Here is a 131,472-nt window from a genome sequence, read left to right on the forward strand (position 1 = left end):
CACTGAGGAACCACCAGCTGGAGGTAACTCCAAAAAGTGACCACAAGATGGTCCTAAAAGCACTTAAGGAGGAACAGACACGGAAACTGGCAATCCTGGCAGAACAGTATGAGCAAAGTATCAATGAGATGATGGCCTCGCAGGCGGTATGTGTTCCATTTTTGATATTGGTTCAGTAGAATTACATCACATTAAATATAATTTATTACAAGTGCTTTAACAGTCAATATCTGATCTTTGTCCTTAATCCAGTGGCTTTTTAGTGAAGTTGCTCCAGCAATTATATAAAGGTTCAAAGCTTAATTTTATTATTAAATTATGTACTCGGAATACAACTCTGAGATTTGTCTTCTCCAGATAGCCATAAAATACAAAAAAACCATGGAAGTTGTTGAGGGCCCCCTCCCACACAAAAAAGAAAAAGAGACAAAACTTGCAAACCCCAAACTCCACCCCCCTCAAATCTCTCCCTCCCCCACACAAAAACTAGCAGATAGCCTCCCCAGACAAGGCAGCTAAAACATCAAACCCCTAACCCCGAAGTTCCTCCCACGCAAAAAAACAGCAACAATAACTTCAAACACCCAACTCCTCCCTCACCCAAAGAAACTAACATATACCCCACCTGCCAGTTAGCAACAAGAAAGAAGATACAGAAGAACTGAAGGAGACAAATATAAAGTACAGTCCACACTGAAATTACATCTCGGAATTTTGAAAATATCCTCTGTCAGCATCAAGGAGAGCAATGGCTCAAACTCAGTCCTTCCGTGGAAACTTCATCCGCCAAGAAGCGGCCTCCTGACATCTGGCCTGACTCGGCCTTTTGACCCCCGGCCCGATCTGTTAAGAGTGACCACCGACCTGGCCTTCGCATTCACCTCAATGTTTCAATTTTCTTCAACGCCTCAATCAGCAAGAAATGTGATCAGTCATGGCCCTGCACTCCCGTGTCTTGTCTCCTTTCCGGGACAGCTCATGCTTGTGGTCTTCACCTGGGACTTACTCAGGACAGCAGAGCACTAGATCACTTGATTGAACTCCAAACTGTAGATCACAGGCTCCAACAGTTTCTGAAACACAAGTAAAAGACATAGAAAAGTCATTGAAATAATTGACTACCTGGAAGATGTTGCCTGAGAAATCATTGTTCACTGGCACCATCCTGATCAAGAATAAAGAGCTTTAAAAGACATGATGATGAACACTTAAAATGTTGTTATGCAGTGTTGGCCTTTACAAGGTGATAACAGAAAATTACTGACTACATACTAATTTGTGCAATTAATTTACCCATTTTGATGCCTTGGCCGCCATTTTTTAATAAACATAGAAAAATATAAATCTAATGTGTCTTTAAATTATTTTAGTGATGAATGGATGAAGTCTACTTAAAACAGAAATTTTAAGTTAATTTCACTCAACTCGCCCCTAGGATAAATTTCATGATTAAGTTGTAATTTAAAGTGGTTAAATCACCTGGCCTAGGTGGAATGCATTCTCGCTTAATGATGGAAGTTAGAGTGAAAATAGTAGACCTATTTGAGCATAATCTTTCAAACATCTGTAGATAAGAAGCAATGCTTGTGGATGAAGAAGTGCATATGTTGCTCCCTTGCCCAAGGAGGTTGTATTGACAAACCCAGCAAATGTGGGCTGTATTCCGATGATGTTGCATTTGTCAGTTTACAAAAGGCTTTTGATAATGAACCATTGAATAAAGGGGACAGAGCCGCATAGATAGAAAATTGATAGGTAACAGGAAACATGACAGAAGGAAAGGGGGCTGCTTTGCATTTCAGAAGGCAGTATGCAGTAGTATCCTTTGGCGGGGGGGGGGATTGGTACTTTGTTGGGATTTGATATAACAAAGCGCGGTAGTGCAATAAACGTTATAGTAGTAGATTTCAAGTAAATACACGAGCTGGGGAATGGGTGGTCAAAGGAGAGATGAAATTTGCAACAGTGAAGTGCAATATGTTACAATTTGATAGGAAGAACAAGAAAAGGTAAGAGGCTACATGAGGTAGTTCTCAAAAAGGCAGTTGAAAGGTGTTTCTGCAGTTGCAAGAAAAAGTTTGCGAACCCTTTGTAATTAACTAGCTTTCTGCATTAATTACTCAAAATGCGTTCTGACCTTCATCTAAGTCGCAATAATACACAAAAACAATCTATCTAAACTAATAACACACAAACAATTGTACTTTCATGTCTTTATTGAACACATTGTTTAATCATTCACAGTCCAGGCTGGAAAAAGTATGTGACCCCTTGTATTTAATAACTGGTAGAACCTCCTGGGGCAGCAGTAACTCCACCAATCGTTTTCTGTAGCTGCAGATCAGACTTGCACAATGGTGAGGAGGAATCTTAGACCATTCCTCCATATAAAACTGTTTCAGTTCATCAATATTTCTGGGGTACCTTGTATGAACAGCCCTCTTCAGGTCATGCCACAGCATCTCAATTGGGTTAAGGTCTGTACTCTGAGTTGGCCGTTCCAAAACATACATTTTCTTCTTTTTAAACTATTCTGTTGTGGATTTACTCTTGTGTTTTGGATCATTGTCTTGTTACATCATCAAACTTCTATTAAGCTTTAGATGACAAACCACTATCCTGACATTCTCCTGTAAAGTGTATTGATTCAATTTTGAATTCATTGTTCCCTCAACAATTGCAAGTTGGCCAGGCCCTGAGGCAGCAAAGCAGCCCCAAGCCATGATGCTCCTTCCACCATGCTTCACAGTTGGGATGAGGTTTTGGTGTTGGTGTGCAGTGCCTTTATTTCTCCAAGCATGGTGGTACGCATTTCTTCCAAAAAAAGGTCAACTTTTGTCTCACCTGTCCACAGAACATTGTCTCAGAAGCACTGCTGAACATCCAGGTGGTCTTTTGTAAACTTGAGATGTGCAGCAATTTTTTTTTTTGTAGAGCAGTTGTTTCCTCTAGTGTCCTTGCATGAATACATTTCTTTGTTCATTGTTTTTCTTATAGTGGAGACATGAACAGAGACTTTAGCAAGTCCTAGAGATTTTTGCAGGTCTTTTGCTGTTACCCTTAGATTCTTTCTCACCTCCTTCAGCATTGCACATTGTGCTCTTGGTGTGATCTTAGCAGTGCACCCACTCCTAGGGAGAGTAGCAACGGTTCTGAATTTCCTCCATTTGCAGACAATTTCTTTGACTGTGCACTGATGAACACACAGGTCTTGTATGCTTTTGTAGCCTTTTCTAGCTTCATGCATTTCTTCTTCTAAGGTCCTCAAAATTCTTTTGATTGGAGCATGGTGCACATAGATCTTTCTTGAGAAAAGCAGGCTCTGTCAGCAACCTGACTTTGTGTGCCTTTTCTATAGGGCAGGGCACCTGTACAACCCACACCTTCAATCTCATCTCATTGATTAGAACACCAGACTCCAAATGGCTTTTGTAGAAGGCATTACCCAGAGGTTCACCAACTTTTTTGAACCTAATCTGATTTAAATGGTGTACTCAGTATTGATGAGAAGTCCAATTGTTGGTGTTATTAATTTAAGCAGATTGTGTTTGTCCATTATTGTGACTTAGATGAAGATCAGACCACATTTTATGAGTGAATCATGTGGAAAACCAGGTAATTGCAAATGGTTCACAAACTGTTTTTGCAACTGTATGTGCTTAAATTGTTGGCTGGGCATATGTGGTGCTGAGCGTCATAAATGGAGCCATAAAAATGTCAGAGCAAGTGGAAATCAATGTGAAACTGATGTGGAGTATTTTGTTTGATTTTAGGCATCACACCTTAGGAAAGATGAATGCTCCAGAGAAGGTAGAGGAAAGATTTGTTGAATATTTGCAGTAATAAGGGACTTTTGCAACATGAACAAACTACATAGATGGAAATGATTGAAATTAGATCTGGTAGAGGAATTTAAACTCATGAAGTGATACAGAGTAACAATTTCCTTTAAAGGAACTCAAAAGTAAAATGAAGGTGATTAGAAAAAAGGGGGCTTGGGAAAACAAACTACACAGCAGGTGGTTGGAATTTAGAATGTACTGTCAGGAGAAAGAGATGAGATAGATTTAGATGTGCAAGTGAAAGAGAATTGCCTCTGTACTTGAATGGAAAAGAAAAGTTGAAAAGGAATGCGAGGAGAGGACAGATCTAGGAGGAGCTAGATGACTCCTGTGTGCCGTCATAGACTATTAAGTTAAATATCTGTACTCTTGTGTTATAATTTTTGTGATCCTCTGAAATCAGAGAGTCTGCCCCAATACTGTATTATTATTTATGTGCCTCAGCAATAATTCAGTGCAGATTAATGAGCTTCTTAGTTTGTTACTTCAATAGTCAAAAGTCTGCCTTTGATAATGGCTTCTGGATTTGCCCCAATCTCCCTAGAGATCTAATCTACTAATGAGGTTGAAACCAAATTTATCTTGTTCTAGAAATTTATGGAGGAGTGCAGTGATATTGACTTATTTTTGTTTTAAATAGTTACGACTAGATGAGGCTCAGGAAGCAGAGTGCCAAGCCCTGAAACATCAGCTTCAGCAGGAAATGGAGCTTCTCAATGCCTACCAGAGTAAAATTAAAATGCAAACTGAAGCACAGCATGAGCGAGAGCTTCAGAAACTGGAGCAATTGGTGTCATTGCGCAGAGCACGTCTTGAACAAAAGGTCAGTTTAAATCAAAATTATAGTAGCAATTTAACAAATGCTTTATTAATCAATGTAGATGAATTCATCTTTATGAAATGTTATAATTTTAAAATATTTTTTGTGCATTAAATGGCACTGCAAGATTGATTAGATTCTCGATAAGCAGAAGCTTGCCATAGCTTCAGAGAGCTAAGCTCTATGATTCTGTGTGAAACTATGTCATTATTCCCTAGACTATTATGTGAATAATGACAATTTGGGTTATGTACTTAATAGCTTCATGGAGCTTAACAAAAAAAAAAGATTAAATTTGGATTCTGAAAAATTCACCACTGAGCATCTATGTTAAGGAAAATGTAAAGCATCAGTGTTTAAACACTGAAGGGAAAGGGGAGAAAGAGCTACACTGTGGTGTTAGGGGAACGAACAGGAGGTTCTGTGGGTGAGAACAAGATTCCCGGTTGTATGTTGCCTCCTGGGTGCAGGATATCTTCAATCGAGTCCTCAGCATTCTTAATGGGAGGGTGAACAGCCAGAAGTCGTGGTCCAGTGATATGTGTTAGTGACAAGGTTCTGCATAAGGACTTGGGTGCTAAGTTAAAGGGCAGGACCTCTGGGGCTGTGATCTCAGGATTGCTACCCGTGCCGCATGCTAGTGAGGCTAGAACTAGGAAGATTATACAGTTTAATATGTGGCCAAGGAGTTGGTGTAGGAGGGAGGGCATAAGAATTTTGGATCACTGGGTTCTCTTCCAGGGAAGGAGGGACGTGTACAGAAGTTGTATACAGACCCTAAAACAGTAGTAAGGATGTGGCCTACAAATTACTCCGGGAGAAAGAAAATACGTGCCAAAAGGGCAATGTTACAATAGTTATGGGTGACTTCAATATACAGGTAGATTGGGAAAATCAGGTTAGTGCTGGATTACAGGAGGGGGGATTTCTGGAGTGTCTATGAGATGGCTTTTTAGAGCAGCTCGTGGTTGAGCCCACTGGAGGATCAGCTATTCTGCATTGGGTGTTGTGCAATGAACCAGAATTAATTAGAGATCTTAACATACATAGAAAAGAGAATAGTACAGCACAGTACAGGCCCTTTGGCCCACAATGTTGTGCCGACCCTCAAACCCTGCCTCCCATATAAGCCCCCACCTTAAGTTCCTCCATATACTTGTCTAGTAGTCTCTTAAACTTTACTAGTGTATCTGCCTCCACCACTAACACAGGCAGTGCATTCCATGCACCAACCACTCTCTGAGTAAAAAAACCTTCCTCTAATATCCCCCTTGAACTTCCTACCCCTTACCTTAAAGCCATGTCCTCTTGTACTGAGCAGTGGTGCCCTGGGGAAGAGGCGCTGGCTATCCACTCTTTCTATTCCTGTTATTATCTTGTCTCCTCTCATCCTCCTTCTCTCCAAAGAGTAAAGCCCTAGCTCCCTTAATCTCTGATCATAATGCATACTCTCTAAACCAGGCAGCATTCTGGTAAATCTCCTCTGTCCCCTTTCCAATGCATCCACATCCTTCCTATAGTGAGTCGACCAGAGGTAAGGTAAAAGAAACCCTTAGGGGAAAGTGATCATAATATGGTCAAATTCACCCTGAAATATGAGAAGGAGAAACGAAAGTCAGATGTGTCAGTATTAAAGTGGAGTTAAGAGAATAACAGAGCCATGAGAGGGGAGTTGGCCGGAAGTGATTGAAAAAGAACACTGACAGGGATGATGGCAGAGCAGCAATGGCTGGAATTTCTGGAAACAATTTTGAAGGCACAGGATATATACATCCCAAAGAGGAAGAAGTGTTCTAAAGGCAAGATGACGCAACCATGGCTGACAAGAGGTTAAAGCCAACATAAAAGCCAAATACAATAGGGCAAAAGTTTGTGGGAAGTTAGAGGATTGGGAAGTTTTTAAAAACCAACAGAAAGCAACTTGAAAAGTTATTATGAAGGTAAAGATGGAATACGAAAGTAAGCTAGCCAGTAATATTAAACAGCATACCAGAAGTTCTTTCCGATACATAAAGTCTAAAAGAGAGGTGAGAGTGGATATCGCACCACTGGAAAACGATGCTGGCGAAGTAGTAATGGGGGACAAGGAAATGACAGGTGAACTGAATAAGTACTTGGCGTCCGTCTTCACTGTGGAAGACGCTGGCTGTATGGTGGAAGTTCCAGGAGTCAGGGGTCACAAAGTGTCTGAAGGTACCATAACTGGACAGAAGCTTCTTGGGAAACTGAAAGGTATGAAGGTAGACCAGTCACCTGGACCAGATGGTGTACATCCCAGGGTTCTGAAAGAGGTGGCAGAAGAGATTGTGGAGGCATTAGTAATGATCTTCCAAGAATCACTAGATTCTGGAATGGTTCCAGAGGAATGGAAAATTGCAAATGTCACTCCACTCGTGAAGAAGGGAGAGAGGCAGAAGAAAAGAATCTTTAGGCCAGTTAGTCTGACCTCCGTATTGGAGTCGCTTATTAAGGATGAGGTCTCGGTATTTGGAGGCATTTGATAAAAAAAGGTCGTAGCCAGCATTGTTTCCTCAAGGGAAAATCTTGCCTGACAAATCTGTTGGAATTCTTTGAAGAAATAACAAACAGGATAGACAAAGGAGATTTGGTTGACATTGTGTACTTGGATTTTCAGAAGGCCTTTGACATGGTGCCACACATGAGGCTGCTTAACAAGCTACGAGCCCGTGGAATTACAGGAAAGATTCTAGCTTGGATAAAGCAGTGGCTGATTGGCAAGAGGCAGAGGGTAGGAATGAAGGGAACCTTTTCAGGCTGGCTGCTGGTGAATTGTGTATTCCATGGGGGTCTGTGTTGAGACCAATTCTTTTTACATTATATGTCAATAATTTGGATGATGGAATTGATGACTTTGTTGCAAAGTTTGCAGATGATACGAAGGTAGGTGGAGGGGCAGGTAGTTCTGAGGAAGTAGAGAGGCTACAGGAGGAATTAGACATAATAGGAGAAAGGACAAAGAAGTGGCAGATGGAATACAGAGTCGGCAAGTGTATGGTCATGCACTTTGGTGAAATGAAAGGGTTGACTATTTTCTAAATGGAGAGAAACTACAAAAAAAAAACTGAGGTGCAAAGCGACTTGGGAGTCCTTGTGCAGGATTTCCTAAAGGGTACTTTTCAGGTTGAGTCTGTGGTGAGGAAGGCAAATGCAATGTTAGCATTCATTTCAAGTGGACTAGAATATAAAAGCAAGGTTATAATGTTGAAACTTTATAAAGCTCTGGTGAAGCCTCACTTGGAGTATTGTGAGCAGGTTTGGGCCCCTTATCTTAGAAAGGATGTGCAGAAACTGGAGAGGGTTCAAAGAAGGTTCACGAAAATGATTCCAGGATTGAATGGCTTGTCATATGAAGAGCATTTGATGGCTCTGGGCCTGTATTCACTGAAAATCAGAAAAGTGAGGGGTGGCCTAATTGAAACCTATTGAATAGTGAAAGGTCTTAATAGAGTGGATGTGGAGAGGATATTTCCTATGGTGAGAGAGTCTATGACCAGAGGACATGGCCTTAGAATAGAGGGCGTCCTTTTAGGATGGAGAAGAGGAGGAATTTCTTTTCAGAGGGTAGTGAATCTGTGGAATTCTTTGCCTCAGGCAGCTGTTGAGGTCACGTCTTTATGTATACTTAAAGCAGAGGTTGATAGATTCTTAATTGGTTAGGGTGGGCATTAAGGGATACAGGGAGAAGGCAGGAGATTTGGTCTGAGAGGAAGATTGGATCAGCCATGATGAAATGGTGGAGCAAAGGCGATGAGCCAAATGGCCTAATTCTGCTCTTATATCTTATGGTCTTATAATAATTATATACTTGGTTATTTCAAGATTGAAGAGGAACTTGCTGCACTTCAGAAAGAACGGACTGAGAGGATACGAAACTTAATGGAAAAGCGAGAGCGTGAACTTGAAAACTTTGATATGGAAACCCTCAGACTTGGGTTTGGAAATCTTGTTACGCCGGACTTTCCGAAGGAAGACTATAGATGAAAAACTATGCCATAATCTTGCCCGGGTATCTTAATCATGGGCTCACTTAGTGAGGGCAGACATCACCTCTGGACTAGTGCCTGTACAGTCCTTAAATTTCCTTGTAATCAGGGCCCCATTGTTAATGTTGAAAAGAACACTGACCATTTGTTGGTCACCTTTTAAAATGACACAGTATTGATATATGTGCAATCATACTTTTTGTGAAATTGGAAAGCAGGATGTACATTGCTTATCATGCATTACAAATAATTTGTAAATCTGTGCAGAAAGACAAATGTTATTATCTGCAGCCTTATCTTACTCGCTGCTAGCTTTCTTTTGGTATTTATTCATCAGGAAATTTTATTAAGATTGAATAATTTGATACAAAAATTTGATGTACATGTTGATCATACAAAGTGCTTCTGGGAAATATATAAGAGTTTTAAAACATGCTGGCAAGGGTATCCTGACCCAGTGTTATATATATAAATATATAAATAAATCATTTTCTGCTGTGGCAGAGGATGTGCATACTGTATGTGAATCCTGGGACCCAAGTAGCACAATAGGGCCAAGGCACTATCACACATATTGTATAGATGGAAATCAAGAGAGCTTTTACTTATTTTCATAAAGTATTTTAATGTTCCTCAAATTAATTTTTAAATATTTTTTTGTTTAGAGTATGGAGGCAAATCTGGTTTTCAGTGGGATCTTTTAATGGAATTTTCCATCTAAATCATAAATACCAAATCATAAATGTTGCTTAGTCATACTACAAGCTGTGTATTTTCTTACGGACAAACGAGTAAGATGCTTTACTATTGCATGCACCCCATTTTTTTCAGGTAAAATAGCATGACTGTCAAGGCAAAAGCTTTTAATCATATTTGTAAATAAAAGTGCTCATCACAATTTGTTGTGTTTTTTTAGCCAGTTGTACTAAAGTCTGCAATCCTTTTCTTTTCAGCTTCAAGTGTTGTGGAAGTGTTGAATGGGAACCCTTTATGAGCTAATTCTATTATCAAAATACTTGAAATGTTTGAATTTTAATTAAGCACATCATTGTTACTCAGATTTGGCATAGTTTTGCAGTGCTGTGTCTTGAAGATTGTGTGGCCCTTCATCTGACTTAGCCCAATGGGATTAAGGGGAGAGAAACTTTCATTTTTGTATTATTGAAGCAACACGCACCCATGTTGATGTCACTGATGTTGTCTGGTCCCACAGGGGGAAAATGATTGTCTTCTGGATCCACAGCTGGTTAAGAGCTTGGTACATACGATTAATTCTGGGTCCCCTGTCCTACTTTGTGCATCGTGGCAAAATTTAAGTGGTTTAAATTGGAAAAACATTTTAAATGGCCTTTCCTGAAATAAACGTGCAATTTCTGCAGCTTTAATTGGTCTAATCAGTCTCAATCTGGTTTCTATTGGAGCTGAGAATTTTTCAAAACTTGCAAGTTGTTCTTGAGCCTGTGTGTGTGTGTGTGTGTGTGACATTAATTAAATTCTGAAGTATTTTGGACTGTGAACTTGTGCAAACCAAGTTTGGGGTCATTTCATCTATTGAGAGTGAAAATATCACTTTCCAACTATTCCCACCTTCACTTCCAGCCAACTGAACTATATTGTTTCTTCTACCACCTTCCAAGATTTAACAATTGTAACAATCAAAATAATCGCATTTAACTGGAGCTTATCTATAATTCATTTCTGATTAAATGCCAATAATCATCGTAGTGTATCACTGAAATGTTGGCAATCATCAGTCAGTTTATTGGATCAGAAAACCATAAATTATGGACTGTTGTCTTTGAAAAGAGGATTGAAGAATTCTCCCAGATTTCAGATTTTTACTTGGTTCTTTCCAAGAGAACTAATCACAAACATTTACCAATCACAAAATATTGAGGTAAATGTTAGTATTGAAACAAGCCATTCACGTAAATTACTCCATGTTAACTTCTACAGGCTATCGGATGCTCTTTAATTCTTTTCCTTTAAATCGACCAGCAGTGACCTTTCTCTCTCAATTTTATCTCCAGCCTCCCAATAAAGCCTTCAATATCATCCTCTTCAGCCATCCCCTCTGATTCCACATTCCTAACACACTGGAGAAAGAAACTTCTATTGAATTGTGTATTGGAACTGTGGCCTCCAATTGTGCTTTACCCCACAAATAGAGATGCTGTCTTAACATCTTTCATCATTATAATGACCCCTATTTAACCTTAAGAGTTCATTCCTTCCTCGTGTACACCTCCCTGTTTCTGTTTTCATGGTTATAAATAATTTCTGCACCCTCTCCGTTATCCATATACATTACTTTTGATATGGTGACCAGAACTTCTTTGGCATCATTAGCAAAGTCAGCATTTATTGCTCATCCTCTATTGCCCTCAAAATGGAAGTGTCCTAATGCACTGTTGACAGCAAGTAGGGAAACAAACCCAGTGAAAAAGAAGGAGCAGTGATTATTATAATTTCAAGGCAGGACCATGTGTGACTTGAGTCACCATTTGGCCAGCTTTGTCCATGCCAGCCATAAACATTAAATGCTTCCTACAAATTATGAGAATACTTGACTCCAGCCCCAACCCGGAAAAATGTTAAAGATTCTCGCCATCCTCTGATTAAAACAATAATTCTGTTCTCCATTTCCACCTTAAATCTAAGTCTATTGATTGTAATGCCTCTGCTAAGGGAAAAGTTTCTCCTGATTTGCCTATTGATATCCATCCTAATGTAGTAAACTTGGAAAGGAATCTGAAGGCTTGGAGTTTCCATGAATCATCTGCCATTATCCACCTTGGTAGTAAAAATCAGCAAGTTTTATTACTGTATTTTATTTTAAAATACAGTACAATAGCAGCCCAGTGAGTCTCTGCTGCTCAATTACACCCAATTAGCACTGACATGTGTCATAAAATTTGTTTGTGGCAGCAGCAAGATGTGAAATAATTACTGTAAGTTACAATATATGAGAAAATAAATTTTTGGTAACAAATTGCAGCAAGCTCCAGTCCTTGTTTGAGCAATTTTAGCCATGACCAACCTCTCAAAGCAGGTTTAGTCCATGTTTATGCCACAGTCTTGGCAACTGTAGTGCATTTTGTGAATTGTGTGCCCAGTATCCATGTTCCTCTTATTCTTCGCTGTCCATCGAAATCTGATGATGACGTCCACTCCTTTAACGGTGAGATCTTTGATGACTATACAGTCCTATCCTGGACCCACAAGCTCTATTGCAGGTGGGACATGTATATGTAGTAGTGGTGGCAACCATGGCTGCATTTCTCCTGGTTCTCTTCTGCTGTCTTCTGGTTGTTCTTTCCATCTCCAGAATACGAACCCCGTCCCTACACAGCTGTCGCCAAGTGGTACGGCCAGCAGCAACCTCCTCCAGGTCGTCGGGTCTGATCTTGCACTTCCTTAAAGCATTCTTCATCTGATCCTTATAGCGCTTCTTTGGCCCCCCAGCTGAACTTTGATCATGATGTAGCTGGCCGTATAACACTCTGTGGGGTAGCCGACATGGGGGCATTCTTATCACGTGCCCCAGTCACTGCAGCTGACGCTGGGTGATCCTGGCCTCAATACTTCTGCAGTTGGTCTTTACAAGTATTTCAGTGTGAGGCACCCGTTCACGTCAGGTAATTCCCAGGATGCGCTGGAGGCAGCTTGTGTGGAAGTGCTCCAAGGACGTTATGACAGAGATGAAGGGAGTGTCAGGTAAGTGAAAATTATTTTATTGCAGATAGTGAATAATCTTTGACGTGTCAAGCAGTGAGTGACTTACCCTGGAGTAGACAGTTTCTAACCTACTCATGGAGCCACCATATTCTTGTTGCGCTTTGGTCAATAGCAACCCTTCAGATTGTTGAAGGTGCGGATTTGACAATGCTAATACCACCAAATATTGAGGATGGTTGATTCGACTTTCTTCATTGGCTGATGCTATTGTGACACAAATGTTGCCACTTACCAGCCCATTCTTGCATGTTTTTAAGCCTTGCTGAATGGAGATGTGGACTTCTTCAGTTGCTGAGGAGTTGCAGAAGGAATTGAACTTTGGTCACCTTATTGGTAAAGATTTTGAAACTGGTTGGGTCCAGAATCTATCCTGGAGAGCTCTTAAACATGCTGGGTATGGCATGATTCGTCTCCAACGTACAGAACCAGCTCTTTTGACATAAACATAGAAAATAGGTGCAGGAGTAGGCCATTCGGCCCTTCAAGCCTGCACCGCCATTCAGTATGATCATGGCTGATCATCCAACTCAGAACCCTGTACCAGCCTTTCCCCCCCCATACCCCCTGATCCCTTTAGACAGGAGGGCCATATCTAACTCCCTCTTAAATACAGCCAATGAACTGGCCTCAACTGTTTCCTGTGGCAGAGAATTCCACAGATTCGCCACTCTCTCTGTGAAGAAGTTTTTCCTAATCTTGGTCCTAAAAGGCTTCCCCTTTATCCTCAAACTGTGACCCCTCGTTCTGGACTTCCCCAACATCGGGAACAATCTTCCTGCATCTAGCCTGTCCAATCCCTTTAGGATTTTATATGTTTCAATAAGATACCCCCTCAATCTTCTAAATTCCAACAATTATAAGCCTAGTCAATCCAGTCTTTCATCATATGAAAGTTCTGCCATCACAGGAATCAATCTGGTGAACCTTCTTAGTACTCCCTCTATGGCAAGGATGTCTTTCCTCAGATTAGGGGATCAAAACTGCACACAATACTCCAGGTGTGGTCTCACCAAGGCCTTGTACAACAGCAGTAGTACATCCCTGCTCCTGTACTCAAATCCTCTTGCTATGAATGCCAGCATACCATTCGCCTTTTTCACCGCCTGCTGTACCTGCATGCCCACTTTCAATGACTGGTGTATAATGACACCCAGGTCTCGTTGCACCTCCCCTTTTCCTAATCACTGTTGTGGTAGATGCCTGTTGACTTCAGATTTAACAGCACCACTTTTTTGTAAATGCTGTAAGAAATAGAGGGACAACCCTTTCTGCTATAAGAGAAAGGGACAACCTTTTTTCCTAGGGTGGAAATGGCTAAGGCGAGAAGGCATCATTTTAAGGTGATTGGAGGAAAGTATAGAGGTAGGTTTTTTCACTCAAGAGTGCAATGCATAGAATGCACTGCCAGGGGTGGTGGTGGAGGTAGATACATTAGGGACATTTAAGAGACTCTTAGATAAACACAGATGAAAGAAAAATGGAAGGCTATGCAGGAGGGAAGGTTTAGATTGATCTTGGAGTAGGTTAAAAGGCTAGCACAACATTGTGGGTCAAAGGGTCTGTTTATTTGCTGATTAGACCAGCAACAATGAAGGTCTGCTGATATATTTCTGAGTTAGGATAGCAGTGTGATTTCAAAGGTTCATTTATTATCAAAGTATGTTTGCAGTATACGACTGAGAATTTTCTTCTCTTAGATGGACATGGAACCAAGAAAAACCATGGAAGTCAGTTCAGAGAGAGACAGGAACCTCACCCCCTCCCCATACCCCTCTCCTCGCACAAAATGCCACAAGATTTGGAAGAAAGCCCGCAAATTGGTGATGTTGCTATATGCCTTGTTTTCCTCCATGTTAGAAGATTGAGGAGGGGCTGTCGGCAGTACCTTAAGAAAGCATTTTGTAGATGCTACCTACCACAGCCACTGTGCATTGTGGTGAAATGAATGTTTAGGCTGGCTGATGATGTACCAGTCATGCAGGCTCTTGAGAGTTGTTGGGAATTGAATGATTCTGGGAAGGTGGAAAGTACTCCATCTTACTCCTGACTTGTGTCTCGTAGTTGATGGAAAGGTCGGGTTTCAGGGGTAAGATGCTCAACTTCTGACCTGTTTCCCTGCAGTGAAAGTACTTGTGGTTGATCCAGTTGAGTTTCTAGTCACCAGTAACCCATAAGATACTGAGTATGAGAGACTCAATTATTGTGATGTTATTTAAAAATAGAGGGTAGTTAGTTCAGACTCCTGTTGATGAACTTCATGGTGTGAATATTACTTGCTAATTTTCAGCCCATACCTGAATGTTAGTGTAGATCTTGCTGCATTTGCTGAGAAATGATGTAATCTTCAGTGAAGCCCTTGCATCCACTGACACATCATCCACTATGCTGCTGATTTAAGTAGACTAGGTAATTGTTTTAATATAAGTAACTGCAGATACTGGAAATATGAAAGTATACAAAAAATGCTGCTGGTAACTCAGCTGTTCAGGCAGCATCTAAGGAAAGTGAAATTTAATTCCCAAGGGTTGAAGACCTTTTGTCAGAATTGGGAAAGGATGAACAGGACAGGGCAAGCATCTCTGATGGTGTTAATACTACAGTTGCCATGGGGATAAGTAATGGAGGTCAAGTTGTTTCATTACTGTAGGCATTTGGAGAGAAAATGAGCTGAAGGCAGTTATAGTGAGAATGCAAACAAAATGGTGCACCACAGTAGTGTGGTGGTTAGTGTGACACTATTACAGTTTGGGTGTCAGAGTTCAATTCCGCTGCCATCTGTAAGGAGTTTGTACGTTCCCCCTGTGACCATGTGGGTTTCCTCCCACAGTCCAAAGCAGTACTGCTTAGTAGGTTAATTAGTCATTGTAAAATTCCTGTGATTAGGCTAGTGTTAAAAAGGGGGATTACCCGGGGGGGGGGGGGGGCACAGTTCATTGGATTGGAAGGGCCTGTTTTGCATTCTTATTTATTGAGAGATAGAGTACATAGCTGGCAGAAGTACCAAGCAGGTGAGGTGTGCAGCCAGAGAGGGGGAAAGCTGAGCCAATATTGCAGATAGATATCTTGCAATAGATAGTTGGTTGTGTGAGGGGAAAGTGTGTTATCTGAAGTTGAAGAATTCAGTATTGAGTTGAAAAGGCTACAATGTTCCAAGATTAAGTAGTTCTTCCACCTTGGACTTTGGCTTCGTGCACAAGCATAAAGGCTAGAGTGGGATGGGGATTAAGCACAAGTGAGCTCCTTCTCTCTGCCAAATATGAGAGCTCTGCAAAGCGGTATCCTAATCAGATGGGCTTGACCAGATGGTATAAGATTTCATGGTTGCTCTTGCAGAACTAGTCTGGCAGACAAGACTTGGACATCTTGGGCAGTGAAGCCCACCCAATGCAGACATGCACTCGATATCAGTTTTTTTAGTATCACTCCCTTCTGCTGAATGCTGTCTCTACTGGGCCAGGACAGACCAATGATTTGTGATGAAGAAGGATGGCATTGTGTCTGTTAAGGAATGACTCTGCAAGTATGAATCAGGCTGTTAAGAGTCCATGAAGAAAGTATGCCCAGTTTAGAGACTTATGTGGATATGCCTTCTGAAGTTGACTGGCTAAGGGCAACTTAACCATGGCCAAGTTTGGTGTCTTTCTCTGCTTTAGTGTAGTGGGTATTTAAAGCCATGTACTTTCCTAGCCCTTTTCAGACAGTAGGTCCAGAATCTCTCAGCCTGAATCAGAAAAAATGGCAGACTTCTTCCCTGTAGGAGGACATCAGTAAAGGAGATGAGTACTTAATGATAGGTAGCTTTGACTTCATTACCCTAACAAATCTTGATCCCATCTCGTACAAGTCACGTTACAGATATGAGCACTCAATAATTTAATGCTGTTGAACCTGCAATGCTGACTTTCTCCACTAGTTATAAGCCAAAGTACCAAGAAAGGAATAAAAAAAAATTACACGAGGAAGTTTCGGGAAATATGTAACCTTAGCTATACTTGCAGTACATTTTCAGATTACAACAGCAGTACTTTTGCATTTGTGAAGGAGACCAAAACCTGCCTGGGCTTCACACGATGGTAACACACAAATTGCTGGAGGAATCGGCAGGCCAGGCAGTATCGGTGGAAAAGAGTAAACAGTCAACTTTTCAGGCCAAGACCCATCAGTCTCAGCCTGAAATGTCAACTGTACTCTTTTCCATAGATGCTGTGTTCCCCCAGTATTTTGTGCATTTTGCTTGGATTTCCAGCATCTGCAGATTTTCTTGTGTCTATACAAGATGGTTGCCAATCAGTCTGAGAGAAATAGCTTTTCTGTTTCTAATATGGAGGTCTTCCACAAGCGACACTTAAGGACTTGCTTATTATCAGAAACTTGAAGTTTCGATTGTATAATATGGTAATGTGCCAAGTTCAGAGAAAGTTCAGTGCCATCACCTTGCATTAGGTTTCTTTGGAGCTACAGTAAGAGGTCAGAATGAACGTGGCACGCAAACAGGTATTCAGGGTCACATTTCAAACCATGAAAAGGAAGTTCAATTCATTGCTGTACATTAAACAAGGAGGTATTGTGAACTTATTCACCATTACAAAAGGTCTGGAAAAAAATATTAGTGTCTTTAACCTGTGAATGAACTAGTAAGTACAGAGACAAGACCATTTTCATCCACTGATGTTTTATTTCAAAGCCAAAAAGAAGTTGAGTGCTACTTCAGAAGATGTACACACAAATTACATTGGTCACAAGCAAATGTATATGTAAATTTGCAAATTTTTACTTTAGACCCAACTGTTCATAGAATTTAGGTACATTGTTATCATATTCAGTCTGGTAACAGGACCCAGCTGTAGGTGAACCCAAATTATACTTTAAGGAAAGCAGTAGTTTTGAATTTTCCACGTTTATCATCTGACCGGTTGGTCAATCGTGGCTCATCACACTGCAGAGGTTTGGACTGTTCATAAAACAGCCAAATGTAGCGATGAAGGCCTGAAATAAATTTGAAAAAGTTAATTAAAATTGAAGCCCTACCAAAATATTAGCACAGTAGATAGGAAGTGTATTTTTTTTTTTACTGACATTAGTTAATCAGTTCACTTCAAAAATCATAGCCGCACCTAGAACACAGAATTAAGTTAGTAGGGTAATGGAAAACTGAAGGAAAATTTTCTCCATTGAAGGACAGCAATACATTTAAAGAGTCTGGCTGAACAGCTGCCTGGACTATTCCATCAGGCTTTAGGCTGAGCTGAATTACTTTATTAAAAATTATTGTGGATGCAATGGGCTATGAGGCCACATTATGGAAGATTCAAGTTCTTAATGTACAATATATTTGTTGTTGTGACAGTACCCAGTGAAACCATAACCCACTAGACTTTTTCCTCCCTGCATTCGAACATCTCAGAATTGGAACCAACTAATGATTCTCACTTTACTAATACATGAATCATAGTCCCATCTTAACATTAAAGATTGCCTGGTGGACTTGATCATTTCAAATGGCCGTTGTTTACATTCCATCTTGTGCTGGGATTTAGGCACCAAATTTGTCATTCGATCCAACTCAAACATTTTTAATTGCCATCAAAAGAAAACAAATGTCTACTAACCAACTTTCTACATAGGACCATTTACCTCTCATCTTTTGCCCATCACTTTGAATTTGTATCCCATCACTAATAAACCTCCTACACTATGTATTCTCCAGTACAAGAACCTTTCTTTTCTGCACTTCTTAGAACTTTTATATCATTCTTGAAGTGTGCGTCCAATTCCTGGCACCACGACAACATCTAGGCTAAAAGCCTAAACAGCATTTTTATAGAAGACTCAAAATATCTCCGTTGGCCACTTCATTAGATACACCAGCTTGTTAATGCAAACATCCATTTGGCCAATCATGTGACAGCAACTCCATGCATAAAAGCAAACAGACATGATCAAGGTTCAGTTGTTGTTCAAACCAAACGTCAGAATGGGGAAGATATGTAAACCACGTGATTTTGATCTCAATGATTATTGGTTCCAGAGGGGGTGGTTTGACTATTGCAAGCTGCTGATCTCCTGGGATTTATATGCACAACATTATCTAGAGTTTACAAAAAAGGTGCAAGAACAAGAAACATCCAGTGAGTGGCAGTTCTGAGGGGAAAAACACCTTGTTAATGAAAGAGGTCAGAGGAAAATGGCCAGACTGGGTCAAGCTGACAGGAAGATGACAGTAATTCAAGTAACCATGTGACACAACTGTGGTGTTCAAAAGAGCATCTCTGAATGCACAACACGTTGAACCCTGCAGAGCACGAACATAATAAAATGGTCACTTATTACCTGTGTGGTCTTGTGCCTCTGAGAACATGCAATACTGTCAGTTATTCAACATGTCCTGCCACAGTTGTCAGCAAATAATGCAACAACATTCACTTCTGTAGGCAAAGTAGCTCAGCTCTTTTGGGGAGCTGTTGACTAAGGATTAGATTTTGTACATGGAGAACGTAAGCTAGGAATCAACACCGCTTACTTGTATTTGGCAGAGTGTAGGAGAAGGAAAGAAGAAAAAAATGAAAAATGTTAAAAGAGCAGAGAAGGCATGATCCAAAACATGTATTGGAGTTAAAGTTAGCTAAGATTCCGCTAAAAATTTAGAAAGTATGTCCAGGGTATGCATAGGAACAGATCAAGATAAACAGTAACAATACATGTAGTAAAAAAAATCACTGAACACTTCAAGCTTATTTTGCCATAAAATAACTCAGACTAATGCTATTTCACATTGTAAGTGTTATGCAATTAATCAAATTGCTGTTGCCTCATTCATCCTTTATGACAACAACAGTGTTGGAGATGAATTACCAGCAACTTTCAGATCTGTCTCTGTGAGACTCCCAACATTGCCACTGATTTTGTGGGGAAACACCCACAAAAAACAAGTTATGTCATCACTCCACAAAATCCAAACTGAATTTTTTCTTTCGTTCTCAAATTTTGATGGTAAAATATATCAGAATTTTCCAGTTGAAGCAGTGATAGCTCATTTTTGGTTCAGATTCCAAAAAATGAAATTTGTGGCACAAATATTGTATCAGTCTGGTGAATTATACAAGTGTATTATATTTCAGGATTGTGTCATATGTGGCACTGCACTGTATATATTAGAAGTGCACAATTGAGAGAATTTGCATTTACATTTTCTGCAAAACAAACCTGAAAAGACTGAATACCTGTAACCAAAATTACTAAATTTGAGTAATGGCTCAGGTTGTACTAATCAATCTGACTTACCAGTTCCTTGAGGAGGGCAGAGCCAATATAGTCAGAAAGAATCTCTCCACTGTTAATATCATTTCCTTTCATGTTAATTACACGAAAATGATGCCCTGCATCAGCCTGTTTGGGAAATTAACAAAGAAATAGTGTAAATGGAAAATTCTGGACATAGTTTTCAACTATATAATCCAATGAAATTTAGAAAAGGGAGGAGCAAGATCACAAATCTGACATTCTTTTTAGGAAATCAGACAGTTAAAGATGACCAAATGATCTCATTCTTGAGAAGCTGACTTTTGAAGATGGAAAGTATCCTATTTCAGTGACCTACTTCATAGAGACACAGAGCATTACAATTGGATAATCAAAGGTATGGCCTATATATTCTGTGCAGAATTCACAAATAGAAACATGGAAGCAATTCTTACTATTCCAGTATTAGGCTGTACTGGGCAAATTTTGGAAGGTTTATGGAAGTGCAGAGCCCAATGAGCAGAACATATAGTTATTATCCTACACAATAAACCCATCAGTAACGAAAAGCAAACATACCTACTCCCAAAAAAAATCTGTTACTTCTCCAATCCATAAACTTCATCAATATCCTTACAGTAACATTTTTTCTTTGTGTATTTTTCAGCTGCATGTTACAAACTTGGATGTCAGCAAAGATGTTTATAACTATTTTAAAAAAAAACAGGGCCAACTTGTAAAAATACTTGAAATTTCATGAATTTATGTCATGCCAAGTTTATTTACAGAAATAGAGAGTGATATTCTTTAAGTTTTACTTAATTACACCTCATCTATTAGCTACGGCCAATGGTGCAATACAAAGGAGCTGCAGCATTTTCAGATTTACACTTTGTCTTCAAGACATTTAGCAGGGTAAAGAGCAATTTAAAACAATGGATTGTTCACTGAAGAATGTTCAAAATATATAAATTGGATTCCAGTGAATTGGGCCATCAGTTAATCAAGGTAGCCACTTATTTAGGACAACCCTTAAAGAACAAAAACTGATCGAGAAAATAGCCAGGATTCCCTTCTAGCCACTTAACTGGGACAGGAGACTGTAGCCGAATAGTTTATAACTAGTGTCAGTTGTGCGCACTTATGTGGCCATTAGAAAACACCATGCTTAGGGTGACAGTGTTTAAATAGCGATAGTTGCACATGTGTTCAAAAAGCAGTGATTTTTGTCATTGATAGTTGGTGAAAAATATGCAGCAAGGTGGTTCAGAAATGTTCTGCTCACTGCAGTTTCACGTATTCAGGCTTGGAGATGCCAGAAGTAGCCAGGAGTGAAAATGAAACAATTTTGCTACTTCAAGTTAGGGACTACAAAGAATTAAGGTATCAACAATCATCGTGAATGTTACAATAAAACTGAAGATTTGGAGGATACAATTGTCAAAAGCATTCTATGAAGGCAGTCCTTTATGAGCACCAAATATTTGCACTGATTTTGTTCATTTACAGTCAATCAACAAAACATGGCAGCATACACTGGCTGAATTTCTCCATTGATAATTATAGGAACTAATACAGATTTATAGTGCAGTAGTAGTAGTATTAGATGTGTTCTAAATTGATTTGCAATTCATTAAGATACATAAATTGTTACTCAGTTTAATAGTAGTTTGTCATTTTTATACCTTAGCCATTTCCAAGAAACTTCAGCTAATTGGAGCAGCCACTATATTGGTCCCGATATGCCACATTTAAACGGAATCCACTGTATATAACTCCATCTTCCCTTTCCTACAAGAAATACCAAAGACATGTCCTTTCATAATTTAAATTAGATTTTAATGTGCAACATCAAGTTAAGTAAGTACAATGACTTGGCTATCGGAACAAATGACAGACTAGATAACTGCTTACAAAAAAAGCAGGTTACAATTTATTGAGTAAAACTTGGAACAGGGAAAGCAAAGATGTGGGTTTAAATTATCAATAGTTAAGATTGCTTGTTTTGTTCATGTGATTTTTCTAACTACAGTAAAGGTTTTTTCTGCCTTAAGGCCACCTAATTATGCACATTTGCATACCTCTTCCTCCAGATAAGCCCATTAATTGACAATAAAAAAATACTAGAATTTCCAGCTGGACCTCAACAGCAAAAACAACAATATTAAATTGTTGAAAACAGGGAAGTGGTCCTCAAGGCTGGATAAAATGTTGGCAGATAAAGTTAGGAATCAGAGATTGCAGGATATTTTCAATTCTCTCTTTTATATTCATTCAAGCCTGTTCGGTCACTCAATGAGATCACAGCTAATATGCAACCAATTTGTTTTCATTTCTTCATTTGTTCAGTTTGTTCATTTGAATTAACCCGGTTTGTCAGTGATCATTTACCGAATTATGTTCCAAACTTCCAATGATTATAAAGTGATTCCTCCTGGGGGGGAGAGACTGGCACTAAATTTTAGACTGCAACTCTGTTTCAGACTGCCTCAGGGGTAATCTTAGGAAAAACCAAATGTATTGTTTTTGAATGTCAGATTCCTTAACTTATTGAAAATTGTCCATTTATCTGAAATTATTTCACTCTCAGCCTGTTTCTTTAAAAACAAAATCAGAAATTGTCATTTCAACACCAACCTAAATTTTGGCGTACTCCTGCTTGGAGCATCTGGGTCAGTTAGAATCAGCGTGTAGAGCTTGTCTGGACTGCCACCAGGCCAGTTAATGCTGACAGGACACTTCTGCACCTGCACACACAAGAGAAATGGCAGCATTGACATAATGCCAGTAGCCAACCATCTGGAGAGTAGGGCAATACCAGTTCAAGCTCGAGTCAATTGGTGGTGGCAGTGGTGATGGCGGGAGCAGGCAAAAACCAGTGAGATTAATGGAAGGGGAACTAGGGACATGCTTGGGCACTGCCAATTCGTGTTGCTGGAGGGAAAAAAAGAAAGCACAAAAAGAGGGATTAAAAACCCAGAATGGAGACAGTGGGCAAGGCCTCCTCCGAAGCATGTATGGAAGAGTATGCACACACCCAGGGGATGATATATTAGTACTTACGGACTGTTTAATTACCATGAAGCAGAATCTGATCTTCACTTTGCTTCCCCTTACTCGCTGGCTCAAGACCCTGCTCCTTGAAGCCTATGCCAACTGGTGTGCAATGGTGACATCACATTTGTGGAAACCACACGCAAGCAACTTCCATTCCACATTATTAAGTTCAGGACCTGGATCGTCAGGACCCTCGCGGTCAATCCCAAATAAGACAAACCCAAACTCTGCTATGATGTCGTAGCCCAGGGCATCAACTTCATTGTACTGAATGAGACATGTCACACAGAAGGGGTGGTGTAAAGAACAAGGCAGCAGCTTGTGGAAGATCAAACCAACTGAACACTATCGTCACAAAACAAATTCACCAAGAGCATCTGGCCCTGCAGAATCAGAAAACATTTCATGATCCTGCAGTTTACTGTAACATGGAACAACATGTTACAGGCATCAATTCATGCCCCCCTTCCCCCAACTTCTGTGGCTTTGCACAAAGCCCAAAAAGACTTCTATTCCAACCTTGTAAGAAATCCTAGTCCGCATCTCAAAAGGGAGATAAGTTCATCCTCTCGGGCAAGTTCAAGGGCAGGGCTGGAAGTGACGTCACATTTAGCACTAACGAAGAGGCACAATAAAGAACTAACAGGATTACTTTGATGGGAATAATCAGGAGTTTTAGGAACTAACTAACCAGTATATAAAGTACTCCTGAATTAGAAGCTCCACCTTTCCACTAGGATAAAGTAACCACTTTAAAGACACCTGAAGTCAGAGGTCCAGCTGAAAACCTATAACCAGAGGAAAGACGGTGGCTGGCGAGTGTCAGTTGCCCAGCTGTGACTTGTTTGGGTCTTCAGGCAGCAAAAGAGCCCTCGATGCATACAACACCCAAGGTCCTACTCCATGAAGTGCCAGGAACAGGGATGAACCCATTAGGGGCAGAGACAGCCTATGCCCTCTAGAAGGAATATTTTACAGATTTCTCAACCACAGTTCTGTCCTTCACAAAACACAGTTAACAACAGTCTATGCAAACCCCTTGGAAGGTCTGAAAGAGTTAACTTTTCTTTACGCAGATGCCAAGCACTCTGCTGACTGCCTCTAACACTTGCAGTTTGTTTTAAATCTTAACAAGGAATAAAGTTATCTAACAAAGTAATTAATAATGCATCCTACTTTTTACCATCACTCTAGAACGACAGTGATCGTTAAGCACATGTAGAGATTAATTTTCCCCCAAAGCAGCAGCCAATTGAAGCAAAAAGACAGCTGCAGTGAAAGAAACGCCGTTGTAATGACAGCCACCATGAAGAGCATGTCGCCACCCTCCCTTTTTGCCCTCCAACTGTTAATAAACCAGTGAGCAGTAACAAACTCCAAGCGAAACGTTGTGAGCAGGCAGCGTTCATTTTCAGCAAACCGCACCTGCAGCCACCTCACCTCACCCCACCCCACCCCCTTGTCCGGGGATTCGCGGTACCTGGGTCGGGGTCAGCACTTTGCACAGCATATCAATGTCCATGTTGTCATATTTGATGGCAAGGGGCTGCTCCGGCTTCTAGTTCGTTCAGGGCCAGCGTCCCGTTCCATTTCTGCAAATCCACCGGCATGTTCCTTGTGCCACCGCTGTCACTCTTCCACACTCGACCTCTGATAGACTGGACACTAGTCTCCTCAATCCTTAAAAGGCTGCGGGAGGGGTTCGTTGCCCTCAAACCACCAGCCAGCCAATCACTTTGAAGTGTAAATCTTAAACACGCATAAATTCACTGACTTTCTCTCAGATTGGTCTTCTTATTCAGAGTTCTATGAAAGTTTAATTCGCTTAATAAAATTACTCACTGTTGACCGATCGTTGCATTTTTACATTCCACCATAGCTATAGTTAGGGATTCAGCAGTTATGGAATTATGTGAATATAGAAAACGTTAATTCAAACAAGAAGCAGCCTTGAATTCTTAAAGTTGCAAGCAGTAATCAGGTTGAAGTTAAAATAACAGTTTTGTAAACAAGTAATATTGTTTAGAGTGTATGGGGGTACTGGCCTCCAGCAGGGGGCTGGCTGCTCAAGAGTTATGGTTCCTGAAGTGTTGTGACCATGAGAGTTTCTTGCATGCATCCAGCAAACCTAAGGCAATGGAGGTATGTTAATAGGCCAGCATCAAACCAGGCTACTATGGCTAAGTTGATCTGCATGATTTGTGAGTGAACGCAAGAAAGCATTTATGGCCAGACTGATATAATCACCAAGCACATCAAACTTTTAAAAGCTTCACAATCATCCAACTTCCCACTCACTTATGGTACCTTATACACCCTTTTAGTGGCTTTTATGCAGTCCTTAACTTCCCTTGCCAGCCGCAGTTGCCTGCAGCTTCCATTTGAGAACTTCTGTGGGATATCTCTATCCTGCACCTTGCGAACTATTCCCAGGAACTTGTTGTTTCTGCTCTGCTGTCATCCCTGCCAGTACCTTCCTCCAGCCCACCTGGGCAAGCTCCTCTCTCATGCCTCTGTAATTCCCTTTATTCCATTGCAATACTGATAAATTTAACTTACATCTCTCCCTCTCAGAGTGCAGTATGAATTCAATCATATTATGATCACTGCCTCCTCAGGGTTCCTTTACAGTAATATCTAGGTTATTACACAACAGCCTACCTAAGGTAGCCTCTCCCCACCCCCCCGCTCAAACACAAGCTGCTCTGAAAAGCCATCTTGTAGGCATTCAGCAAATTCCCTCTCTTGCGATCCAACACAAACCTGACTTTCCCAATCTCCTTGAATATTGAAACCCCCATTACAATTATGTCAATACCCTTACTACATGCCTTTTCTAGTTCCCTTTGCAATCTCAACCCCACATCTTGGCTACTACTTGGAGGCCTATGATTCCCATTATCATGTTTTTTTTTTTAAACACTTGTAGTTTCTTAACTCCAACCACAAAGATTTGACATTCTCTGACACGTCACATTCTATTCTGACCCTATTATCGGAAACCTGACATTTTCATTCTGTAAAATTTGAATGTGTTGAACTCAGAGATAGGGTTCAGTGCCATCACCTTGCATTCTTTCACTGGAGCTACAGTAAGAGGTCAGAATGAATGCGGCATGCAAACAGGTATTCAGGATCACGTTTCAAACCATGAAAAGGAAGTTCAATTCATTGCTGTGGATTAAACAAGAGGTATTGTGAACTTATTCACATCATTACAAAAGGTCTGAAAAAAAATTACCATCTTTAACCCATAAATGAACTAGAAAATGCAGAGACAAGACTATTTTCATCCACTGATGTTTTATTTCAAAACAAAAAGCAAGGTGGGTGCTACTTCCGAAGATGTGCATACAAACAACGTTAATGACACTGGCCGCAATAAAATACACATTTGTTAATACTGGGAAGGAAATGGTTTAAATTACAAGTTTGTAACTTGTTATTTTCCAGCCAACTGTTCATAGAGTTTAGGTACATAGTCATCCCATTCAGCCTGGTAACAACTCCCAGCTATAGGTGAACCCAAATTATACTTTTTACGGAAATCAGCAGTTTTGAATTTTCCACGTTTATCACCTGACCGGTTGGTCAATCGCGGCTCATCACACTGCAGAGGTTTGGACTGTTCATAAACCAGCCAGACGTAGCGGTGAAGGCCTGAAATAAAGTTGGAAAAGTTAATTAAAATCTAAGCCCTACCAAAATATTAGCACAGTAAATAAGTTTTTTTTTTAAAAAAACTGACATTAATTAATCAGTTCACTTCAAAAATCACAGCAGCACCTAGAACACATAATTATGTTAGTAGGGTAACGGGAAACTGAAGGAAAATTTTCTCCATTTAATTCAGCAATTAAAGAGTCTAGCTGGACAGCTGGCTGGACTATTCCATCAGGCTTTAGACTGAGCTGAATTACTTTATTAAAAATTATTGTGGATGCAGTGGGCTGAGGCCACATTATGGAAGCTTCAAGTTCTTAATGTACAATATATTTATTGTAGTAACAGTACCCAGCGAAACCATAAGCCACTGGACTTTTTCCTCCCTGCCTTCGAGCATTTTGAAATTAGAACCAACTAATGGTCCTGCCTTTACTGATACATCAATCATAGTCCCAACTCAACATTAAAGATTGCCTAATGGACATGATCATTTCAAATGGCCATTCCATTCATTCATTCCATCTTGATGCTTAAATCCCAGCACAAGTTAGTCATTTAGTCCGCCTCAAACATTTTTAATTGCCATTAAAAAAAGGAAACAAATGTCTACTAACCCTATAGGCAATTTCCACCAAGTTTGCAGGATCACCACTTTCTACATAAGACCATTTACCTCTCATCTTTTGCTCATCACTTTGAACTTGTATCCCATCACTAACAAGCCTCCTAAACTACGGATTCCTCAGTACAAGGTCAGAGCTAAAATCCTTCAATGAAGAACCCTTTCATTTCTGCACGTCCTGGAATGTTTATATCATCTTGAAGTGTGATGCCAGGAATTAAACCCAAGATTACATTAACAGCCTAAACAGCATTTTTATAAAAGATTCAAAATATCTCCACTGGCCACTTTATTAGATACACCAGCTTGTTAATGCAAACATCCATTTGGCCAATCATGTGGCAGCAACTCCATGTAAAAAAAAAGCAAGCAGACATGATTGAGATTCAGCTGTTCAAACCAAACATCAGAATGGGAAAGAAATGCGATCCAAGAGTCTTTGATTGTTGGTGCCAGAAGGGGTGGTTTGACTATCTCAAACAGCTGATCTCCTGGGACCTACATGCACAACAGTCTCTAGAGTTTATAAAGAATGGTGGAAAAAACAAGAAACATCCAGTGAGCGGCTGTTCAGTGGACAAAAACACCTTGTTAATGAGAGGTCAGAGGAGAATGACCAGATTGGTCTAGCTGACAGTAAGGTGACAGTAATTCAAATAACCATGTTTTCAACTGTGGTGTGTAAACGTACATCATTGCAAAAGCTCTGGAAATTTAAATTACCATGGGGAACGCAAGTTGCTAGTCTACATATTAGCATTGCTTTCTTATATTTGGCAAATTGTAGGAGAGAGAAAGAGGAAAAAATGAAAAATGTTAAAGGGCAGAGAAGACATGATCCAAAACATGTATCTGGGAGTTAAAGTGGGCTACGATTCCACTAAAAAATTTAGAAAGTCTGTCCAGGGTATGTAGAGGAACAAATCAAGATGAACAGTGATCAAATTTTTAATTCTCAAATTTTGATGGTAAATTGTATCAGAATTTTCCAGGCAAAGCATGGATAGCTTATTTTTGGTCCAGATTAAAAAAAAACATGAAAATCAGTGTTGTATCACAGTCTGAAGTGAAATGCATCATATTTCAGGACTGCGTCATGCGTGGCACTGCAATGGATGTATTAGAATGGATGCACAATTGAGAGAATTTAGATTTACATTTCTCACAAAACAAACCTGAAAAGATTGAACACCTGTAACCAAAATTACTAAACTTTTGAGTAATGACTCAGTTTGTACTAATAATCTGACTTACCAGTTCCTTGAGGAGGGCCAGAGCCAACATAGTCAGAAAGAATCTCTCCACTTTTAATATCGTTTCCTTTCATGTTAATTACAACAAAATGATGCCATTCCCTAATAAACAAAGAATAAACATTAATTCTGGGCAGTGCCCTGCATCATCACGTTTAGAAATTAACTAAGAAAACAGTGTAAATGGAAAATTCTGGACATGGTTTTGAACAATGATCCAATGAACAATGAAGTTTAGAAAAGGGAAGAGCAAGGTCACAAATCTGACATTCTTTTTACGAAATCGGACAGATAAAGATGATCTCATTCTTGAGAAGTTGGCTTTGTGAAGATGGAAAGTATCCTATTTCAGTGACCTACTTCATGGAAACACAGAGCATTACAATTAGCTAATCAAAAGTATGGCCTATATATTCTGTGCAGAATTCACAAATAGAAACATGGAAGCAATTCCTACTATTCCAGTATTAGGCTGTACTGGACAAATTTTGGAAGGTTTATGGAAGCACAGAGCCCAATGAGCAGAACATACAGTTACTATCCTACACAATAAACCCATCAGTAATGCAAACCAAACATACTCCCTCCCCAAAAAACCTGTTACTTTTCCAATCGATAAATTTCAACATATTATTTGTAACATTCTTCCAGTAACTATTTATTTTTGCTTTCTGTATTTCACAGTGAATGTTACAAACTTCGATATCAGCTAAGACGTTTATAACTACTTAAAAATAAACAGGACTAACTTGCGAAAACTACTTAAATTCATGAATTTATGTCATTCCAAATTTATTTACAGAAATAGAGATAGCAATATTCTTTAGGCTTTACTTAATTACACCTCATCTATTAGCTATGGCCAATGGTGCAATACAAAGGAGTTGCAGCATTTTCAGATTCATAAATTCTTCAAGACATTCAGCAGGACAAAGTAATTTAGAACACTGGATTATTCACTGAAGCATGTTCAAAATATATACAGTGGATTCCAGTGAATTGGGCCATCGGTTAGTCAGGGTAGCCATCTATTTAAGACATCTCTTAGAGAACAAAAACTAATTGAAAAAATAGCCAGGATTCCCTTCATTTATTTGGGACACTAGGTCACTTAATTGGGATAGGAGACGGTTGCGGAATAGTTTCTAACTAGCATCATTCGCGTGCACTTCCGCAGCCATAAGACAGCACCATGTTTGGAGTGACAGTTTTAAAGTAGCATCAGTTGAGCATGTTTATGTTCAAAAAGCAGTCACGGTTGTCACTGATAGCTGGTGAAAAATAAGCAGCAAGGCAACTCAGAAACGGTCTGCTCACTGCAGTTTCAAGTATTCAGGCTTTGGGATGCCTGAAATGGCCAGGAGTGAAAACGAAACAATTTCACTGCTTCAACAAGTTGGGACCTATGAAAAATTAAGGTATCAACAATTATCTTGAATGTTACAATTAAAAAGATTTGGAAGATGCAATTGTCAAAAGCATTAAAGGCAGTCCTTTACATGCACTAGACATTTGGACTGATTTTGTTTATTTACAGTCAATCAACAGAACATGGCAGCATACGCTGGATGAATTCCTCAGCTGATAATTATTAAGAACTAATGCAGTTTTATAGTGCTGTAGCAGCATTGGGAATGTTCCAATTTGTTCTGTAATTCATTTAGATATACAACCTATTACTCAGTTTAATAGTAGTTTGTCATTGTTATACTCTGGCTAGTTCCAAGAAACTTTAGCTAACTGGGCAGCCGCTAAATTGGACCAAAATACATTGGTCCCGATGTATCACATTTAAACAGAACCCACTGTATACAACTCCATCCCTTTCCTACAAGAAATACCAAAGGCATGTCCTTTCAGAATTTAAATTAGATTTTAATGTGCAAAATCAAGTTAAATAGGTACAGTAACTTGGCTATTGAAAATGAGAGACTAGATACCCACTTAAAAAAGGTTACAATTCATTGAATAAAAAAGGAACAGTGAAAGCAAAGAAGTGGGTTGAAGTTATTTATGTGGGTTAAGATTGTTTTTTTGTGCATATAACTTTACAACTGAAGGTCTTTTCTGCCTATTAAAGCCACCTAATTATGCACATTTGCATACGTCTTCCTTCAGAGAAGCCCATTAATTGACAATAAATAAATACAAGAATTTCCAGCTGGGCCTAAGCAGCAAAAATGACACTATTACATTTCTGTAAACAGGAAAATGGTCTTCAAGGCTGGATAAAATGTTGGCAGATAAGGTTAAGAATCAGGGAATGCAGGATATTCTCAATTCTCTTTTATATCCATTTAAGCCTGTTCTGTCACTCAATGAGATCACAACTAATATGCAAACAATTTGTTTTATTAGTTATTTAAATTAACCCAGTTTGTCAGTGACCATTTACGGAATCATGTTCCAAACTTGCCATGATTATAAAGTGATTCCTCCTGGAAAAAGAACGGGCACTACATTTTAGACTGCAACTCTGTCTCAGCCTCCCTGAGAGCTAACCTTTAGGAAAGGATAAATATATTATTTTTAAGTGTCATATTTTGTTAATTTACTTCAAATTTTCTCTTACCTGAAATTATTTCACCCTCAGCCTGTTCCTTTTAATCATTAAAAAAAAATCAGGAATGATCTCTTCAATACCAACCTAAATTTTGGTGTATTCCTGCTTGGAGCATCTGGGTCAGTTAGAATCAGCGTGTAGAGCTTGTCTGGACTGCAACCAGGCCAGTTAATGCTGACAGGACACTTCTGCACCTGCACACGCAAGATAAATGGCAGCATTGACATAACGCCAGGAGCCAACGTTCTGGAGAACAGGACAATACGAGTCTAAGCTCAAGTCAATTGGTGGTGGCAGTGGTGATGGTGGGAGGAGGCAAAAATCAGAGGAATTAACAGAAGAGGAACTAGGGACGTGCCTGGATTTGGGCACTGCCAATTCGTGTGTTGCTGGGGGCAAACAAAAAATTAAAAACCCAGAATGGAGACAGTGGGCAGGGCCTCCTCTGAGGCATGTATGGAAGAGTATGCACACACCCAGGGCATGATACATTAGTTATGGACTGTTTAATTACCATGCAGCAGAATCTGATCTTTACTTTGCTTCCCCTTATTTTGACTACACTGATTTGGTATTAATGGTATGCGCCTTATAATACGATGAAGTGGTTCCAGGGCAGTGGACGCACCTCGAAAAAGAAAACGTCCCAAGAGGTGAAAACGTCAAACGAACGCCAAGGAAGGTCTGCGACTTGCAGAGTTTATTTTCCTTCGCGCAGATTCCAAGTGCTAGTTTGTTTTAAATTTTAACAGGGAATAAGGTTACTTTTAATATAAATTAATATTGCATCCTACAATTTACCGTCACTCTAGCAGAGTGATCGTTAAACACATTTAGAGACCGACCCCTCCCTTCCCCACCCCCACCCGCAGCGGCCTGCAGCCAACACAAGCGCTGCAGCAAAAGAGACGCCGCTGTAATTACAGCCGCAGCGGACAGCCTGTTTGCCCTCCAACTGTTATTAACCAGTGAGCAGTTAGCAAGTCCAAGCCAGGGGCTGTGACCCAGCAGCGTGCATCTGCAGCCGCCCCACCCCACCCCCGGGCCGGGGGACTCGCCGTACCTGGGTCGGGGTCAGCACTTTGCCCAGCGTATCGATGTCCACGCTGTCATATTTGACGGCGAGGGGCTGCGCCGGCTTCTCATCCACTTCGTTCAGGGCCAGGGGCCCGCTCCATTGCTGCAGATCCATCGGCATGTTTCCCTGCGCCTCCGCTATCACTCGCCCGCTGACAATTCAGCACATGCGGCAATCCCGCACTCAGCGCGCTTTCAAATGGCGGTCGGCACTCCGACTTAAAGGTGCATTACCGCCACCTACTGGACCGGAGTGTGGAGTCGAGAGTCGGGAAATAAAACCCCGACTAGCTCTTCACCAACTAAATTACCCCCAAAGCCCGATAGATTTTAAATAATGAAAGACTTTATTGTGAATTAAATTTACAGTCACTTCCCTAACTTAAAGTTTTTAAAATGAAAACTGTCAACCCCCCAAAGCTAGTAGCTCAGCCTGCATTTGTTTTCTTTCAACCTTGTTATGCTTCACATTGTAAAAGAATGTGTTCAACCGTTTCATAATGATGCCAACACCCGCAACACCCCAGACTGATGTTTTCCAACAAGATATAAGGAATAATTAAGCATAGTATGCCCCATTCTAAGTCTACTACTACTACTACTACTACTACAACAGACATCCCACCCTGCAAAAACTCATTTCAGGGAGGTAGCACCCCCGGCCCCCGCAACCCCCTATCCCACCCCCCCCGACGGTCGACCTCCAAGGGTGTATGTAATACTTTGTTTAGTGATTTTGTCTAATCTGTAAACCAAGTTGGGTATATGCAGCAAATGTAACATTAAAATATGTACTTATATTATATTATCATGTTTATTCTATTACAACTTTAAGCAAGTCTACAGGGAGTTTGGCCTCATCAAGTAGGACATCAATAGCGTAGCTCCTTAGCAAGCCAGCCAGCTAGTTTAAATAACGTTAGCTATGCTAATGAACGAATGACACCTGTTAAACTCACCTCAACATGTCTTTTGCATTTTAACCCACCATGGGCAATAGAAAAGTCACTGTTGCAAACAGTGCAGCGAGCAACACCGTCATTATGTTTGAGGTCGACTGTAAAGCCCGCCCACAGAGAAAACTGATAGGTCCACTCAGCAGGGATCTGCAATCGTTTTTGCACCGCCGACCGGTTTAATATTGACAATATTCTTGCGGACCGGTCGACCGGGGGGCGGGGGTGTTAATCACAACCGGAATATAGGTGATAAGTCAATCGCATCATAACATTTTAAGTATCTTTTGGATATTAAACACACAGCGCATATTTTCCCCGTATGAACATATAAAATCATTGCAACACACCAATATCGCTGAATCAGTGGGAGCCCTGGGCTTGTTTCCCTGCAACAACACGGTCCTATCGAGGGGTGATGGGAGACAGCGATACTCGAAGGGGGTTCCTTATATCCACTCTATTCCGCAATTTACTTTTCGTTGCATTCATTGCAGAAAATTCCGCTTCACAGAGATATGTTGGAAATGGAAGCAACGTTTTCAGTGCTTCCGTGGCTATTTCAGGATATTCAGCCTTGACTTTGATCCAGAATGCTGGCAGAGATGTTATGTCAAACATACTTTTCAGCTCGCCGTCATTTGCAAGCTCGAGGAGTTGATCCTTTTCCCGCGCTGACATGGATGATTCACCGGGGACATTCACAAATGGGTCACGGACCCATTCCTTTGCACGTCTCGGGTCACTGATGACCTCACGTGCGTTAAAATTCACCAGGGCGTGACAGGGAATAAGGAAAGGTGCAGCTGACTTCTATCGTTTCATATCGTCAAATCATATCGTTTCCTTGCTGCCCGGTGGTTGGGAACCACTCTTAGCACGAAGAGAGACTAATCAGGATGCTCGCTCTCGCTCTCCCTCTCCCGCTCAAAAAAATCTATTTCTGGGATATTGTATATAATTTCCGGGCGTCAGGGAGCCACTATCGATATGCGGGAGACACCCGGAACTTCCGGGAGAGGTGGGATGTCTGCTACTACTACGTCGACTCAGGCCTAAGGGGCTGGCGTTGGGCACAGTGACGGTCTCTCCACTTCTCCCTCTCCCTCATCAGTGTGTTCAGTTCATCTATATTAGCCGCGCTGCTGTCTTCTAGGAGCGTGTTGACCATAGTCTTGGGAGGGTGCCCAGGGTTCATCCTCCCATGCTTGGGCTCCCATATGATGACTAGGCTAGCAGGTAGCTCGGGATGGCGTAGACAGTACCCCGCTAGTTGCAGTCTTCTCGCCTTGATTTTAGTGGAGAGCACCGGTAGGTTGTTATAGAGCTCAACATTCGTCATGTGCTGTTGCCAACTCACATCAAGAGCCATCTGGAGCATTCGTGTATAGCAACCATCTAGAGACTTTCGCATTGTCTAAGTGAGTGTCCACGTCTCGCATCCATACGTGAGAATGGGCTGTATGACTGCTATGAAAATCCTCTTTTTAAGCCCTCTGGTCAGGTTCGACTTCCAGGTTTCCTTCATGTCGTTCATAGCCCTCTACGCCAGCACCTTCTGTATCTTTATGTCCTTCTCCGAACTCATCATTCTTGACCCGAGGTACTTGTAGAATAAAGTCGAGTCAAGTCTAAGTCGAGTCAATATAATTCCTGGCAATACACATAAAAGTTGCTGGTGAACGCAGTGGCCAGGCAGCATCTCGAGGAAGAGGTACAGTCGATGTTTCGGGCCGAGACTCTTTGTCAGGACTAACTGAAAAATGAGCTAGTAAGAGATTTGAAAGTGGGAGGGGAGGGGGAGATCCAAAATGATTGGAGAAGACAGGAGGGGGAGGGATGAAGCCAAGAGCTGGACAGGTGATTGGCAAAAGGGATATGAGAGGATCATGGGACAGGAGGCCTAGGGAGAAAGAAAAGGGGAAGGGTGAAGCCCAGAGGATGGGCAAGGGGTATAGTGAGAGGGCAAGGGGTATAGTGAGAGGGACAGAGGGAGAAAAAGGAGACAGAGAAAAAGAATATATATATTAAATAAATAAATAACGGATGGGCTACAAGGGGGAGGAGGGGCATTAATGGAAGTTAGAGAAGTCAATGTTCATGCCATCAGGTTGGAGGCTACCCAGAAGGAATATAAAGTGTTGTTCCTCCAACCTGAGTGTAGCTTCATCTTGACAGTAGAAGAGGCCGTGGATAGACATATCAGAATGGGAATGGGATGTGGAATTAAAATGTGTGGCCAATTCCTTCCCTTTTTGTCTTACCCTCTTTTCCCATCAATCCAACAGTTTTATGTATTCTAAAGGATAATGTAGCCCATTATCCCACAGATCTTGCCATAATCTCCTAATTCTTAGCCCCACTAACTCCTTAGCTTCTGCTTTGCTAAGTGGAAGGTCTATATCCACAGGTAAACTGTTAATAGGTTTTTTGGCCAAACAATCAACCTGCTCATTCTGCTCAACATCTCTATATGCAGGACCCCATAAGAAGACATGTAGACCAATACTTTGAATTTGAAATAAAGTTTGAAGAGCTTCCAGCAGTAAATCAGACTTACTGCTAGAACAACCTGTTTTAAGACTAATCAAACCAGAAAAGAATCTGAACAAATTATAACTTTGCAAAGACAGATGTGCTCCACCCACACCGGTGGCAACCATTTCTGCAGTATACACTGATAAATAGTTTTAGTAAGACATTTCTTTATTGTTACCTGTAGTTCAAGCACAAAAACAGCCACACTGACATTCCCAGTTAAATTATCTTTTGATCCATCAGTAAAAATGGTTAACATATCACAATAATTTTCCTTAACTTACCGATGAACCAAAAGAATCTCGGGCATATCTGGATCTTGGATTTCATTAAATCATGCAAACTAAATCAACTAAAGCCACTGGAAAAATCCATGATGGGATTACTGAAAAAGCCACTGTGGGACAAATTAAATAATCCCGCAAACCTATATTCCTAGCATGATGAGAACCCAAACACAAGGAAATCTGCAGACGCTGGAATTTCAAGCAACACACATAAAAGTTGCTGGTGAACACAGCAGGCCAGGCAGCATCTCTAGAAAGAGGTACAGTCGACGTTTCGGGCCGAGACCCTTCATCAGGACTAACTGAAAGAACAGCTAGTAAGAGATTTGAAAGTTGATGAGAACCCAGCCACCCAAAAGTAAAAACACTCTTCTTGTGATGTTCCCAACGGTCACCCAACACACTTTTTACAGGGTGATCGTTCCTCTGTCCGCTCAGGTTAACCCAGTATGTTAACGATCACTTCATCCTCTGCAACTGTAAGGGTAATTGTCCCATTTCAACCAGTGAAGCTGAAACAGGGGACAACCTTACTGCAGTACAACCGCCTTAATGCCTGAGCTTGTATCACGTTCAAACATATTAAATTTGAAGATGAAGCTGATCCATAAGCCACACAGCCATAATCTAAATAAACAATTATATATAGGCAACAGGGATTTTTGTGCAGCACCCCAAGAATACCCACAATAGACACCTTAGGATACTTACTGCCCCTTTACATTTGTCAATTATCTTACTGATATGGTGCTCCCACGACAGCTTGCTATCCAACCACATGCCAAGAAATCTTACCACTGACACTTTCTCAAGAGTTCGACTACACAATTTCAAATTAAGTGCAGGTCTATTGATCCTCTTCGTAAAACATATAACTTGTGTTTTTGCTACTGACAGCTTAAAACCCCATCTATTTGCCCACTGTTTGATCTTATTAATTGCTAACTGCATCCTATGTACAGTTAAATTGAAAAATTTCCCCTGATCCATAAAGTTCCATCATCTGCAACAAGTGATTTACCCACCCCAGTGCCTACCTTGGAGAAAATATCATTAATTATAACATTAAACAATAAAGGACTGCAAATACAGCCTTGTGGAGTCCCATTCTCTATCTCATATAAGCCTGAAAATACCTTTCCTACCCTTACCTGGATAGACCGTCCAAATAAGAAACTCAGAAAAAAATTATATAGCCTTCCTCCCACTCCTAATTTGCGTAATTTAATCATAAGACCGTCCCTCCATAACATATCATATGCTTTTTGTATATAAAAAATACTGCTATTACAACTTCTTTATTTACCTGAGCTTTCCGAATATCGTCTTCCAAATATAAAACTGAATCCAGTGTCATTCTACCCTTCCGAAATCCACTCTGATAATACACTATATCACCTCTTTTTCCCAAAATACAATTCAACCCATCTATTACCATACGTTCCATAAGTTTACACAAATGGGACATTAGTGATATTGGTCTATAACTAGAAGGATCCGACAGGTTTTAGAACAGGCACTACTACAGCTATCTTCCATGGGGGGGGGGGGGGGGGGGGAAGATGGCCTGAATTCCAAATATGATTCAAAAATGTCATTATCTTAAGAGAGTTGTCAGCCATATGTTTAAACATACAATAACATATATCATCCTTGCCTGGAGCTGTCTGACCTGTACTATTAATAGCTTTCATAAGTTCACACAAAGAAAACTCTATGTCACTGATACTATCATTGCTACAGCTAGCTTCCAACACATCAGGGCACTCACTTAGAATCTTATCCCTACATTGTTTAGCCTCTTTACTTAAATTATCTTGATTATGAATTGCAGCAGATGAGCGAGCCAGTAACTGAACCTTCTCTATTTCGTTAACTATTGTATTACCTTCTTTGATCAATCCTGGAATGTTATTAGCCCTATGAATTCCAACCTCCCCCCCCCCATTTTTTAATAATTCCACAAACATCTCTGAGTTTAATACCCCTTCCAATACTATCACAACATGACCTCCAGTAAACCATTTTCACAACCATCACTACCATCCTCACCATGGCCTGTACTCTTTTATACTTAATAAGGTCACTCCGAGAGTGATACTTTTTAACTTTCCGAAACACATCTGCACACTCCTCGGTCCACCATGGTACAGCCTTTCTCATATTAATGCCCCTCTTTAAAAGGAATCACTTCCACCGCATTTGATGAATAATGTGACATAAGCTTTCATTTCAGAAATCCACATCACCTTCAACATTCAGCCCCGATAGACGTTCATCACATGAAGCCTTAAACCGCTCCCAATTTGCTTTACCAAAATTCCACCTCCTAAAAGTGGCCTCCTGTTCCCTATATAAATCCGCACCCGAGCTTAAAAACATAGAAAAATGATCACTTCCCAAAGTTTCAACTCCCATGAAATCCCACTCACTCATTCCAGCCAGAATGTTTAAAACTAAAGTTAAACCTAAAGCAGTTTCAGAACTATTATGAACATTAAATCTCACCCCCCTCCCATCGTTAAGATACACAAAATGTGAAATATCTAAAAATTCCTCTACAATCAAACCATTACCATCATTCTGCAAACAACCCCACAGTGAACTATATACATTAAAATCCCCACACCATACGACCCTTAGTGAACTAGAGCTACATATGCTTTCCAAAAAAATCAATCAAAAGCTTTCCACAGGGGGCGATAAAAATTTACAACTTTAGGTTGCTCTCTCGTCACCCTCAATCCTTATAGGCTGTGAGGCTTGTTGCTCTCAATCTTTATAGGCTGTGGGGCTCATTGCTCTCAAACCTTATAGGTCGAGGGGCTTGTTGCTTTCAATCCTTATAGGCTTGTCCCTGCACACTCTCCCAGCAGCTAGCCAATCACTTTGAAGATAAGTGTAAATCTTAAAGAAACATAAATACACATAAAAGTTGCTGGTGAACGCAGCAGGCCAGGCAGCATCTCTAGGAAGAAGTACAGTCGACGTTTCGGGCCGAGACCCTTCGTCAGGACTAACTGAAAGAAGAGCTAATAAGAGATTTGAAAGTGGGAGGAGGAGGGGGTGATCTGAAATGATAGGAGAAGACAGGAGGGGGAGGGATGGAGCTAAGAGCTGGACAGTTGATTGGCAAAAGGGATATGAGAGGATCATGGGACATGAGGCCTAGGGAGAAAGAGAGGGGGAAGGGGGAAGCCCAGAGGATGGGCAAGGGGTATAGTGAGAGGGACAGAGGGAGAAAAAGGAGAGAGAGAAAAAGAATGTGTGTATATAAATAAATAAATAATGGATGGGCTACAAGAAGGAGGTGGGGCATTAGGGGAAACTTGAGAAGTCAATCTTCATGCCATCAGGTTGGAGGCTACCCAGATGGAACAACACCTTATATTCCGTCTGGGGGAAGAACACCTTATATTCCAACTGGGTAGCCTCCAACCTGATGGCACGAACATTGACTTCTCAAACGTCCGCTAATGCCCCACCTCCCCCTCGTACCCCATCCACTATTTATTTATTTATATACACACGTTCTTTTTCTCTCTCTCCTTTTTCTCCCTCTGACTATACCCCTTGCCCATCCTCTGGGTTTTCCCCCCCTTCCCCCTTTTCTTTCTCCCTAGGCCTCCTGTCTCATGATCCTCTCATATCCCTTTTGCCAATCAACTGTCCAGCTCTTAGCTCCATCCCTCCCCCTCCTGTCTTCTCCTGTCATTTCTGATCTCCCCCTCCCCCTCCCACTTTAAAATCTCTTACTAGCTCTTCCTTCAGTTAGTCCTGACAAAGGGTCTCAGCCCAAAACGTCGACTGTACCTCTTCCTAGAGATGCTGCCTGGCCTGCTGTGTTCACCAGCAACTTTGATGTGTGTTGCTTGAAATTCCAGCATCTGCAGATTTCCTCGTGTTCACACATAAATTCATTGCCTTTCTACCATAGATTAGTCTTCTTTCTCTGAGTCCTATGAAAGTTTAAGTCACTTAATGAAATTACTCATCATTGCATTTTTACATTCCACCACAGCTACTGTTAGGGATTCAGTAGTTATGGAATTATGTGAATATAGAAAACATTAATTCAAACAAGAACCAGCTTTCAGTTCGTAATGAAAACAAGAAGCATGGGGAGAGGAGGTAGAAGTACAAGATTGAAGGTGATAAGTGAGACTGGGAGAGGGGGAGGGGGATAGGAGAGGATCGAAGACCATGGAAGAAAGGTAAGGGGGAGAGGCACCAGAGGGAGGTGATGGGCAGGTAAGGAGATAAGGTGAGAGAGGGACACAGAAACAGAGAACGGCGAAGGAGAGGAGCGGGGGCAATTAGAGGAAGTTCAAGAAATCAATGTTTATGTCATCAGATTGAAGGCTACCCAGACGGAGTATAAGGTGTTGCTCCTCCAACCTGATTGCGGCAGTAGGGGAGGCCATGGATTGACATGTCGGAATGGGAATGGGAGGTGGATTCGAAATGGATAACTTCTGGTAATTGCCCCCCACCTTCTCATTCCTATTTCCCTCTCTCACCTTATCTCCTTCCCTGCCCATCATCTCACTCTGGTGCTCCCTTTCTTCTGTCCTCTCCAATTAGATTCTCCCTCCTCTAGGCCTTCATGTCTCTCACCGATCAACTTCCCAGCTCTTTACTTCCCCCCTCCCCCCTCCAGGTTTCACCTATCACCTGCCACCTTGTACTTCTTCTTCCCCTCCTCCCACCTTCTTAATCTGACTTCTCCCCATTTTTTCCAGACCCAAAGAGGGGTCTCGGCCTGAGACATCGTCTGTTCACTCTTTTCCGTAGATGCCGCCAGGTCTGCTGAGTTCCTCCAGCATTTTCTGTGTGTTGTTTTGGATCTCCAGCATCTGCAAAATCTGTCATGTTCAACATACTGTACCAATAGTCACTTTATGTATATAATCTAATCTTATGTAGTTGTATTTATGGTGTTTTTATTATGTTCTATATACTTTTTGTACTTTCGGATCCGGAGTAACAATCATTTTGTTCTCCCTTACACTCGTGTATTGACAAATGACAACAAACACTGTTGAATCTTGAAGCAAACAATATCATTGTAGTTATTGAAATTTGCCTTAAGAGTATAAAAATGTGACATACTTTAAGTTTAGGAGACTCTACCGAGAATGCCTGCTTGTTGTGATGAAAAAATACCACTTACATCAACCAGTTTCACTCTGTTCACAATCAAAACAGCTATCACTAAGAGACCACACTTAACTCTGAGCATACCTTTCCCCCCTGAAATTTTACATAAAGAAGCTCTGTCACTGATTAACCACTCATTATCCTCTCAAAGATCAATGATGTGATTTCATTCTTAATCAATGCCACTCCTGCCCTCTACCATTTTCCCTTTTGTTCCTGCAGAACATTATATGCCACAAAAAGTGTTATTGCCTACAATAAGGGATGAATATTGGAAATTACTTCTTTTTAATCACATTAGTAGGTTAAATGATATTTGTTCAAACATTCCTGAGAAGATTAAATATATGAACTAGGGTTTACAGTCTTTACTGTGGAAAGACACCAGCTGTATGCCAGAGGTCCGTGAGTGTCAGGGAGCAGGAGTGAGTGCCACTGCTATTACAAAGAAAAAAGAGCTAAGCAAACTGAAAGATTATAAGATGGATAAGTCACCTGGACCAGATGGACTACATCCCAGGGTCCTAAAAGAGGTTGCCAAAGAGATAACGGGTGATCGGTCATGATCTTTCAAGAATCACTTGATTCTGGCATGGTGTCGGAGGACAGGAAAATGCAAGTATCACTCCACTCTTTAAGAGGGGAGAAAGACAAAAGAGAAGAAATTATCAGCCAGTTAGCCTAACCTCAATGGTTGGGAAAGGTTTGGAGTCCATTATTAAGGGCAGGGTTTTGGGTTACTTTGAAACTAATGACCAAATGAGTGAATTGAATTGAATTGAATTGACTTTATTATTTCCATCCTTCATATACATAAGGAGTAAAAATCTTTACGTTAGGTGTCCGTCTAAATACGCAATGTGCAATTATAGTAATTTATAATAAATATCATGTACAACAGGATAAATATAACATAGAAATACAGTTGTGTCAGCATGAATTAAGCAGTCTGATGGCCTGGTGGAAGAAGCTGTCCCGGAGCCTGTTGGTCCTGGCTTTTATGTTGCAGTATCGTTTCCCAGTAGGTGGCAGCTGGAACAGTTTGTGGTTGGGGTGACTCAGGTCTCTAATAATCCTTCGGGCCCTTTTTAAACACCTGTATTTGTAAACGTCCTGAAAAGTGGGAAGTTCACATCTACAGATGTGCTGGGCTGTTCACACCACTCTCTGCAGAGTCCTGCGATTGAGGTAAGTACAGTTCCCATACCAGGCAGTGATGCAGCCAGTCAGGATGCTCTCAATCCTGCCCCTATAGAATGTCAGCATGGTTTCTGTAAAGGGAAATCTTGCCTGACAAATCTGTTAGAATCCTTGGAGAAAGTAACAAGCAGGGCGGAGAAAGGAGAGGCAGTGAATATCATGTACTTAAGTTTTCAGAAGGCATTTGATAAGGTGCCTCACATGAGGTTGATTAACACGATAAAATCCTATGGTGTTACAGGAAAGATACTGGCTTGGATAGAGGAATGGCTGACAGGCAGGAGGCAACAAGTGGGAATAAAGGGGACCTTTTCTGGTTGGCTGCCCTGACTAGTGGTGTTCCTCGGGGGTCAGTATTCATACCACTACTTTTCACATTGTTTGTCAATGATTTAGGTAGTGGAGTTGGTGGCTTTGTGGCAAAGTTTGCAGATGATACGAAGATAAGTGGAGGGGTAGGTAGTTCTGAGCAATAGACAAATTGCAAGAATGGACAAAAAGTGGCAGATGAAATACAGTGTTGGGAAATGTATGATAATGCATTTTGGTAAAAGGAACAATAGTGTGGACTAGTATCTAAATGAGGAGAAAATTCAAACATCAGAGGGGAAAAAGGACTTAGGACTCCTCGTGCAAGACACCCAGAAGGTTAATTCACGGGTTGAGTCTGTGGTAAGGAAGGCAAATATAAAAACAAGGAGATAATACTGAATCTTTGTAAAACACTAGTCAGGCTGCACTTGGAGAATTTTCAACAGTTTTGGGCCCCTTATGTATTGTCATTGTCAAAGTAAGGATGTATTGTCATTGGAGAGAGAGAGAGTCCAGAGGAGGTTCACAAGGATGATTCTGGGAAAGAAGGGGTTAACATCTGAGGAGTATTTGGCAGCTTTAGGCTTGTACTCGCTGGAATTCAGAAGAATGCGTGGGTATCTCATTGTACCTTACCAAATGCTGAAAGGACTGGATAAGGTCAATGTGAAGAGGATGTTTCCTCTGTTGGGGGGTATCCAGAACTAGAGGGCACAGTCTCAAAATTGAGATGTGACCTTTTCGAACAGAAGTAAGGAGGAATTTTTTTTTTAGCCAAAGAGTGGTGAATCTGTGGAATGCTCTGCCATGGACTGCGGTGGAGGCCAAGTCCGTGATTCAAAGCACAAGTTGATAGATTCCCGATTGGTTGGAGCATCAAGGGATATGGTGAGAGGGCAGATATATGGGGTTGAATGGGATCTAGGATCAGCCATGATGAAATGGCGGAGTGGAATTGATGGGCTGAATGGCCTAATTCTGCTGCTTTGTCTTTTGGTCACAATAAATTTGAAATTGTCAGTAGAATAAATTATGTTAACAGATCATTTCTGTTATAAGTACACATTTCTTTTAATATTATAACATTTTATGCAAAATTCATTAACGTCATAAAATACTTTCTTTTCCTAATACTAGTTAAAGGAAGAATCAAACACCAGTTGGGTATAATTAAGTTTTGCATGAGCACTGTTTATTGATTATATAAAGTGTATCTTAGAACGTGTCATGAAATTATTCCCAACATTTGGGGGTTAATTGAGCAAGCAAAAACCTTAATTTGTTAATGGCATAATGTCAATAAAGCCTTGCAAATAGTCTAGAAATCAGTTTTTAATTCCTTATCGAGCTGTGATTAACCAAATGTAAACTTGTTATGTATAAAATGCAAGACTGCTTATGCAGAGTGCAGCTTTTGTGATCAAAGATAGCAAAAGATTCCGAGCTACTCAAAAATATTTAAAATTAGAATGGAATGAACAACTTGGTTTCACAATGAGGACACAAACATTTCAGGAGATTACAGAAAAGCTGAAGCACTAATGCCATGAAGCCCATAACAACAACAGGTGATGCAGCTCAGTTATATGTCATTCATGATAACTCAGATCAGTAAGGTGTACACTTTAACATGCGACATGTATTCACTGGGGTTTGAACCTCCCTGTACTCCCTATCTGGAGATGCATCATTTGGTGTGAATTAGGGAGTGCAGTAGTTGTTTTCCCCAGGTAAATGGTACCCTTTGGAAGTACAGCACTGTTGGACTATTACATTGTAAACAGGCAGTGAGAGATGGCAGCGAGTTTAACCTTCACAGTTTAAAAAGTTAAGGGAGAACATCAGAGCATCTTACATTCAATAATACAGAGTACATTGGGAAAGCAAGACCAATATGTAAAAACTACATTTAAAGTGGACATCAGGAGAACCTGTTTATTCAAATGTGCAAACTTGGAATCGTCCACCAAGGATATTAGCGCCAAAAGCAATGAAATACAGATGAGCAACACACATCAAATTTGCTGGTGAATGCAGCAGGCCAGGCAGCATCTCTAGGAAGTGTCCTGACGAAGGGTCTCGGCCTGAAGCGTCGACTGTACCTCTTCTTAGAGATGCTGCCTGGCCTGCTGCGTTCACCAGCAACTTTGATGTGTGTTGCTTGAATTTCCAGCATCTGCAGAATTCCTTGTGTTTGCAGAATACAGATGAGCTAACAGAATAGCCTTCTCAGTAATAACCTTTCTCCATTTCTTTGATACAAGTTTGTGCTTTTGTCACAAAGTCTCACTGGAATATCTTTACAATGTATATACTGACCACAATATATATGTTTGTAGTTTGAAAAGGTATCCTTAACTATCATATCACAAATGATATATCAGTGTCTCAAATGAAATGAAGACACTCCCAGACTTCAGGTACAACACCAAAGTTATGCAGTACACACTTGGGTGCTACATTTAAACAGCAGGACTCTGGGTGAATTTCATTAACTATTTCATCATCAGTAATTCCCATTCACATTACGTATAATAGGCCCAAGTAATGCTATGCTCCTGGAACATATTTCTCCACATAGTTTGGTATCTATGAGATCCAGGAAAACAGGGACCATTTTCCATATTATGGAAGCCCCTTCACAGGGAAGGCAGACATCGATGATGAAATTCACAACAAACTTCAATGTGCCGGCTAAGGCTTTGGTCTACTGAGGAAATGGGCATTTGGAAATCAAGTCCTTAGATCTCGCACAAAGCTCATAGTCTACAGGGCAACAGTGTTCTGGGCCCTCCTATTTGTGGTCAGGAAGACCTTCAGCAGGCTTCACAAGGCACTGGAAAAATCCTCCAAGTTCACTGGAAGGATGAGCAAATCAACATCGGTATCCTCTCCCAAGACAACACCCCCAGTACTGCAGCCCTAGTTCAGCTCAGCTAGGTTGGGCAAGACATACGACCCACACATCCTTGGCCTTCTCCACGGCCACAGTAAGACAATTGCAAATTCAAAGAACAACACTTCATAGTTCACTCTGATAGCCTACAATCCTTTGAGCTTTCCAACTTCATCCAACCCACCTCCACTGTGTTCCTCTCCCTCTCCCACCAGTCCGCCCAGAGTGTCTATCTATTCCTCCTCTCCCCTCCATTTCTCCCCCATTAGTTCCCCATCCCCAGCATCTACATCCCATTTACCCAGGTCTTCTTATTTGGTTCACACCCCACCCAATCCCCTCCCCACCTGGATCCATTACCCCTCCCTTATTTGTTTCTCTTATCATCTACCAGCCCTGATATCAGCCCTCCCTCCTGCCACCTCCCTCCACTTGCATCCAACTGCACCCCCCCAACCCCCCCCCCACCCGAGTCTGGTCCCACCGATCACATACCAGTCTCTCACCTCTATATACTGACTGTCTTCCTTCTACAATCTCAGTTGTGATGCAATGTCTTGACTCAAAACATCAACACAGCTCTTTGCCTCCTCAGATGCTGCTTGACATGCTGGTTTTTTTTCTGTGCGGCAGATTTTTTTTTGTAACTGCTCCAAGCTCCGTCATGGGCAGAAATTACCAGGGACACAGATTTCAAAGATGTGCTCAAAGCTTCCATTAGGAAATGCACCATCCTCACTAACCCCTCGGAATCTCTGGGACACTTATCAGTCAAGGTAGAGAAGGTCCATTTGGGATACTATCGAGGACCTCAAAGAAATGCATCATGAGCACACAGAAATTCCTTGGAAGAATGAGACCACTTCATAGACTGCCCACCTACCCTCCATATCAGCCACAATCTGCCTGATCTGTGGAGAAGTCTGCAGGTCCCACATTGACATTGTTACCCAATGCAGAATCTACAAAACTAAAGTGGAGGTAAGTTATTTGATGCCAAAAGACGACCTAGGGAGAAGTAGATGCAATATAATTAGATGTTAGGAGACTTTTGTTAATTGACTAATAATAAATAGGCTGTTGACTTCGTTGAGAAACTCTGCACAGAAATTCCCTGATTGAAGATATATATCACCTTTATTCATGAGGAGCACTTTATTTTTTTTATATTTATTGAGATTCATCACAGAATAGCCCCTTCTGGCCCCCTGAGCTGTGCTGCCCAGCTACTCTAGCCTAATCACAGGACAATTCACAATGACCAATTAACAGGCCAACTGGTATGCCTTTGGACTGTGGGAGGAAACCGGAGCACTCGGAGGAAATTCCACATCTTCATGGGGGAACAAACTCCTTACGGACAGCGGTGGGAATTGAACCCAGGTCGCTGGTACCGCAAAGTGTTGTCCTAACCAGTACACCACCATGTTGTGTGCAATCCTAAATATAAAAGTCGCAGCTTATTCAAATAAAGCAATTCAAAACTTTCCTAGTCATCAACAATTTCCATAAAAGTCATTTCAATTTTCTTCAAATTAACTGTCTTCTTCAAGTAAGTTAATTTAATAAGTGCTATCTATTTTTACCTAATTGCAAATCCACCAGAACACTCTTCGAATAAATTTAAAATAATGAGGGCTGAAAGGACAGGAGACTTGACTTGTGCTATTCGACAATCAAACCATACTGAGAAGCAAGTTAAGTTCTGTGGAGGCAAAAGGTGTACATCAATGCGTCGGGTCTGGAGCAGGGTCTCAGCCCAGAATGTTGGCAATGCACCTTTTTCTCCACAGATACTGCTTAACCAGGTGATAGCGAGCATACGTTCTGACTGCTAGTGAAATTCTTCAAAGGTACAGGGTGAGAAGGGGACAAAAGTACTGCATAATGATAGGAAGTAATAAAAGAGTGGTGTACCTGATGTTGGAAATACCTCACTGTAAAACAGCTTAAGTTATAAACATTTGATCCTGTTTCTGATTACGTCATTAAGAGCTCACACATGTTGATGACTTCATTACATGACAAAATATGATAGAGAAATTAAATGATTATTAGGGTGAACCGTCACAGGAATTGGCCTGGAGGAATGCTACCCCAAAAAAGTAGGATCCAACATCAAGGGGCCCCATCATCCAGGCCATGCTCTCTTCTCAGGCAGGAGGTAGAAAAGCCTTCAACCCCACACCACCAGGTTCAGGAACAAATACTACCCTTCAGCCATCAGGCTCCTGAAACAGAGTGGATAACTTCACTCACCACAACACTGAACTGATTTCACAACCTACAGACTTTCTTCCAAGGACTCTATACTCACGTTTTCAGTATTATTTATTTAATTATTATTTGGGGGGTTTTTTTGCATTTGCACAGTCTGCCTTCTTTTGCACATTGGGTGTTTGTTAATCATTATTTATGTGGTAGTTTTTCATTGATTCTATTGTTTTTCTTTGTTCGACTATGAATGCTTGAAAGAAAATGAATCGCAGGGTAGTATATAGTAACATATGTGTACTTTGATAATCAATTTACTTTGAACTTTGGTTAACTTCCCAATAGGACTTCACTAGAAAACATCTTATGTGAGGATGGTGTTGCCACTTACAGAGGAGAGCAGCATGAGACAGATGTCAAGAAACCAAGCAGCGAATTCTTAAAAACCTCTTGACTGAAAAAATGGTGAGAATATGGTACTCTCCAACAGCTAGTGCCTGAGGAGCTAAATTTAAAGGCAAATAAACAGACATGGGAGGAGGCAGTAGAGAAATACTGTTGGCTGTGCAAAATGACTAAGTCTTGAGTGAACTACTGATTAATTGCATGGAGAAATGCACTATTATGCTGCACCACCTAGGGTTTCCATACTGCCACAGGCTTAAAGAGATCAGATTTTTTTTTCTTGTTTCATAATCAGAGAATAATAACATTTGATATCTTCGAAGTATGCAAACACCAGGACCACACTTCCACAAACAGGAAATCTGTATTTTTGTTAAGCCTCTTGCTACCTTTTAGGAGAGAGACGTACCAGGTTATACCCTGTATATGCTACTTGAATTTCAAAAAAAAAGGAAGTATTTCCTGTGGACCTTTAAAATATACATTTACTGAATAAACTTCATGGTGTTTTACAATGAACCCCATGCATGCTGGCTGTTGTTTTTTATTGCATGCAACAACTTTCTTGTCATAGCACAGACTGTTTGCTTGCTGGAGGCATTGCAAATAATCTAAAAGCAGCATATTAGCAAAAATTTGACCCAACAATAATCACCCCATGTAGCAAATTACAGAGCAATCTTCCTTTGTGTAAAAATATTGCAAGCTATGTTTCATAGAAGAAAAGAATTAAGCTTTTTTAAATCACTCTGGTGTGGCAGCCTCCTGTGGACTTTGATACGCAATGAAGTGTTCAGAATTGAACAAAACCTCTTTCAAAGGCCGTGGAGCATGTTGTCATGGGAATCTTCCCATCAAACACAGAACACCCTATGGAAGACAAAGAAAAATGTTGAATCAGTAGGACTATATAGAAGAAAATCTTTACAGATTTTATGTAACTGTAAGAAATTAAAACAGATGAGTTGTACTGGCTGTGGAGATTATACAATCAGCAGAATGTAGTGCAGACCTACATGGACTAAGGGTATATTTAGAGTGGAGGTTGATAGGTTCTTGGTGAGAAAGAGTGTCAGGGAGAAGGCAGGAGAATGGGGTTAAGAGGGATGATTGAGTACACGGTCGTGTAGCGGCTAGCGCAGTGACATCACGGTGCCAGTGACCCAGTTTTAATTTCTGCCGCTGTATGGAAGGAGTCTGCATGTTTTCTCCGTGACTGCATGGGTTTCCGCCTGCAGCTCCGGTTTCTTCCCACATTCCAAAAAAATGGACGTAATTGGGTGGTGCAGGCTCATACCGTGCTGTATCTCTAAATAATCCACAGTAAAGTAAAAATGAGCCATGATGGAATGGCGGAACAGACATGATGGGCCAAAAGTCCCAATTTTGCTCCTTTGCCTTATGGTCTGAACTGAAATAGGTTCCTTGACCATTAAACTAGGAAGAGCACAAAGAAGATTTAACAAGGATGCTGCCATGACTGGTGGACCTGAGTATTAGAGAGATGTTGGTCAGGTTAGTACTTCACCCCTTGGAGAGTAACTCACTTGTAGAAATATATTTAAACTTGAGGGGCTAAGACAGGGTCACTGTCTTTTTCCCAACTTAACATCAGAGGGCATATAAAAACTAGAGGTATAAGGTAGAGGCAAAGAAGTCAAAACAGAGATGAGGGGCATCTTCTTCATGCAGAGTGTGGTGTATATATGGAATGAGCTGCCAGAAAAATGAAATTAAGACAGATACAATAACAACTTTCAAAAGACATTTGTATAAGTAATTAAATAGGAGGGATATGTAGCCAAACAGGTCTAGTTTGGTGGGCTCCATGGTCATCATGAACATGTTGGGCTGTAGGACCTGCTTCAATGCTGTGTTACTCCAGGACTTGTTGAAGTCAGGCTTCAGATGAATCACTATTGGCCCATTAAAAGTTTCTCACATTTAACCTCATCAATTCTGACATATGTATTCAGCCTTCTCTCAAACTATCACTTCAACTGCTTCCTATGATGGAGGGCTAAACTCTCACCACTCTCTAGGTGAAGACATTACTTAGCTCTAACCCATATGCAGAAGAACTAATGCAGGCCATATCTATCACATGATCTAATGATTGCATTTCGATGGGGAGTGTCCTTCACACAGGCGTAGCCATTAGACAGATTATTTCTTGAAGTTCAACAGCTTGGGATGGATTTTAAATCTGACAAGCATGGACAAAACTGGTTCTGTGGATTAGTTATTGCGTTGGAACAATAGAGAACATCCATCTGATTAAGAAATAATTTCAAGACAATATATCTGCTAATTAAATTGGTGTGAAACTGGGAAAGGACTTTCTGGCATTGCATTTATTGGTTTAGCAATTACATTTACCAGTCCCACGCAAAATGCTGGTGGAACGCATTTTGTCCTGATGAAGGGTCTCAGCCCGAAACGTCGACTGTACATCTTCCTATAGATGCTGCCTGGCCTGCTGTGTTCCACCAGCATTTTGTGTGCGTTGCTTGAATTTCCAGCATCTGCAGATTTCCTTGTGTTTACATTTACCAGTCCATCCATTACCAACTTTGAACTCATTATTTTCTCAGATTCAACTGCCACGTTGATCTTTGCTTTTGATTTAAACCAAAACTAATTTTGCTTTTGGTCTAAATCCGATCTAAACTCATCTTGTTTTTGGCCTAAGCTGGTATGAGAAGATAATTCTTTCACCACAGGGTGGTAATTATTTGAAGTTCTTTACACGGAAGAGCCGTGGAGACATAATTGTGGGGAATACTCAAGATAGAAATCAAGAGCAACACCCACAAATTGCTGGAGGAACTCAGCAGGTCAGGCAGCATCTATGGAAAGGAATAAACTGTCAAGTTTCAGACCAAGACCCTTCATCAGAATTCAACAGATTTTGTGAATTTTAAGTGAATGAAAGGATAGTATAGGAAAGTGAGCAAAGGCAAGATACCAGCCATGATCTTTTGAATGGCAGACAGATTTAGTTTAAGAAGTCAACAGGGTCACTCCTACTAGAATTTCTTATGTTCATTTCCGCCTTGGGAATCAATGAAGCTCCTTAATCATATTTTCTATAATTTTATTTTACTGGTTTAATTCAAAAATGGACTAGTTTCTTCATTAATAATGCTCAATTCTGTATTTTAATATTATGAATAAGATGACTCATCTCTTTAATTTGAAACCAGGCCTAGGATGCTTCAAACAATTCTTCTCAGATGTAATAAACAATTCTTTAAAATTTCAACTTATTAATGTTGTAATTTCAGTTGTTAGTCTCCGCATACTTACTCATCTGAGTCTTTCTTGCTTTCCTCAATAAATGCGATGGATTCTGATCGAAGGCGGTTGGTAACTTCATAAGTACGAAGAGTGACACCAAATATGTCTTCATGGTAACGGTTTTCATCCTGGGGTATGAAAACAAGGCATAAGTAAACCATACTGCCAGTTAAGGATGCTGATCTGCTCCAGGCGAAGAACATCATGCAAGAGGCATGGTATCTTTTGTGATCACAGTGAAGTTGCCTTAGTGATACTGAAATCTCTAAGCAAAAACAATAATCAGGTCTGTCAATAAAATTACTAACAGATCAGTGACTATTTTAGGCACGGCAGATGCAGCACCAGGTGTACTAGGGCCACATGAGTGCTAAATGGCAAATACGCCCAACAGATCGGATCAAAGCTCTGCAGTCCTGTTACATTTGGTCACAATTTTTATGGACAATTGTGTACATCCTAATATACACAGTAAGAGTGGGAGCAGGACATTTGTCGTTCTCACCCTAGTAATGGACTCTGCATGGAAATTCTGCTTCCAGTTCTCCAGATAAGGAACATGATCACTAAACCCACTCATTGCAATGTCAGTAGATGTGGAGCTTTGACGGGGAAAGGTCAGAATAAAGTTAGTCCCATCTTTAGCTACTTTCAAAATTTAGTTTGAAGAGTGCCTAAATATTGTTTTTTATTTGAAAGCTTTTATTAGAGAAGAGGCTAGGCAGCATTCACGCCAGGACAACCGGACTCAAAAACAGTTACTTCCCCCAAGCCGTCAGGTTGACCAACACCTCCGCCCACGATCCCACCCCGCTACCACTACACCCACATCAGCCACTTTATCACTTCCTGTCAGACTACCCAATGTTCAGCTACTCCTCCAACTAGCATCACTTTCTATACATGAATCAGTTTATGAATCTTGTGAAATTACAGCCACACTTAACAGTTACTTGTACATTCTGTCTTATATTTATATGTATTGTGTTTTTTATGCTTATTGTGTTTTGCTTGCTGCACTGAATCCAGATTAACAATTGCCTTGGTCTCCTTTACACTTGTGTACTGACAAATGACAATAAACTTTCTTAAATCTATATGTTCAGGATATTAAAAATATTCCAAAAACTGAGAGCTTTGATAGAAGACAAAGATGAGATCATGGTCTGACTGTCTGTCCATGTTCCCCAACCAGGTTCTGGGTGGGGCTTGTTGTGATCTGATTATATTATACAAAAGGCCTTGGCACTGCTGAGAGCCTGATTGATCAAGTCCGGGATGCCGTCTGTCATATGTAGCTGTGAAGAACAGAGCAATGGAGAATCCGAATGATGAATGTGGGTATGGGGCAAAATCTGGGCTGGTATTCATTTGCCTAGAAATATATCCTCATCAACGTAACATAATGCGTTCAGAATCATAGCGTCATAGGGAGATTCGGCACAGAAACAGACCCATCAGCCCACTAAGTCCCTGCCAGCCTTCAACCACACATTTACACAGATCGTACATTAATCCCAGTTTTTAAGATTCTCCCCATGTTCTCATCCACTACAGCCCAGACTCTGTCACTCGCCTACACACTAGTGAGGAACAGACCTGGGATTTAGGAGGAAGAATGTACAAACTCTACACAGAGAGCACCTCTGTATCTCTACAGGCTGTGCCACTGTGTCACCCGAGCAGTGCTGGCATTTTTGTGCTCGACCTTCACAGTTCCTTCCACTGGCATCAATGAAGTGATTTGAAGAGACAGGGTACCATTCTCATTACCACGATATAGCTTATGTACCACTGCCATTGGCAGATGATTTATTTGCCAAAACTTACTTTATGCAATATTTCATTTATACAGTATGGCACATTCATTAATAATCATTTACTGCTGTTTTATTTGCAAACAAGATTTACATTATGTCAACAAAGCAGCTGTTTTTCCCCCAAGTATTCTACAAGCTATGAGCTTGAGGATTTTACACAGGGCCCGGCCTCTCGGTGTCCACTGGTAGATTGATCCTAAACTTGTAGAAGTGAGACATGCACTTTAGGCAATTTTGATAACAAAGGATCAGTACACCGTATGCATTGTTGTTTTCCAGTTGATGTCTTTAAATCAAAATCTATTTACCAACAGGTAGGGATAACATTTCCCTTGGTACTATTCAGAGAGGAGAATGGAGAAATCTTGCTTTTCTCCCCATAATTTATCAGCAATTCAATAGAGTCATGAGGGATATAGAGAGGGTGAATGCAAACAACGTGTTTCCCAGAGGGCATTGGTAATAGATGAGAGGTGAAAGATTTAAAAGGGGCTTGAGGGGCAATTTCTTCAAGCGAAGGGTGATGCATATCTGGAACGTGCCAGAAGAAATAGTTGAAGCAGGTACAAAATGCCCGTGATAAGGATGCCCCCATGTCGGCTACCCCGCAGAGTGTTATATGACCAGCTACATCATGGTCGACGCTCAGCTGGAAGGCCGAAGAAGCACTATAAGGATCAGATGAAGAATGCTTTAAGGAAGTGCAAGATCAGACCCGAGGACCTGGAGGAGGTTGCTGCTGCCATACCACTTGGCGACAGCTGTGTAGGGACGGGGTTCGTATTCTGGAGGTGGAAAGAACCACCAGAAGACAGCAGATGAGAGCCAGGAGAAATGCAGCCATAGTTGCCCCACTACCACCACCACTACCACATATCCATGTCCCACCTGCAATAGAGCTTGTGGGTCCAGGATAGGACTGGATAGTCATCAAAGATCTCACCGTTAAAGGAGTGGACGTTGTCATCGGATTTCGATGGACAACCAAAGAAATGACATTTGGGTAAATAATAGATAGAAGGGGTTTAGAGGAATATAGGCAAATGAGACTACCATGGCATAAAGGTCAATATAGACAAATTAGATGAAAGGGCTTGTTTCCATACTATCTCACTCTATTTCTCAATGACTCTTATCAAAAACAGCTCCTGCTAACTTGTGTGTAGATCAACTGCTGAGTAAATCAACGATACAAATGAACTCTAAAAGTAATGCATTGGAAGGTAAATGCTTCAAGGTTATCTGTCATGTTTTAATCCCTACCCGCAGCTTGCTGATAAAGATCCCAGCATCTTCAAGCGATATCTTTCCATGCTGTGTGAGAATGTGCTGAATTGTCTTCAGAACATCTCCTGCCATCGTAACATCGCCACAGACATATATGTGCCCTCCTTGGTCTTGCAGCAATTTGAATATCTTTTCAGATAGTTGTTCACGTAAAATGTCTTGCACATATTTCTGAAATCAGACAAATTCTTCAATATATTTATTACTAATAAACACTAATTGAAGATTTCAAATTTGCAACAGCACTAAGTCCTTGGAAAATCTGGCAAGTTATTGCAAAGCACCATGCTCTTCTGTCATTTCTTTATCTTAGTGAAAATTTCTATTTAAAGTTCAAAAGCCTTAAAATAAACCACACATTCCATTTGCAATATTATATTTGCAAACTTTTACATTTTGCCAGTGCCAGGGCTGCTCCACCATGGATTTTTTGGCTGCTCTGTAAAGTCAGCCAGTTTGCCAGGCAGGAATATATCATTAAAAAAATGACACATCTTGCAAGACATTAAAAACTTCCTCATGTCCCAGAAACCTAATTCAGCACTTTCAGCGGTTCAGTGGCTTCTCAGGGAAACTCTTTTTTTCTTTAAAGACTGAAAATTAATATATATTGTTACTAAAGGTAAGCATGTTCAAAAAAAAAAGGACACTGAAACCTAAACAAAGACCCACGTTAAGCCATCCAAATACCTTTGGTCTTTCTGGTTCACGGGAGTAAGCTGTGTAGAGCTCTTGAAATACACCTTTGTTTTTTACATCAATAGTCTCCCCTCGATAGATGTGGTCAATCTTTGACTGTCGGCAGCCAAACAGAAGTGTCATGGGACATGCCCTCACTCCTAAAATAACAAAAATAAAGAAGCAAACTTTCTTGAGAAAATGTTAAAGTAATCCTGACATCTGGGGGAGACAGATATCCTTTGCCTTTTGATTTTCTTGTAATACAATATTAGGAGCTTGCAAGTTGACCCAACAAGTTGTTCACCCTCATTTTATACCAGTAGCAAAGCCAATAACACTATTGCCAAGTTGAATGTATTTCTCACTGATGAGAGTGGAGGAAGTATGCAGAGTGAAGATAAGATTGTACAGAAAAGGTAAGTCTGAGGGAAGTGGTTTAATATGGAGTCAGGTTGGCACCAAAGTCTGGATCGAATTAAATGATGATTGGAGGAGATCACTAACATGTAGAGGAATTGGTGGGCTTCATAAAGTCGGGACCTTCCTCCCTTTCTTTGCCTTTTTCCCCCCATCAATCACCTCAGCAAGTTTAAAATCAGAAATCAGGTTTATTATCACTGACATAAGTAGTGAAATTTGTTGTTTTGTGACAGTAGTACCGCGCAGCACAGAAAAAAAATTACTATAAGTTGCAATAAATTGTGTGAAAAAATGGAACAATGAGGCAAATAGTTTATTAAATCACACTCATTGAACTATTAACCTCTGATGAGCAGAGACTAGCAGCTCCTTTCTTTAAGGTGCTTTTTGATGACCTACCTTTGTATTCAGCATCATACAAACGCTGCTGCCAGAAGCTTCTGAAGGGAGCAATTCCAGTTCCTGGTCCAATTAAGATGCAAGGAACCGACGGATCTTCTGGTAACCTGAAAGATGGCGCGCTGCATCCAAATACACACAATGGATTAACGTAGGCCTCCGCCACTGGGTGCAGTGACTGCTCAGATTTAATTCCTTAATGATATTTTGACTAATGACTCGAAATTTGTAGTATCGTACCTCCACAGTTTTTGGTCATTTCAAGATTGTTCCTTTATAATGGGCGTTAGCAACCTTTTTTATGCCATGGACCAATACCATGTCATATTTATATGTGGGTATATTTAAGGTGGAAGTTGATAGTGCCCTGATCAGTCAGGGCATCAAAGGATATGGCAAGAAGGCATGTGTATGGGTTGAGTGGGATCCAAGATCAGCCATGATGGAATGGCAGAGCAGACTCGATGGGCTGAATGACCTAATTCTGTTTCTATGTCTTATTGTCCAATACCATTAAGCAAGAGACAGTTCTGGTCACCGAATTATAGGAAAGATGTCAATAAAATTGAGAGAGTACAGAGGAGATTTACTAAAATGTTGCCTGGGTTTCACCTCCTAAGTTACAGAGAAAGGCTGAACAAGTTAGGTCTTTATTCTTTGGAATATAGATGGTTGAGGGGGGACTTGATAGAGGTATTTAAAATTATGAGGCGGCTAGATAGAGTTGACGTGGATAGGCTTTTTCCATTGAGAGTGGGGGAGATTCAAACAAGAGGACATGAGTTGAAATTTAAAGGGCAAAAATTTAGGGGTAACATGAGGGGGAAATTTTTTACTCAGAGAGTGGTAGCTGTGTGGAACGAGCTTCCAGCAGAAGGGGTTGAGGCAGCTTCGATGTTGTTGTTTAAAGTTAAATTGGATAGATATATGGACAGGAAAGGAATGGAGGGTTATGGGCTGAGCGCCGGTCGGTCAGACTAGGTGAGAGTAAGTGTTCGGCACGGACTAGAAGGGCCGAGATGGCCTGTTTCCATGCTGTAATTGTTATATGGTTGTATGTTATAAGAGGTCCTTGGACCACAGGATGGGAACCCCTGCTTTATAAGGTTAGGAGTCAGCTGAGTGAAAGTCACATGACAGCTGGTAGAAGAGCTGCCTCAAAGTGCCGGAGACGCAGGTTCAGTCCTGACCTCTGACGCTGTCTGCAGGCTCCCTCTGACACCATGTGGGGTTTCCTCTGGGCAATCCTGGTTCCTGCCACATCTCAAAGATATGCAAGTTAGTAGGTTAATTGGCTTCTGGTAAATTGCTCATAGTGTGTAAGTGAAGGGTAATGGATGAGAGTGTGAGAAAAGAAGATGCAATTAATGTAGGATCAGTATAAATGAGCTGATAATTGGTACAGGTTCGGTAGGTCAAAGTCCCTGTTTGGTGCTGTTTTTCTCTATGGCTCTATGAGAGTCTTTCATACAGTAGCTATTCCCTTCTTTCAAAAACCTTAAAGCCTTGGTTATTTGCTTCCTTTTGTATCCTGTCTGACTAAAATAAGAGAGAGTAAAGTCACAACCAATATAACTTGTGTGCAGCAATGGAAGGTGTAAAGGAGCATGAATTCAGGTACCATGGTTCATTAACACTTCTGCACAATTCTGATTTGATGGAGACGGACGTGAGAGTACGGAGGAACATCTGGAAAACTTCTGAAATGCCCGCTTCGCTGCCGCTGCTACTGTGTGGTAACCGGAATCTCCGGAGCAGAAGGCCCCGAAATCCTCGGCTTTGCATGTTTCAGCGGCCGGGGAGAGGTTGAAGGTGCTCGGCAGAGGATGGCGCTCGGGAGGCTGGTCGGAAGCTGAAAGTTTTCGGACGGATGGACTCAGTGTCGGCTGTTGTTGGCTTATGGCAGGGAGTTTCTCCCTTTTGCCGCCTGCTGTCGGGGACTCGGGAGTTGATCGACTCGGGGACTTTTGAGACTTTATTTACCATGCCCATGGTCTGTTCTTCATCAAATTATGGTATTGCTTTGCACTGCTGTAACTATATGTTATAATTATGTGGTTCTGTCAGTGTTAGTCTTTGGTTTGTCCTGTCTTCTGTGATATCACTCCGGAGAAACATTGTATCATTTCTTAATGCATGTATGCATTTCTAAATGACAATAAAAGAGGACTGAGTGTTCTCATAATCTAATCCAATAGCATTAGGAAGTAGTGGCAATGCTAGAAAAATAGTCCCATTTATCAACCAAAGTGCAATTGTCAATAATATCCTTCAACAATAAATACAGATTAAATAATTCTTCGTAAGCAGACACTACCTAGTCTCGTTTTGTTTTAAAATGACATGTCCTGGTCAGATTCACAAGGAACCAATCAGCAAGTAACCTTTAGTTCTTTAGTAAATTTCGCCTAGACTGCTGTTGTGCTTTGCTTTCAACGCTGCATTGGTGTCTTCCCTCACTCAGCATAAATTTTCGGGCTTCATTGCACAGTTGTAATTGGGACTAATGAACGTAAATGAGTTAAGAGAAGTTTGATGTAAGTGTGGTCTGGAAGTGTCATTAATCACTTCCCCCTTTTGTTGCACTGATCATGAAAACTTAGTCATAGAACACTGCAGCACAGAAACAGGCACTGTAGTCCATCTGGTCTGTGCCAAACCATTAATCTGCTAAGTCCCATCAACCTACACTGGGACCAATGTCCTCCACACCCCTGCTATCTATGTACCTATCCAAGTTTCTCTTAAATGGTGAAATCGACTTTGCATCCACCACCTATACTGGCAGCTCGTGCCACACTCGCCACCCTCTGACTGAAGCATGTTCCCCTTAAGCATTTCACCTTTCACCCTTAACCTATGACCTCTAATTCTAGTCTCAACCAACCGCAGTGGAAAAAGCCTGCTTGCATTTACCCTATCTATACCTTTCATAATTTTGAATACCTCCATCAAATCTCCCCCTGAGTCTTCTGCATTCTAGGGAATAAAGACCCAATTTATTCAACTTTTCCCTATAATTCAGCTCAAGTCCCAGCAACATCCTTGTAAATTTTCTCTTTCATTCTTATTTACATTTTTCCTGTAGATTGGTGACCAAAACTAGACACAGCACTTCAAATTAGGCTTCACCAAGTCTTATACAATTTCAAAATTACATCCCAACTCCAGTACCCAATACACTAGTTTATGAAGGCCAATATGCCATAAGTTTTTTTTATGACATCTTAAAGTTCCATGCTACATTGAATCGACACTTCACATCCACAGGACAGTTAGGTTCCAGAGAAGGGAAATCATTTTCTACAATTAACTAGGAACGTACAGAATGGGCTCGATTGCCTGATATACTGTTTGCCAGCCATTCAAGAGCTGTAATCATTCTCAAAATCTACACTTCCTTGCCATCTACACTTCATGCTAAACCTCTAGTAGAACTTGCTCATCTTTTGTGCTATGAACTGGCATGGCATTGACCTCATCAGACAAGCTGAAAATCATGTGAAAAGCCTTCACCTGCTGATGATGTCCTCTTACCATCGATTTCTCTACTGATTACAGGAGGTATTTTGGGCTAAGTGATTTATAAAACAAATAATAAAAGAGCACTAATTTGATTTGATCAAGGTTTTAAATTAAGGGCACGGGTAAATTGAACAAATTTGTGTAGACCTGCAGCAACCTCACTCCCATCTGTTCAACTGGCTCATTTCTACATCAATGAGTTTCAAAGCAGAATCACGCTCTGGCAGAGTTTAATGATGGTAGAGAAATAGAGCAAAATTAAATAAGGTATAATACTGATGCCTTGATTATAACCAGTTGTTTTAAGGATACACTTTTAATTCATGAATAGAAATAAAAAATCTTACTAGTCAGATTGGAAACCACACTGTTTCAAGTCCTTTAGCACAACAAAGAGTCCATGGTAGAGAGGATGGGGAACTGAGAGGTTCCTACAAAAGTGTGTAAATTGTAAGCCTTGGCTCTTTGAAAGTCTATTTCGTGATCACCTTTTTATGTGATTAAAAGTGGCAAACAGTGAGATCTTGGACAATCTGACTATAAAACTAAATGTAATCCTGTATGGTTTAATGGCATTTCATACCAAAAGTTCATCCAGTCATCCTTCCATCCAGCACATTAAAGCATCTTCTTAATGAATTGATATCTTTACTACTGTGTGAGAAAGTTAAAAAAAAACCCTTTCAACTGCAATTATTAATTTCTCAAGTTCATGGGAGCTGTTGCAAAAGTCACTCAGAGAACAAATAATGACATAAGGTCAAAGCCATTACTATAATCAGCAGCACTAATTTCAAGCCCTCCACTCATGGGAAGGGCATACTTTACGCCATTAAATGTATCAGTGCATCAGGCTGCTTTTTACGAGGACAATGGAGGTTCACAGGTGGATTTCAGTAAGGCAGGCCATTGCCTGCCCATTCCTCCCCCCACCATTCTATCCCCAGGCCTGCACTGAGACAGAAGTCTCCCTTCAGTCTGAGTGTGCTAACTGCTCACGTGTAGCGAAGGCTGGGTGATCCGACTCAGACACTGTAGGAGGTACAGCTGGATCAATGAGGGGCAGGGCAAATGGGCAGCTTCCCAACACAACCCCCCCCCCCCACCCGCCCATTACGAAAAGCCCACAGGTACTCACAGTTACTCCCCATAACTCACTATGCTTCAGACAGTCTGGCCCCATGACTGGGTCCAGTAACCAGGGAGAATTTGGGTGAAGAAACAGACTGTGCATTATATGCACACACAAACAGAAGAAGGGCTGATCCACTTTCCTGGAAAGTCTTTTCAAAGTTCGTACCAGAATTGGCCCTATCACTCAACACTTCAGAGATGTCAAATTTTTTCTCTCTCTTTCTCGGAAATCTAATTACCCTCTGACAAAGCATGGCACCACTTCATCCTGGTCTATCCGGTTCAGCCAGGAGGAGCAGACCCCATGGTGTAATGTTCCTTCACCATCTGTGGAAATAAAGACAACAGCTCCTTGTCAGGAATGCACTTGCCAAGAAATTGAAGCACACGTTGCACCTGCTTTTGTAAACAAATGGTGCATTATGTCTGTTATACTTGTTCCTCAATGCACGTGCACTCATCTCCCGCAAGTCTTACCTTTTGGCGCTTCTGGTGCTTCTCACCCGAGTGCGCCCATCATTTCTCTTACATAATTTGCATATGTAATATCACCATCAGCATGTGTTGCCCCTATTCACAGGCCCACGAAAACTTGAAATAAAAATGGCAAGCAGCCACCTGAAGCTGAATGCAGATTAAACTGCACCACTAACTTCCCACTTGCAGGAGGGTCTAGGATCTAAGGGCACACTCTCAGAATAAAGGGACGACTCCTGCCGGGGTCGTCTGCTGTGTCCGCTGCTCCTGATACAGCTTCCTCTACACTGGTGAGACCCCTTGTAGACCAGGAGACTGCTTCCTCGAGCACCTCTGCACCATTTGCCATAGGCGGGACTTCCCAGTGGCCGAACTTATTAATTCTGATTCTCTTTCCCACTCCGATGTGTTGATCCATGTCCCCCTCTTGACCCACGATGAGGCCACCCTCAGGGTGAAGGAGCAACGCCTTACATTCCTCTGGGTACCTTCCAACCTGATGTCATGAATACTGATTTCTCCTTCTGCTGAACAAAAAAATCCCCTCCTTCCTCTATTCCCCACCCTGACCTTTTGCTCCTTCTCACCTGCCTTGGGTCCCCTCCTCCTCCTCTTTCTCCTATTGTCCACTCTCCTACCCTATCAGATTCTTTCTTCTCTGGCCCTTGACCTTTCCCACCCACTTGGCTTCACCTATCACCTTCCAGCTGGCCTCATTCCCCTCCCCCCACCTTTTTTACTCTGGCATCTTCCCCCTTCCTTCTCGGTCCTGAAGAAGAGTCTCGGCCAAAACGTTGCTGTTTACTCTTTTCTGTAGACCTGACCTGCTGGGTTCCTCCAGCATTTTGTTTGTGTTGCTCATCTCCCTTTAAATCTGTGTTTGATGAGAAATTTCTTCAGCCAGAGAGTGGTGAATTCTCATAATGGATCCTAAACTGAGCTGATGTGCTTGGGTTGGTTTTATGGTGTCTTTCTGCCATACACGGTGGATATTCCATTTCTTTAGTAAAGGGAATGTGTAAATGTGTATAAGTTGTTTGTAAGCTACAAGGCACTTTGCGGTACAGTAGATATTTCTGTTTATTTAGTAATATGATTGTAATTACATTCTGGGGTACATCATATCTTAATTCAGTTCTAGTCTTAAGTTAATTTTGTGGATAATTAAAGATGGAATGTCCTGGTGCCTAATAAAACAGGGCCCTTTGCTCTCGGTAGGAGAGGGGGATCGGGGTGGCAGGAGTTCGCACAGGACAAGTACAAGCACAGAAATATTTTCTGTCCCCCTCTGATCTACCTCACCTCTATGACAGTCTTGATCTATTGCATCCTGACACCACTTAGAAACACTGACTGGCTTCCCTGCAGGTGTGAAAGTTGCGGTATGGCAAAGGTTAACATAATGTCCAGGCAAAGAAAGACTGCATATAGAGTGTAGACAGCCCAGGCAAGAAAGGTTTTTTGAAGAGCGGAGTTTCTCTTCTATACAGCAGGAGACAGGAGCCATTTTGGCTCTCTGAGATTAGGTAAGAAGGTAACGGAAAGATTCAAGAAACTCACGCCAACTAAAAGACAATTACTTTACTAACTTCAAAAATCATTGGTTATTAGATTGTAGTTTCCATTGACTTTTAGATTGATCTTGCAAGTCAGGAATTCAAGCATACATAGTTTACCAATTTGTCAATATCTGGTCAGTTCTGTATAAACATGGCATTCCTCTGTTCAGACTTCAGAACAGCGAGGTGACAGGGGCCATGCTGTTCTCCTTGTGCACAACTAAAATGAAATATCATCGAAGAATGAGTGTGAGTGTTCCGAGTCCAGTTAATTAGCAATGAAAATTACTTGGGGGGGGGGTTCCACCGAGATGGTTAACCCTTGACTTTGCCATATAGGAGAAAGTAATTCAGCCCTGGTAGCTGATCATTTCTAAATCCTAGGCTGCTCATATCTAAGCAAAGGACTGATTCTGCAACTGGAACACAAATTACCTCCTGTGTGGAGTAGTCAATCTATGCCAACACCACAGTTGCTGACATAGAGAAGCTGCAGCTTTAAAAAAAAAGGCTGTCCTGAACCGGGTTGGATCCCATGGGAGTAAATAAAGGCATCCGTTAGTCTTGCAAGACCATGGATCTGCGCCTGGAAAGTCTTCACTCACCAGGGCGCAGGCCTGGTTAAGGTTGTACGGAAGACCAGCAGTTGCCCATCCTGCAAGTCTCCCCTCTCCACGACACCAATGTTGTCCAAGGGAAGGGCATTAGGACCCATACAGCTTGGCACCAGTGTTGTCGCAGAGCAATCTGTGATTAAGTGACTTGCTCAGGGACACAACACGTTCTCTCGGCTGGGGCTCAAACTCACGACCTTCAGGTCGCTAGTCCAAAGCCTTAACCACTTGGCCACATGCCCCCATGGGAGTACAAGAAGAAGAAGTTGCCCCAGACAGAGTCAAATCCCACGGGAGCCACAGGAAGAAGAAGTTGCCCTGGACCGGAACTGATCCTGCAAAAGTATGTTAAAAGAGAAAATTGGTTTCCCTGGACTGGGTCAGATCCCGCCAAGAGCAGGAAAGAGCAACATTTTCAGTACGCTGGATGAACTCAGTAGGTCAGGCAGCATCAGTTAGAAATGATGAGTTCATCCAGTGTACTGGAAGTGTTGCTTTGATCACAGCATCTGCAGATTATTTTGTGATTAAGAGCAGAAAAGAAAAAGGGGAGTGCCCTGGATCAGGTCAGATCCCACAGGAGTATGGTAGTTAAAACAAAAGGAATTCTGAAATGTGTATTCGTGTCAACATGCATGTGTGTGTCTTGACTGATTGTGTGTGTGAATGGTGGTGTGAAAGTCCCCTGTCCCTGACTTCTAGAAGCATGCATGTTCATACATTATGGACCAGAAAACGTTAAATATGTTGGGTACTGGGTGGAGTGGATTAAGTGAGTGTTTGCAGAAATGCTGTTCGAGGAAGGAAAATGTGAGAGCACTGCAGGGAGACCTGCATTTGTCCAACGTAGATGTGAAATTCAGAAACGATTAGCTGAATCCCACAACAAGGGCAGAAGAATTGAACAAAGGTTGAAGATGGAAAAGACACAGAAAGACAGGCAAAGGATAGTAGTATCTTCCTCGGTGTATGAAACTGCCGTGTGGCAGTCTGGCTGGTAGCCACCAAGCACACCAAAGCAGATTATTCTGTACCCTCAGCTTTCATCCACTCTCCACCCTACTCTGCAGCATTTTCATTACTAAATCAACAATCACTGCCCAGATTAGGGAATGCTAAATGCCAGCGGAATGTCGAATGCAGCAAGTTTTGCCTTTTTGCCAAATCGCAACATGTAACATCTTGGGAAAGAGATGTAACATTTTGAGGTTTGGTAGCAAATAACCCAACAGGAAACATTGTATAAAAACCTAAATTTAGGTGGTGCCTTTCCATACACAAATCACTTTTTCACTTACTGTTTCGATTAACAGTAGATTCCAGTACACAAGGAATATCGTGAGCTATAGATTACAACTCAATGGTTTTAATCTTTCCTGTCTTTAGTGTTCTGCTCTAATCTCTATCAAATTGGCTGCTTTTGAAGCTGTCTTTCATGCTCATTCATAATCCACGCTGGGAATCATGTGAACCTGGACCATCCCCACAGCAACCAAGACCAGAAGATGTAGGAGCAAAATTAGGCCATTTAGCCCAACAACCATTCCATCTTGGCTGATTTATTATCCCTCCCAACCCTCTTCTCCTGCCTTCTCCCTGTAGCCTTGATTACCTTCATGAATCGGAAATCCATCAACCTCTGTTTTAGGTGCACGCAATGACTTGGCCTCCACAGCCACCTGTGGCAATGAATTTCACAGTTTCACCATCTGGCTAAATAATTTCCTCATCCTCTGGATGCCCTTCTGATCTGAGGCTGTGCTCTCTGGTCCTGGGCTCTCCCACTGCGTCTCCACTCCCACTCTATCTAGACCTTTCAATCGTCAATAGGTTTCATTGAGATCTCCCTTCATTCTTCTAAACTCCAGTGAGTAGTGGCCCAGAGTCACCAAACCCTCCTTGTACTTTAACCCTTTCATTCCCAGGATCATTCTCTTCTGGACCTTCTCCAAAGCCAGCACATTCTTTTTCAGATAAGGGGACTAAAGCCACTCACGATACTCCAAGAGCGGTCTGACCAATGCCTTATAAAGCTGCGGTATAACTTTGCACCCAATTGCCACAGTTTACCCCATTTTTCGGACATAACATTCATACACCTCCTGAACTTGCAAAGCACAGCATTGTGGCATTGATGAATACGCCTCTCCCGCTTTTGATGAAAGTACCTCTTGTGCGATATGAAACCACGGCCACGGTGAGGTGGATCTCATCTGGATACATGTCAGGGGATGAGCTGATCGAGTAATATCGAGGCTGTAGCAGGGGAAGTTGGGTAAGTAGCAACGTGGCTGGGACTTGCACTGAAGAAAACTCCTCCAGCACCTCCACTATGGTTGGGTTATTGTACCACTTCCACTCCTCATAATCCTGCAAGCCCTGTCAATGGAAGACATGTCCCTTATCAAACCTTCTCTGCAGGTGGAGAGGGCTTCAAATTAAGATTATTGAACAGTCTAAGATGAGATCTAAAGTCATCACTGTACGGAAAATGATCAAAAAACTAAATTTGCTGGAGTTGTGAGACAAAAAAATTGCAAAACAGTTTGTAAACGGGAGTAATAGTAGACACATTGCATTTATGTCTTTGGACTATGCTGATTGCTAGTCAGCACCATGGCAGTACCAAAGTCTGATTTTATTAGGTGAGGATTAGCACGGTAGCATACTGGTTAACACAACAGTTTACAGTACAAGCGGCCTGGCTTCAACTACCAGTGCTGCCAGTAAGGAGATCATATGTTCTCCCTGAAACTGCATGGTTTCTTCTTGCTGCTCCAGTTATCTCCCAAGGTCCAAAGATATACTGGTTGGTAGGTTAACTGATCATTGTAAATTGTCCCGTGATTAGGCTGGGATTAAATCGAGGGGCCAGACAGGCCTGTTACATGCTGATTCTTAATTAATTAATTTCAAGGGTAAAGAAATGAGAATGTAATCAAATTCTTCTAATCCAGCACAGCAATTAGGATTAGTACAGTTGGATTGATCTAGATTACTCAGATGAAGGTAAAGAGAAATCCCGTGGCCAATTTTGAACATCATTCACTGGCAAGTTATGCATGTATCTTTCAAAAGATAAATGGATTTTAATTGCTTAAAAGTTGTGCACAATATGCAGGTTTTCCTGCCGGTGCAAATTTCATAGTGCTTACAGGAAGACCGATGGTCTATTGGTCATTGCTGGGAGTTACCACTAGATGTATTTTGACTGGTAGGAGCTGGCTTTATGCGACGCAACAGATACACCAACCAGCATTTTACAAAATCAATGTTAATGAATTCAAATTATAAAATCGAAAGGACTTACTTTACTGAGAACTTCAAGCCGTTTCTTCTGCTGGTCATCTTTTGCCAGGAGAGCAAACTGCTGCAGGAGGAGCGGGGTTGGGGGAGTTGTGATATCCAGATAATACTTAAAGACCTCGAAGATGGTGGAAGGTGGAATGCGCGTATCATCACACCAGTTACTAATAACACCTGTGTGGACAAAAGATTTTTTCCTTCTGTTTCACAAGCCGCAAATGTGAATTTTCCACCCTCACTATGGATCCAGGATACAGAAGTGGATGATTTTCTATTCTCAGCTTCATATGTAAAGGGAATCAGTTCAGAATTCCTGGAAGGATCGAGCCCATGGCTGGTGACAAAAAGGAGGAGCGTAGCTGCACTTGTAAACCCAATACCTTTTTCAACTGTTGCTGCAGAACAGCTGGCCCGAGGCCTCACAGACTAGTGGATGAGCAAGTAATTATGTTCCAAAATTCTGCAGCTTCAGCGCCCTTGCACCACTGGGATAAGCAAAGACCGCCAATCAACGAAACGTTCGCCCTCCCTCCAGAGGTCTGAAAAGAGTAACTCTCACCCCAACTTCATTACAGCCCATCTAGATCTGCTCCAAGATCTCAACATGTATCGGAGAAAGTGATTTAACGTACTCATGACCTTCTACAGCTGCGTAGTGGAGAGCATCTTAATGTGCTGCATCACTGTGTGACATGGAACTGCACTGTGGCGGACAGGGGGGCTCTCTATCAGGTAATTAAAACAGGTCAAGTGCATCACCAGCACCAGACTACCCGCCATCAATGACGTAGATACAGAAAAGTGCCGGGAAAAAAAAAGTCCAGCAATATCATGAAGGATCGCACCCACCCTGCTTATGGACAATTTGTCCCATTCCCATCAGGTCAGAGGTTACTTGGCAATCACACCAGGACCACAAGACTCAAAAACAGTTACCTCCCCCAAGCCATTGAGCTAATCAGCATCTCCGCCCCCCCCCCCAATTCCCACCACCCATCACCTAGCATCACTTTATGTACATACAACCAGTCTGTGTATATAACAGTTACTTTGCATTGTGTCTTGTAGGATTGCTTTTATTGTGTTTTTTGTGTTTTACTTTGTGCTCTTTATGCTTACTGTATTATTTTATGCTGCATTGGATCCAGAGGATCAATCATTTCGTTACCTTTTATACTTGTGCACTGAAGAATGACAATAAGCGAGCTTGAATCTTGCATTTGAAAAACAGCTTGTACTCACTTGGGTACTGAGCAATATTTCAGGCCAGTGAGATCTTATCTAAGTTTAAATGGAGGCATTTTAAGTGGCAGACACAGAAATGTCCTTGGCCGTAGTCCCTGTACTTCAGTGCTTACGCCACTACAATACGGGCATACACAGCAGCATTAGGCTCATCTCCCGTTTCTTCAAGAATATCTGCAGGAGGACCTACTTTGGTTCCTACCAGGAGAATCTCCAAATGTACTTAACAGAACTCTGCTCCCCAGAGCATGTACCTGAACTTAGGGGTTGGAATGGGAGAGCTGGAATTCTTTTGGTCTAGTACTCGCTTTGATATATCTTGTGAGATCCTGAAATTGCCTGCTGTACTGCTGAATGACACGGGGGTTCTCATGCATGGCAGAGAGTACTGGAAGGAATATCCTGCCACACTTGAAGTGGCACCATGAGTAGGTCTCCTGTTTCCCTTCTCCCCACCCTTCGGACCACAGGAGCTCTCTAACGCTAGCAAAATGTAACCTACATAGCAGAAGTTATTAAAAGTATAGGATGGCACAATTGGCATAACTAGATTAGCTAGTGCTTCTCTGTTTTAATGACCTGGGTTCAGTCCTGACTTCCAGTGCTGGCTGTGAGTAGTTTGCACATTCTCCCTGTGTCCATCTGGGATTCTCCTGGGTGCTCCCACATCCTAATCTCATGTGGCTTTGGAAAGTTAGCTGGTCATTGTAAATTGCCCTGAGTATGTAGCTGAGTGGTGGAACTTGTGGTACAACTGAGTATGTAGCTGAGTGCTGGGAATGTGAAAAGAGTAAAATGGAATTAATATAAAATTATTATAAAAGGGTGGTTAATGGTCAGCTCAGATTCGTTAGGCTAAAGGGTCTGTTTCTGTGCTGGATGGCTCCAATACTCTATCAGGAGTGATGAAGAGATGCATACCCTAATGTTGCCCAAAATAATCTTTTAAGTCCAATTGCTCTTACAAGTTCATGTAATTTTTTCTGATATCTTCACAAAGTTTACGTCCAGACAAGTAGGAATTTTCCATTAAATCCCTGACGCATGTTTCAGAAGTACCTAAAGCTGTAGTTTTCTCCTCCAAAAACTCAACCTTTATGACCTGATTTGCAGGAGGTGCATCTTCTAATCGGTCAATCAAGGCGTTGACCAGATCCTCATGGTTGCCAGGAAAAACTCCAAGATGGTCACCAGGCTGGTAGTTTAATTCTGCCAGCTTGTCTGTGTGTATCTGTAGTAGTATTGTGGAACGGCTAAACAGAAAGACAGAGTAAAGATTCAAACATCCGGATTTGAAAAAAAAAACACTAAACTTATATTCCTGTTTGCTCTTTATCATCTTTTCCAAAAGATTGTACCTCGACAGGATGCACAACTTCCTCATTACAACTTTGCTCAATACTATAATACTACTTGTCCATTTGTCCTTTCCTGGAGGTTATCCATGTTGTGATAAGTTTCTTTCCATGAATTCATGTGATGAATATTTCAGCATCATTCTAAACCAAGGAAGGTCACTTCAGCCTCTTGTAAATTAATCTATTTTATTTGAAGTAATGAAGACACTGCTTCAGTCTTTGCTGCTTAATCTCACTCTTCAAAACCTAGGGGTATCAAGACCAAGAGGGGATAGGTTTGAAGTGAGAGGAAGGAGTTTTAAAGGAGATCTGAGGGATAGGTTTTTATACCAGAGTGTTTGATATCTTGAAAATGCTGCCAGACAAGGTGATGGAATCAGATAGAGTTAGCATATTTAAGAGGCAGTTAGACAGGTTCTTAAATAGATTAGGCACAAGAGGTACAACTCTAATGTGGGCAAGTGTAACTAGTATAGGTTGGTATAGATATGGAGGGCCGCAGGGTCCTTTTCTGCCAGCTCCATGACTCTAACGGTGGAGTGCAGGACTGGCTGAGTGGCTGACCGAGGGATTGGTTTGCTTGCAGTTGATGCTTTTCTAGAGGATGGACATTTGGTTCAGGTGCTGGAGGGGGACTTGGCCCATGGATATTTATCCCAGAAAAGCCTTATGAAAGGGGGGATGGTTTTGAAAGTTGGTTTATTAAGGGAAGTTGGTGGGTGGGCAGATGGGAGTAGGCAGGCTGGTGTGGAGCATGGTGTACCTTCTCCTACACAGGAGGGAAAAGATACCCAGGCTAGGACACACAAACCTCTGAGCGTAGAGCAAGCTACACCTTCCTTCAGAACATTGCTGTGATCCGCCCATCATATGCTGGACAGTACATTCTGTAGGCAGTGTATGACGTTGCTTATTCTCTGAGTATTTATACCCCTGTAAGTTCTGCGAAACAGCCACCATTATTTCTGAGGATACAGTGAAAGGTGGGAAGAATTCCCAGTAGTGACTGAGCACAGGATGGCATGGTTAGCACTGGAACACTGCACAGCACATTTCCCACGACATACAAACCTAGTCAACTCTGCAGGGAAATAGACCTCTTTATCTTGGACAACTGGTGCCTCTCGGTCATGAAATTGCACTCTCATCCCACAACACTGTGGATTCCTGTTCCACTTCTGGGCCTTAAGCTCTTGATCTAAGTTAGCAAACAGAAAGTTGTGCATGCTGCATAGCTACAGTGTTTGGGAAAATAAGATGGAATCATAAACTGAATTCTCTCTTGGGTAGCTGGGAATGGTGTTACAACAGTATTCCAGGAGTAAGTACTCGGAGATACCCAGTCCAATTTCACCCATTAACATCACTGCATTAAATTATCTACTCATTAAATCACAGATGATTCTGGAAACATGAATGAAAAACTTAAGTGTAAATTCTGTCTACTGAAACAGTGACTTCCCTGTAACCAATGTACTTCCCCGGCTGTGTCTTTATTTAAGGAATACTGAGGATTTAAAAGATCTACATTAATACAAGCTCTAGCTTCCAGTTCATAAAAGCAATATAATCCCTTACTCAGTGAGAATAGCAAGGCAGCAATTACCTAATGCTTTAATTTGAAGGACTGGATGCCATGTAATTATTTTTTTTTCCCTTCTGAAGTCACACCAATGAAGCAAAAGTGCAGTACCTGGATTTAGGATTTTGCAAGTTGCGTCGGGATAACAGTCTTGCAGCCGAAACTTTCTTTTTGTGAATGCTATAGAGAGCTTTGCCGGAAGGGGGAGAAAGATCAAAAGATTAGTAACGACAATCAAAAGAATGCTTAAAAGTGTGCAAATTAATTTCACTAACATATACCTTGTGTGAGATCAGGTGCGGTGACTTGGTAAGTCAGACGAAACTTTGCCCTCTTCCAGCTGCGATCATTACTGATTAAGGAGTCATTGGCTTTTTCAATATTGACGTCATCCCCCACGCAGAATACATCACACGCTGCCTGGAAACAGTATAGTTATAATTTTGTATGTGCATTCATCTGCACAATGAGTTAGTTCACAGAATCTCAAGGAAATTGTATTTTTTTGGGAGGATACAGTTGCTTTTTGCTTTCCAACCCTCTTCTCTCTGTCTTCCTTTAAGATGCTCATCAGAGCCGTAATCTACCTCTTGGTCAGATGCCCTAATCTCTTGTTATGTTACCCCCCACAAGAGGGGTTAAAGAAGGCACCATTGCCAAACTGGAAAACCCATCCCTGAACAGAGGAGGTGGGATACGACAACACCTATCAACTACTTAGTATCTCCACAACACTTCACACCTCCTTTCATGCAAAGGTAAGACTAATGACCATCTCATTACCTCTATGACTCTTATCAACCCTTGTGTAATTGATATATCTTTAAACGACTCACAGAGTTTATAAGCGGGAGAACAACCCACCATGGATCAGAACTGAAGAAGCCTCTCAGATGATTGGCAGAACGTCTTCTAGACAACACCACGAGTCCAGTTACCTTGACTTACTACTGCTTGATATACAATGACCTGGATGACTGAGAACCTTCATAGACATACCCACACATCCAGTTTCTGCTTAATTTTGTTCCTGGGAAGCAGTCTGAGGCACTTCGCACAATTAAAAGTATAACATTTTTCTTTAGTCAGTCAAGCAACGATAGCGCGGGCATAACTTGAGAGCACCGCTGGATAGTGCTCAAAACTGCAGCCACAGTATTGTTGCTACCTCATTTCTTTTAGCCACAGACAAAATAACAAATACGCTGACAGGCTTTAGGAGGACCACCCTGCTGGCCAGGGAGAGATACTGAGAACTACGGAACAAAGACACACAGTGAAAGAAGGTTGCGTGATTGACATCTGGTCAGTTTCAACGTGTTCGTCGCATGATGAGCTATTCAAAGTAAATGAAAGGCGACGCATTGGGATCTCATCATTTGACTGCACAGAGTCAACTACTCTTCAACTACTGCACAGAGTCTTGTCACCTTCAGAAGTTTTCGGATGACTCTGCCATAGTTGGATGCATCAGCAAGGGAGATGAGGCTGAGTACAGGGCTACGGCAGGAAACTTTGTCACATGGTGTGAGCAGAATTATCTGCAGCTTAATGTGAAAAAACTAAGGAGCTGGTGGTAGACCTGAGGAGAGCTAAGGTGCAGGTGACCCCTGTTTCCATCCAGGGGGTCAGTGTGGACATGGTGGAGGATTACAAATACCTGGGGATACAAATTGACAATAAACTGGACTGGTTAAGAAACACTGAGGCTGAAGGGTCAGAGCCATCTCTATTTCCTGAGGAGACTGAGGTCCTTTAACATCTGCCGGACGATGCTGAGGATGTTCTACGAGTCTGTGGTGGCCAGTGCGATCATGTTTGCTGTTGTGTGCTGGGTCAGCAGGCTGAGGGTAGCAGACACCAACAGAATCAACAAACTCATCCGTAAGGCCAGTGATGTTGTGGAGATGGAACTGGACTCTCTCACAGTGGTGTCTGAAAAGAGGATGCTGTCCAAGTTGCATGCCATCTTGGACAATGTCTCCCATCCACTACATAATGTACTAGTTGGGTACAGGAGTACATTCAGCCAGAGACTCATTCCACCGAGATGCAACACAGAGCGTCATAGGAAGTCATTCCTGCCTGTGGCCATCAAACTTTACAACTCCTCCCTTGGAGGGTCAGACACCCTGAGCCAATAGGCTGGTCCTGGACTTATTTCATAATTTACTGGCATAATTTACACATTACTATTTAACTATTTATGGTTCTATTACTATTTATTATTTATGGTGCAACTGTAACGAAAACCAATTTCCCCTGGGATCAATAAAATATGACTATGACTATGAAGGAGGAACAGTCTGATAATTTGATAATTCAGGAATGAAATGGCTTTTAAGTTGAGCTAATTGTGCAATGGTGGGAATTTGAAGGGTTCAAAGAAAAATATACTTGGATAAAAGAGTGGATTCATGACTAACAAACCTTGGTTTGTGAGTTGTTAAGAGTTCAAGTTTACTGACGGCTATAAATGCCATGAAAATGAGCTTTCTGCAGCATCAGCACAATAAACATAAAACACATAAACTTAACATAAATTATCTAAAACTTACACAACAAATTAAACAGAAATAAACTTAACAACTTTAGTGCACGGTCTAGAGGGAGAATGAGCAATTAAGTGTTACCAGAAGACAACAAACAAATGTGCAGGAAGTGAAAGTGAAAACATCCATATATGATTGTGAAGGACAACAGGATTGGAATTGGTTAGAACAATGAAAGCCTTAAGAAGATATAGGTAAGAATCTGAGACTCTAGTAACGTCAACTATCGTAACTGCATACAAATGTCACTTCCTCATCAGAACTTCACAAGGACGTGACTGTGAAGTGTATTTTTTCTCCTTTTCACTGTGATCAGCACCTAGCACTCTTCCACTCCCAGGTGTTATTATGGCTAAAACTGGAACTACTGAAGAGATTTAGGTAATCATGAAAATATCCCCCAATCAACCACATGCTTACACACCATGCCTTCATTCACTGAATCTTTTGTTCAGGCTTTCAGCAACTTGCGGGATGGGATAAATAATTCAATTATTTTGTGTAACTAGTCCTTATTGTTTATTTCAGGACTGGACAGTTTTTACACAAGATGCGCTATCCTCTCCTGGTGGCTTCAAGACCAACCTCTTCCTCCCTGCAACTTAAAACATGCTCATTTTCCATATTTTTCTGTTCTACTGAGGGGCATTTCCTTATTTTCACTGTGTTTCCCTCTCCACATGTGCAGCCTGACCTGCTGAGTGTCCCAGCATTTACAGCTTTCAGTCTTATAATTCACACTAGCTTCCTGTGTTCTTGTTGCTTTTATCTGCTCCACCAACTTATCCCAATGCTCTTCCATAGACTCCTAAGGTTCTCTTAATGCGTTGGCAAACACGAGAGATTCTGCAGGTGCTGGAACTCCTGTGCAATGCCCGCAGAATGCTGTGGAGGGCATCTATGGAGGGGAATAAACAGTTGATGTTTCAGGGCAAGATCTTTCATCAGGACTGGAAAGGAAGGATGTGGGGGAAGAATCCAGAATAAAAGAGGTGGGGGAGGGGAAGGAGTACAAGCTGACAGGTGATAGGTGAAACCAGGTGAGGGGGAAGGTAGGTGGGGGGGTAGAGGGGGGAGATGTACAAGAGGCAGGGAGGTGATAGGGAGAACAGGTAAAGGGCTGAAGAAGAAAGAATCTGAAAGGAGAGGACAGTGTCATAGAAGAAAAGGAAGGAGGAGGGGCACCAGAGGGAGGTGATGGGCGGGTGGGAAAAGGGGACGGAAGGGAACCAAAACAGGGAATGGAAAAAGAAAGGTAGGGAGAAATTCCAGTAGGCCATGGAAGAAAGGAACTGGGAGGAACATTGGAGGAGATGATCAGCAGGTGAGGAAAAGAGTAGAGAAGGGAACCAGAATGGAGAAAATGAGGCGTTTCTCCTCCAACATGAGCGTGACCTCATCATGGCAGTAAAGGAGGCCACATGTCAGAATGGGATTGGCAAGTTGAATTGAAATGGGTGGCCACTGGGAAATCCCACTTTTTATTTTGGACCTCATATTCCATCTGTGTCACCTCCAACTTGATGGCATGAACATCGATTTCTCATCTCCCTCTGATGTTCCCCCTAGTTCCTTTCTTCCATGGTCTACTGATCTCCCCTATCAAATTCCTTCTTCAGCCCTTTACCTCTTCCACCTATCTCCTCCCAGCTTCTCACTTCATCATCCCCTTCCCCACCCACCCATCTTCCCCTTCACCTAGTTTCACCTATTACCTGCCGGTTTTTACTTCTACCATTCCCCCTTCGAGCTTGTACTTCTTCCCCTCCACCCACCTTCTTAATCTGGCTTCTTTCTTTCTTTCCAGCCCTGATGAAGTGTCTCAGCCTGAAACAATGACTGTTCATTCCCCTCCATAGATGCTGCCTGACTTGCTGAGTTTCTCCAGAACTTTGTGTGTGTGTGCCACATACTGGTGATATTTTAACAGAAACATCTGAATTAAACACGAAAGAGACACAGTTTTGGTCCAATGGCAAATTACTGCAGATGTTGGAGATGTGAAATAAAAATAGTAAAGTATAGAAATACTTGGGAGTCCTTCAGCATCTGTGGAAGCAGAAACAGGGTTAAATACTTCAGGTCAATGACCATTCATCAGAAGTGATCACCTCAGTATAGGAAGGATATAGAGGCTTTGAAGAGGATGCTGCCTGGATTACAGAGAACGTATTACAAGCAGAGGATGGACAAATTTGGATTGTTTTCTCTGGAGTGGTGGGTGCTGAGGAAGACTCAATAGAAGTTTATAAGACTATGAGAGGCATAGATAGAGCAGACAGCCGTTATCTTTTAACAGAGATCATGCATTTAAGGTGAGAGGGAGTAAGATCAAAGGAGATAATCAGGGCTATTTTTTTTTGCATTGAAAATGGATGCCTGGAATGTCTTAGCAGGGGTTGTAGTGAGGCAAATATGGCTGAGGTATTTAAGGTAGGCACGAGAATGTGCAGAAAATGGAGCGATAGGGACATTGTGTTGGCAGAAGGGATTAGCTTAGTTAGGCATATAATTAACAGTTTAATTAGTTTGAAATTTTGGTCCAAAGGGGCTGTATTTGTGATATATTGTTCTATGTTCGATAGATACATTTAATTTTGGCTGATGCTGTAAAGGAAATCATTTCAATTTAGCTGGGAATTGTACATTTTCCCCACATTTTCATTTACTTTGAAATCTGATATTTCAACTGAATTAATATTATTCATCTCATTCAAAATTAGGTTCAGTGAACGAGGTGTTGCAACCACAGATTTAGTTTTAAAATATAATTAGTTATGTGGTAATGATAATAACCTTGAAGACTCTCTTAGCCCATGTCCTGAATGACTCCTCTTGTCCACAGAGCTCATCTCCCTCACCCATCCTCATAATTCGCTCTCCTCCAAGTTCCTCAAGTAAGGTGTCGACAGCTCGAGCAAAAGCACAGAAATGGGGATAAACTCGAGAGCCGAGACCAAAGACAGAAAACCTGCAAAACAGTATATTCGAACTTAGTATTTCATATAGGAACATCCTCGTTTATCTTCCTTCCACAATTGTTTCCGTGCTGTAATTGTTATATGGTTATATATGGAATGACAAAGGATACTAAACAAGAACCTTTGTAACTAGCTTGACAGGCCTCCTTGAGAATCTTTGAAAAATACATTCCCAGTGCAACATGCACAAAGGCAGGTGGCATCTGTGGAGGAAAATAGACAGTCAATGTCTTGGGCAAGACAGATGGGGGATCAGCCCGAAATATCAACTGTCCATTCACCTCCACAGATGATGCCTGATCTGCTGAGTTCCTCCATCATCTTGTATATGTTGCTCTGGATTTCCAGCAACTGCAGAATCTCTTGTCCCTAAAATACATTCCCAATAGTTCTTACAAATTAGGTTGACAAGCTATTTGACATTAACTCCATAATTAACACAATGGACACACACAAAAAATGCTGGTGAACGCAGCAGGCCAAGGCGTGTTGTGTCTTTGAGCAAGGCACTTAACCACACAATGCTCCAGTCCACCCAGCTGAAAATGGGTACTGGCAAAATGCTGGGGGTTAACCTCGCGATAGACTGGCATCCTATCCATGGGGAAGTCTCGTACTCTCAGTTGCTTCATGCCACAGAAACCGGCATAAGCATCAGCCTGATGGGCCACAAAGGCTCGGGACAAACTTTAACTTTGAGTCCTGACGAAGGGTCTCAGCCTGAAACGTCGACTGTACCTCTTCCTATAGATGCTGCCTGGCCTGCTGCATTCACCAGCACTTTTTGTGTGTGTTGCTTGAATCTCCAGCATCTGCAGATTTCCCCCTGTTTGCGTTTTTAAATTAACACAATGGAATTAACTTTCCTTTGTTCCATTTCCATTGCATGGATTAAGGGTCCTCAAGTCAATTGTTGGACATTGTATTTTAGTATATTTTAGAAGAGTGAGTGGGGATCTCATTGAAACCTATCGAATATTGAAAGAGGATGTGGAAAGGATGTTTCCTATAGCGGGGAGTTTCAGAGCAGAGGGCACAGTTTCAGAATCTGTGGAATTCATTGCCACAGATGGCTGTGGAGACCAAGACATTGGGTATATTTAAAGTGGAGTTGACAGGTTCTTGATTAGTAAAAGGCAGGAGGAGAAGATGGCAGCGCGACGCAGCTCTCCGGTGAAATGATATCGTATCTGTTAAACAGGGGCCGTGGACAATTCTGATTTGATGGAGACAGATGTGAAAGCACAGAGGAACATCTGAAGAAATTTCTGAAATGCCCGGTTCGCTGCCGCTGCTACTGTGCGATCGGGAATCTTTGGAGGGAAGGCCCCAAAATCCCCGGCTTTGCCTGCTGCTGGTGACCGAGGCTGAGGTCGAAGTGTTCGGATAGAGATGGTGCTTGGTACTCAGCTGATCGGAGTCTCGAAGTTCTCGGACGACTCAGAGTCGGACTGTGGTCGGGCATGGCAGGGGGAGTTTTCTTCCTTCTCCCGTCTGCGTGAGATGTGGGACTTTCAAGAGACTTCGAAATTTTTTACTGTGCCATGGCCTGTTCTTCATCAAGTTATGGTATTGTTGCACTGTTGTAACTATATGTTATAATTATGTGGTTTTTGTTAGTTTTTCAGTCTTGCTCTGTCTTGTGTTTCTGTGATATCACACCGGAGGAATATTGTATCATTTCTTAATGCATGCATTACTAAGTGACAATAAAAGAGAACTGCGTGTTCTCATAATCTAAATCTAAACTAAACTAAAGGGGTCAAAGGTTATAAGAAGAAGGCAGGAGAACAGGTTGAGGGATAATATATTCGTCAAGATAGAATGATACAGCAGACTTAATTGGTCAAATGTCCTAATTCTGCTCCCACTATAGGCCTTATGGTTTTATATATACAGAACAAAAGCACAAGAGAGCTAAATTCAATACATTCAATGGTAATCATCTATGCTTTTGCCAGTAGCAGCCCAGCTCCAGTGGCTGGGTTTGTGTCACTGCTTAAGATGACTTTCTGTAGCACTAGAACGAATTAGCTTATTTTACTGGAATTATTCCCAAATATAATCTGAAATGAAGCCGAGCAAAGGAATCCCTCTTCCCCTCAGTTCTAAATGAGTACCTCCCAACCCCCAATGTGAAGCTTCGGCTCCTGGTTCTAGATTACTAACGTTAATACAATCTCTCAGCACCTAACTCGTAAAGACCCCTTGGTATGTGTATCAAGTAGATCACCTCTCTTTCTCCCTTCTGAAGTTCAGTCTGCTCAGTCTTTCCTCATATCCACCGCGTCATACCAAGAAGCAACCTGAAATAATCTACAATGTTATCTTAGAAATATTATTGAGAAAGTACATACCTAACATTGGCCAATTGGCCAGTACTCTCAAAGTTGTCTCTGTTTTCTGCTTCATCACTTGAAGATTTCCGAGCATCTGACACTGAAGATACACTGTTGAAACGAACTTTATAACTCCTGGAGAGATGGGAGACACAATAGACATAGAGTCAAAGAGAATCACCACAGAGAAACTGACCCTTTAACCCTTCTACTCTATGCAAAACCATTATTCAACCTTGTCCCATCAATCCTCATCTGGACTAGAGCTCTATCTACCCATCCCATCCATGTATTTATCCAAATTTCCCTAAAATTGTATTGAAAGGACAGGCAGGAAGGCAGAAGGGGTGGCATTGCTCTGTTGGTAAAAAATGAAATCAAATCATTAGAAAGAGGTGACATAGGGTTGGATGGTGTTCAATCATTGTGGATAGAGATAAGGAACTGCAAGGGTAAAAAGACCATGGTGGGAGTTGTATAAAGACCCCCAAACAGCAGTAAGGATGTGGTCTCCAATTTAAATGGGAAATATAAAATGCACGCCAAAAAGACAATGTTACCAATAGTCATGAGGGACTTCAATATGCAGGTAGATTGGGAAAGTCATGTTGGTGCTGGATTACAGGAGGGCGAATTTCTAGAGTGCTTACAAGATGGCTTTTTAGAGCAGCTTATGGCTGAGTCCACTGAGGGATCAGCTATTCTGGAATAGGTGCAGTTAAAAATAATTGATTAGAGTGCTTCAGGTAAAATAACCCTTAGGGGAAAGTGATTGTAATATGGTTGAATTCACCCTGAAATTTGAGAAGGAGAAGCTAAAGTCATATGTATCAGTATCACAGTGGAGTAAAGAGAATTGCAGAGACATGAGAGAGAAATTAACCAGAATTGATTGGAAAGGAACATTAGCAAGGATGATGGCAGAGCAGCAATGGCTGGAATTTCTGGAAGCAATTTGGAAGGCACAAGATATATACATGCCAAAGGAGAATAAGTATTTTAAAGGCAAGATGACACAACTGTGGCTAACAAGGGAAGTCAAAGCCAACATAAAAGTCAAAGGGAGGGCATTTAATAGAGCAAAAATTAGTGGGAAGTTAGAGGATTGGGAAGCTTTTAAAAACCAACAGAAGACAACTAAAAAAATCATTAAGAAGATAAAGATAGAATATGAAAGCAAGCTAGCCAATAACATTAAAGAGGATACCAAAAGTTTTTCCAGATACATAAAGTGTAAAAGAGAAGCGAGAGTGGATATCAGAACACTGGAAAATGGAGGGGTAATAACGGGGGACAAGAAAATGGTGGAAAAATTTAGTAAGTATTTTAGATCAGTCTTCATTGTGGAAGAAACTAGCAATTTGGTAGAATTTCTAGGTGTCAGGGATCATGAAGTGTGTCAAGTTACCAATTACTAGAGAGAAGGTTATTGGGAAACTGAAAGGTCTGAAGGTAGATAAGTCACCTGAACCAGATGGTCTACACCCCAGAGTTCTGAAAGAGGTCACTGAAAAGATTGTAGAGGCATTAGTAATTATCTTTCTAGAATCACTTGATTCTGGAATCATCCCAGAAGACTGGAAAATTGCAAATGTCACTTCACTCTTCAAGAAGGGAGATAGTTAGAAGAGAGGAAACTACAGGCCAGTTAGTCTAACCTCAGTGGTTGGGAAGATGTTGGAGTGGATTATGAAGGATGATGCCTCTGGGTACTTGGAGGCACGTGATAAAATAGGCTGTTGTCAGCATGGTTTCCTCTGGGAAAATCTCGCCTGACAGGTCTGTTGGAAATCTTTGAAAAAGTAACAAGCAGCATTGACAAAGGAGAGTTGGTTGATGTTGTGTACTTGAATTTTCAGAAGATCTTTGACAAAGAGCCACACATGAGGCTGCTTAACAAGCTATGAGCCCAAGGTATTACAGGAAAGATTCTAGCATGGATAAAGTAGTGGTTGATTGGCAGGAGGCAAAGAGTGGGAATAAATGGAGCCTTTTCTGGTTAGCTACTGGTGGCTAGTGGTGTTCCACAGGGTCTGTGTTGGGACTGATCCTTTTTATGTTATATATCAATGATTTGGATGATGGAATTAATTGCTTTGTTGCAAAGTTTGCAGATGATATGAAGGTAAGTGGAGGGGCAGGTAGTTTTGAGGAAGTAGAGAGCCCACAGAAGGTCTTAGACAGATTAGGAGAATGGCAGATGGAATACAGTGTTGGGAAGTGTATGGTCATGCACCTTGTTCAAAGAAATGAAAGGGTTGACTATTTTCAAAATGGAAAGAAAATACAAAAAAAAACTGAGGTACAAAGAGACTTGGGAGTCTTTGTGTAGGAGACCCTAAAGTTCAGTTGCAGATTGAGTCAGTGGTGAGGAAGGCAAATGCAATGTTAGCATTCATTTCAAGAGGGCTAGAATATAAAAGTAAGGATGTAATGTTGAAACTTTATATAGCACTGCTGAGGCCTCATTTTGGAGTATTGTGAGCAGTTTGGGCCCCTTATCTTAGAAAGGATGCGCTGAAACTGGAGAGTGTTCAAAGAAGCTTTACAAAAATGATTCCAGAATTGAATGGCCTGTCATATGAAGAGTGTTTGATGACATTCACTAGAATTCAGAAGAATGAGGGTGACCAAATTAAAACCCATTGAATTGTGAAAGGCCTTGACTGAGTGGATGTGGAGAAGATGTTTCCTATGGTGGGAGAGTCTAAGACCAGAGGATATAGCCTCAGGATTGAGGGATGTCCTCTTAGAACAGAAAGGAGAAGGAATTTCTTTAGCTAGAGAGTGGTGAATCCGTGGAATTTGTTGCCACAGGCAGCTGTAGAGGCCAAGTCTTTCTGTATATTTAAGGCCAGAGGATGATAGGTTCTTGTCTGGTCAGTGCATGAAGGGATACAGGGATAAGGCAGGAGATTGTGGCTGAGAGATAGATTGGATCAGTCATGATGAAATGTCCTAATTCTCCTCCTATATGCTATAGTCGTATAAACGTTGAAATCAAACCCGCATTCATCCCTTCTGTTGGCAGTCTCAAGTCCTGGCAACATCCTTATAAATTTTCAATCTCTTTGATATCCTTCCTGTAGATTGGTGACCAGATCTGCACATAATACTCCAAATTAGGCTCTCCAATGTCTTATAAAACTTCAGCATAACATCTTTAATGTTACAGGAACTGACTCACGAATATCACAGTACTGTAGTTACATTTCCAGTTCACAGGCAATAAGTTGCCTTGGGTAGCTTAGAATTTAAAAACAGAATTAGCAGTAATGGTGTTTCAATCTCACTCACTGTCCTTCTGCTGATTTTGAGTTAGAGTGTCTCATTTCCATCAGTGCAGAACCAAATTTCTAGAAGAAATAAGGTGGAAGAGTTAATTTATATCAGGAATAATCATTCAGCATACCGGAATTTTTTTCTCTGGATACAATGCATGAAGTTAGTTGCCCTATCTTGCCACCTACAGTCCACAGTTCTTCAGAAGAGAACAGTCTACAGTTTTTCAAATTTACAAAATGAACTAAGCTGTTTCATGAAGCTCATCACTAGGCGCTCTGCGTGTTCTTTTTATATTTGAGAATCTTTAGTAAAGGAGAAAGGGAAGAATTCTTCAAGCCGTAATGTCCTGCTCTGCCCCCTCTTAATCTTATGCTTCAATGAGATTACTCCTCATTTTTTTAAACTCCAGTGAATATAGGTCAAACTTGGATAGCTGCCAATGATAGGATACTCGTGGAATTAGCCAAATTAATCTCTTTTGGAATGCTTTCAATGTCAGTATGTTCTGTTTTATGTCTGCAGCATTCTAGATATGGCTACCACAATACCCTGTGAAAGTGCAAGAAAACTAATTAGGAATAAAGTATCTATTTCCTTTGCTAGATGACATCTCATAAGATTTTGTCTGAGGAGAGAGCAGTGGGGTATTACTTGTCGATGCCTGCGTGTGAGCAGCCCTGCAAGAAGCTATGTCAAAAACCAACGGCTCAGGGTGTTCAGATACAAGGGCTTCATTGGCCTGGTGATCACTAGGTGAAACCCTCTTTTATTTGTTCACTTTTCAGGACCTAGCCTTTCTTGGCAAAGCTAGCATTTGTTGCCCAAATATAACTGTGATGAACAGAATTGCTTGCTGGTCATTTTATGAGTCAACCACGTGGGGCTGGGACTAGAGTTACCTATAGACCAGATCACATTTGGAAGAAAGTGACCCCTACTGAAGCACATCAGTGGATCAATGTGGTTTTACAACAATCCAGTGTTTTTTTAACAGTTTTATTAGTACTTGTTATTTCCAAATTCCAGATGATTAATCTGAAGTTAAATTCTCAGCTGTTATGGTGGGAATTGAATCCACATTTTTTCATTACCAGTCCAGGCTGCTTGATTACGAGCAACTTAGTCTAACCTCTGGAGCACCTCCTGATCCAGGATAACTGTGTGAGGCTCATAGTACCAAAGATCTGATCTCTTCTCTCACAAAGGAAAATTAAAATGAAACATTTTCTTTAAATTTAAGGCTGGATAAAGCATGTCTTGGCATTAAAACTCTCAGTGAATTTTGCAGAGTTTTTGCCATTGAAGGTATGAGGTTTTTTTTGCCTTGTATTTTATATATACACACAAAGAAAGGTGCTACTGCGGGATTGATGTCCATCTCCAAAAATAAACCTAGAATAACTATACAAGGCAGGGATGTCCATCCATATCATTCATATTAAAGCAGATACCATTATCAAAGGGTTCCTGACATCAAGTCATTCAGCCCAAACATACAACCATTGTGTTGGGGATAGAGGGGTGTGGGTGAGAAGATTCAGGTACGGCTCATTACTCCAACATCTCAGATGCCAGAAACTTTCTTCCAGATGTAATAGATTCATCCAAAATGTTACAGAACAAAGTTGTATTAATTCTGAAAGCATCACTTCCAACAAAGTGTGGCATTGGCTGTAAAGCTACTCAGAAGTAGAAAAAGAAACCCAAAACAAACACCTGCTTTCTTTCTTTTGTCTTTGCAAACATGTAAATTTAAACCTATTTAACTGACTGGCCATCTAACCCTGTGAATATGTGAACCATCTACTCTACACTGTGTACAACAGTGTTCAGGTTAAGCTCTGATAGCCTCTGACAGAATCCTAAATTATAGTGTTATATACTGTATTATATAGTATGCTATAGGTGAACTGTTAGCATCACAGCCTGGTATGGATACTCCAATGTGCAGGATCAAAAGAAGCTACAGAGAGCTGTAGATTCAGCCAGCTCTATCCTGGGCACAATACACCATGCTGTTGAGGACATCTTCAAAAGGCAGTGCAGCAAGAAGGCAGGGTTCATCATTAAAGACCCTCACCATCTAGGATATGTCTTCTTCTCATTACCACCATCAGGGCAGAGTTACAGGAGCCTGAAGGTGCACACTCAACATTTTAGGAACACCTTCCACCCCTCTGCCATCAGATTTCTGAATGGAAACTGGACCCATAACCACCACCTCGCAGTTCTTCTTTTGCGCTCTTCATTTCTTTATTGTGACTTAGGATAAGTTTCTGCGTATTGCACTGTTTTGCAGCCACAAAACAACGAATTTCATGACACAATTCTCACTGGTCTAATCATGAAAATTATTTTTAACTTACACTGTGCAGGCTACACTGCAGAAAAAAGAGAAGGAATTTTTCTGGGCGACAGAAGGACCACTTACGTTCCTTAGCTGCTGCACTTACACGATAAAAATCTGAGATTAATGATAAATGCAGGAAATTTTACTTCATGAATCAAAAATATTGTGAAAGCGATACATAGAAGATGGCTTTTTTATCACTATCGAACACCCAGCAAGTTTGCTGTAAAATTAAGACAACATACCACTTTCCGACTTTAAACCTACTTAGGGCAAATCCCAATTAGGGTGAGAAATAAAAACCAGTTACTGATGGGTTCCAGGGTTCTGAAATCGCCCACAATACACAACAGTTACGTTGCACAGGTCTGCACGTACTTCCATGCAAAATATAATGAGAAAGGCGTCATGTGACATGAACTACTGTTGGCAATATTGGCAGTAGTGGTACCAAGATAAAATAAAATGCAATTGGGAATAATACCCACGTCATGAAATCTGATCATTCTAAATTTTAAGTTCGGAAAAATGCCATTTATTTTCACTCAGTGATTTTCATACTTCTCCATTCTCAGGTGGGTCGCCATTGCCAAAAGTGCTTGTGACCACCAGCACCAGCGCTTCGTGTTCTAGGTGAACAATATCATAGTCATCCATGGATATGACCTACAGAAGAAAAACATATAGTCATTTACAGAACGGCAACTCCATAACTGTTGGTAATTCAATGGACTGTAATTCTGATTAATTCTTTTTTAATCAGTAGAAATACAAATCTGTTCCTTATTTATAAAAGGCAACAGATGTTAAGCATACATAAATGTTTAACTGGCAGGAACTATTTAATAATATTGGTGTTTGTCAATGAGATCTCATTAATGTGCCTCAGGTTGTCAGTATGAGCTCCATTGTCGGGCTTTGTATCCAAAACTTCTTCAAGTACTGATGGTTCTCCAATGTTTGAAACACTTCTAAACTGAGATTCCACCTACACTCTAAAACATATGTCACTCTTTTTCGAAGAACTCCAGGGGATTTCTCCTGTGTCCAGGCCAACTTTTATTCCCAGTCAGCTTCAGGAAAGCAAAGGCTTAACATCTCATCATTGATACATTGCTCTTTGTGGGAGCATGCTGTGCAAAAATTAGGTGTCCTGTCTCATGTATTATAGTTGTAACTACAAAGGTAATTAATTGGCTATAAGCCCTCTGTAATGTTTTGATTACATCGGATTAAATTAGGGCGGCGTGGTAGTGTAGCAGTTAGTGCAACATTTACAGCGCCAGCTGCAAGATTCGGGTTCGATTCCTGCCATTGTCTGTAATGAGTTTGTACATTTTCCCCGTGACCGTGTAAGTTTCCTCTGGGAGCTCCAGTTTTCTCCCACGTTCCAAAGACATAAGGTTAAGGTTAATAAGTTGTGACCCAGAAGCTGGTGAAACTTGCAGGCTGCCTAGCACAATCCCCACTGATTTGATTTGATGCAAACGACGCATTTCACTGTATGTTTTGACGTTTCGATATACATGTGACAAATAAAGCAAATCCCTCTTTAAATCTTTAAGTATATTGTCTGCGGAGTGGGAGGTTGCGGAGTGAGTTGGAGACAGTTTCTAGTGTACTTTATGTGCCAGTATTAAAAAGCAAGTGGGGCCTGTCAGGTCTTCCTGTGGAGCGGGAGATCGGTTGGGTTAATAGTAACTAAGGTTAATTAGCAAGAGTCAATAAAAAGAACTGGGGTTTGAGCGAAGCAGCTAATCTTTGAATGGAGTGTTAGAGTGGTCAGGTTTTGGCTCAACAGGCTTGGGAGAGAACAGGTACAGGCAAGAACTTATATTTTCCAAGTTAGATGCATAACAAGTGTAGGCAGGTTGGTAGCTCAGGCAGTGGAATGCCTCTCCTGTGAGATGTGGGATTTCAGTGTACCTAACAGTCTCCCTGATGACTACATCTACAAGATGCACACCCAACTTCAGCACCCGACTGACAAGGGCAAGGAAATGGAGCTGGAGCAGGTTAATCTGAGAAACTGAGAACTTCATAGGTGAGTCTTTTACTGAGGTGGTCGCACCCAAGAGTGCAGGCTTCAGACAGTAGGTGGGTGACCAGCAGGAGAAGTAAGGAGAGCAATCAGTCAGCGCAGGGTTCTCCTGTGGCCATTCTGCTCAGCAACAAGAATACCCTTTCGGATACTGCTGGGGGGTGGGGATTGAGCTATCAGGGCACAGCAGCAGCCAGGCTAGTGGCATTGTGGCCGGCCCTGAAGGTCAGCAGGGAAGGTTAAAGTCAGGCAGAGCGCAGTGACAGGAAACTCGATAGTTAGGGGGACAGACAGTAGGTTCTGTGGCCACCAAAGAGAAACCGGGATGGTGTGTTGCCTCCCAGGTGCTGAGGTCCAGGATGTCTCAGAGCAGCTGCAGAAGATTCACAAGAGGGAGGGTGAAAAGCCAGAGGTCATGGTGCATGTTGGCACCAATGACACAGGTAGAAAGGGTCATGAAGTCCTACACAGCGAGTATAGGGAATGAGCGAAGAGGCTGAAGAATAGGTCCATCTAAGGTAGTAATCTTTGGATTATTCCCAGTACCACGTGCTAGTCAGGGCAGGAACGGGATGGTGGTACAGATGAATGAGTGGCTGAGGAAGTGGTGCAGGGAGCAGGGTTTCAGAATTCTGGATCATTGGGATCTCTACAAGGGATGTGTTGTACCTGAACCCGAGGGGGACCAATAGCCTTGTGGACAGGTTTGCTAGGGCTGTTGGGGAGGATTTGAATGAAGTTGGCAGGGGGATGGGAACCAGAATAATCAGGCTGAGGATGGGCAGTGTGCAGTGAGACTGTGAGGATGGTCAGGATGATGAAGAAGATGATAGGGCAAATTGGTGGGATGAGGTGAAGTGTAACAAGGGAGCAAAACCAAAAAGGGTGATGAATACAGGACTGAAAGTGTGATATTTGATTGCATGCAGTATATGGAATAAGGTAGATAAATTTGTTGCACAGTTAAGGATTGGCAGGTATGATGTTGTGGGCATCACTGAGATGTGGCTGAAAGCAACTCATTGTTAGGAGCTTAACATCCAAGGATGCACCTTGTATCGAAAGGACAGGCAGGTAGGCAGAGGAGGTGGAGTGGTTCTGTTGGTTGCAAAAAAATGAAATCAAGTTGTTAGAAAGAGGTGACATAGCATCAGAAGGTGCAGAACCCCTGTGGGTAGAGTTGGGAAACTGCAAAGGTAAATATACCCTGATGGGAGCTGTAGACAGGCCCCCAAGCAGTAGCCAGAATGTGGGATATAATGTTAAACGGGAAATAGAAAAGGCATGCAATATGGGGAATGCTACAGTAGTCATAGGGGATTTCAATGTGCAGGTAGATTGGGAAATTCAGGCCAGTGCTCAATCCCAAGAGAGGGAATTTGTAGAATACCTACAAGATGGCTTTTTAGAGCAGCTTATGGTTGAGCCCACCAAGGGAAAGGTAGTTTTGAATTGGGTGTTGGATCATGAAACAGATTTGATGAGCGAGCTGAAGGTAAAAGAGTACTTGGGAGGCAGTGATCATAACATGATAGAGCTCACCATGCAGTTTGACAGGGAGAAGATAAAGTCAGATGTATCAGTATTACAGCAGAGTAAAGGGAATGACAGAGGCATAAGCGAGAAGCTGGCCAAAGTTGATTGGAAGGGGACACTAGCAGGGATGACAGCAGTGCAGCAATGGCAGGAGTCTCTGGGGGTAATTCGGAAGGCACAGGATAGATACATTCCAACGATGAAGTAGTACTTTAAAGGGAGGATGAGGCATCCATGGCTGACAACCACAAAAGTGAAAGAGAGGGCATATAATAAAGCAGAAATTTGTGGGAAGCTACTGGATTGGAAAGTATTTAAAAACCAATAGAAGGCAAGTAAAAAAAATATAAGGAGAGTAAAGATGAAATATGAAAGTAAGCTAGACAAAAATATCAAAGAGGATACCAAAAGTTTCTTCAGATATATAAAAGAGAGGTATGAGGGATATTGGGCTTCCAGGAAATGACACTGGAGAGGTAATAATGGGGTACAAAGAAATGGCAAAAGAATTCAATAAGTATTTTGTATCAGTCTTCACTGTGGAAGACATCTGTGGTTTGCCATAAATTTGAGAGTGTCAAGGGGAAGAAGTGAGCGTAGTTGCTATTACTAAGGAAGCTGAAAGGTCTTGAGGTAGATAAGTCACTGGGACCAGTTGGACTACACCCCAGGGTTCTGAAAGAGGTACCCGATGAGATTGAGGAGGCATTCTAGAATGGTTCCAGAACTGGAAAATTGCAAATGTCACTCCACTCTCTAAGAAGAGAGGGAGGCAGAAGACAGGAAATTATAGGCTAGTTAGTCTTGCCTTCAGCGGTTGGGACGATTTTGGAGTCCATTATTAAGGATAAGGTTTTGGGGTGCTTGGAAATGCAGGATAAAGTAGGCTAAAGCCTGCATGGTTTCTTTCGGGCAAATACTGCATGACAAATCTGTTGGAATTCTTAGAGGAAATAACAGGCAAGATCAACAAAAGAAAGTCAGTGGCTGTTGTTTACTTGGATTTTCAAAAAGCTTTTGACAAGGTGCCACACATGAGGCTGTTTGACAAGGTAAGAGCCCATGGTATTTCAGGAAAGATACTAGCATAGATAGAAGGTTGGCTGATTGGCAGGAGGCAAAGAGTTGAAATAAAGAGGACCTTTTCTATTTGCCTGCTGGTGATGATTCCACAGGGGTTGTATTGGGACCCGCTTCTTTTTATGTTATATATCAACGATTTGGATATGCTATTGATAGCTTTGTAACCAAGTTTACAGAGGATACAAAGATAGGTGGAGGGGCAGGTAGCATTGAGGAATCTGGAGAAGGTCTTGGACAGATTGGGCGAATGGGCAAAGAATTGGCCGATGGAATATAGTGTAGGGAAGTGTATGTTCATGCACTTTAGTAGAAGGAGTAAAGGAGTACACTATTTTTTAAATGGGGAGAAAATTCAAAAATCAGAAGTGCAGAGGGACTTGGGATTCCTTGTGCAGGATTCCCTAAAGGTTAACTTGCAGGTTGAGTCAGTGGTAGGGATGGCAAATGCAATGTTGGCACTTATTTCCAGAGGACTAGAACGTAAGAGGAAGGATATGATGCTGAGGCTTTATAAAGCATTACTCAGACCACACCTGGAATATTGTGAGCAGTTTTGGACCCTTATCTAAGTCCTGACGAAGGGTCTCGGGCTGAAATGTCGACTGTGCTTCTTCCTATGGATGTTGCCTGGCCTGCTGCGTTCCACCAGCATTTTGTGTGTGCTGCTTGAATTTCCAGCATCTGCAGATTTCCTCGTGTTTGCGTTTTTAAAAGAAAATCTGCAGATGCTGGAAATTTCAGCAACACCTTCAAAATGCTGGCGGAACTCAGAAGGCCAGGCAGCATCTATGGAAAAAGAGTACAATCGACTTTTCGGGCCGAGACCCTTCAGCAGGCCAACAAGATCTACGTTGACCATTACATTTAGTTACTTTAGTCACATTTAACTATCTCACTCCGCGTGAAATATTCCCCCCCAATTCTCCCATGTCTACATCGGCAAAGAGATCACTGCAATCAATTGTGACAATAGCAGAAAACAGACTGGATCAAAACCAAGCCCAATGAAGGAATCCTCCCACTATTCCTTTGAATTATTTCGATGAAGGAAAATTAGAGAATTCGCTATTGACCAGTCTTGGTGAATTTGAACGTCATTCTAGAACAATCTTATCCATTCTGCAAGATAAAGTATTATTGTAACCGTGATTTGTGAAATTACTTAAACAAGTTCCATTAAAATAAAGCTATTCCTTACCTTTGCATCAAATGCATGTTTGAAAATTTCACATAATGTTTTTGCATAGACTTGGGACTTCCCAGTTTCGGTAGCATATAAGATGGTGGCTTTTACTCGTTTGGCCATTGCTTGTCCCATCAGCTTGGTGGAGAACTTCACAGCCCTTTTCAAATATAAACAAAAGAACAGTTTGACTTCACGGAGCAGTTAATGATGTCCGTTTTGAAGGAGTATCCTCACCAGCTGGTACTTGCCTCTGGATTCAGACCTGGATCCTCTCCTTGCCTAGTTTTGTAAGGCAAGTATATTTTCATTTATTCACTGGGATTGGGTGGTGGGGTGGAGATACATCTCTACCAAAAGGGGTGTAAATTTCTCCTTCTCCCTGCTAGCCTGCAGGCCACCCTCGCACAAAGTGCAGCACCTGCTTAGCCTCCCGATCAGGGTCATGTGAAGCCATGGGAGCAGCTGGTGCATATCACGAGTCCTGGTTACGTGACCACTGACGCCAGGCAGACAATCTCTGAAGTGTTTTGATAATGGCAGGGGTCACCCATTTTGTAAAGACTCTGCCCAGAAGGAGGCAATGTCCAATCACTTCTGTAGAAAAATTTGCCAAGAACAATCATGATCGTGGAAAGACCACAAACACCCACGTCATACGACACGGCACATAATGAACAAACGGACTCTTGGGATGTGAATGCAGTTAACTAACTTGACATTTATATAATAATTTATATCATTATACCATAAACCATAACTTGCCTCTGGATGGTGTCCTCACCATTTCAGAGGTTAGTTAAGAGATCAAACATTGGTGAGCCAGAAGTCACATGAAGACCAGATTAAGAGTAGCCAGGCTATCTTCTTTGAAGGAAGTGAATAAACCAAAGGAAACACTATTCAAGCTGGAAGTTTTACGGCCAGCATTATTGATGCAATATTTTATCTCAGCTTTATTATTTGATTTGAAGTTAAACTCTCTCTTTAATTGTAGATGCTAACTAATGCTTTCAGATTATTTGCTGACCTCAATTATGGAACCCATTTAGCAATCTAACCACGTTCTCGAAGGTCACAATGGTTGCGGACCTGAAAGGGTGACGTCTGAGTGGTCCGTGTAGGATGAACTAGGAGAAGGGATGGACGGAATGAATAGACGACGAAGCAAAGAATAGGCAAGAAGAGTCGGCAGCAGTTGAAGTAGGGAGGGAGCTGCGATTGGGAATGTGTCAGGCAAGGCAAAGATGCGCGGAGCGACGAGCCAGCGCACCAGATTGAGTGAAGCATGGGAAAGCTGAAAAGGCAGAGTGAAATGAGCAGGATCTATGAGGGCTCAGAGGTAGTGGTCAGCAGGAAGAAACGCAGCAACACCGTGATTTCTGTGGCTTGCACAATGGGACATCCGGCAAACTGTGTGCAGGCCTGGCAATGTGGAGCACAGGCAGACAGGCAAGAGAGACGCCAGGGAGGGTGGGGCTCAAACAGATTTGAGGGGGTGGCGGAACAAGACCTGACCTGAAGGGAGAGGTCATAATAGATATGGACCTGAAAAGGGATGATGTCCGAGCGGACCAGGTAGGGTGAACCAGGGGCAAGGATGGTCAGAGTGAATGGGCAACAAGGATCAGTGAGAGGTTGAAACAGGGAGGGGTCAGGCAATGTGAAGGGTGATGAGCCAGCGCACTAGGTTGAGTGAAACACGAACAGCTGAAGAGGCAGATGAAGTGTGGGGGAACAATGAGGGCATAGAGGTTGCAGATGGCAGGAAAAAAGGCACAGGCAGCACAATGACCCTGGTGAGATCTGGCAAACTGAGTACAGACCCAATGAGGTGGAGCATAGACAGACCAAGGGGAAAGCACAGGCAGACCTGAAAGGGAGAAGGGAAAGCGGGGCTCAGGCAGGTCTGAAGGAGGGGACCTGAAAGTGAGGTCAAGGTGGATGCACAGCTGAAAGGAGAGCACACTGAGCTCTGCACAACAGGAATCGGCCATGCATTGAAGCAGGGAGACCAATACGATTGGAAGTGAATTCCAGTCTTCTTGAACTGTTGCAGTCATTTTTATTGAAGGACCAGCATGAAGATATTCTCAAACCATTGGACTTGAAGGAATACTGTATACAAAAAAGCTCAAAAATCACTGGTTACATTAAATAAAGAATATTAGTTTTTAACAATCTCATGTAAAGGGTATACATACTAGTGTATTTTTAAGTATTCTAATACCACCTTTGAATCTCCTTATATTGGCTTTCAGAACATAGATCCCACTCAAGCACTTTTTGCATTTCTATCTTAAATTAAGCTTGTTTTGGCCTTCAGATCAAAGCAAGATTTCTAATGCACCAAGAGAAACCACTGGGTCATACTAACACTGAACAAGTTGTCAAAGCTGGTTTTGTATTTAAAATATTGGATCAGATTTATTCATCGAAAGACAGCTCAGATACTTACACCTAATTCCTCAAGTGGGACCACAATGGAAAGGTCAGCACTGAAACTATTAAGCTGTACTTTGTAAACAGCTGAGATAATAATTCAAATACCATCAAAACAGAAGACAAATTACCCTTGTAACTTTCAAATCAATTTCCTTTCTCTCTCCAGGAAGTTCCAACAAAACTGCTTCCTTTCCATTTTTTTCCCCAAAAAAGCTCTTTCTACAACTAAGAAATGGTTAATTAGCTTTCTTGGATCTTGAAAATCTGCAGCTCATATTTAACATGGAATTGTCAGTCGTACCGCATGATTGATTTTTTTTCTCTTCAACCATGTGGCGAACAAAACTGGCATCACCAGAGATCTTAGTTAAGGTCAAGTTCCTGCCTGTTGCCTGTTCATGTTTGATGTGTCTCTCATCAGATTCAAAGGAACAGTGACAAAACAAACCAAGTCAAATTATCAAAATAAAAAACAAGCTGCTGGTGATCAAATCCAATGCAAAAACATAAAGCATTTGAAATACTCAGCAATTCAGGCAGCAACTGTGGAAAGAGAAACAGGATTAATATTTCAGATCAAGGAGACTTTGTCCGGACTAGCCAAAATTATATTTGAGATCGTCTTAAGTAAGCTGCACATATAGAAATTTATCTGTTACATCTAAATGCAAATATTGAGCAATATGGCTTCTTGATGTATTTTGCTTTTATAAACTTGCTCAGCATGAAAAACCCTTACTTTGCTAGCTTCTTGAATCCAATAGCTCTCTTTTTGGTGGGAGTTCCATTGGCTGCTTTCCACACATGAGTGAACCAAGGGTCTAACTGTTTGAGAAAAGAAACCAAGGCCACAGTTAACTTCGCAACATGCCGTGATGCAGCAAGGTATGTTATAGAAAGAATGTAAAAACAGAGCAAATAGAAGCAGGAGTCGGCCATTCGGCTCCTTGTGCCTGCTCTACCACTGAACATGGCAAACAGTCCACCTCAACAGTTTTCGTATTGATTCTTTTAACAAATCTATTGAATTCTGTCTCAAATACAATCAGAGTGACCCCAACAACAATCCTCCAGCATAAACATGTCTACAGATACACCACACTATGAGTGAAGGAAGTTCTCTAGAGTTTCGGCATGATTGAATTACCCTTAGGGAGACTCTGTGCCTTCTGGTTATGGACGTTTTAACCAGGGGAAACATCCCTCCAATCTTCAGGCACTACTCTTGTGGGCAGTGAGGATGAAAAAGTCATCACCAAAGGCAAAGCAACCTCTTCACTTGCTTTCTGTAGTAACTTGGGGTATATCCCATCTGGGTCTCATCTATTCTAATGCTGTTAAGAAAGTTCCAGCACATCCTCCTCCTTAAGTTTGACATGATCCAGCATATTCGCTTGCCCTGCACTGACCTCTCATTCCTCAAGGTCCTCCAACTGCAGGCATATGTTTCCTTTTTTATCCCTGATTGTTCCTACCCTCAATCTAGTCATCCTCTTGTTCCTTAGGGTTTTCCTTAATCCTACTTGGTGGTTGTTGGGTGGGGGAGATATTGACAGGGGTAAGCAGGAACAGCTGTATGGAAGTGGAGGGGGAAAACCGCTGGAGCTAAGTTCAGTGGCCACTTTATTAGGTGCACTTGCACACCCGCTCAGTAATGCAAATATCTAATCAGCCAATCATGTGGCAGCAACTCAATGCATGGAAGCACGCAGACGTGGTCAAGAGGTTCAGTTGTTGTCCTGACCAAACATCAGAATGGGTAAGAAATGTGATCTAAGTGACTTTGACAGTGGAATGATTGTTAGTGCCAGATCGGGTGGTTGGAGTATCTCAGAAACTGCCAGTCTCCTGGGATTTTCACAGACGACAGTCTCTAGAATTTACAGGGAATGGTGCAGAAAACAAAAAGAAAATCCAATGCATGGCAGTTCTGTGGGTGAAAATGTCTTGTTAATGAAAGAGGTTAGAAGAGAATGGCCAGACTGGTTCAAGCTGACAGGAAGGTGACAGTATCTCAGATAACCATGTGTTACAACAGTGGTGTGCAGAGTGAATGCATGAACTTTGAAGTGGATGGGCTACAGCAGGAAGGGGCAAACAAAAATACACTGAGTGACTACTTAAAGTGTCCTCTGAGTGTATGTGATAGGCAATTCATCTCTGAAAGGAGCAGACTCTGTTTCATTGGCTACAAACAGGCACTTTGCTTCCCTGGCACTGGGATCAAAAACATCTCCAAGTGGGTAACAGATATTTTGAAGGGGGAGGGAGAATAGTGAGTGCTTGTGGAACATAGATAGAGAGGGGGATGAAATTAGGCATTATGGATATCAGAAGGATTGGAAAGTTATGGCCAGCCCACCTATAATTTCCATTCCCATTTCTTTCTTTATTCCAGGATGAACTTCATCTGTGCAAAGATCCTTATCCACTTTAATTAAACTTGTCAGTTCTCTCTCTTCATCATCTCTGCTACTTCTATTAAAACTTCAGCAGCATCCTTGGGAAGTACAGATCCAAAGTAAACCTGTGTTCAACTGTTCTCCAAGTACATATGTCACCCTTTAGGTCCTGAGTCAGCCGAATCCAGCCTCCTACTACTCCCACACCAGTTGTATGCAAAAAGAAGACATTTGTGTTGTGCAACATACACAGAATGTTGCAGGAACTCAGCAAGTCTGCTAGCATCTATGGAGAGGAATAACCGATCAATGTTTTGGGCCGAGACCTTTCTTCGGGACTGGAATGAAAGGGGGAAGAAGCCAGGATAAGAAGGTGGAGGAGAGGAATGAGCATAAGCTGGCAGGTGATAGGGGTAAAAAAGTGTTGGGAAAGTTGTCTGGGTGAGGTGAGAAGCTGGGAGGTGATGATGGAAGATATAAAGTGCTGAACTTGATAGGAGACAGAGTGGACCATGGGAGAAAGGGAAGGGGGAGGGCCACCGGAGGGAGGTGATGGGCAGGCGAGGAGAAGAAAGGGAGTCAGAATGGGAACTGGAAAAAGAAGGAAGGGGGAGAAATGACCAGAAATTAGCAAAATCAATATTTGTGCCATCAGGTTGGAGGCTATCCAGACGGAATATGAGGCGTTACTCCTGCAACCTGAGAGTATCCTCATCATCAAATGAGAAATCAAGGTAGAATGCGAGTATTATTTTCTCTCTTACATTAAGTGCTGCAGTCTATTTTCAAGTTCCAGCTTGATTCTTTTGAATTCATTTCTCAGCTCCATTCTGAGCTTTCTATTTTGAACCATGTTCCAAATAGCTTGTCAACCAGACTTTGTCACACAGCCCTTTTTCTCTGGAACTTTATTCACTAACTCTTTCATTTGATACTCTCGAGTCAGCATTTTCTCATCACCTGATCTACACTACTCTTATCGCCTGAATAACTTAATACTGGGAGACTCCTCAACGCTGTTGCAATAAATTTTCAATTTAGTTCCAATGTTTCCTCTGAGAAGTAGGCGGCTGCGTTTACTTCGACAATAATTTTCTTCTGCATTAAGAGTTTTACTGTCGCCATGACAGAAATACAACTGGCTTTCAGCTTCCACATGGATACATACAAATTTAAATTTTTAATTAGGAACCTCAATGACCAAGGGAAACTAAAATTAAAATAAAGGTATTTTTCCAACAGCTTACCTGATACTCAAATGATGGGCTCAGGTGATAGTTCAGCATCTCTTGATGGAAGACAGGTGTAATGCTTCCTGACATTGGGGGGACTATCCACACCCAATCTGCAGGACATCCTCCTCGGCATCTGTATTCATTTTCCATGTGTTTCATGAATGATTCCGTTGCAGAATGATGGTCCACAATTGTCACTTTGTCAGACTAAATAAAAACTTGAAGTGAGTCTTAAATCTCTGCAATTGCCAATTTGTAAAAAAAGAATTCTTTAACGAAGCTTCTATGTACCTGAAAACTGTGTAGGACAGCAATATTTATTTCGACTAATGCTTGGTCTTTCCAAAGAGACGATACATTTCCAGTGTTAAGTCCCATTCGCTTTGCTACCTCCTGTAGGAATATTATATATAAATATTTCAACACTAACAATTTCTGTAAAGCTGCCCCTTCCTGCTTTAAATTAAAGTGCAGATGAATTTTTTTTAATTATTATGTTTTACTCCTGGGAATTGTAGTTCTTTGGTCTACTAAATGGGAACTGTGGGCAACACCCATAGATCATAGAATTACTTGTTTTGGGGATAAAGCTACAGACTAACATGAAGAATTTTATTAAAAGGTCTTGGTTTATGTGTTCACTCACTAGGACAGAAAGTGAGTTGTTTTAAGTGGGACATGCCAGAATGCCAATATTTCCCCGCCCACGTGCAACAAGTTCAGGATCTCCACAATTACTTTTGGGAGTGCAGAGATAATACCCAGCAGTACCACAGTACTCAGAATGGACTCTGCTTAGTGAACCTGCCCCAGGTTAGCCACACTGAAAGAACTTCACCAGTGAGCTGCATGGGAGGCCGATCAAGAATGTTCAGTAAGATGGCATTCAGTATGAAGTAGTAAGTTGGTTCTGACATTGGCTATATAGGAGAAGCCAGAGAGGGACAGTAAATGATGATGGGGGAATCAACCCTGACAACGGAAGCTTCTCCCATCGCCATTACCCCACATACCCTGGCCCACCCCACACCCCTTTGATCCCTCTGTTGCCTATCAATGGATTTAAAGCAGGAGTACCTACAGCAGAGCAGTGCAGTGCAGTGCAGTGCATCGATACCAAGGTTAAAGTTGACATTTTTGACTATTTGGACTCAAAGGACACATAGCGACCGCAGGAAGCTTGCAGCTGACTGCATATTGTGGGCCATCACTTTCAATCATACGAGAGCACTTCTGACTCAAAAATCACTAAGTATTTATTTAGTTCGCCTTCAGATGTTTAGAGGCAGTATACACAAGTAAAGAAACAATTACCTGCCCAGAATTATACTCCTGCATTATGCTGTAGTAAAACAGACAGCAGTGTGAGGGATATCCCGGAAATGTGATCTGTCCATGACACTGGCTGATACAACTGAAGTTAATAAAAGGTCTACAGCACATTATTTCCAACTGTATGGCATGGATGATTTATTCAGAGGTGTGCCAGCCCATCAGCTTTTTTTTTTGGAATGAAGCCAGAGGTCAGTTTTTAATAGTTTGCTGGGCTGCATGTATGAATTTGCTATTAAAAGGTCTTGGTTTATGTGTTCACTCACTAGGCTAGAAAGTGAGTTGTTTTAAGTGGGGCATGCCAGAATGCCAACATCTCCCTGCCCAATTGCAAAAAATTCAGAAACTCCACAACTACTTTTGGGAATGCAGAGATAATATCCAGCAGTATCACAGTACCTAGTAGGGATCTCTACCAAATGAAATCAGTTTCAAGCCCTTACATGTCAATTCTATCAATTATTACTTTATAAATATTCATTCCAGTGTTACAAAATCTATAGCAATTCACCTATGCAGCATCTGGAAAGCAAACTGATTGGCAAGTGCAGTGATTGACGTTACCTGTAGGAGTTATGCCTCATGAGCAGTAAAATGAGTATTATACTTTAATCACAAAACAAGTTGTGACTTCAATAACGTGAATCTGTTAAGCTTTTCTCACTGACAGACAAGGCAAGTTGCTTTGAGCCACTAAAGCTGCTTTGTACAGTAAAAACAAGTTCCTTCGTTTGTTTATCCTGTTCTTTTTGTAGAGCTCATGAAAAATGTCTCTTTTTTGTCTTCAAAAGGCGATGTCTCATAAAGGTGGCACCTTTCATTGAGGTCTCCAGTCACGTAGAACGTGCTGTCTTACTACTATCATCAGGGAGGAGGTCCAGGGGCACGAAAACACAGACTCATTGTTTTCAGAACAGCTTCTTCCCCTCTGTCATCACATTTCTGAACAGATAATAAACCCATGAACATGACCTCACTACTTTTGCTCTCAATTTGCAATACCTAATTCATTTAATTTTATATACTGTATATGTAATCTGTAGTACTTTTATGTATTCCACTGTACTGCTGCTGCAAAACAACAAGTTTCACCACCTACGTCAGTGATATTAAACTTGATTCTGACTAACTCAAGATTATTAGAAATATTTCCGAGCTGTTAGAAAGAGGAAGAAGTAGTTACCTCTAGCACATAGTAGCGAGCAACGTCACAGAAGTCTCGGACTCCAATCTCTGTCCCCATATACCAACCGTTGAAGGGGCAAGCTGTAAACTCAAGGCCTCCTATATCCAGGAGCATGTTTGAAACCGCTGGCAAGGCATACCACTTCAGTTCCAGATCTTCAAACCATTGAAACCTAAGGGATGAACAAAGGGAACAAAAATACCAACAACTCACCATCAGATGAAACTTCTTTATTCTTTTTATGAAGAAAAACTAAAAATAACAGCTGACCTCAGCAGAACTGAGCACAGTACATACTTGGGGTGTCTGATAGGTACTTCCAAGATTAGTTCAGGAGGAATCTCGAACAGTTCAGGGTCATTTCCATTGGCTTGAAGCAAAAGAGGGAGGATATCAAAGCGACCCAGCGGCGCCTTCCAACCTTGTTGGATACAAATCTGCATAAAGGATAGTCAACAACAGAATTGTAAGACTTTGATATTCAATGAGCATAAGTAAGAACGAACGCTGTAAGTTGTAAAAAAAAACTGATCTACTAACCTCAGTTAACTCCACCGAAGCAGGGTCACCAATGATGGAGCCATCAGCTTGTTTGTACCCAGCATATCTTATCAGTTGGCTGTTCCAGATTCTGAAATCACATTTTCCATCTACTCTCTGTGGGAATATTGTAATTGCTGATCTGCAAAATCATCAGCTTTATAAGTAATGATTTAGAGACATCCATTGGTATTTACGAAACTTCAGGATTTTCCAAAATGAAAATTTGAGGTCTGACTAAATCTACAGATTTTTACTTGACGTAACTCATATACACTGTAACTAGCCAAGCCTAAGGCTCAATGCTGTGCTTTCTCTCATTGCATTTAGTGAAATGAAAATAAATTCCATATTTGTGGAGCCTTTCATCCTTTTGGAAAATAATCATTATTTTTGACAGGATATTTTACTAAGTGATCTCAAGTCATAAACATTTTATCATCTTCAGTGGTATCAGCCAGTATCATGAATATCTCATTATTCAGGGCCACAGCTGCTTCTTCAGAGAAGTCTTCAAGCACAAGAGATAATTTTCCAGAGAAAAGTGGGGTTTTGGTCTCCTTATTTAAGAAAGGATGTGCTGATGTTGGAGAGGGTACACAGAAGATTCACTAGAATGATTCCGGGAATGAGGGGGTTAACATATGAGGAACGTTTGTCCGCTCTTGGACTGTATTCCTTGGAGTTTCGAAGAATGAGGGGAGACCTTATAGAAACATTTCGAATGTTGAAAGGTATGGACAGAGTGGATGTGGCAAAGTTGTTTCCCATGATGGGGGAGTCTAGTACCAGAGGGCATGACTTAAGGATTGAAGGGCGCCCATTCAGAACAGAAATGTGAAAAAATTTTTTTAGCCAGAGGGTGGTGAATCTATGGAATTTGTTGCCATGGGCAGCAGTGGAGGCCAAGTCATTGGGTGTATTTAAGGCAGAGATTGATAGGTATCTGAGTAGCCAGGGCATTAAAGGTTATGGTGAAAAGGCGGGGGAGTGGGACTAAATGGGGGAATGGATCAGCTCATGATAAAATGGCGGAGCAGACTCAATGGGCCAACTTCTGCTCCTTTGTCTTATGGTCTTCCGATCCATGTTCTCCATTTTCATACCATGCAAAGCAACCAGACAAGGAATTGTGAAGCATCCACCTCAGAAAGCACACTACCAAATACAATAACATGTTGGTCAGACACAGAGATACGACGGATATTTTGAGGAATTATCCCAAAAAGCACAGTTAATTTATTAGGTTGTAAATTAATTTTAAGTGTTTAGAAATTGTCAAAAAAACTGACTTCCAGAACTGTTCCAGTATAGGACAAGACCAAAACATGTGTGTCAGTGTAGCTGTCTCAGTTTTACATCTATCACAATAGCTATCAACATTAGGGAATATTTTAGACAGTCTCTCCTTCATCAAATGGTAACAATGTACAATTTTAAATTGAATCAATGATTGACTAGCACAGATCGAAGAAGAGTTAACCAGCTGACCAACATGTTATTGCATTTGTTACATTGATAGCTAAGAGGGCCACTTTGTTGAAGTGGAAGGATACATCAGCTCCCACTTTGTCACAATGGTTCTCTCAAGTGATGCTATGTCTTAGTTTGGAGAAAATTAGAAGTCGAACCTTTGAACCTATGTTTGATTTTGAGAAAAGGTGGAGTTCGTTTGCTCGTTACTATCATTTGAGTTAATTGATAGATTTCCTCCACGATCTAATTGTAAATTTTTGGTACTTTTTTTTCTTGCTGGCGGTTTGATGTTTATTTTTGGAAGCTTTTTGTATGATGCATGGCTCCGGGGTTGAACACCTAATGGGGTTTCTTTTTTCTCCCCCCACTTTTTCTTGCTTAGTTGGGATTTTTTTTAAAAACACCAAAATTTTTTCAATCTTTAAAATAATTTTTTTTTCTTGAGTCATTGTAAGTATTGCTTACTTCAATGTACCCGTGTTAATTTTGGATAATAATAATAATAATATTTGAAAAGAAAGAAAAAGAAAGAAAAGAAAGCATCCTACCTGGATTTATCGTGGTTTGGTATGGCAACTGCTCTACAGGAAATTGCAGAGAGTTGTGAACACATCTCAGCACATCACGGACACCAGCACCCCTCCATGGACTCGATCTATACCTCTCGCTGACTCATTAAAGCAACTAGCATGATCGAAGACCCCACCCACCCTGAACATTCTCTCTTCTGCCCTCTCTCATCAGGCAGAAGATAAAAAAGCCAAATAGCACGTATCATTAGGCTCAAGGATAGCTTCTGTCCTGCTGTTATAAGATTATTAAATGGTTCCCTAGTACATTAAGATCGACTCTTGATATCACAATCCACCTTGTTATGATCATGGACCTTACTGTCTACCTGCAGCTAATTTTCTCTGTGGTAGTTGCACTTTACTCTGCATTGCATTTTTGTTTTACCTTGTACTACCTCAACGTACCGTGTGATGAATTGATCTGTATGAACAGTATGCAAGACAAGCTTTTCACGGTATCTTGATAAATGTGACAATAATAATAATAATAGTAATAAATACATACTTAAATAATAATAACAATAACATCACTCCCGATGTTGGGGGAGTCCAGAACCAGAGGCCACAGTTTAAGAATAAGGGGTAGACCATTTAGAATGGAGTTAAGGAAAAACTTTTTCACACAGAGGGTTGTGGTTCTGTGGAATGCTCTACCTCAGAAGACAGTGGAGGCCAATTCTCTGGTTTCTTTCAAAAAAGAGTTAGATAGAGCTCTTAAAGATAGCAGAGTGAAGGGACATGGGGAGAAGGCAGGAAAAGGGTACTGATTGTGGATGATCAGCCATGATCACAGTGAATGGTGGTGCTGGCTCGAAGGGCCGAATGGCCTACTCCTGCACCTATTGTCTATTGTCTAATAGACCAATTCCAATTCCAAATACGTAATTGAGCAACATGAAATCATTTTTAAAAACCCAAGTATAGGGCTTGATATTAATCAGAATTTCACCAGGACATTAATAAACTTGAAATTTCATCTCAGTTAAGAATGAGATATTTCAAGAAAATAAACACCCATTGTTTGTTAGTCTAATGAATGATATTCTTTATCCTTCTGAGAGAGATACTACTTTACAGAATATGCATTAAGAACTGTGCACAATTCTTAACAACTTGTACCTGACTGGACATTCTTTGTCAAGCATAATAGGAATATAGACCCTATCATTCTGCTTAGATTAGAGACTCTTTACAAGTTAAAATAATAGAAGCTAATGGGTATAGTACATATTTAAACAATTCCTGTTTATGGTCCTGTTACTTTGTTATGGTATGAAATTGAAGCACAGAGAATGAGAGAGCTCATGGTAAATGCACTTGGAAATGGCTCGTTCACAAATGAAGTGCCTCCCCGAAGAATGAGGTACTGCCCTAAATAGTGAGGTATTCATCTATTGACATCTTCCGTGGATGAAGACAATAAGTTGAAGGCTAAAAGTATCCATGACCAGAATAATTTATTTACCTGAAGAGGGACAGCAAAACAATATGTCATACAACATAAAACATTTATGTGTTGATTCGATCAGGTTTGATCCAGCTCAATACTCATGCTTGCTTGCCCATGCTGTTCTGTAGCCACGCTTACCTTTTGCAGTCCTGTGGGCCCAAACTCTCCAGGCCTTGTTACCATGGCAGCGGCCTGTGAATGGTGACAGACCTTGGACAGAGGATCTGAAACCCTGCCCTGGACTTCCCTAATGGCATTTTGATAGCTCACTGTTGTCAAATGTCTCCAAAGTGTATGATCAGACATATTAAATAATTGCTCAAGATAACTTACGTAATTCTTAGACATGACCTAAAACTTGTCTAGGTTGAAAGAATTATAGACATTACAATTAAGTGATATAAGGTGACAAAAAAAAACTTGCTTTTCAGTCAAGTTGCAGATCAAATTGAAATAAATGGGCTGTAGTCATTTACGCAGACACAGCTGATGTAAAGTGATGGCACCTTCTATAAAGTGCAACCAATCCCACAGCTTGAGTTCAGCTCTCAATCGCCGGCTATCAGCGCAGCAGCAGGCCAGGAGTTGGCTGTCTAGGTGCACCTCTTTTTAAATTTAAGAACTATATTTCATTCATAATAAAGTATACATGATATACAACCAGGAGGTGACTTTCTTCACATTCACTGTAGCATCAGAACAACATGATGCTTCAAAGCTGTGTATGCTTCCTTCTAAAACCAGCATGTCCATGGATGGCTAGGTTGCACTGCGCAGGAGCTGACGACTAGGGCAAACTGATACATGTGCAGTGGAGTCATTGACATGTGAACGTCATGATCTGGCCCATTGCGTTTTATATTTGCAAATGTAATGCCTAACAATGATCATGAGCCGTTTCCTGTCTATGCACACGCCACCTGATTAAGTTGATTAATAGGTCACCAACCTGAGATTTCCCTTGTTGGTGGCGTACTTGATGTGATTGCATATATAGTTGAACATGCCATGAGAAGTGGAGCAGTCACGTGCATCGAAAACCTGCAAACAGCACAGCTATTAACAACACTGCAGAAGGGTAGCCGTTCAGAAACTATGTCCCACTTTGAAGTTCTATCTCTATTTTTTTGATAACATCTATTTCATTCCATAATTCCATTTCCAGACCACAGGTTATTGTAGCTTCTATATTCTAACCTTTATGTCAATTTTTGAACAAATTTATTGTTGCTACAGTTTTAACAAAGTAAAACAGCACTGAAAGAAGTTTGTGAAGTGTTTTCTAGTGCTGGGGAAAGTGAATTTTTAGGTTTTTTTTACAGCAATTCCAGTTCAATTCTACAAAACACTAGAGCAGGGGTTCCCAACCTTTCTTATGTCATCAACCGACAGGTTTGTGGGCCCCACAAATGGGAACCCCTGCATCAGGCAATTCAGTTCCCATTTCTGTGAAATAGTTTTCTGAAATATCCTCCTGTAGGATAATTAATATTGAAGGCAGTTAAATATATTAAGGCAAGGGGATCATCAAGAAACATTAAGGAATTTCTCTCTTACACATACTAGCCATTCACAGACATAGGTAAATGAGCCCTCGTTACCATTTTAATAATTAACCATCATAAAATGTATCCATACAAATCAATTGGAAACATGGTTGATGAGAAAATCTGAATCAGGGTTAGTACAACAGATAATTGCAAAACAGTTATGGGTATCTTCATAGCATCCCAGGGAGCTGTGTTTGAATTAGTTTAAAAAAATTGCAGCTTCTATATTCTAACCTTTATGTCAATTTTTGAACCAAGTTATTGTTGTTACAATTTTAACAAAGTAAAACAGTGACTGTTCATCTAGATTGAGAACTGTTCAATACATGATCATTATTCATGCAAAGTGCTATATGTAAACTAAAGCTAAGGAATTGTAATAATGAGACTGTATGGCAATAAACAACATTCTGTAGGTTTGGAATATGATCATTTCATGGTTGAGAACATAGAACACTACAGCACAGTACAGGCCCTTTGGCCCATGATGTTGTGCTGACCTAAAATCAATCTAATCCTTCCTCCCACATAGTCCTCCATTTTCTAAGAGTTTCTTAAACGTCTCTAATGCACATGGCCAAGTGGTTAAGGCATTCGACTAGCGACCTGAAGGTCATGAGTTCAAGCCCCAGCTGAGGCAGCATGTTGTGTCCTTGAGCAAGGCACTTAACCACACAGTGCTCTGCGATGACACTGGTGCCAAGTTGTATGGGTCCTAATGCCCTTCCCTTGGACAACACTGGTGTCGTGGAGAGGGGAGACTTGCAGCATGGGCAACTGCCGGTCTTCTATACAACCTTGCCCAGGCCTGCACCCTGGAGAGTGAAGACTTTCCAGGCGCAGATCCATGGTCTTGCAAGACTAACGGATGCCGTCATATGCCTCTATCATGACTTCTGGCTGCACCCACTGTGAGTAAGAAAATGTTACCACTGATATCTCTCCTACACTTTCCTCCAACCGCTTTAAAGGTATGGCTCCTGGGAAAAACGTCTGGTTATCCACTCAATCTATGCCTCTTATCATCTTGCCACCTCTTACCTCCCTTCACTCTACTTGTAAAGTTTAAACATTGCTTCTGAACTTCCATGCTTCTGCTCCTTGTTTGACTGGACTCACAAAGAGACAGTGTTATTTAAAGAACATTTTTATAGCATCATGAGCAAATCTTAACCTGTAACTTGGACCACTGGATCCTCCCAATGCAGCGGGTAGCATTCCTCCAGGCATGCTTGGCTCCATAAATTAGCTCAGTGTCTTTAAGTTGGTAAGTGCCAGTTGTTTCGATCTCCTTCATCACCTTTTCCATCCTTTCAATGTGAGCCTTAGATCCATGCCTGTTAACAAAATGCCTTTCACTTGTTATAGGCAATACTATGTTTAAAAGGACTGTACATCGAGGGAAAAATGGCTCATTTTCCAAACTAAGGGTAACATGCAAGAGTACAAGATAATTCCTGATACTAAACTTACTCTGGCCGTGGTTTTAGAAATGGAGCAGATGTCCACCAGTCAAAATGTCACAACTTTTGTGTTTTGATATTATTTTGACCAAGTCAAGAGATTCTGTGATTAGAGAATTGAAAACTTCTCAGAATCAGACACTCCTAAATTGCTGTTTAAAAATCTTCTCCCTCCTTCCCTTAACACATATTCTACACCTTTGTGCCATTTCTGTTCCGTACCCAAAGCAATCAAAGATTTTCCAGGAAAAAAATCATTAAAAAAATCACAGTTTTGCCCTATGTATCTCAGGATAGTAGGTTAATAAATCTCAATGTGATGTCACTAAGATTCTATCGGTTATCAGGAAGTGAAGGGACATTCACCAAATCTGTCTGGTCTGGATCTGGCCTCAATACCAAGACACAATGTGGTCAGATCTAGTCCATCTCTTTCTATATTCAAAAAAAAAGCACCCTGTTACTTTACAGCACAATTTTTTGAGAATTAATGTATTCATCCAAATTTCTCTGAAAAGGTAGCAAAGTATAATTGCGTAGCACAAACTTATCACAGAGACACACTGCATGAAGAAATGGAGCGGGGTTAATTTGATCAAGAAGCATGTATGCCAACATATACATCATATTTTTTTCAAGAGAAATTTACTTAACGTACTTAATAGTTACAAGGGTAGATAAAAGAGGGTGAAATGGTTTTCTTTAGACAAGAGAAAGATGGGGTAATTTGATAAATGTATATAAAATGATGAAGGATCTGGAGAAAGTGGATTGTGCGAGGCTCTTGCTATTGATAGAGAGGTCGGGGACCACAGGTTGCAGATGTAAAGCAAAGGAGAAGTAACGGTGACATGAGGAAAATCTTCTCCCCATAGCGTGTGGCTAGAATCTGGAATGAACTGCCTGCAAATGCAGTGCAGACAGTTCCAAAGTGGCCTTCAAGAGAGAATTGGATAGTGAGGAAAAACCTGTAAGTAAATGAACAGGAGATGAGGTAGTGGAATTAGTGAGTTGCCCTGGCAGAGGGGTCTGATTGTTCCAAAGTGGCCTGCAAGAGAGAATTGGATGGTGAGGAAAAACCTGTAAGTAAATGAACAGGAGATGAGGTAGTGGAATTAGTGAGTTGCCCTGGCAGAGGGGTCTGATTGTTCCAAAGTGGCCTGCAAGAGAGAATTGGATGGTGAGGAAAAATCTGTAAGAAAATGAAGAGTTGAGGGGTTGGAATGAGTGAGTAGAGGTAGAGGGGTGGCATGGACATAATTGTCTAAATGTCCTCCTTTGGTGGAGTAATTATTCGACGATTCCATGATTAATCACAATCACTGAAATTTAATTCAGCAGTCTTGTAGAAGCTTCCATGCGAAGTAGGAGTAAATTGAATAATTGCCTTTTGATGGATGTGTAGTATTGGTTGAAAAAGTCTGCTGCCAGTGGAATAAGCTTCTCTTTAGTTTGGGTTTCACTTGGTTTCCTTACGTGTTGACTTGGCATCATAATTGCTCCCGTGCATATCTGCTCTCTGCACCCAGTTGCCTGTAAGCATAGAACAAGATGAGTGCCGGAACTATGAAACGCTGCAGTAAAATGCCCAACCATTGTCTGCAAAGGCCACAACTTGAAGCTTTAAAAAGCTAAGCTTACCACTCTTGAGTTTAGGTGCAATGTATCACTTAAAATGGTGCCAGTTTCCCAGTTCTTTATCTTAATGAAACGGGGAGACTTAGATGGGCTGTCATTTGGTAAATTCTTTGTAGGTGACACTTCCTGAAAGAAATGAAACCGGTGTTTTAATTTAAATCAGCAAGTGTAGAAAACAACACTTTTCAGAAAGGAGTCAATGTGGATGTGTGAATAAACATTATAAAATCTGAAGATTTGGTTAGCTTAGTAAAATAATTATTCACATGAATAAACTCCAAATCCTGATTAGGTAGGACGGATGATAGTTTTACCTGAAGAAGGGTCTCAGCCCAAAACATCGAACATCTATTCATTTCCATGGATGCTACCTGACCTGTTGAGTTTTTCCAGCATCTTGTGTGAGTTGCTTTGGATTTCCAGCGTCTGCAGACTTCTTTGTGTTCATGGTTTTATTTTGATGCCCTTCACAAGGCTTGTATCCAGCCAATCCAGGATGAAGAATTCGTCTGTTGAAATCAATACAGTATCCACTGCTCACGATATGGCCTCCTCTACTTTGACGAGACTCGGCATGGACTGGGGGAACTGCTTTGTCGAGCACCTTCACTCTATTCACAAAAAGCAGGATTTCCCCATGTTCAACCATTTTAATTCCAATCCCCATTCCTATTCTGATGTGATGGTCCACATGTCCTCCAAGATGAGGCCATTCTCAGGTTGGAGGAGCAACTCCTCATATTCTGCCTGAGTAGCCTCCAACCTGATTGCATGAGCATCAATTTCTTTGACTTTCCCCCTCTTCTTCAGTACCTCACTCTGCTTCACCCTTACCTCTTCTCTTCTCCTCACCTGCCTATCGACCCGCAGTAACCCTCCTCCTTCCCTTTCTCCCATGGTCCTCTCTCTGCTCCCATCAGAATCCTTCTTCTCCAGTCCTTTGCCTTTTCCACCAATCACCTCCCAGCTTCTTATTTCATTCTCCCTCCCCCACCCACCCGGTTTCACCTATCACCTGTCAGCTTGTACTACCTCCCCTCCCCCACCTTCCCATTCTGCTTCTTCCCCTTTCATTTCCAGCCTGACGAAGGGTCTCAGCCCGAAATGTTGACTGGTTACTCATTTCCACAGGTGTTGCCTGACTTGTTGAGTTCCTCCAGCATTTTGTGTGCGTTTATCAATATCAAGGTCACATTTTTCAAGAGAGTGCTATTCTGGAGTACTGGTCAAATGAAAGTTAATGCACATTAAGAGATAAACCAGTGGTGGCAGTGATACTCATCAAAGGTAGATGCTTATAGCATAGGAAGTCAATCATTCCGGCCTTAGGACATTGAAGCATCTTCAACCCCTTTGTCAATGCTAGGGTCAGCCCGCAAGTGTCACCACACACTCTGGAACCATCACAGCATGCCCACGATGTTCAGCAGGACAAAACAAGCAGCAACAACAACAGAACAAGACAAGACAACACCACCAAAGAAAGCCTCTTTCCCACTCACACAGGCAGGCTGTTTCCAGTTTTCCAGACCTTAGCCCCAAACTTGCAGACTCGACCTCCGGACCTCCAGCTCCAGACTCACTGACTGCGGTCTTTGACCTTTAGGTTTTCTGTCTCCAGTCTCGCCAAGCTCGGGACTTCAATCCTTGGCTTCGGTTATAATGATTTTACTGGACCTTTTGAAGCACCTTTCAGTATTGTTACCTGGTTTGGAAATACTTTGCCATGATTTCATCATGACTGAACTTGAATCCCAGACAGCTTTCAGGAAGTACACTCAGAAGAGAGACTCGAGTTTGAAAAAGTACAGTACCTCACCATAACTCTCTCAAGGACAAACATGCTGGCCAAGCCTGTAACAGAAAAGATCTGAATACTTTCCATTTGATTTTTTTTCATAATCTATTCCAGCTGCTACCATCCGGAAAGCAGTACCGCAGCATAAAAGCCAGGGCCAACGGGCTCCAGGACAGCTTCTTCCACCAGGCCATCAGACTGATGAACTCAAGCTGATTTGAGTGTACGCTACATTACATTGACTGCTGTTTATTATAAATTACAGTGTTTGCACATTACACATTTAGATGGAGATGTAATGTAAAGATATTTACTCTTCATGTATGTGAAGGATGTAAGAAATAAAGTCAATTCAATTCAATTATGAATATTATGATGTTAAAATGTGACATCAGTCGCGTGGGCTAAATATGTAATATTGTGATATGTGGACATTGAATCTCTCCCTTGGAAATCAGTTTCATAGGTCCTTTGAACATGAAGTGCAACACATTATGAAGCTCTGTCATTGATTTAGTACGTTCTGTACACTGGGGAAAGATTTCTTTCCTTGCGTTTTTTGGAACTGAGCAATAAAATTGTAATTGATAAACAACTGTGCATAACCTGTACAATAAATTAGATCCATTTTTAACACAAGTCATATATTTAAAGTTCATCATTTCATATATCCAGAATCAGTGCTGATCTGAATTCTTTTACCTGCTTTGAAAATGGATTAGGAAGAACTGTTTGCAGATCATCAGGAACTCTTTCATTCTCACTTTGAAGGTGCAGGCACTGCTGGTTTAAGTCCGCCATGTCCCTATATGTGAACATTGCTCTGATTAGTACAGTGATTGAAAAAGAGTCTTACAGCATATTTTTGTTTCATCATTGTTATACAAGAGCAATAAATAAGAGGTAAGTTTCGGAAATGGAGTCACAGCCATTACTAAACTGCCTATAAATTGCTGGTGATTAAGAGAAACTTTCTAGGTAATTATCCCATTCATCAGGGATTTCTACTTGAGAATAATTTTTAGGAATTATTAATACCAATAATGGTGTCAAAGTCATTTCACAGTTGTAGTACCAAACTTATTTGAAAGAACACACTGTAGATAATTATAAATCATTTCATTATCATTGAAAAATCCCATCTTCTTTTTTAAAAAAGAGCTTATTAATGAGACTGGGTTTTTAAAAGGGCTGAGCTGTGTTGATCAGACTCATCAGAAATAGTAGCCAGCTATATATATGAACAGAGACACAAGAGACTGCAGATGCTGGGGTCTGGAGCAAAACACACCTGAAACTTCAACTGCATGGCACTGAACATTCTGCCTCTCTGTACACAACAGACAGAAGAGCCTTCCATAAGACACCACCCCTAGAACAATCCACTGACTTTTGACATTCCACATATCTCAAATTCCATAGATGTCACCATGTGCAATCCTGAGATTCACTTTCCTGTGGGAAAACTCAATAAATCTAAGAACCATAATGGAAAAAATGAAAAGCTGCAGCGACTGGGCGGACAACCAGAGTGCAAAAGACAACAAATTGTGCAAATACAAAAAGAAAGAAAATAAAGGAAATAACAATAATGATAAATAAATAAAGGAGCAATAACTATCTGGAACATGAGATGAAGACTCCTTGAAAGATGGTCCATAAGTTGTTGGAACATTTCAGTGATGGGGCAAGTGAAACTGAGTGACATTATCCCTGCTGGTTCAGGAGTCTGATGGCTGAGGGGTAGTGATTGTTACTGAACCTGGTGGTGTGAGCCCTATGGCTTCTGTACCTTCTTCTTGATGGCGGCAACAACAAGAAAGCATGACCTGGGTGGTGGGTGTCCCTGATGATGGATGCTACTATCCTGCGACAGTGTTTCATGTAGATGTGCTCAATGGTGGGGGAGGGCTTTACCTCTGATGTATCCACTACTTTTTGTAGGATTTTCTGTTCAAGGGCAATGCTGTTTCTATATTAGACTGTGATGCAGCCAGTCAATATACTCTCCACCACACATCTATAGAAGTTTGTCAAAGTCTTAAATCTTATGCTAATTCTTCACAAACTTCTAAGGAATTAGAGACACCACTGTGCTTCCTTTGTAATTGCACAGGTCCTCTGAAATGATAACACTGAGGAATTAGTGTTACTGACTGTGACGGGGTCCTGAATTATCCCTATGAACTGTGGTTTTGAAAAGAGAGAGAGAGAGAGGTGTCCAACACAGACACCTTGTTAAAAAGAGAGAGAGAGGCGAAGACTGCTCACAGTTTGTTTATACTTTCTACAAGGACACTGGCAGCTTCCAAGTTCTTACAGAGCGAGAAGGGAGGAGCTGCTTGATGGACAGCTGGTGTTCAGCATGGTGAGATAAATAGAAGGTCAGCTGTTAGACCTACAGACACACGGTTTTGCAAACTGAATGAGCTTTGTTCTGCCCACAGAACAGGTGGGTTTTGAAGGATTGAGCGGAGAATCGATCAGTGGCTCTCACAGTGTGAAAAGGGTGTGACCGATGGGGAGTTATTCGTGTGTCTGACCCTCGCCTGGGTTGATAACTCCACCACAGAAGAACGGTCCCCTTTGTTGTAGTCACAGTCGGTGACTTCTAAAGGATTTTGGAGGACAACAGGAAGATCGACGGCGTCAGCTCACCTGAAGACCCAAATCTCTCCCTCTCTCTCTCTTTCCATCACTACTCAACTCAATACTACGAACTGAACTTTACTCATCATTGTAAGACTATCTATTTACCCCTAGACATGAAGAAGCTTGGTTTTCATATATTTCCACACACACACACATATATATAAAATCATTGCTAACCTGTTTTATATATCTGATTTTATATTACTGTATTGCGTAATAAATACCATTAGTTAATAGCAATACTGGACTCCAAAGTGTTTTCCATTTCTGCTGGTTCTTTAACCCGTCACGGGATATGTGACACTGACTCACTCCACCTCCTTGGTTTACTGACACTAAGTGAAAGGTTCTTGTTGTGGCACCTCACAGTCAAATTTTCAATCTCCCTCCTACATGCTGATTTGTCACCACTTTTGATTCGGCCTACGACAGTGGTCATCAGCAAACATAAATATGGCATTTGAGCTGTGCTTAGCCACATATTCATAAGTGTAAAATGAGTAGAGCAACTTCAGTATGTATTTAATATTTCAGGAATATTTGAGTAAACTTGTAAGAGCTTACTTGTATGATTAAGCATTTTTTATTGTTTATATAATTCATTAAGGATAGATGTAAAAATATGTGAAACGCATACATCATTACATTACCACATGATAAATGAGTGACTTGTTTAAAGTAAATATGAAGTTAGACTCGCATTCAAGCTCTCTTGTTTTACTTGTAGTTAGCTTAATGTTCTCAAGTTACAAAACACTTCCGTGATGACGACGAAATTTTGAGTGAACCCAAGATGACTACCTATCTGTAGGCAGCGAGACATTAAAGTTTTTAAAACAGCAGTAAGAATTGTTGAGTTCAAAATAAAAACAGCACCACGCATATTCTTTGGAAGAGAAGACACATTCAGTTAAATAAAGGCAGAAAACAGAAGAATTCATGAGCTCATAAACAATGTGTACCTTGGGATGATAATCAAATAGCTTTCATAAGCAGGGTCAAAAGGTGGCATATGTGACTGAATTGAAGAGATTGTCTCAGTATTGTCAGTTCAGTAATGGTCTCAATGACACAATGAGAGATCATTTAGTCTGTGAAATCTTACAAGAAAGTGTTCAAAATGGCTCCTAACTGAAGTACAGCTTACATTTAAAAGAGCAGTTGAAATATCTGTATCAATGAAAACAGCAGTCAGAAATGCAATTGAGTTACAGTTAGGAATGAAAGTGAGTGTGAACAAAATTGCAATGTCGAAACAGAAACGGGCCTGGCCAAATTGTGTTACCATTGTGTCAGGGGCTCACATACACCAGCCCAATGCAGATTTAAAGGTAAAACCTGCAAGAAATGCAACAAAGTGGGACACATACAAAGAGCATGTCAGGCAGACAAAAATACGCAGGCAAGAGAAAAACATAAAAAGTCAAGTTGCAGTTTCAAAAACAACAATAATTAGCATGCTGCTGAGGAAGAATCTACTAATGATGAGAATAACACACATCAAAGTTGCTGGTGAACACAGCAGACCAGGCAGCATCTCTAGGAAGAGGTACAGTCGACGTTTCAGGCCGAGACCCTTTGTCAGGACTGACTGAAGCAAGAGCTAGTAAGAGATTTGAAATTGGGAGGAGGAGGGGGAGATCCAAAATGATAGGAGAAGACAGGAGGGGGAGGGATGGAGCCCAGAGTTGGACAGGTGATTGGCAAAGGGGATATGAGAGGATCATGGGACAGGAGGCCTAGGGAGAAAGAAAAGGGGGAGGGGGGAAAGGGAGGGGGAGGGGGGATATGAGAGGATCATGAGACAGATGGCCCTTCTCCCTGGGCCTCCTGTCCCATGATCCTCTCATATCCCTTTTGCCAATCACCTGTCCAGCTCTTGGCTTCATCCCTCCCCCTCCTGTCTTCTCCTATCATTTTGGATCTCCCCCTCCCCCTCCAACTTTCAAATCTCTTACTAGCTCTTCCTTCAGTTAGTCCTGACAAAGGGTCTTGGCCTGAAACGTCGACTGTACCTCTTTCTAGAGATGCTGCCTGGCCTGCTGCGTTCACCAGCAACTTTGATGTGTGTTGCTTGAATTTCCAGCATCTGCAGAATTCCTCGTGTTAATGATGAGAGTGATGCAGGGTTGAGTAGCCTTGAGATTTACAACGTGAAAACTAACAATAGACAAACAAGATGGCTAACTCCAGAAGTAAATGGCAAATTAATTAAAATGGAATTGGACACTAGCTTGGCTGTTTCAGCCATTCCACAAAATTAGCTTGAACAGCATTTAAAAGTTACTACAGATAACCATCGAAGAACCTATACTGAAGAAAAGGAAATTCTTGTGGGAATGACATTTGTAACAGTGAAATACAACAACCAACAAGCCACATTGAGCTCGTATGTGGTAAAAACAGGGATCTAGCATTGTGGGGGCATGACTAGCTGAGATAACTACAACTTGACTGGAGATTCATTCATCTCTTGTATGTCACACACCTTGCATAGAATCAACTGAAAGCAAATTAATTCAAGTACTGGATGATGCCACATATGTCTCCACCTTGTACACCATGAACCATTGCCTAACAGAGGGTAAACAGGTGGTGGTGCCAACCTCCATGTCTCTGGTTGGAAAGCATATTGGACCAGGGAGGGACCATGGTGCCCAGAGGAATCAGGAAAGTAGCCAACTACAACAGTTGTTGTAGGCAATGTATCTGAAAAAGCCTCTGATATGTTAATCAGGCAGTTACTTGCAAAATGTGGCTTGGCTTTAAGCTGAAAGAGAATTCAAGGAGCATGAGGAAAGATGCAAGCATTCAGCTTTTGTGAATATAAAAACATAGAACCTAACGTACAAGCATTCAGGCTCTTGCGTGAACTTCAAATGGAAGACAAAATGTTGCCTGTAAAAGTAGATGCAAAGTCCAAAGCCCAGCTGAATGAAATGAGGAGCAAAAGGAAAAGAGTCGCAGGAGACACAAAAACAGAGGATTCGTCAGATGATGTTGTGGATGAGGAAACCAAGAGGAGAGATCAGATTGTAAAGGGAGCAATCGAAGGATTAATAAGAGAACACTCCAGCGAACTAAATGCATCTTCCCAAGATCAGGGCGCACATTCTAGAAAGAAGTCAGGACTGGGAGAGAAGCAAGTATCAAAGTAGATCCTGAGAGAAAAGCCAAAGAAAAAGCGAAGAAAGGCATCCAGAACTGTCAGAACCTCTTCCTGCAGCCTCAGGGTCAACTCCTGTTACCCCCACAGAGGAGGCCCCAGAATCTGAGATTACTTCACAGCCACAAGTCTCACCTGCCAAGCACAGTAACACTGTTGTCAGGAAAGACATTATCTCACAAGAGCAAGAAAGTTTCCACAGCGATTAAATCCTTAGGCCTGAATGGGACAACTTAAAATTTGCTATGCCATAGATGTCTGTATAGTCATTGTATGATATAGTATACTGAGTATACAGTTGAAATGCATTGAGTCGGAGTGTATAACTAAACAGGGAAGTGTTGTTTATTTAATATTGCAGTAATATTTCAGTAATCTTGTAAATAAAGTGTTTGATTAAGCATTCTGTTTTTTTACAGAACTCATTATGGTTCCCTGCAAAAATATGTGAATTGCATACGTGCATGTCTCACTTAAAGTAAACACAAAGGTAGACTAGTATTCTCGACTCTCTTGTTTTACTTTCAATTAGTTTAATTTTTTAGAGTTACTACACATAACAAGGGGTGTATGTAGCTCACAGAACGTTTCCTGGCTTACTGACACCATTTTGGAAATTTTCTTAATAAAACTGTAATATTCAGAGGCAATTAAAAAACTATTCCAGGGGATTTATGAAATTAAAAATAATAAAGGGTACAGGAAAAAAGGTCTAGGATTAAACTACAAATGCAATAAAGAGCACCTAAAATATTAACAATTAAAAACAGAGTACAATAAAGTGAAATAGTACCTTTTCTCTCAGGGGCTCAAATCCCGTTCAGATGCAATAGAGACTGTTTGCTAGACCAGCCTATAAAGCTGATGGGTCAGGTGCAAAGTGTAGCTGCGATCTCTGGCCAGCACAGCTGTGCTCTACCACCAGACCAAATAGGGAATTCAGAGGAACAGCGTGAAGTCAGGTGTGCTAGTACCTGACAACCAACTCTTTATACTTGCTTGAACTAGTGCAAGCAAATGCGCAAGACAAACTGAACTGTTAGTGCCCTGGGACACAATCCATTACGCCCTTCAGTTTACCAGAAATACAAGAAATTCTGCATATACCAAAACAACACACACACACACACACACACACACACACACACGCACGCACACACACACACACACACACACACACAAACACACACAATGCTGCAGGGACTTAGCAAGTCCGGCAGCATGTACGAAGGTGAATAAACAGCTGAGCTGGAACTCAGATGATGAAGAATCTTAGCCCAAAAAGTTGACTGTCTATTCCCATCCATGGATGCTGCTTGTCCTGCTGAGTTCCTGTAGAATTTTTTGTTTACAGTGTGTATTGAGATAAGCAAGTTGGGACAATGCAACTGTGAGCTAGTTTACCAGTGTTATTGATCACATAGCTGATAACCAACAATTAGACAAGAGCATAAAAAAGTCTTGCTAAAGTATGGGATCATTCTTGGGTAGATAATGTGCCAGCAGGTCTGGGAATGAGCAATAAATTTTGGCCTTGCCCACGAAGCCCACATTCCAAAAAGTGAACAAAAGTGTCAATTAATCTTTGCAACTGAAAAAATCATATTTCTGTATGGAATGCATATTAAATGACAATGGCTTGTTTTGATTTCAAACCAACTGCTCTGAATTAGATCCAGTTTATTTTTGGAAACCATTGCTATGTTATCAAGAATGAAGTAAATGAAGAATATCCAATAAAGTCCATTCACAAGTGACCAAAGTATTTTTTGGAGAAGACTAATAAGGAATGAGCTACCAGCAAAGTATTGAACTAAGAATGAAGACTGACAAAATGTGGAAGGCTGAACAGCTATGGGATTTATAAATATATGTAAACAGATAAATGCATTAATCCAAGGGCCTTCCTGATTGGATCCCATAAAGGACCCAAGAAATAGTGGAGGTAAATGGCTCTGAGTCTCTATGGAAGGTATGGAAAGGAATAATATAAAACTTCCATTTCAAGGAGAGGTTGCAAAAGATGTGATTGATGAAGGGATGATAAGTGCCTTTTATTTCCACTGTGGATACGTGAAAAACTGGAAAATGTACCACAAGGTAGCTAAGAAGAGAATTGTTTCCACAGTGAGTTGGTATAAAATCTTTTGTTAACTAAGCAAAGTAATTTTACCTGAAACATCATCAATAAACACCCTTTGTGCTTACGTGGAACCTGTCTTCAAATACAATGTGTTGAATATTGTACACGGGAGGATTTTGCTATTGGGGAGAGAGGCCAGTAAATTAGCATGGATCCTCTCTGTCTGTCCACCCTAATCTTCCCCTCTCCACCTCACTCTGTCCCTCTCTTTCTCACTCTCTCTCTCCCAACCAATTTTCTCCTCCTGAGCAACAAATCCCTGTCGCACATCTTAACTTCAAGTATCATTAAAGAAAGTTGGGGTTATCGTTAATTGTATCCCTGTAAACCTGTGGGATTAGTGTTGGGGCTTCAACTATATACAATGCTCAACCCAAAAAGGACATGCTATTTTATATCAAGAAACTATTGTCTGTCCATGCTGCTACATAATTATGAATTTTAATCATTTTTCTGTAGCACTAAATGAAATACCCAGTGGAAACCCAAATACATTGTACCCACTGGATCTTTTTAATCACCCTACTAGTTAGTATACATCCCTAAAGATCTCCATTAAAGTTATCCAAACACAATTTCCATTTCATTAAACAATTGTGACTCTGCCTAATCTTGTTATTGTTATTCCACTTTATTATTTCCATTTTAATGAACTCCAGCATTTTCATGACAACACATTTTTAGCCAAATCTTTCCTTCTACCTCCTTTAAATGGTATCTCCTAAAATGAGCAGTTTTGCCCCCCACCACTTTAAATAGTTTTGCCTGTTTCATTTTAGTTTAAAATGTAATTGTAGTTATGTTTGGAAGGCATTTTAATCGTCTCCCATGACCCCTGCTCAGCAGCTACAGCTTTGTTTGATGACAGTTTAATAACTTCAGAACCTGTTCAAGTTCTTCTAGGTTCACCCATTTTGATTGGTCTCAAACAGTTTTCTGACATTTATTGCAAATTCTCCACTATTGCCCAACCTTGCGCCCAGCAAAGTTCACAGTAGAGTGGAGCTAATTTTTAGAATTAATGGGAATTAATTAATGATTTAATTAATCACTGTACACTGATTAATTTTTAGAATTAATCAGTGTACAGTGACGATGCTCCAGAATCAAGTTCACGGAGACTTCAGCAGACATGCTGAGTACGCAGATGTCACTTGTGTTATCAATCTTAAAGGCAAAACTCTCAGTTGCTGTTGACTCATTCACCAAAGCATCACAAGTCTAAGGTCTGTTGCCAACCTGTCAATAATTGTTCACTATGGGACTTCCCATATTCCGCAAGCCATCTCTCTATAAAGTCAGACAATGTCTTCAACACATCAGCACAATCGTTGGTCAACTGAGGAAGAGGATATTAGAAGCATAGATTCTTAAAGCTGGCGTAAAGCTCATAATCCACCTGCCAACAGTAATCCCTGCCCTCTGAAATGACTCTGAGATCTCGACTACCTACAACAGGTATCTCAAGACACTGGGACAAATGCATCACTGTTGTATCCCCAAACTCTTCAAAATTCACTGGAATGACAACCAACTTCAATGTCCTTTTCATAGCCAACATTCCCATCTTTCAAGGCATTGTCACACTCATTCAGCTACGTTGAAGTTGGTTGTGTTGATTAGCCCAGCTCTAGACTCCTAAAACAGACATTCTGAGCTCTCATCTGGGAGGGGCAGGCAGAGGAAAATATTCAAAAATCTTTTCCATCCTGCCAAAGGGTCTCAGCCCGAAACGTCGACTGTACTTCCTGTCCATAGCTGCTGCCTGGTCTGCTGAGTTCCTCCGGCATTTTGTGCTTGCCGCTTGGATTTCCAGATCTGCAGATCTTCTCTTGTTTGAGAATTTAAGATCTCATTCTTGAGAAGTTGCAACATCCCACCGACCGCCTTCAATCCCATCACCTGGCCCACAGTTCCCAAACTGGTGTCATTAGTCATCCAAGAACCCTCAAAACCAGAGTGAAAGCAAGTCAGATTTAGAATCAGAATCAGAATCAGGTTTATTATCACTGATATATGTTGTCCTACGGCAGTAGTACAGTGCAATACATAAAACATACTACAAGCTACAATAAGGAATAGTTCCAAGGTTTTATTCTGGAATTCAAACATTGCAATATTTTTCTGTTAAGTGTTACAGTGAAAGCTATCCTGCTGCACAACCTCTGCTATGGTAGGCCACTGACATGCTGAGATAATGCAAGAACTAGTCTGAAGTAACCCTGTAGTAGTCAGAGAACTAGTGTCGAGATCTGTGCTGGTCTTCCCATTACTCACCATAATGAAGGAAACTCCTTGCTAGCTGAAGTGGTTGGTGTGGGTCTGATTTCAACATTTAAGTTTCTATAGGTACCTGGATAGGATTGGTGTGGATGGCTATGGTCCGGGTGCAGGGCCATGGGATTCGGCAGAATAACCGTGTAGCACAAGTGGCCTCATTCTGTGCTGTATTGCTCTATCACTCTATGACCAACGACACAGCAAGGAGTTAAAGACAATGAATGAGGACAATTTAGACAGCCTCTTTCTACCCTGTATGTCTAAGAGGAACTCACCATGTGACACCAGTAAATTCAAGTTCTCACTTACACATTTCTGCACTCTATCTCAATAAATAAATAACTTTGACCAGTTTAGATGTGGAAGATAGTATTCAGGATATTGCATGGAACCACTAAATAGGAGAAAGCAACAGGTGTGCTCTCACAAGAACCTGGTGACCTGGTCATTGTGGGAGACTGTGCAAGTGTGGAAGGAGAAATTAGGAACACTTCTTTGTAGCCAAGTCCAGTCAAAATTTGGAACTCCCTTTCTCAGGAGTTGGTGGAATGAAGCTCAATTAATAATTTTATATCTGAGATGGATATACTTACCAATCTATCCATTCCAGTTTTAAGATCATTAAGCAGAAGTCAAGCATAATAATGGATAGAGCCAAGGCTAATGACCATGTTCCTGGAGCTGAATAACTCAGAGAAATAGTGGTATGATTTTGCAGACAGTTGCTCAGTTCATGGACGCAAGACGTTCCTCTTCATATTGTTCATAAACATACCTTGCACACTTAGTATATCCTCCACAATGCAGCCCCTGTACTGTCCCTTCTCCCCACACACAACCTAACCCCACCCATACAACTTCTTTCCACAAGCAGCTGGAACTGTTTTTTCTTACTTAGTCCCTTTTTTAATAGAACCAGAATAGAAAAGAGAAATAATTGGCAACTTTTTAATGCTTGCCTACCTGCCCAACTGGAGTCCAACATCATATTTCTTTCCCTGACCTGCTGAGTTCCTCCAGCATTTTGTGTGTGTTGCTCTGGATTTCCAGCAGAATTCCTCATGCTTATCATATTTCTTTAGCTTCAGTAGATCTGATATGGATTCAATTGCTTTACGAAGTTCACCGTTCACAGTTTTATTGTTTCTCTTCAAGTTGCTGGTGCTGGCACAGGGATTCTCTCCTTTCAAAGCATTAATAATAGCCGAAGACATCATTTCAGTTGGGGACTAGGCTTCTCTGGGATCTCATGTCCCATGTCACTGTGGTTGGGTTAAATATGTCACTAAGCTTTTTGTCTTCAGTTTTGAAGTTGTCACTGTCCTGAGCACCATCATTGCTCAGCTGAATTGCTCAGCTGCCAACATTTTTGTAACATGTACCATTTTTGGTGTTCCATCACTCATGAAGGTGGTCTCCAGGTGAGTAAAGAAGCTTGGGGTTATGTTCTTCAGCATCTCCAGAGCACGTTCATAGGTCATGTCAACAAGGGGCTTGACACTTGATGTCTCCAACCTGAACCAAACCACTGCCCTTTGCTGTTCCACCACGAATTAGATCAGAGTGGACAACAGGAGGTTTGCACATACTAAAAATCCAGCTCCACCCACCATATGCTCAACGAGCTTGAATATGATGTTTAGCTGCGGCTGCTAACAGTGAAACTCATTTGGCTCCATAATGCACGTGTTTCTCGCTGAATATCCAATTATTGAATCTCCACTGTGATAGAGCTTTAATCCAGCTTTTCAATGCTTAGTGGTGTCTCTTACTAACTTAAAGAAACACAGTGTTGGGAATCACAATAGTAAAGAACATCGCTGTAATAAAAAGAGAACTTTTCATTTCTTAATTCATTTTAGTAACTGCCTGGTGAATCCAGTGATGTAATATCATTAAGTGAAAGACGGGTTCAATTTCAATTATATTTGTAGAAAATCAAAAAACACAGGCTAAGATGTTAATATCCCTCGTGCCAATGGGTCGTGAGCACTTGCTCGAGGCTGCCTTGATGTTGGGAGTGGCACAGGGTTGACACACAGGGGTTTTCAAGTGGCATCCTCCTGCCTTGCTGTTTCATCTTAGCCCACTACACCTCCGGAGGGCTCGTCAATGACTTCTGGCATCCATTCCCCGTTGTGTCCTCCCACTCTCTTGATGCTATCTTGGAGCCCAGGAGGGGTCTTTTCGCTCGATCCAAAGCCAGCGACTGCTTCTTTCCACCAACGCTGATGTGGCTCTGATGGTTTGCCGTAGAGTCTGACCATAGATCCCTAGCTCCTTCAGCAATTTGATGGTGGACGTGGGTTATAAATCCCCTCCAACCCACTTCCACAGGACAAACTTCGGGTTTCCAGCTCCAGCGCTGAGCTTCAGCTGCCTGATCTGCATAGCATAGCCTCTTGTGTTCGTATGCTTCAGCCACTGAATCCTCTCACAGGCTTGTGAGTTCCATGATGTTGACAATCTGTAATGAGTTGGATGAGAGCACCAAATCTGGCCTGCGGTTGGTGGTAGCAATTTCCAGTGGAAGGGTGAGTTGTTTATTGACATCCACCACCATTTCCCATTCACAGGCCAAGTCCATCGGTCCTGTTTCTGGCTTAGGAGGGAGATTTTCCTCCCTTCCAGATGAATGCTACTGGTGTCAAGAGTGTTAGTCGTTCTTGGGGGCAAGGAGTTGGTTGCTATCCTCTTGTTTCCCATTGATGCTGCCAGACTCTTCAATTCCTGGCTGTGAAGCCACTCGTATCTGCTTGTGTGAGGCTGGTTTTGCAGGTTGCCAGGATACACTTGAGGGTTGCCAGGACTGGGCACAGGGCACGAGTTGGGTCCTCACCGAACCGCTGGTGAATGTTTTTTTTGTGAGGGAAGCACATCATATGTAGCTCTGATGAGAATGCTAAGTCCGTTTGCTTCCATATGTCCTTCCAGCTGATTTTCCTCCTCTTAATGCTTTCCCACCACATCCATTGCCCCAGCTTAGCCAGGAGACACCATTCTTCTGAATCTTCTTGTCATCGTACTTCTTCGACAAGCACCATCCTTCGCTCTGGAATTGTGGCCATGTGCCAGGAGTGTCCATTTGCTGCCAGACCAAACCTGCCCCTGCCCCACAACATCTCTAAGCCTAAGGGGTGCTGTTGCTTGCTGCATCAGCGGGATTCCATTTCTGCCCAGTTGATAAGGTCCGTACTGCATTACTGATGGTCTTGTCAAAGATAGTTCAGTAATGATGTGAATTAACTTGTGTCTCTCAAAATTGTAACTTTGAATAAATAAAAATAATTAAAAAATTAAAAATATATAAAAATAAAAATAAATAAAAAGTCACCCAAATCCAGAATAATGCATAACTAGATTAACATCTTTTGATATAAAGTCATAGAAAATTACATGAAGTTAAAACAAATAGAAATGAAAAGCAAACAACAGGAATTCTGCAGATGCTGGAAATTCAAGCAACACACATCAAAGTTGCTGGTGAATGCAGCAGGCCAGGCAGCATCTCTAGGAAGAGGTGCAGTCGACGTTTCAGGCCGAGACCTGGGCGAAGAGTCTCAGCCTGAAACGTCGACTGCACCTCTTCCTAGAGATGCTGCTTGGCCTGCTGCGTTCACCAGCAACTTTGATGTGTGTTGCCAGAAATGAAAAGCAGTCTTCTTTTTGGTTAATCTTTGGGGTAATAGAAAGTATGGAGGTTGGATAGTGAAAGGCCATACTTTACAGGGCGACTGATCTCTTTCCTTCATGGCTTCTAGAATTAATTTGCCTTGCTATTTACACAAACTGTGGTTTAAAGGGACCACCTTACTTGTATTGTTATTAAGGAATGTGCTGTGTAATATGGAGATTGATTTTGATTCGAGGCAACAATAGATCAGATTTTTCATCATTAATTTCCTGAAGCCATCTAGGTTTTACTTTGGAGATGATGGTGTGATGTCTGGGTGGTAATGGGTTATCAATGAACTCAAGACTGTTCCAGCATGTCTTCCTCCGCCTACCCTCCCACCCCCCCCATCATCTTTATTGGCTACTCTTGAGTTCAAGGAATACTTGCTTCCACTCTGGTTCCATGTACTACAAGTGCAAGCATCATCTACATGCTACCTGATGTCTGAGGCTTGGGTGACCTTGGTTCTGGAGTGTTGCTTCAGCAGGTTGGACTCTTTTCCCCTTATCACCACTACTTAAGGTAGTTTGTTGGAGGTGACGTGCAACATTGACGAAATTCGGTCTGTTGTAGACCTGTCAATTTAGGATCATGACTCACATGTTGTCATGGAACAAACATGTGGAAAACTAAATGCTCGTAGAGAGTGCCACAGTCTTTACCGGTTAATGGAATCCAAGGCTTTAGTGGGGGTAAGAAAGGACATGCACAGTGTCTGGTGCTACTATCTTCAATTCTCTTGGAGCATTGCATGGTGAAGATTATGTCTAACGTATCTCTAGCCACAGAATCTATGCTGCAAATCTAGGAGAAAATCTTCGCCAATGGGAGCAAGCAATTGAGGGGGAGACCAGTGCCGAATTTTCTTCTACAATTTTTTAAACAAAATAAAGTTGACTCAAAATAAAAAAAACATATACAAATAAAATGTTCAAAGCATTCACAGATAATGCATTCAGTAGTGTTAACTTACTTCATTAAAATTGATATCAATTTTGCCACTGGTTGGACTTGTCTTCTTATGTGAAGATCACGTTTGCAAGTACGTCAGACCTCCCCTAGTACAGGTATATCCTCCAGATGAGATTATGGAGTCTGTAGTCCGAAGTAAATTTGGTTGCTGCTTTGGTCCCTCTCCTTCCACATATTTATAAAAATATTATTGTCTTCCTTGATTTGATCTGCCAATATTTGTACATATATTTATGTAATTTTCCTAATTTCACCCCAGTAGCTTCTGTGCTTCCCTATCCATTCCAAAGTGATGAGCTGTTGGTAAATATTAGGAACTTCCTCTTTTTGTGTTATATTTCCTGATATTTGAGAATTTCACTTTTTTGACAAATGGGAACATATTAGTCCAAGCCCTTATATTATTATTAATTATCAACTACTGCAGTCTTATTGTTTAACCTTCATGTACCAGAATCCACCATCAGATCAAGTGTTCATACTGTTCCCATTACAAGGCACTCAGCCCCAAGAGCTGAGTTAAATAATTTCTCATCAGTTTGGTCAACTGCCTGAAGGACAAGAGAATGCTAAAGGCGGAACGATAAGTCCCAAGGGAAAGAGGTCCGAAGATCTGGTTTTGCGGGGCGAAATCTCATGGTTGTGTTGTGGTGGCATGCTGTCTCTACTTCCTTCTCTGCATGATTTGCACAATCTGCTTTTTTTCAACATTTGTAGATACAGATCTACAGCATCTGCAGATAACTCTTTTGCAATTTTTGGCTAGCTGCCCAGCTGTTGAACTTTAGCAGTGTGCAGTTCTTTCATATTTCCACTGTGTCCTGTATCTCATAATTTCAGCAACTTCTGTTTTTGTCTTTTTTGCCTTCTCTCTTTCCTCTCCACACACTTCCTCCAAGTGGCCGCTACCGAACCCGTGGGTGCCTCTCTGACGACGTGATTTCAATTCAATCACATACAATCAGAGGCCACTTTATGAGGCACACTTGTCCAACTGCTTGCTAATGCAAATATCTAATCAGTCAATCACGTGACAGCAATTCAATGCATAAAAGCATGCAGACATGGCCAAGAAGTTCAGTCATTTTTCAGACTAAACATCAAAATAGGGAAAAAATGAGATCTAAGTATCTTCGAACCTGGAATGATTCTTGGCGCCAGAAGGGGTGGTTTGAGTATTTCAGAAACTGCTGATCTCCTGGGATCTTAATGCACAAGAGTCTCTAGAGTTTACAGAGAATGGTGCGAGAAACAAAAAAAAAACATCCAGTGAGCGACAGTTCTGTGGGAGAAAACACCTTGTAAATGAGAGAAGTCAGAAGAGAATGGCCGGACTGCTTCAAGTTGACAGGAAGCCAACAGTAACTCAAATAAAGACTCATTCCAACAGTGGTGTGCAGAAGATCATCTCTGAACCCACAACACATCAAACCTTGAAGTGGATGGGCTACAGCAGCAGAAGACCATGAACATACTTTATGGTCACTTTATTAAGTACAGGAGGCCTCTGAGTGTAAATGCTTTTTGTTCTGTCCCTTCTTCTTGTTTTCCACAAGTTAAAAACTACCTGAAACATTAACACTGCTTCTCTCTTTAGACTGTAATTTTGTTGTTATATCAAATGTTCAGCAACCTCTGTGCCTGTTTCTTGGATAGCTTCAGGTAGCTTTTCCATTTCGTATCTCAGTGTGGTGAAACTAGCCATACCACAATTTAAAGCATTCACTGGTTCTTTGCTGGGAAGTCATTAGCGGACACATTAGGAGCATTTAAGAACTTCTTAGATAGGCAAATGGATGACAGAAAAATGGAGGGCTATGTCAGAGGGAAGGGTTAGATTGATCTATGAGTAGGTTAAAAGGTCGGCACATCATGGGCTGAAGGGCCTGTACTGTGCTGTAATATTCTATGAAGTGTTAACTGTTGTTCTATCTCTATGGATGCTGCCTGACCTGCTGAGCTTCTCCACTTCTTGTGCATTTCTCCAGCATTTCCTGTGTTTAAGTATTCTTACTTCTCTAACTTCCGCTAATGCCCCACCTCCCCCTCGTACCCCATCATTTATTTTTATACACACATTCTTTCTCTCACTCTCCTTTTTCTCCCCCCGTCCCTCTCACTATACCCCTTGCCCATCCTCTGGGTTCCCCCTCCCTCCTGTCTTCTCCTATCATTTCGGATTTCCCCCTCCCCCTCCCCCTCCCACTTTCAAATCTCTTACTAGCTCTTCCTTCAGTTAGTCCTGATGAAGGGTCTCGGCCCGAAACGTCGACTGTACCTCTTCCTAGAGATGCTGCCTGGCCTGCTGCGTTCACCAGCAACTTTGATGTGTGTTGCTTGAATTTCCAGCATCTGCAGAATTCCTGTTGTTTAAGTATTCTTACCCCAGTCTTTGTTCTTTCCCTAAAGAATCTCAGAAACAAACCAAAGCCTTCACAACACATACGATTGCCACCGTATCTCCCAGGATCATTCTCTAAAACTAGGTCCAGTAGCATGCCCTCTCTTGGGCTTACGAAACACCGATGAAGTGTTTTCACCAAATGCATTTCAGCTGATATGTGACCTTGATAATGTTAGGACAGAATTTGCTCAGCTGTCCCCACTCCAGCTCCCATCAGCCTTTAGGTAAAGGAGGGAGTGTGGATTAATACGTCTCCTGAATCCCCACTGGACCAATACATAAAATCTGAGGCTACAAGAGCAGCATGGATTCGCCCTTTCATACCCTGAATCTTTCCTACGGGGGGGGGGGGGGGGTGTGGAATAGCATGCTCTCCTCTTCCCTGGATGAATGCAGTTGCAAACATAGCCATGCAGGCAAAACAGATGCTGGATTGGTGCCTATTCACCAGCCTGTACATTCATTTCTTGCAACACCATCTGCAATGTATACCATCCACAAAATGCACTGCAGATATTGAAGAAGTTACACTGACAGCCTGAGATATGAGGTCCCAAACACATGACCTCTCCCGAATCTTCCTCAAGAACAAAGGCACTAGATGCTGTGAAAAACACTAAGCTGAAATTACATCCTGTCCTACTTCAGAACTACATTACTGCAGTACTGTGCACATGTGTGAGGCACATATATATTGCTAGGGTACCCAAGACTTTTACGCAGTGCTGTACTTGTCAACGTGGAGTTTGTGTATCTGGTAGGAGCAAAGAATGTTGGGAATGGTGAGGGTAGAGTGCTGCACAAGGATAGTGGGACAGGTGGCAGGGAAGGAATGCCAGGGGCAGGGGGTGATGTAGGTGCAGGCACACCCAGCCTTGAGACAGCAGGGAAGGTAACTTGATTAAAAACAATTGGTTTGTTGGTCATTACGGAATGTCTCTCTGGTTCTTCCCACTCCCTCCCCTCTCCTGTCTGCTCTTCCCAACCATGATTCCCCTCTCCCCATTCCCTTCCTACCCTCAATCCACAATAGAGACCCATATCGGAATCAGGTTTATCATTACTCACATATGTTCAGAAATTTGGTATTTTTGCAGCAGCAGCACAGTGCAACACATAAAATTACTATACATATGCCCAAGACTTTTGCACAGTGCTGTATATAGGCACACCCGTGCTACTGGGGCTGGCATTTTCATATAATGTTCTATATTATGATTTACTGCAATGCAAAACTGCATACGAACATGTAATTGCACATGCATATGAAATGGGAGTTGAAACAGATATTTCACATTTATTTATTTATGTATTATGTAAATTTCACAAGGGTGAACTTATGCTCCATATCCCAGTATGCTTTGGTAGTGACTTGCAAATTCTGTAAGAACAAATTTCATTACCCGAACTGCAATCACACAGGGGTTGCTTGTACTTTGGTCTTTACTGAGCCTAAATCTTACCCGACAGGACTGTAGAAATCCTCAGGACTGCAGAAAGGCTTATCACCATCTTTTGTGAATGCAATAAATGCAGATCTTGCAAGCAGCAATTGCATTCCATCAATAAAGAGAAATAATCTTTATGATTCTTTATTTTATAGTAATCTTTGCTTATCTTCATTATTATTCAAGAAATAATCCTTTTTAATTTTTGGCATCTCAATGTTATTGCTCATTTAACTCGTCTGATGAGTTTCCATTCCAGTAATGTTTCACTAATAATACACTTGCCCATGGCTACCTGTGCTTCTATTTATTATTTCTGAGGATCATCAGAGCGAGAACAATGTAGGCCCACCAGCGTCTTTACTTCCTGAGAAAGCTAAAGAAACTTGGCCTGTCCCCTAAAACCCTCACTAATTTTTATAGATGCACCGTAGAAAGCATTCTTCTAGAGTGCATCACAACCTGGTACGGAAGTTGTCCTGTCCAAGACCGGAAGAAGCTACAGAAGATCGTGAACACAGCCCAGCACATCACACAAACCAATCTTCCGTCCTTGGACTCACTTTACACCGCACGCTGTCAGAGCAGTGCTGCCAGGATAATCAAGGGCGCGACCCACCCAGCCAACACATTTTTCGTCCCTCTTCCCTCCGGGAGAAGGCTCAGGAGCTTGAAGACTCGTACGGCCAGATTTGGGAACAGCTTCTTTCCAACTGTGATAAGATTGCTGAACGGATCCTGACTCGGATCTGGGCTGTACCCTCCAAATATCCGGACCTGCCTCTCGGTTTTTTTGCACTACCTTCCTTTCCCTTTTCGGTTTTCTATTTATGATTTATAATTTAATTTTTTTTATTATATTTACTATCGATTAGTACTCCAGGGAGCACAAAGCGCAGAATCAAATATCGCTGTGATGATTGTACGCTCTAGTATTAACTGTTTGGCGACAATAAAGTATAAAGAAGTCGTGAAATGCAGGTCCCAAGACATTCCCAAAATTCCAGCTGTGGTAATGAATAGAGAGAAACGGAGCCAATACCACAGAAGAACTAGTCAGTGTGGCACAGACGGATAAAGGGAGCTATATGAAGTTGAAGAATGTGGAAAGTTCAGAAGGCTTTTACACACCAGATGGAAGATAAGGTATTGCCCCATCCGGTTCTAACCATCAGCCATCAACCTCTGTCTCAGCCCCAAAAAAAACCCCTCCATCTTCCCTCCACACTCTCAGTCCTGATGCAGGATCTCAACCCAAAACACCGATCCACCCCTTTGCCTCTGCAGCTGCTGCTTGAGCTACTGAGTTCCTCCAGCAGTCGATTTTTACAGACACTCAGTGGCCACTTTACTAGGAAAACACCTGTACACCTGCTCGTTAATGCAGATATCTAATCAGCCAATCAAATACCTGTCCTTTTACCTCTTTCTAGGTGGGACTGGGAGGAAGAATAGTTTGGCACAGACTAGATGTGCTGAAAGGCCCCTATCCCCTATCTGTGCTGTAGTCCTCTACGACTCGATAGTTCTTCCTTTTCCATTAGGGACCCTCCTTCAAGGTGAAGCAGCAGTTCACTTGCACTTCTTCCAACTGAGGTCACAGCATTCAATGACTGTGATGCTCCTTAATAATAGAGAATCTAAAATGCCATTGGGTGACCACAGCCAATCACTCTCTTTGCCCAGCATCTCACCGGCTTCCAACTGCCCATCACCCTCAGACCTATCCACCTGGACTTCACTCTTCTTATCCCTCCTCTACTTGACAACATCTGTCCATCACATCCCTTCCTTGTCTGATTCCATCTATCACCTACCAACCTCTGTTTCACCTCCTCCCACTCACTTCTGTTCAGAGTCATGGAGAGATAGAGTAAATCTCTGACTTTTGACTTAGTGTAGACAAAATAGCAGTAAGGGGAGTGGAATGCTCCTTCTCAAAGATATGGGAAGTCAGGAAACATAGAAAAAAAAACAAGAGAGCAACATCTATCAAGGACTTCCACCATCCAGGCCATGCTCTCTTCTTGCTACTACCATTGGCAGGAGGTACAGGAGCTACAGGCTGCACACCACCGGGTTCAGGAACAAATACTACCCTATAACCATCTGGCTCCTGAACATGCATGGATAACTTCACTCACCAGAACACTGGACTGATTTCACAACTTACAGGTATACTTTCAAGGGCTCTACAATCATGGTTGCAGTATTTGTTTTCTGCGCAATTGTCTTCTTTTGCATACTGATTGTCATTTTTCATGTATAAGTTTTCAGAAATTATTTTGTATTTCTTTATTTCCTTGTAAATGCCTGCAAGAAAATGAATCCCAAGGAAGTATATGCTGCCATATACATACTTCGATAAGGACATTCTTAAAGGTGATTGTGAGCAGCAGGAGGTAGTGATCCATACTGGTACCAACGACATAGGCAGGAGCATGGATGAGGTCTTGTAAAGGGATTGTCAGGAGCTAAACAGAAAATTAAAGAGCAGGACTTCCAGGGTTGTGCTCCAGGTCAGATTCTAGTGAGATGAGACATATAGTGCAATTTAAGGAGTGGGTGCAGGAGTTTCAGATTCAGATTTATGGATCGGTAGGCTCTCTTCCAAGGCATTTGGGACCTGTACAAACCAATAACCACACTGGGAGGTTTGCTAGTGTCATTCGGGAGGTTTTAAACTAGTATGGCAACTACGGCAATAGGGAAACAGGTTGAGAAAATGAAAGATGGTGTCACAAGTAAGACAGAAAGAAAAGACAACCAATATCAGGGTAATAAACGTTGTGGGACTGATGATTGAAAATGTGGCTATTTCAATGTTAGTAGTATTATGGGTAAGGAGGATAAGCTTAGAGCCTAGACCAGTACTTGGAATTATAATGTTATTGCCATTACAGACGCCTGATTGAGTAAGGGACAGGACTGGCGCCTCAGCACTCCTTGGTTTTATTGTTTTAGCTGAGGAACAGCAGGGGTTAAAACTGGAGACGTTACTACTGATAAGGGAAAATGTCACACAGTACTCAGAAGGGACACGCCGGAGGGCTCTTCCACAGAGGCAATTTCTGTGGAGCTCAGAAATAAGATGGGTGCAATCACATTGATGAAATTGTGCTATGGCTCCAGCCCCTGTCCCTACCCAATAGCCACCAAGAAGTGAGGAATTGATATGTAGAGGGATTATGGAAGGGTGCAGTAGAAACAGCATTGTCATAGTGAGAGACTTCAAATTCCACAATATTGATTGGAACTTCCTTTCTACAAAAGGCTTAAATGGGGTATGATTTCTTCAGTGACTCCAAGAGGGGTTCCTGAGTGTCCAACTAGAGGAGAAAACACACTAGACCTGATAGTGAGTGAATATTCTGGGAATAGTGACCACAACTCGTTATGTTTTAAGATTGTTATGAGTAAGGATAAAATCCGCTCTTGTGGGAAGGTACTAAAATGGAGATGGCAAATTAGGACAGGATAAGACAGGATCTGAGGGGCATTGATTGGGAGAGGCTGCTGTTGGACCAGCCTACATCTAAAGTGTGGGAGTTGATTATAGAGCAGCTGGTCAGAGTACAGGATCAATATGTTCCAGTAAGCAGTAAGGGCAAGGATGGTAAGGAAGGGAAACTTTGGATGACCTTAAATTTAGCTCCTAAATTTAGTCACTACAGGAAGCAAACATAAGGAAGCTAAACTCAGACTGGGCCCCAGTGGAATACAAAGACAGCAGAGAAG

At 41.5% G+C, this 131,472-nt stretch overlaps 3 protein-coding genes and 1 pseudogene across 6 annotated transcripts in view; 1 reads left to right on the forward strand and 3 right to left on the reverse strand.

Moving 5' to 3' along the window:
• taok3a (TAO kinase 3a) overlaps positions 1-9,564 on the forward strand; it is a 116,576-nt gene extending 107,012 nt beyond the window's left edge. For all 4 annotated transcript variants that reach the window (XM_072247955.1, XM_072247959.1, XM_072247956.1 and 1 more), the window contains 3 exons: positions 1-146; positions 4,483-4,665; positions 8,503-9,564. The exon at positions 1-146 is cut by the window's left edge and continues 67 nt beyond it. In XM_072247955.1, coding sequence (XP_072104056.1) covers positions 1-146; positions 4,483-4,665; positions 8,503-8,664 — 491 coding nt within the window. In that variant the 3' untranslated portion in view covers positions 8,665-9,564. The remainder of the gene's footprint in view (positions 147-4,482; positions 4,666-8,502) is intronic.
• Positions 9,565-17,093: 7,529 nt separating this feature from the next.
• On the reverse strand, positions 17,094-25,931 carry LOC140190774 (phosphatidylethanolamine-binding protein 2-like; annotated as a pseudogene).
• A 53-nt stretch (positions 25,932-25,984) lies between these two features.
• On the reverse strand, positions 25,985-32,104 carry LOC140190773 (phosphatidylethanolamine-binding protein 1-like). Its single transcript, XM_072247609.1, has 4 exons — positions 31,868-32,104; positions 30,889-30,998; positions 28,243-28,343; positions 25,985-26,360 (listed from the first exon to the last, which is right to left on the reverse strand). Exons 1-4 carry the CDS (start codon positions 32,000-32,002, stop codon positions 26,143-26,145), a joined length of 564 nt encoding a protein of 187 aa, XP_072103710.1. The 5' UTR covers positions 32,003-32,104; the 3' UTR covers positions 25,985-26,142.
• A 19,050-nt stretch (positions 32,105-51,154) lies between these two features.
• On the reverse strand, positions 51,155-120,913 carry nos1 (nitric oxide synthase 1 (neuronal)). The gene is given in 29 exon segments (XM_072247531.1): positions 51,155-51,277; positions 54,233-54,427; positions 54,947-55,095; positions 55,757-55,878; positions 60,655-60,742; positions 65,234-65,444; positions 66,376-66,545; positions 68,676-68,869; positions 70,668-70,736; positions 70,828-70,976; positions 75,905-76,079; positions 78,447-78,563; positions 81,726-81,784; positions 84,625-84,729; positions 89,922-90,066; positions 93,091-93,176; positions 96,001-96,195; positions 96,280-96,381; positions 98,504-98,678; positions 98,804-98,943; positions 99,047-99,188; positions 103,494-103,585; positions 105,269-105,431; positions 106,945-107,090; positions 107,199-107,321; positions 109,696-109,816; positions 120,588-120,737; positions 120,739-120,820; positions 120,823-120,913. Coding segments are annotated over 29 exon segments (3,879 nt in total).
• Between the last annotated feature and the right edge of the window lie 10,559 nt (positions 120,914-131,472).

This window comes from Mobula birostris, chromosome 31 (assembly GCF_030028105.1).
Source record: "Mobula birostris isolate sMobBir1 chromosome 31, sMobBir1.hap1, whole genome shotgun sequence".
Taxonomy (NCBI): domain Eukaryota; kingdom Metazoa; phylum Chordata; class Chondrichthyes; order Myliobatiformes; family Myliobatidae; genus Mobula; species Mobula birostris.

Excerpts from the sequence above, each read along its gene's own strand:
- LOC140190773 (XM_072247609.1), bottom strand. The coding sequence starts at position 32,002 with ATGCCGATGGATCTGCAGCAATGGAGCGGGCCCCTGGCCCTGAACGAA. Across the intron at positions 28,344-30,888 it reads AGGAATACACCAAAATTTAG|GGAATGGCATCATTTTGTTG; the intron begins GTTGGTATTGAA and ends TTTGTTTATTAG. Across the intron at positions 26,361-28,242 it reads TGGCCCTCCTCAAGGAACTG|GCCTTCACCGCTACGTCTGG; the intron begins GTAAGTCAGATT and ends ACTTTATTTCAG.